This window comes from Labrus bergylta, chromosome 22, assembly GCF_963930695.1.
Source record: "Labrus bergylta chromosome 22, fLabBer1.1, whole genome shotgun sequence".
Classification (NCBI taxonomy): domain Eukaryota; kingdom Metazoa; phylum Chordata; class Actinopteri; order Labriformes; family Labridae; genus Labrus; species Labrus bergylta.
The window spans coordinates 18,012,131-18,133,223 of NC_089216.1; the positions used below are offsets into that span (position 1 = coordinate 18,012,131).

The 121,093-nt window shown below is 41.0% G+C and overlaps 7 protein-coding genes and 1 long non-coding RNA gene across 12 annotated transcripts; 3 read left to right on the plus strand and 5 right to left on the minus strand.

Annotated features, from left to right (window-relative positions):
• Window positions 1–11,464: 11,464 nt before the first annotated feature.
• On the minus strand, window positions 11,465–19,336 carry LOC114918464 (protein S100-P-like). The gene is made up of 3 exons (XM_020646436.3): window positions 19,103–19,336; window positions 12,108–17,909; window positions 11,465–11,706 (listed from the first exon to the last, which is right to left on the minus strand). Exons 1-2 carry the CDS (start codon window positions 19,238–19,240, stop codon window positions 17,772–17,774), a joined length of 276 nt encoding a protein of 91 aa, XP_020502092.2. The 5' UTR covers window positions 19,241–19,336; the 3' UTR covers window positions 11,465–11,706; window positions 12,108–17,771.
• A 3,211-nt stretch (window positions 19,337–22,547) lies between these two features.
• Window positions 22,548–32,862, minus strand: LOC109993471 (uncharacterized). 3 transcript variants are annotated; one of them, XM_020646438.3, is made up of 5 exons: window positions 27,131–27,389; window positions 25,455–25,814; window positions 25,250–25,369; window positions 23,946–24,046; window positions 22,548–22,681 (listed from the first exon to the last, which is right to left on the minus strand). In XM_020646438.3, the coding sequence occupies exons 1-5, from the start codon at window positions 27,189–27,191 to the stop codon at window positions 22,616–22,618; spliced, it is 708 nt and encodes a 235-aa protein (XP_020502094.2). In that variant the 5' UTR covers window positions 27,192–27,389; the 3' UTR covers window positions 22,548–22,615. The 3 variants fall into 3 exon arrangements, with proteins under 3 accessions (XP_020502094.2, XP_065806510.1, XP_065806511.1); XM_065950438.1 differs by lacking the exons at window positions 25,455–25,814; window positions 27,131–27,389 and adding an exon at window positions 32,484–32,837; XM_065950439.1 differs by lacking the exons at window positions 22,548–22,681; window positions 23,946–24,046; window positions 25,250–25,369; window positions 25,455–25,814; window positions 27,131–27,389 and adding exons at window positions 31,065–31,778; window positions 31,868–31,975; window positions 32,372–32,398; window positions 32,484–32,862.
• Window positions 32,863–41,088: 8,226 nt separating this feature from the next.
• LOC109993460 (equilibrative nucleoside transporter 2) lies at window positions 41,089–62,742 on the plus strand. 2 transcript variants are annotated; one of them, XM_065950153.1, is made up of 14 exons: window positions 41,089–41,368; window positions 48,652–48,708; window positions 49,056–49,137; window positions 50,985–51,130; window positions 52,225–52,364; window positions 52,456–52,590; window positions 52,788–52,885; window positions 53,811–53,880; window positions 54,784–54,813; window positions 55,802–55,950; window positions 56,052–56,157; window positions 57,266–57,351; window positions 57,515–57,714; window positions 59,152–62,742. In XM_065950153.1, the coding sequence occupies exons 2-14, from the start codon at window positions 48,677–48,679 to the stop codon at window positions 59,261–59,263; spliced, it is 1,386 nt and encodes a 461-aa protein (XP_065806225.1). In that variant the 5' UTR covers window positions 41,089–41,368; window positions 48,652–48,676; the 3' UTR covers window positions 59,264–62,742. The 2 variants fall into 2 exon arrangements, with proteins under 2 accessions (XP_065806225.1, XP_029135657.2); XM_029279824.2 differs by lacking the exon at window positions 54,784–54,813 and having other exon boundaries at window positions 41,091–41,368.
• On the minus strand, window positions 57,723–58,908 carry LOC136177335 (uncharacterized). 2 transcript variants are annotated; one of them, XR_010664966.1, is made up of 3 exons: window positions 58,769–58,908; window positions 58,387–58,527; window positions 57,723–58,140 (listed from the first exon to the last, which is right to left on the minus strand). It is a non-coding gene; the product is annotated as an uncharacterized lncRNA (long non-coding RNA). The 2 variants fall into 2 exon arrangements; XR_010664965.1 differs by lacking the exon at window positions 57,723–58,140 and having other exon boundaries at window positions 58,260–58,527.
• A 1,515-nt stretch (window positions 62,743–64,257) lies between the features above and the next one.
• Window positions 64,258–86,425, minus strand: LOC109993470 (serine/threonine-protein phosphatase PP1-beta catalytic subunit). The gene is made up of 8 exons (XM_020646437.3): window positions 86,265–86,425; window positions 69,046–69,177; window positions 68,723–68,953; window positions 67,214–67,318; window positions 66,905–66,976; window positions 65,542–65,693; window positions 64,990–65,124; window positions 64,258–64,830 (listed from the first exon to the last, which is right to left on the minus strand). Exons 1-8 carry the CDS (start codon window positions 86,314–86,316, stop codon window positions 64,726–64,728), a joined length of 984 nt encoding a protein of 327 aa, XP_020502093.1. The 5' UTR covers window positions 86,317–86,425; the 3' UTR covers window positions 64,258–64,725.
• Window positions 86,426–91,212: 4,787 nt separating this feature from the next.
• Window positions 91,213–108,444, plus strand: rela (v-rel avian reticuloendotheliosis viral oncogene homolog A). Its single transcript, XM_020646433.3, is given in 12 exon segments — window positions 91,213–91,478; window positions 93,067–93,102; window positions 93,259–93,404; window positions 95,792–95,937; window positions 97,911–98,002; window positions 98,955–99,089; window positions 101,276–101,380; window positions 104,028–104,243; window positions 104,335–104,415; window positions 104,502–104,585; window positions 105,456–106,261; window positions 106,263–108,444. Coding segments are annotated over 12 exon segments (1,956 nt in total). The 5' UTR covers window positions 91,213–91,471; the 3' UTR covers window positions 106,365–108,444.
• A 2-nt stretch (window positions 108,445–108,446) lies between these two features.
• c22h11orf68 (chromosome 22 C11orf68 homolog) lies at window positions 108,447–110,347 on the minus strand. The gene is made up of 2 exons (XM_020646434.3): window positions 110,103–110,347; window positions 108,447–109,674 (listed from the first exon to the last, which is right to left on the minus strand). Exon 2 carries the CDS (start codon window positions 109,632–109,634, stop codon window positions 108,891–108,893), a length of 744 nt encoding a protein of 247 aa, XP_020502090.1. The 5' UTR covers window positions 109,635–109,674; window positions 110,103–110,347; the 3' UTR covers window positions 108,447–108,890.
• Window positions 110,348–111,175: 828 nt separating this feature from the next.
• drap1 (DR1-associated protein 1 (negative cofactor 2 alpha)) lies at window positions 111,176–118,465 on the plus strand. Its single transcript, XM_020646427.3, has 7 exons — window positions 111,176–111,385; window positions 111,897–111,969; window positions 113,446–113,539; window positions 113,981–114,103; window positions 115,205–115,295; window positions 115,900–115,994; window positions 117,032–118,465. Exons 1-7 carry the CDS (start codon window positions 111,344–111,346, stop codon window positions 117,225–117,227), a joined length of 714 nt encoding a protein of 237 aa, XP_020502083.1. The 5' UTR covers window positions 111,176–111,343; the 3' UTR covers window positions 117,228–118,465.
• Window positions 118,466–121,093: the final 2,628 nt, after the last annotated feature.

Consider the following 121,093-nt stretch of genomic DNA (forward strand, 5'->3'; position numbering starts at 1 on the left):
AAGTGGAGGTATGATTCTGTTGGCTGCACGCAGGTAAGCATGCATGCAGGTGGATTATCTTCTCTTAAAGGGATAGGTCGGTACTTTTGAAGTTTGTTTGTATGAGGTACTCGTCCATAGTGAGTAAATGGGCCACCGTAGATGTTGATCAGCTCAGTCTCTCTAATGAGAAAACACCAGGAGTGCACACACGGAAGCTAGGCTGAAAGGAGATCTATCTTACTTACTGGGACACTGATTGAGCAGCGTTTCGAGATGTGAAGCTCAACAAAAAAACTTGATACAGCTAATTTCATCTGTTGTATCATCAACTCACAATTTCCACATTCTACTTGCCCGCCACGGTCCGTCAGTGCCACGGTTTAGCTCCGTCGGAGGGCGTGCCCTGCCACACTTGGTCAGTTTCTGGGACGTGAGCGCAGCCATGATCAGCTGTGCACACATCACAGGAGAACTACGAGATCACGCGGGGATAAAGGGAAAAACATGTTACTTTCAGCTGCAAATCACTTTCTGAGGATGATTTGTTGTTCATTCTGTGCCATGTTGATAAAGTGATTGAAAATATGATTGGCAGTCCGTATATTATGTTTTATTTAGAAATTAGCCGGTCGCTCAGTGCGTTCCCTTGTCTGACTTCCTGTTCAATTCAATCTATTCTGTCCAGCTTGACGCGTGCCTGCAGCGTACTCTTTTAAATAGACCTGCAGTGTATTTGAAACGGAGCAGAGCGGAGTGCCGCTGCTGGCACGCACTGGAGACGAACCGCAGCACTCGCTGTGGAAACAGGAGCATCGACTAAAGTGGCAGCTAATGGCGGCATAGTGCTCAGCTTTGACAGACCGCGGCGCACATTGAGTATGCGGAAATTAGCAGCAAGGCCCTCTCTCCCAAAGTGCACACTTTCCTTTCAATTGGCCGGCTCTGTTTGCAGTCGCAGGAAAATGTGAGTGTATCTCCGTGTGGGCGGAGACTTAGCTCTAATGCGAGAGGTTCTGGCCAAGTCTCGTGAAGTTCTCATAACGTCTCGTTCAGAGCAGCAGGAAACCCCGTCTGGTGATTACGCCAACAACTGTGAATGTTGTGTTTGAAAAAAACTTGCTTGTATGTATTCAAATATGGATCCGCAGAATAGATCTCCTTTAAATAAAAAGCAGGATTTCCTTCATTTTAAGAAAACACATGCTGAGAATGAAGTTGGGGTAACGTATGCTCTGTTGTTAATTTTTCTACTAGTGAAGCCCCTCTGTTTTGGGCGCTACTTCAGTGTACAACATATGTGTTCTTATTCCATATCTCAAAAATGTGAGCTGCAGCCAAACATAAATTCCTGCAGAAGGCTCCTTTCGCACCATAATCCCGCTTACCACGTGTGCAGGTCAAAGGTCACAGAGCCGACCCTGGCTGCTGTGAGTGAGGTCTGTTTGTTGTTCTCAGAGCTCCTCGGTCATGTGAACACAGACGACACTGCAAATCTTATCTGCAGCTCACACGTAGACGGTCTACAGAGGGCCTGCGGTCGCTCATAAATCAGGATCCAGGCGAGCAGCCGGGACTTCAGTCTTCAGAGCAGACACACACCAGCATCCTGTTAGACAGAAATGGCCTCGGTGACACTAAGTTCAAAGGAATGTGAGGTATGAGAGAAACTCCCTGCTATGTTGTTCAATCCCTGACAACTGTTTGTTAGTCGCTACTCAAACGTCCGATCCACACATGCAGTCAACAGGTCCTTCTCGGGGGACAGGTTTCTTTTAGGACAATTAAACAATCATAAACATGTGTTTCCGACTCCTTTTTTTTTTTAAACGCACCACCAACACACAAGTTATTCCAGTCATGTTGTAATAAAGAGTGACTCAGCATCCATTTGTGGTGCAGTCAGATGTCTCACATGGCATTTAAAGAGACATCATACATTTCTGAGAAAATCAAATTACCCATAAGATCATAAAGTTGGTTTCATTCTGAGTTGAACGTTTACGATGATGACATGATGAGCACATGCTTGCCTTATCAGAAAAAGGACTTTGAAATGGTAAGTTGCATTAAGAAATCCAGGCCCAGATGTCTAAAAAGTTCAGTTCAGAAGATCAGATATGAAGTGAATATTTTGCTAGCAACATCGGATTAGATCAGCGATCCCCGCACCGTTTAGGGGTGGCCCTATGGTTATGACGGGGGGGGGTTTCTGTTTAAAAGAATGACTGTTACATCTGACAAAATGCTGATGTTTTGATCTCACACTGACGTTGCTATTCTTCTCTTTTAGTGGACTATGTTTGAATTAATAAAAAAAATGAAAGGAGGCTTGACTTACAGTGTGATTACTGTATGTGGATATATGTTTGTGTGTTGATGTGTATGGTTAGTGGTCTCAAGGTCAATGGGGAGGAAACAGAAGTGTCATCGCTCCAACTCCATCTTCATTGACGCTAATCTTTATCTCACAGGTCAGCACCTATACAGAAGGAGTCAAAATCCAGTACTAAACTGATGCAAAAGTTCATCAGGTCATCAGGTTCAGGGCTAAAGGTTTCCTTCACAGACAACGTGCTCAATGTGACCCATACAGAAGATGATCTGCATATCACCCTGGAGGACATATATGCAGCATGATCTATCTCTTACTATAAAAAAAGACCCTGATCCTCCATCAGCCACGACCCAACAGGAGTGCTAATGCTCCAGGTCTGTCCCCAGCAATCGTAGCTGGGAATACTCAAATGGAAATGTGGACCACTTTACCAATTCTCCAAAGCTAATATTGACAATGAGATACACCACCTTTTTGAAGACTTAGGCCCTGTGTCCACACAACATTTTTTTTTTTTTTCTGAGCGCCAGCGCCTTTTTTCAGTTGTTTTCAATGAGTCGAGAGCGTTTGCAGCAAAATGCAGCCGCCTGGAAGAAAAGCGCAGCGCCCAGCATCTTTTCAACAAGCATGAAAATGTTTCAACTTTTCAGAAAGGCGCTGTTGACGTCACCGCCGCTCTTTCCCAGATGTTATATATTATATTCCCTGTTTTCTTTGCCGCCTATACGGATCGTGTCTTGTACTCTCATCCTGTTTGCTCCGTGTCTGCTGGAGGTAAAAAGAAAAAAAGATCTCAAACATAAAACATGCAGTAAAAAGTGACAGAGCAGTGTCTGCCATACAGCGGCCGTTGTCAACAGACTGTTGTCATAGAGACAGGCGAGCAGTGCTTTTCTTCTCAGAGCACAGCCAGCGCTTTTTCTTCCCAGAAAAAACGAGACCCTATTTCTTAGACAAGGGGCCTAAGAAATAGGTTCTCAGTCCAGAATGACCAAAATCATGGTCTATAAAGATGTACTTGTCAAGGACCAAGGAGTCCTACTCGACCCTGGGTGACCGCCGAATGAGGGGTGGGGTGTGGTGGTTTTAAAAAGACTTTTATCTACCAAAAGGGGGGCTGGCAGAAGGAGTTTGGGAACCACTACTTACTTTGAATTTTGCATTGATGCACTAAATGTCATTGTACCTGGTGCCAATAAAGATATTCTATTCTACCTCTCCAGATACTTTCAAATTGACGAAATCTGGATTACCCGTGCTCTATATACCAAAATGTAGGGTGAAAACTACGAGGCAGGAAAAAGAAGCCAACGCAGACGTGCAGAAATGTCCGATCCACACACGCAGTCAACAGGTCCTTCTCGGGGGACAGGTTTCTTTTAGGACAATTAAACAATCATAAACATGTGTTTCCGACTCCTTTTTTTTTTTAAACGCACCACCAACACACAAGTTATTCCAGTCATGTTGTAATAAAGAGTGACTCAGCATCCATTTGTGGTGCAGTCAGATGTCTCACATGGCATTTAAAGAGACATCATACATTTCTGAGAAAATCAAATTACCCATAAGATCATAAAGTTGGTTTCATTCTGAGTTAAACATTTACGATGATGACATGATGAGCACATGCTTGCTTTATCAGAAAAAGGACTTTGAAATGGTAAGTTGCATTAAGAAATCCAGGCCCAGATGTCTAAAAAGTTCAGTTCAGAAGATGTTGATGAAATCTGGATAACCCGTGCTCTATATACCAAAATGTAGGGTGAAAACTATATGACAGGTGTATTTGTCAAGTGGCGACCACGAGGCGGGAAAAAGAAGACAACGCAGATGTGCAGAAAACTGTCCACTTGTGTCCACCTGAGCCAAGGGATCCCCATTAAGTGCCCCATTAAAATGTCAGTTTTTACAGCGGAAATAAACACGCTTACAGCTAAAGGCCAGCCTCAGCCTGGAGATTGTTTAAAGGTCAGGAGGAGATTGTATTTCCAATGTGGTGACCACCAAGGGGTGACGTCACTGAGACTACATTGATGTCTTTGGTCTTTGCAAGAAGGGGGGTAACCTTTACCCACAACTTAAACATGAAAAAATGATGACGCCATCATGTTCTCTTTTTTTTTTAAAGATTTATCTTTTGTGCCTTTAATGGAGAGATAGGACAGTGGCTAGATCTGGAAATCAGGGAGGGAGAACATGCAGGGAAAGGAACCCTAGGTGGGATTCGAACCCTGGGCCGCCCGCTTGGAGGACCATAGCCTCCATACATGGGTACCGCACATTAACCACTGCTCCACCAGCACCCCCATTGTGTTTTTTTTCATATGTAATCATAATCTTAAGGGCATGTTTTGACCCAATGTTGAATTCAGATGACATCAAAAGTCCTTCAACCAATAACTCAAAAACGACTTTGTCAGGTACCGTGTCATGAACTCACTTCAGTGTCTCTGTGAAACCCTCAGAACAAAAATGCAGCAACATTGTAAGACAAAAAAAAAGAGAGGGAAAACTAGACTTGATTACCCGGGACACTAAATACAGTAACCTCCTAAACCCCACCACTCTATTTCTTCTTTTCTTCCCACCTGTATCTCCTGACTCCAGAGCCGCATCCTTCTCCCCCTAATCCCTGTAAGCCGTCATAATGAGAGAGAGAGAGAGAGAGGCGACCTTGCAAGCCACTTACAGAGCAAACACGTTTCACAACCAGCGCTGGGAGGAGGAGGAGGCCTTGAACTCGGCCTGCAGACACATCAACTACAGTAAAACATAGAGACAAGAGAGGTCATTAACACAGATACAGCGGCTCTTTATTTGAGATAGCATGTCATCTCTGCACCTGTTGTACTGTCAGGAATGCTGTCTGAGAGAAAGAGAGCACGCTGCAGCCACTAGAGGGCAGCACAGTCGTTCTAATATTGCATAACTGCCCCTGCTGGAGAAAGTGTGTCACTGGGCCACGGCTCCCTGCTGGTGAGCTAATAGAGTGTGTTGACCTGACCTCAAGACAGAAAGTATCACAGAGGTGGATTAAGGAGCAGCTCGGATTAGCAAACAAGGCGCTTCTTCTTCAAGTTTCCACTCCTGTCTAAATCTCTCTTTGTTTGTTTAAGTGATGCTGTAAACTCTGTGTAATCTGAGAAGATTTAATACGTTTATGTGTCATGAAACCATGAGTGTCAGATGCATGAAAAAAAGTTGCTAGGGGCAATATAATGGTGGGTCTGGGGGCAGATGTCACATGTCTTTTCCTTCATCATGATGTGCTCTCCTTGTGATGTCACAGTGGGATTTGAACACAGTCAGTGGCGTCTTTCGTGTGATTTCTCCTTTAAAGATCTATCCCTTCCTTTTATGAATTTTATTGCTTTTAACCTTTTTTATTTTTCTCTTCTTCAAATGTTTTAGCCTTAAAATGTATCCCTTCCGGTATTCATTTTACTGCTCAAATTCCTACTCCTTTTATCGTTTAACTCTTCAGCTCTCTGTTGCTTTATCCATTTAACCAATGTCCTGTTAATCCCTTCTTTTTATCTTCATTCTGTGTTTACAGCCTGTGATGTGATGTCGTCCCACTCTCCCTCAATTTTAATTTTGTTCTCTCCTGGTTGATTTTAAACACATTTTCCTTCACTGTACTGAACTGCCTCTCCATACCTGCCTGTTGGATCTGTCTGTTATTTGCATTTATACAATTTTGCCCTCTCTGTTGATCTCTGTTCTGTTGTCGTGTTTCTGTATTTGCTTTGTCTGTCACAGCACTTTGTAAACATTTGTTTTTAAAGGTGCTATATAAATAAAGTTATTATTATTATTAATATTATTTTATTATTCTGGTAAAGAAGTCCCCTCCTCTCCCCTGGTATCTCCAACCATGGACTCCACCCCCAGCCATAGAACAAAATGTTTGAACAGGTGAGTCAGTGGCAGGTCAAGCTCTTTAAGGAGTGTGTTGACAGGCAGGTGCTCTCTCCTCTCATTGGTTGATCGTTGAGGCTGCACACAAATCGAACCTGTATACCCACTCTGCAGCACATGCACAGTTGATCTCAAGTGGATGATATCAAGCCTGAGGAATGCACCACACCCCATACACACACAGGTACACACCAGGGTCAACACAAGTCAACTCATAACTCCTGCTCTTTTTTAAAGCGTCCTGAGATAGTTTGGTGCCGTATACACGTAAATAAAAACCGATGCAATAGTGAGTCAAAGACCTGCGTTTTTAAAGGAACATAATCTGAAGCTGAAAGTCTGTTGAATAGAATACTTGGCAACCATCTCCATGGTATGTCTTATTTCTGACTGGGAATTTTTTGCTGATTCAACAAACAGAAAAAAACGTTACTATGTGGAGTTTTGTTCTTACGATGACCCTCCAGCTGAAGGCCATAAAACAACACCAGTAATGTTTATTATGTCAGTCACGCTGCAGAGCTTTTACCTTTCAGTCCTTGTTGTCTTTTTGTGTTCGTCACCTCCAGGAGTTAGAAATAGCCGCCGTATGCGACCACAGAGATGTCTGCATGGTGCTGTTTGTGAAGTGGTGACATGCTTTGTGCTTTGGCGGCTCAAACTGTTGCATCAGAGAAAAAAAAGTTGCGGCTCTGACCACTCGCTTGAGACTTTGCAGGTTCCCTCTTCTCCCCTTCTGCAAAAGAGATGATGTTGCACACCTTTATATGCAAAATGTAATCTTTCTTTGTTAAAGAAATTGATTGGAAGCATGCTGTCAAACCGCTCAGATGAAGTGAAAACATGTTCGTCTTGATTTCTCAGAACTCTTAGGAGATTGTGTGTCTTCACATGCAGGCCCCTTCATGTCCTACTTAAACAGGAAGCCAAGTTATTGTTCTAACATGACCGAGGCAATCAGGCAACCTGATTTTGCCACCGCTCAGCACTCACCACATGAAATGTCATTCGACAATCAAGTGTGTTAAAGCGATTTACAGTCTCAACATGTTTAAGATTATTAACATTCCTATTCTTCTTTCACATTTCAAATTCTGTTAGTAGTGTCCGTCTGCAGTTCACTTTCATGCTCTGTTGTCTTTTTTTTAATCATGTTATTGTGTCGTAAAAATATTATCATACATGCCCTCATCACTCCCCGGCTGGATTATTGCATTGGAGTCCTATCCTGGGGTACCTGGCAAAGAAAAAACATCATCCATGATTGATTCATTTGTAATCTCTTCGCTCTCCGCCCCTCTCAAGCCTGTTTTACTGGGACAAACGTTTTTTTGTGTGTGCAATCATCGCCATGCCAACCCTTCCACCAGCCTTTATGTGTGCACTGGGTGTGGATGAGTCTGCAAAGAACGCTGGAATCAAGCCAACTCTTTCTGGCTCTCATGGATTAATGCCAACCACACCTTTTAACATAACATCTCTCTCGCCCTCTCTCTCTGTCTCTCTCTGAAGGGATCCTCCCTGCAATGTTGTCAAACACTTACAATACTAATAAGAATAAAAATAACAAGCACTAGGCGGTTGTATTTTGAGTTGACACATTTGTTCTTTGGGCCTTATTGTGATCCATGTGGCCTATGAATCTGGAGTTTGCTGCAGCTTCTCAAAAATAGTTGCAGTGAAAGTTGTGATGTTTTGAGGCCCATTTTTTTCAAAGACATCACTTTGATGCAATTCAAAAGTACATTTTTATAACTAACACTGCACATACCAGCATTGCTGACATTGTAGCTTTAAATCTATTTCATGTATTGCTTTGCATTTAATTGTTCAGTCGCTTTCTTCCTGCATCTCCCTCTATCCCTCTGTCCAATCCCCTCATCATCATGAGCCGGGTTCTGCCTCTTAAAGGACGTCAAAGCAGACATACATCTGTACATTTTTTTTAACAGTGATTTCCCACATGGTTATGGGTTACTTGTTTTCCCATAAAGGTTCCAAGTGAGGAAAACAGAGTTTGTTCAAATGTCCGCTTAGGGCTTCCGTACATTTCAATATTATGAGATCAATTTTTTGTTTCATCGTCTACCGGAGCAAAACGAGTCCTGTATAAAAGTTTGTATTTTTGTCATGAATGTAACAATGATAGATTAACTTTCCTTTGTGTGCAAGTTTTTATTCATTCATCATGATTTCAAGGAAGAACAAAATACCTCACAGGCATGTAAATGGTAAGTTAGTGATTTTTATTCAGTTGTTTAAGAAAACAGTCACCACAGGGATTTCATTTGTGTCATTTGGCCCCACCCAAGGGTGCGGACGAAGTGTTCACTCATTGGGACAGAGCTCGTGGTAGCAACAGGCAAGATCAGCTACGGCCGAAACAAACTCTTGGAAGTCGACCACATTATCTCCGTTCTGGTCCAAGTCTGTGAACAGCTTGTTGATCCCAACCTCGCACGTTGACTTCTGTGCAAACCAACAAAAGAACAATAATATTAAAGTTATGGTACAGTGTGTGCGGACTTTTTTTTTGTTTTTTTGTAAAGTCCCAAGGAGGTATTTATGATTTAAAAACGGATAAAACTTCATGTTGAGGCAGGAAGTAATGATGGGTTGGACTTTTTAAAATATTTAGAGGTTTAATCACACAAAATCTACCTTAACAAGACATGAACAACATCAGCAGAGCTTAAAAATACAAAGTCAAAGTTGTGCTGGATGCCAACGCTCAAAAAACTATGATGAATTGAATCAATCAAAATGCATGCATCTTATAAAGAAACACAAAACACATGGAAAAACACAAACATTTCTAGACCAGTGGTACTCAACTCGTCTAGCCTCAAGACCCACCACCTTCCTCTGTGAAAAATTGTGGCCCAAATTTCTGACATTTTTCGACCAATCAGATTTATTTTCTAAATAAAAATGGGGAAGGACATCAGTCGGTTCAAAAACACGTGCCAGAAGGAAAAAAAACTGATTTGAAAAAACATGTTTATGAAGATTTTTTTTTTCCAGGCACACATTCGCGACCCACCTCTGATTCACGGCCCACCAGTTGAGAACCACTGACCATGAGGGTCCTTAAAGTTCGATGCTTTCAAACACTGATCTAACCCTGATAATAAATCCAAAAATTAGATAGAGGTAATCATTATTTTTGCTTTCTTGTTCTTCCAGTCCCCTTAGCCTCTTTTAAAATTTAGCATAAATCCACAATAAGCAGCATTTACTAAATTAGTTGATATATCTCCAAAGTAATCATATCTCAGCGCAATTATCACCACAGTCTGTACAGCTATCTGTCAAGGTGTGTACCGTACCTCGAGCAGTTCAGGCATCTCCGTCTGTATCAAAGTCTTGAACTCGTTCTTGCTTAAGGTCTTCTTACAGCCCTCAACACTGGCATATTTATTGTAGGTCCCAATCAGGAGGAAAACGGCTTCCTTCAGGTTTGTCATGCATGGTTCTGGCTGGGCTGACATGTTTAAGAGTAGAACTGAAGACTCGACGGAGCTGCAGATGGAGTGGAAGGCTGAGGCAGGCAGCTCTCTTTATACATTAAAAACAGGTTTGGGAACAACTAAAGCCCTACAACTCCCTTTGTGCATATTAGTGAAGAGTAAACATGTTTATGGGCATTGAATGTTTTTATAGACTCTGATATGTGCTCATTTGTTCAAGAAAACTAATGCGATCATTTTGCAGGTCTTTGGTGTCCTGTTCAATAACTGATTAGGTGACCTGCCCAGCCTCAGTGGCCGTCTACCAGATAGATTTCTACCGATAACGTTGGCTGGTAAAATGGCAAATACAGTGCAACCATTTGCATTAGCTTTGACGTTTGAGGAGGAGGATGCCCCTGAACAACCAAAAGTTGAAACAATTCAACTGAAAAAGGAGTCGGGCGCAGTGCTTTTTGAAAAGGCGTCATCCTTTTTCCTTTTTCCATAGGCTTGTATGTAAAAAAGGCGCTATGAGTTGAAAAAAGCAGTGTGAATAGAATAGAATTACTTAATTGATCCTAAACTGGGAAATTGTGGCGTTACAGCAGCAGGTTATCCAACACACAATATGAACAAATAAACACAATATAATATTAAATAGAAAGCAAATAAAAATATCAAAACTAAGAATGAGAATATATACAACCAGGATTTAACTAAGCATTACTAGTCTTAAATATGAAAAGATTAAATACAACAAACTTTGCTGGAGGTAGATGTAAATGGACAGTATTGACATGGGGAGTTGTTCAGAGTTGTGCAATCAGTGATACATAAGTTAAAGTGCGTGAGTGTGACATAATAAGCAGAAACTATACAATATAACGGCGAGTAGACAGCCAAATGAAGTGAACATGAGTGCAGGGATAATTTGTAAATTTAACGTGTGCAGAACAGATTACAGTATGGAGAGACAGATATTATCATGATGACAGTTCTCTGCTCGCATGAGGTGAGCTGCTGTACAGAGTTATGGCCTTTGGTAAGAAAGATTTCTTGTATCTGTCCTTGTGACAGCAGAGTTGTATCAGTCTGTTGGAGAAGCTGCTCCGCTGTTTGTCCAGTAAGGTGTGCAGAGGGTGATCAGGATTATCCATAATGGATAACAGTTTGTTAAGAGTCCTCCTCTCTGTCACCACTACAAAAGAGTCCAGCTTGCAGCCTATCACAGAGCAGGCCTTCTTTATGACTTTGAACACGTACCTTATTTGTGAAATCTTTAAGTACCTTCACAAGATGCTCCTCATTTATATACTACTGATTTAACTACAGGCTGAAATAACAAATCTCGTAAATGTAGGACTCTCTTCTCTTACGACTTAATTCTAGTAAATGTACAAGTTTGTATTCGTAAATGTTTGACTAAATCTAACAATGATATATTCATTTTCCTTTGTGTGCAAGTTTTAATTTATTCAGGGCACTGGTGGCGCAGTGGTTAGTGCATGCGCCCCATGTATGGAGGCCATGATCCTCCAAGCAGGCGGCCCGGGTTCAAATCCCACAATTCATGCATGTCATTCCTTACTCTTGCTCCCTGATTGCTGACTCTATCCACTGTCCTATCTCTCAATTAAAGGCACAAAAAGCCCAAAAATAAATCATTAACAAAAAAAAGTTGAGTAACAATGATAGATTAACTTTCCTTTGTGTGCAAGTTTTTTTTCATTCATCATGATTTCACAGAAGAACAAAATACCTCACAGGCATGTAAATGGTAAGTTAGTGATTTTTATTCAGTTGTTCAAGAAAACAGTCACCACAGGGATTTATTCTGTGTCATTTGGCCCCACCCAAGGGTGCGGACGCAGTGTTCACTCATTGGGACATTTGGTTCATGCAACAGGACAGAGCAGATATGGCCGAAACAAACTCTTCGAAGGTGACCACACCATCTCCGTCATGGTCGAACAGAGCAGTCACCTGTTTCATATCCTTCTGGCACCTTGGGTCCTGTGCAAACCAACAAAAGAACAATAATATTAAAGTTATGGTACAGTGTGTGCAATGGGGAGCTCTAAACAAGTTCAATATCAAAATTGTAGACTTTTAAAATTAAAAAAGTTATTTTTTTGTAAAGTCCCAGGGAGGTATTTTTGATTTAAAAACGTTTAAAACTTCTTGTTGACGCAGGAAGTAATGATGGGTTGGACATTTTAAAAATATTTAGAGGTTAAATCACACAAAATCTTCCTTAACAAGACATGAACAACATCAGCAGAGCCTTAAAAATACAAAGTCAAAGTTGTGCTTGATGCCAACGTCCAAAAAACTATCATGATTGAATCAATCGAAATGCATGCATCTTATAAAGAAACTTAAAACACATGGAAAAACACAAAAGTTTTATGTACCTGGAGCAGTTCAGGAAACTCAGTCTGTATCAGAGTCTTCAACTCGTTGTGGTCTAAGGTCTTCTTACAGCCCCCAGCACTGGCATACTCCTTGTAGGTCTCAACCAGGAGGGTAACGACTACCTTCAGCTTTGTGATGCCGACGGCTTGCGGTGTTGACATGGTTAAGAATGGAACAGAAGACAAACACGGGTTGACAGAGCTGCAGATGGAGTGAAAGGCAGAGGAAGGCAGCTCTCTTTATACCTGATGAAAAAACACAGGTTTGGGAACAACCCAAGCCCTACAACGCCCTCTGTGCATATTACATCATTAGTGAAGAGTAAACCTGTTTTGGGCGTGGAGTGTTTTTAAAGACTCTGATATGTGCTCATTTGTTCAAGAAAACTAGTGCGATCATTTTACAGGTCTTTGGCATCCTGTTCAATAAATCATATGCAACAGCCTCAGTGGCGCGGTGCAAACGGCCCCTTTAAATCTGATAGTAAAGGGATTGGGCTTAAAATGGCTGCGTTAACTTCATCGTAAGGGTATTACGTTCCCCCCCAGGAATCGAACAATGATAGGGGTCGCCAGTTTGGGAACTAACCAAACACTGCTCCTGTCACCAGTGTTGGGACGTTGCTAAGTAATGCATTACTGTTACACCCTATGGTTACACCACTACTATTTGCGGTAACTAGTAATTAATTAGTTACGTTCCAGATTCAATAACAGCAAAACAATAACTGACGTTTAAAAGCACTCGTTACTCGTTTACTTTATGCTAAACAGCTGACAAAAAGCGGGCGAGGTTACGCTAACGTCAGCGCAGTAGCATCCTGGGAGAAAGAACATTGCACGCTGTAAACAAACATGACAGTGACCATTCAGCCGTGAGCTTTCTGTCTCGGGAATACCGAAATTATTTTTCCCTGCTCGACGTAAAGAACAAGAATAAAGCAGTGAGTTGTCGTCTATGTGCAGGAAGGAAAACTTCTCTCACAAGAGCGAAGCACTGAGCTGTCAAGCTGTCAGAGAGCCCGGGGCTGCAGACGCCGGAGGCCCAGGTGCAACTCACATACTTTCATGAGGCTCAGAACCTGCCTCAGCTCCAACTCTCAGGCTGTCCTTAGGTTGACTGTAAGTTAGGGTGAGACGGCATTTCCAGCATGGAGACCGCCACAAATGGGACTCCAAAGCCCTCTGCAGTAACAGATGGGTTCTTCGTCCATTAACAGTCTATGGATGCCATGTACTGATGGCGAGTTGCACAGCTGATTCACCTTTACAAACAGCTGTGAATGTTGTCTTTACATTATTAATATTGTAGCTGAGAAGAGCTGCTAAACTGTTTTTTATAGCAATGACAATAAAGATCTTTTCTATTCAAACTCTCAATGATTCAAACCCTCATGTAAAAAAAATGTAGAAAACCTTTAAGTTCATTTCACATAAAGATGGACTGATATCTTCATCAAAAAAAAACAATTGTTAAAGTCTTTCTATGTGATTTTTCACACTTAAATATAATAGAAATCAAGGATATCCTCTGAAAATAACTCTGTGAGTCATGACTGTCTACAATGGGTGTAACACCCAAGTCCCACTGTCTGTGATGTTTTCAGAGTTTTCAGAGTCCTATCTTCAGTTTGTTTACATTGTTGGGACGGCCGGCTGACTCCTCCCCTCGTGTATAAAAGTTGTTTAATTGAGGGACTAGAGAAAAGAAGAATAACATACTGTACTCACTGCTTAACTGTGTTTCTAGATCACGCTCATTTCAGGTAAATTTACATGCAGTGTGAAGATACGAGCATAATAAAGATCGCTAGCATTAGCATGCTAACACAACAATGCACCGCGAGTTGTTTTGGTTTCATGCTGGTGCTCAAGGGCGACATCTACTGGATCAAAAAATCACATATAAAGCCTTTAATGAAACTCGAAGGAGGACATACCGGCTGCTGCATTGTTGTGAGAGAGAGCCAGCATTGACATCGCATATTTTTATAATTTAAGTCATAAGATATCTGACAGATTGATCCTTTAAGGAAGTGGAAGATCCTTCATGGCAGGCGGAAAATGATTCCCGGGTCAGTTGAGGAGAGAGGATGCAGGGATGTGAATATCAGTGTTGAGAAAAGTTTGCTCCTACACCAGCACACTCCCATCCGCACTCTCAGGTCTGATGACGATTCACTCAGCTCACGGTGCGATAAGATTCACAATACGATTCTCTCACGATGTATTTTCCTAAATGAGACTGTAGACAAATGATGACTGAGAAAGATTCCTTTAGGGGCTTCAAACTCACTTGTCAGTTTGGTTTGGGCCTTTTAAGGTATTTTTTTCTCTCAACAAGTGGAGGTGATTGGAGCTTCACATTGAGGTTTTAATTAAACGCTGCATCATGTTGGTTGTGCTGTTTGTGTAGTTCTCTGTCTTCTTGTAATATTTGCACACAGTTTTTGTTTATTACGATTCATTTTTCAGAGTACCGATGTGAATCTTGGACACCTTGGAATTGATTACGATCACGATTTTACGATTCATCTTTACATCCCTACTGATGACGCAAAAACCTTCATATCCCCAACCATCGGTCCTGGGGAGACAGAGCCTTCCCCATTGCCGCTCCCACCTTCACTCCCCCTTTCAAGAAGTCCCCAAAAACTAACCTCTTCAACATCGCCTACAACCACTAACCAGCTCTGTTCTCATCCTCCTTCTCTTTGACTATGTCTTTGTTATATTGTTGTCACTGTTTTGTTTTGTTGTTGTTCTTTGGTAAGCGTCTTTGAGTTCATAGAAAAGCGCTATAAAAGTCTAATGCATTATTATTATTATAGTCAGTAGTGGTTGATTTCGAACACAGAGCATGCGTTCTGTAAGGAAACATTGCATGTTTTTTCCGGAGGAGTCTGGTGGCTTTGAAGAGAGCCGAGTCATGACGGTTTGTGGTTAAAAATACTTAAGGTTGGGCAGCTATCTTAGATCTTAAAAACAACACGCCATCTTCTAAAAAAGCAACAGACATGCCAACGTTCCCACATGCATAGACATGCACATAGAGGTGGAGTCCTCCACAGCCTGACAAGGATGTCGATAGCTAGCCATCTCTCTGTGGTTTCCCTTGAATAATGCCGATCCCACCTTCAACAAAAATGTCTCTCTCTCTGTAAGGAACCTCCCTGTCAGACACTCAAAGCCTGTCAGTTATTAAAACAGCCCTATAGTGGATGTATTTTGAATGGACACATGCATTCTTTTCTGAAGGAGCGATATTTCTTTAGTTTTATTTGCTCACAAGTTGCCAGGATTTTATCAGAGCTATGGGAGTTGACCACCAGCTGCACTGCACGCTCATCCTGACGGTCTTCAGTTCTGTCCACACCTCTCACCAGTTTCTCCTGTCTTGACTGATGTTATGGTCTTTGTACTGCCATCATCATGAGCATATTCTTTAAAGGTCTAAACATGTTCCAAAATGGCAAATTCCAAACTTGATTGGAAAACAGAGGACAAACACGGGTCGGCAAAGCAGTAGATGGAGTGGAAAAAAGAGTCAGGACCCTCTTTTTATACCCTCTGTAAAATCCGGTTGGGGTCTCTTACAAAACACTTTTCTTTTTTTAAAGAGGACATATTCTCCCCCTTCTCCACCTTTTCAAACAGTCCCCCTGTGGTCTAAATGAAACATCTGTACTGTGATTTGGTCAAAATATAACATGAATCAAGCACCAGAGGAGGTTTGTGACCCTGTATAAACCAGCTCGCTCAGAACGCTCCGTTTTGGCGTGTGTGTCTCTTTAAATGTAATGACCCCCCCTGAGTTTTCCCCGTAGACATCACTCCTCTGTAGAGAGAATAAAAATGGCGGACCTGCGTAAAAGTTTTGTTCTAGGCTGGGGGTGGAGTCCATGGGTGGAGATATCAGGGGAGGGGAGGGGATTTTTTTTTACCAGAATCCCACTGTGACATCACAAGGAGAGTACATTAGAAACAGAGCATTTTTCTCTGTGTTATAAGACTTATACAGACCACAAACAAAGGACTGGATGGGTTTATTTCACATTTTGTGGGTAGGTAGACACTCAGGTTAGCCAAATATATGTTCAGAAACACTATGAAAGTGGATTTTTCATAATAAAAAAATAAATTTTAAAGGTCAAACACGATTGATGTTGGCTTGAACTGTGCCAACACTTGAGGCCTACAACGCCCATGGGGCTTATTACATAATGCACAAGGTGTGTCCTTGTTTACGTAAAGGAAGGACTTTGTTAATAACCACAAATGCAATTGTGTGAGATTCTGGAAGACAATCAATATGATTAAATTACTGAGGTAATAAAACAATATGCTGGTCTTAACTGTACTTCCTATATTTATCCCCACTACAGAAAAACATTTAAACGCAGTGTTGCAATGTCCGCTGTGTGAGAGTGTGAGACGTGAGAGGGATATGAATACACAAAAGATGTTTTCATTTCTTCTGGTTTAACTGGTCTGTCACATGAACAACATCTTCTTGTTGGCATGGAGAGCATGGAGACACTGTTCAAAAAATTCTACCTACAATGTACAGAGTTCAAACCTGCAGAGTGCATACTTCAATACGGACTCATGATGTGGGAATGTGGATTCAGTCCTGAGGGTGAAAAAGCAGATGTTGACTGAATTAAGTAATAAAGAGTATTACTAAAGGGGTATTTTGAAACCTCGGCCAAGCGGCATCATCTTGTGTTTAAAAATGAAGTGAAGTGCAAAGACCTGCATTTTCTCAAGTGTCCACTTGAGGCTGGCTCCAAAAGCCTTGTGAATTAAAATGCCCAAATAAACATGTTTACAGCCTGTTAGAAAAAAACCCTTTTCTAGCTCAAATGTCTTTATTTGTACAGTGGTGATTTTTTTTGATAAATCGTTCATTTTGATTATATTATAGATAGAGTCAGTAGCTTTTTTCCTCAAAAGTAAAATATAGATTTATACAAAAGTAATAAGCTCACTTGCTTGTTTCTTTACCTAATACACTTGGATTTTCTGGTGCTGTAAAATTGTCAAAGCAGGTGTGAAATAAATGTTTTTGGAAACTTTCTGGATGCCAATAATAAAATAAAATAAATAAAAACATGGATGGAAAGTTTCTCTTGCCTTTTGCCCTCCTTATCAGTTAAGAACTGGAGGTTTTGTACATTTGTCTACCAGAGCAGAGCAAGTCTTGTAAAACATTTTTTAAGACCAGGGATTGTTTGCATGAACAAACCATTTGACAAAGTGGCTGCAAAGGATGAACCTGAGGAAGCCACTTTGCAAAACATGTTGTTCACTCCAATGTTTTATATACGTTAAACTTTAAAGACAATCTGAACAATCCTGGTGTGCACTTGATTAATCTTGAAAGCTGTTTGCTTCTGCTCTACCTACACCCATCACATTTGATTTTCACAGTGCATCATTTAAATTTTTTCTGTTTATTATACATTTCATCAACAGATTCTGATAAACTTCAACAACAGTGAATGTGAACCCTTCATCACTCCTGATTTCATGTAAGTAACAATAAACTTCACAGTCATGTAAGTGGTAAGTTAATCATTTAATTTAGGGGATAAACCAAACAGTCACCACAGGGACTTTTATCTCTTTGCTGGCGCCATCTGTCCCCACCTTGGGGTGTGCTCACTTGGAACAGCGGTCGTGGCAGGCGCAGGTTAGAGCAGCTACCAACACAACAAATTCACTGAAGTCCACCTCAGAGTCTCCGTTAAAATCCAGACCTTGGATCAGCTTGTCCACCTCACTTTGGTTCTTCGCTGCCTGCACAGAACAACAAAACATTATTTTAACTCTTACAGTAACAAGTACAGTGGTGAATGCTCTTTTTGTGTCTTTTTCTGCTGTATTTTTCAAGACTTTAAGTTTTATTTAAGTCTTTGTTTTCAGAAATTGCTGCAACTTAAGTCACTGGTGGACTGAACAACATGCTTACCCATTGTGCTTAATTTAAAATAAAGCTTAATTTCACAAAGTCTACCTTCACAAGACATCAAAAACATCAACGAATCTAAACAAGTTGTGGTTGTTTATATTGTGCAAGGTTCCCCAAAGTGCAGTATTGGGGCCTTTGTTGTTTATTCAGTACATTAAAGGTCACATATTCTCCTCCTCTTCAACAAGTTTAAATATGTCTCAGAGCTCCCCAAAACATGTGTGTGAAGTTTCTTGTTCTAAATCCACTCTGATCCTGTATTTGATTATGCCTATAAACCCCTCTATTTCAGCCCTGCTCAGAACACATTTTCTGAAAAGTGGAGCAGGCAAAAGACGGAGAGTATGGACTTTTCTCATCATTGGGAGGTTTGTTGACGGACTAGGGACACATATTTCTGTTAGAAAAACATGGAGTAGTGGATTTTATATAACATGTGACCTTTAATAATATCTGTGGAGCCGCAGTACTCGAAAGACAGTGTATGAATGAAGACACTTTTTTCGCTGTGGGAACAACTCTGAAAAACTTTTGGATACAGTATGGAATGGATTAGAGAAACTGCAGAGTTGGATTGATTAAAAAAACAAAACATTGAACTTAAGCAAAACTAGATTCATAATATTCTAGAGCAGATCAAGTAACTCCACCAAGAAACTCAAAATCAGTCAGCCACAACTATCGGATTGTCCTCATTCATGCACGCCCTGCTCCAACCTCCACCTCAGCAGCATGGAAGTGTGGACAACAGGAACGAGAGGAACACAAAGGAGAAATCCTTCCTGCATCTTATCCCATCTCCCCCATCCCAGAACAATGAGTAAGGTCTTTAACCTGCTCTCTTTAAAAGCGTCTCAAGATAACACAGATGCAATAAAAATGAAATAGGAATTAATATTGAAAAATAATTTAACCAATGTTTAGATATTTTTACGGCCCCACCTGTCAATCATCCTGACTTTTCTCCCCCATATGGCGCCCCTTGGTACATTTACCCCCCATCTCTTGAGCTTTACCATACCTTAAGCAGTCCCGGCATCTCCTTCTCCAGCAAAGTCTTGACCTCAGCTTTGCTTAGTGAGTCCTTACGGCCCTCAGCACCAGCGTAGGTGTCAAAGGTCTTCATCAGGAGGGCCATGGCTGTCTCCAGGTTGGACATAGTTGCAGCGTAGAAAGTGGCTGATATTGTTAAGTGGTAATTGGACGACCGACACAGGTGAACAGAGCTGTAGATGGAGAGGAAGTGGAGGCAGGCGACTCTTTTTATACCATTTGAACAAAAGGGTCAGGAGGAAGCCTAGGCGGTGGCTACACCTGTGTCAACATGACCTTAGACCTTCATCGCCCATTGTAAATTTTACAACATAATCCATAAAGAGGGTGTACTTGTTGATTTAAGAGGAGGTCTTTTCACTATCTTAAGCACAAAAGGCCAATTCAAAAGGCAAATGCAAACGTCAAAAATACATGCAAAGGCTGAAACCTGTTTGATGTTAATGCGGTCGTTTGTGCTTTGTGAAGCACGTTTTTTCGATGTGCATCGCATTTCAGCCATCGTTTTTGTTTTCGACGACTTTTTATCAATGCAAGTTGATTCAGCCTTTGGCGAGCGCACGCACCTGTCGACCACCTTAGGTCTGGTTTTGAAATCAACAACTACCTTTGTAGCCATTCTCTTCCTGTATAAGAGTCAAGAAAGAAACTTTAAATGGGGGAAAGGAGCCACAGGTCAGATTCAAACCCAGGCCGCCCGCTTTGAGGACCACAGCCTCCGTACATGGGGCATACGCACACTAACAACTAGGCTACTGGCGCCCCCTAAAGAAACATATTTTTAACCTACAATAAACAAAAAGTGTACGTGCAGGGGTGAAAGTTTCCACAGAGACGGTGTGAATGTGTCAGAGAGCAACAGAATCATACTCTCATGTGGTTTACACCTTCAGCGGGTCATTTTACAGGTACACATGTTGTCTAATAATAAAGGTGAAGGAGGGTTTCTGTAGCCTTAAGCGCTCTTTATTTAACTGACTGACTCACTCGGCTCCCATCACAGTCAATTATTTAATCACGAGTCATAGTTTAAGAATTAGACATACCAACAGAGGAATTAATCATTAAGTTAATCTTAGTTACAAAGGTTATAGTACTATTTTTTGTACATGCAAGCAAATTATGCAAACAATTCACAGCCAAGACGATGTTAGCCGAGTTGGCAGGAGGAAGACAGGATTTAAACGTTTTAACACATTTTACTTAAGCCTCATGTATAACAAAAGGACTCCTCGATTTGGTCAGATTAATGCAGCTGAAGCATACTTAACCATTTACCTATTGCATGTGTGTCGTCATTTGACTTGCATGAAAGGTGTCAACTTGTCATGTGCAGAAAACCGCAGCACCTTCAGCGCTCAGAGTACCTCTGGGTGGAAAACTTGACCATGCACTCTGGTTGAATTGAGGCCACCGCTGCATTGTGGTTAGGTCCGAGATGTAGTAGCAGCAGACATTTCAGACTCCACTGGCGCTGTACTCTTTCAAATACTCGCATAGTGTCGGTTTGAATTTCATGTGGGACTCAAGGGTTTTGAGTTCCATCGTCCTTTGTTTAACATCATTTATGCATTTCTTACAAGTTCGCCCCTCGACAATCATTCTCCCTATTTTTCATCTTGAAGCCATAATTCCTTGAACTTGCATTTCTTCAACTTCTTCTCTCTGTTTTTTGTGAATATGAATGTGACACCCAGCTGTGAATGCTGTGAATTGAAGGTTATTGTCAAACTATAAATAGACGGTGTCGAGCTGATGACACACATGTCTCAGTCAGAGCCTTCTCAAATGTAAGACCCCTCACAAGTAAAAATAAGACTCATTAAGACATCATATGACCTTCATGTTTGATTCAAGCTTAAAGTGTCAGCTACCTGTTACTGCAGGGGGGCTATGGAGGCTCATCGGCGGCGGTCTGACTGTGAGAGACATTATATGCTTCTGTTGTTATCAGAATAAACGGTGCGATGGTGACAAAAGAGAAAGTTTGCCTGATCAAGCGGCAACCTCCGGTCTTGATAAATTAATGCAGTTAGTCGAGTGTCACACACCACAGCACAAAAAATACATTTTAACAGCATAAAAAAAACATGTTTACAGCCTGGCACAGAAAAATAAATAGGTCTGATTAGCTCGTCTTGATCGTCACACACTGTACGGGGGGTGAATTTTTCTTGATGACTCGTCCGTTTTGATTAGATGAAAGATAAAATTTAAAACCCGCCTCAGTTCCAGCTCTCAGCCTGTAGTTAGGTTGACTGAAAGTTACACTGAGACAGGATTTCCAACATGGCGGCTGCTGCTGATGAGCCTCTGGAGCCCCCTCCAGTTACAGATGGCTGATATTTGTGAAGATGATGATGTGCAAAAAGTGTAGTTGCATATTTGCATAAGTAAAGCCCTAACACAATTTGTCGGTTATCTGCACTTGTCTGCCTTGTTAAGGTTAATGAGAAGTGTCTCATGCGCAGAGTCAGTTTGTGACCTGTTCAAACATCATTTTACAGATAAACAAGGTCTTGCAAGTTGAAGTGAAAACTTCTCTTGAACTGTTTTTTACCGACTACACAAGGAAGTAGCTTATTTCCTTATTATTGAAACCTTTACTGAAGTATAACAAGATGCTCCATGTTTGTCATTTGAGAACAGGATGCTGCTGCTCTTCTGATATAGACTAAAATAACCACTTTATTATTTTATTCTTTAAAGAGTTCTACTTTCATCATTTTCGCGCAGGCTGGTCTAGAACTCGTTAATTTATGAGATTATAAACTTGTAAATTAGTACGACTTTAATCTTGAAATAAAAAATAAAAAAATAACGTGGCCCTAATCCTCCTTCATAGAGAACTAATGGAAAACTCTTTAAAAAAATCCAAGAGACTTAGAGACGTTGGAACCAGAAGTGCTAAAATTCAAACTCTTTTTCTTGGAAATCGAACACGACCTGAAATCAAGATCGCATGTTTTACAGAACGATAATGTAAAGCTAATGATAGTAAACCCCCGTCTTAGCAAAGTGCACATCCAGTAAGCGTAAGATGACATTTCAGATACTCTGTATCAGTTTGGTTTGCTTTGTGAGATTAAAATGCTCACAACAAGGACAGAAGGCACTCCTAGCTGTCAAAGGTGCTTTTTCCATTTCCTGCCTCTGACCTATTATGCAGGGCCCTCGAGACACCACAGTTTCCACCCAGCGTCCTCTTTGTGTACGGATGTCATTGTGAAACCTGCGCCTCTGCTTCAAAATCAGAACCACACTCAAAATTCACTTAAGAGTAGTAGGAATTAGGACAAAGTTAAAAGCAGTAGTCTCATAGTTGTAAACATCAATGTCATCAATGACATTAAGACCACAAAGATGTTGATGAGTACGTTTTTATAAAATATCTACAACCACATGAAGCCTCGTTAGCGGAGAGAGAGTTTATTTACATTATTTACATGTTGAAGAGTAGAAAAAAGACAATACTTTCTCCTCAGTCGCTTTCTTTGTCCTGCACACGCTGAAAGTAGTCGAAGGATTCATACACTGGAACCTGGCACTGAAAAAACACAAGCAGTTTTTACAAGCATGCATTATGATGTATGAATGTGGCAGTATATCAAGCTGTCAATGGTCTTTTATTAAAGAGCCTGAGGGCTTGACGTGCACAAAGATGACCTTTGCTTATGTGTTGAAGATAAAACTGCGTAGGCGTGAGCAATAGGCACAATTAGTCAGACACAGGATGTCGGTTTTATTTCATAATATGTCTCAATACAGGAAGTTTCTTCATGAAGTACAAATGACAATTTCTGAATCTTAAGTAACCAGAGTGGATACGACATTTTGTGAGCTGCAGTTTGCAGCCGTGAAATAGTCATGTATTTAATCCCCAGAGTAAACGGACTCGCTCTTTGAATGTTTCTCACACAGGAAAGCAATGCACCATGAAGCAGGTACAGGCATGTTCTGCAGAGTTAACATGTATCAGTAGCAGAAGCTTTCAATGTCTCCTTCCAAATAACGCTACGAGCACTCCTTTGTTACATTTTTTGTAAAGCGCTTTTCAAAACAATTTACAAAGCACTTTACATACAATTAAGAGCCAATAAGCAACAGTTAACATCACACATAAAACTACAATAAAAGCATAAAATCAATCAAAAGCTAGTCCAAAATACTGAGTTTTTAAAAGTGACTTACAGGTGCACTATGTGGTTTTGGTCGAGAAATGTGAAAGTTGGAGAATCTGTCAGATTCTGTGGTATATGTTCATAAATATACACAAACTTTCCTCAGAAGAAAATTTGTTCTCTGTAACACTGTTTGAAGATAAAATGCTATGCGAGAAGTTATGGTGGGGGGCCCGCAACAGTGAAACCGTAACTCTCCTGTTAGCTTTTTAGCTCCTAGCAGTGCTCCAGGGACTATTTTTTTTTTTGAGTAAAGTTTGTGTATTCAGTTCAGAAAATATAGCATAGAATTGTTTCACTTCTCCAACTTTCAAATTTCACTACCAAATCTACACAGTGCACCTTTAAGAGAAGACGGTGTGTTAGCTTCCCTGATCTCCTCCGGCAGGTCATTCCATGGCCTGAGGGCCCGGACAGAGAAGGCTCGCTCACCTTTAGTTTTAAGGTTAGTCTTTTGAAGGTTAGTGCTTTAAAATAAATGTATGTAGGTGCACACATGCACATTTCACACCACTGACATCATGTTACACATTCTGTATGACACTTCAGCTCACGCACAGAACATTACCTGTTGTAAAAAAAAAAAAAAACACATTTGCAACAAAGTAGGTAAGACTCGGATAGACTCACCCACTGAGAAGAGCCTCTGGAGGAGCTGGTGCTGGTTTTGTCCATTTCTGCCACGTCGGAGTCGATGTGAGGAACCTCGTAGATCACCCTGGCTGCTCTTGCTGAACCCAAGAGCATCACACAAACACACATAAGTGAATCAAGGGTTGTTAAAATAATTGCCACATTTCACCATTACTCTCTTATTTACATGTTTCTGTTGGTCTACTCTTTACCACATAACTCTATAAGTGCTTCTACTCTACTGCTATAGCTATAGCCGTTTTCACATATGCACTCCAGATAATATCTAGAGAATCTCCGGAGATTCTCCCGACCTAGCCGTTCACATATGCTCCTCACAGCTGGAGACTATCCCTGTCAGACGGGAGCGGGGTCGGGGGAATTTCTGAGTTAAGACGTGATGTAAAAAAACAACGCAGAAGTAGCGGACGTAAGCAACAGAGTCCGCTACAAGACGCTATAATGGGAATATTTGCCTTTATAGCAATGCTACGTGTCGTACAATGGAATGACAACATCCACAAAAGAGTGGAGAACAACTAATTACGTTCACGAAGATCGTAGTGGTCGCATGGAGACACTCTTTACACTGTGCAACACTCACAGCTGATAAACGTCATTCTCTTCCTATTGGCTTGAGTTGAGAATATGCTGCCGCATTCTCACATAAGCTCCTCCGGATTTTCTGCGGAAAAAACACTATGGGGCTGGCAGGAGAAACTCTGGGTAAAATCGGAGTGAAAAATTTGTCTGTTGTGTTCACACATACAGCCCCTCCGGATAATCTCCGGAGTTTTTCAGGAGATTTTGGTATGTGTGAAAAGGGTTTATGACTTAACTAAAACTATATCCAACCTACCATTTATCATACTCCAACCAACCCATTATCACAGTTTTAGGAACTACAGTATACAGAAATACCCCAGAAAGGTCACCAACAGATATCGCTCAGTTTGGACTATGGCAGGATTCCCTTGCTAACAGTTTTCTTGAGTGAGTCAAAGTTGAGAGAGGCTAAGTGTTTCTATGTAAACATTAAATGTAAATATGGTTTCAGTAGGCCACAGGAATCAAAACAGGGCTACCATGACTTGGAGACACCTCATTTATAACAATCAGCAATGTGTGCAGTTTGCCCTCAACAAATCTGTAAACACTGCAAACACTTCAACCAAGAAGATAATCCCTTATTTTTTAGCATTTTCTGTAATATTTTAGTAACTTTTAGCGCTTTCAAAAAGGGAACAAAATTGAAGTTTTTGATGCTTGATGAGTATTACAATAGCTACTTTTCCTTTTACCTTGTTTCCTTCGCAGAGCGCAGAAACAGATAAGAGTGACGAGGAGCAAAAGAGCGATCACGGCCAGAGAAATAATCACAGGAATTGGGACACCGCTAGGAAGACCTTCAGGCTCGTCCTCTGAGAAAAAATTAAACACAAAAAGGAAATCAGGATTCAAACGTCTATTGCAAAACTATTACAATAATGATGTTTTTCCACTTACCTTTTGCTGCATCCTTAAATGTGTCCTCTCTGTCTGTAACTGTGATCACAGTACTGTTTCCTTCAACCCTAAAGACAACTGGTATCTCCACTGTCAAATTGCAGGTGTAGCTTCCTGAATCGTTTCTGGTGATATTCAGAAAGGTCAAGTGGAAGCAGACGGATCTGTTTTGTTTTCCAGATCCTTGGAAATGATCCTTATTCATAACAAGCTCATTTTTGTACAGTGTTTTATCTTTCAGCCAGCTAACTGTCCCTCTTTCAAGCTCCCCTGTCCAGCAGCAGGTGATGTTCAGAGTCTCCCCCTCCGTTACAGAAACATCTGGGCTCTGCGTCACAACAGGTGTGCCCGATGAAACACCTACAAAGAGACAGAATGAAACATACAGTAATACAGCCGCTCACCACCACACACAAAGCACATGAAAAAACATCAAAACCATCTAATAATGCACAATTTAACAACCAAACAAAGTGGTAAAGCTACGCAAACAGTATTGAAAGAATGGCTTGACTTGCAAATTAATCTGTACAGGTCAGAACAGACTTTTTACAATTATTTTGTCATCTAGAAATCACAAGTCAGCCGGTCCTTTGTTTGTTTTGGTGGACAAGGTTATCTTAAGAAGACAATGGGCAAATTTACCTGAAATCCCAAGGTAATTTTAAGGTTAAATTACCAAATATTCATGAAAGAAAATACTACGGAGCACCTAGTGCGCACAAGATATTTATTTGTTTACTTTTTGGGACTTCAGGGGCTCCGTAAAATACAGATTGTTTAAGAATACAAAATAAAATATCTAAAGTACTTATACGACTTTACATGATAATTTGAGCATTTTAGAAAATACTCCATGAATATGCTAACATGATGACATTTTCCGAGGCATCAAATGAACTTTCTAAGACGTTTGAAAAACAGCATTTCCAGTTTTGGTAAAATTATGATCTTTTTGACATTTGTGTCCGTACGAAAGACGGGAACCATTGAGGAAATTTGGTTAAAATCTAGATATTCCAAATGTAAAAATAACCATGCAGTAAGAATGTGTCATCATTTCTTCTAGATTAGATTTATACTTTGTTCATTTCAGTGTTCAGAGCTCTTTAGTAAATACTTATTTTTTTACATTTCAAACTCACACATAGTATTTGTAAACCATAAAATTACACGGCTAAAATAATTCAAGCGTGGCACTTTTCGTCTTCCGTACTATTTTCTATTTTGTGACCGTTTGCTTTGATGATTAGTGCACGTGTCCCATGTACAGAGGCTGTGGCACTCAAAGCGTGCCACCCGTGTTTGAATCTGACCCATGGCTCCTTTCCCATGTGTGATCTACTGTCCTATCTCTAAATAAAGGCATGAAAAGCCCCAAAAATATACCTCCAAAAGCAGGTGAGCTGAGACTCGTATGTGATTATACATGCATGTTTAATATCGTGATATAAAAATAACTTCCTTGTTATCCCAGGTACTTCTTTTTTAAATTGTTGCCATTACCGCTTTAAGCTCCCGTACAAAATACATTTTTCAGACCAAAGACTGAAACTATTCAAACATGTGGATGCAAACTATTAGGCATTTCAAAAGTTTACATTAGTATGAAATCAGTATTTAAACATAAACTGATCAATATAACAGATGTGACATCATGTCGTTCGTTTACTCACTCCAAGACGAGAGGGCACAGAAAGAGGCGAGCAGCAGACCGCTAAGGAAGAACTTCATCATTTCACTGATTCAAAGATTGCTGACACTCGTCTGTAAAGGGGCTCTAAGTCCTTCCCACAGCACGCACAGGAACTCGCAAGCACAGTGGGCATCATCTTTTATGTTCCTCTTCATATTCTGCAGAATGGTGTGAAAACCACATCATGTGTTCCTTCCTCCTGCAGAGCAGCTTTAGGTTTCTGTCGTTGAAAATTCTCATGCTTAAATCTTCAACTCTCCCACAGTGCAGAATCTGCTTTTCTCCCCACCTGGATAACAGTTGTCTTTGATCAGATAATCAGATGATTATTTCTTTTTTTTATTATTATTAGGTGCAATAAACTGATGATATACAAATGAGGCACAAAAAAAACAAACAGACAAGGTCAGGACAACGACTCCCAAATACAGTGAAAAATAAAAACAAATAAAACAAATAAAGACAGCAAAATAAGACATCAATAGACACACATCATACTACAAACAGAAAAACTACAAAACTATATGAAATACCTAAGAAAGGATACAAAAAGTGAAAGAAGCGATAGAGAGAGAAGGGGAGGGAGAGAAGGTGCTTAGTAAAGGGGACTTGAGAGGTGGAAGTGAATATGTTGATGTTAAACAATGTTGTGGTGTGAGAGGTGAGAGTTTGTGTAATGATTATGTTTTAGCAGAAGTTGACTGCAGCCGGGGTTTTGGGGTTGGTTTGAGCGTTATTTGATTGGAGGGGAGGATGGAGGGAGAGGCAAAGCTATTATTTTTCTTTTCTTTTCTTTTCTTTGGCCGGCTCCTGCAGCAGCAGCCCCCAGACTCTCAGGAAAGGACTTGTCGCTTGCAGGGCCCGGCCTGTTCAGCGAGCTGTGATATTGCTGTTTTAAAGAGCACACACTTGAGAGGGAGGGACCACCAGACCCAGAGGAGGGAGCCCCCCCCCCCCCGTATTGTTATTGTCATGCTTCTCCCTCTTGAGCATCCTCCCCAACAAAAACAGCTCTGTGGTGATTTGTTTGGGTGGTATGACAGAGTGCATGTGTGTGTGTGTGTGTGTGTGTGTGTGTGTGTGTGTGTGTGAGGAAAGAGCAGTATATATATATAAAAAAAGAAAAAAAAAAAAGGGGAAACAGGGATAATAATAATAAATATGTAATACTAATTATGATGATATGTCTTATGATGGATTGGAAGTAACAAACTTTGGAAGAAGGGAAAAACAATAATCAAAAAATTAAATAAAAGAAAAAAAGAAAGAAAAAAAGAAAAAACAATCAAATAAAGAAAAAAAAAGAAAAAGTTAGCATGATGGTATTTTGAATTTTGAACAGATGATATGATGCCTGATGTATATCGAAAGGAATAAAGGGAATAACATTGTAAATCAAAATAAATTAATAAATAAAACAAACAAAAAGAGCAAAAAATCAATCAATAACTAATGATGTAAATGACAAGAAAATAAAAATTCTATGTTTTTTATCTAATAATGATTATAATGAAATTAAGTAAAATAATAATAGTATGTCGCAGTTCAAGAAAGATAAAATATAACAGGGTGTTAAATGAAATAAGGCAGAAGTGTTGAGAGAGACTATTGATGTATTATCCACGGAAGTCACACAAATAAAAATAAAAGTAAAATAAAATAAAAAACAAATAGATAATAATAAAAAAATTTAAAAAACAAGGACAAAATTCAGCAACGTAATAATAATGATTATAATAATACTAATTGGGGAAAATGTAAAATTATATTTCAGAGGGTTGGTTTTATGTAAAGTAAGGTGAATGGCTAAGAAAGGTAAAGAGAAAAGGGAGAATCGGATAAGAGAGCATGGGGGCCAGGTGGAAAAAATAAAAGTGTATGAAAATGCAGTCACTTGTAAATTGTGTGTGTGTGTGTGTGTGTGTGTGTGTGTGTGTGTGTGTGTGTGTGTGTTGGGTGTGTGCACAGGCAGAAAGAGTTGATGGGTGGGATGTTGTGGGGGTAGTTATGAGTTGAGGTTGTTGATTATTGGGTTCCAGACAGATTCAAATTTGGCAGTTTGATTTCTGAGTGAGGCAGTTAGTTTTTCCATTGATATATATTCGGTGAGTAAGTTTTTCCAATGTGCAATGTTGATTTTTTTCTCGACTTCCAGTTCATGAGGACAGTTTTCTTGGCGATGGTTAAGGCTATGAGGAGTATTTTGCTGGATGTGATATTTGAGTCTCCTAGTAGGCAGAGTGTGGGTGAACATGGGATGTGGCAGCTCAAGAGTACAGAGAGGTGGTCAGTGATGTCATGCCAGAATTGTTTTATTGGTGTACAGTCCCATGTGGCGTGCAGGTATCCGTCTGTGGCGTTTTGTGTGCAGTGTGAGCATAATTTAGAATCAGTGAAGCCCATTTTAAACATCCTCTCACCCGTGTAGTGAACTCTGTGAATAATCTTGTATTGTATGAGTTGTAGGTTTGTATTATTTGATATGGAGAATATGTTTCTGCAGATTTGGGTCCAGAAGTCGGCATTGGGGGCTATCTGGAGGTCAGTTTCCCATTTTGTGAAGGGTACGGATACTGTTTGGTCAGATTTCAGGATTATTTTGTAGATTTTAGATATATCTGACTCCTTTCTCAACTCTCCCGAAAAACACTGCTGCATTGAGGTCAGTGAGATCCTAATGTCAATCAATAACAGTCTGTCTGGTCTTGACGCAAGAATCGCTATTGTTGAAGTTCTGCACAAAGAATTCCAACACATCCGCGACAGCCTTGAATTCACACAGGCGCACCACAAAAAAACTCACCACACTCACCAAAGATAACAAATCCCTCCAACACTCTGTCACCTCACTCACAACACAGCTGGAATCAGTCACCAAAGAAAATAAACAAATGAAAGAATCAATCCTCGACTAGAGACAATCTAGTCTTCTCCGGTATACCTGAACAACACAACGACAACCCCATCAGGTGAATATTTCTAACACTGACATGCGTGACTGTGCTGATGTCGACATCATTCTGATGATATTATTTTATGATTTTGGTGTATATTCGTGGTAGTACAGTTTTACAGAAAAACAACAGTTATTGAAAGTCAACACACAAGGAAGTTTGCACAACTATAGATTTGCCTCAAACCTTTTGCAAAACACCAAAACACACTTCTCTACATTCAGACTCATCTTTCAAACCTGACCTAAGCCTGCGTGTGTGAATTGCAAAACACTACCACTGAAACAGCACATTCAACTGGCAATCACCTGAGCTCTGTGAAGACAGCTGTAACCAATCAGGTCACACAGAAATCACAAGCAACGTGCTCTCTGGCCAGACCTTAGATACTGTAAATATGACTGGCCTGAGTGACGTCAGCCACCTGTTCCTGCAGGGGACTCTGGAGGCTCATCAGCAGCAGCCGTCATGTTGGAAATCCTGTCTCACTCTAACTTTCAGTCAACCTCACGACAGGCTGAGAGCTGGAGCTGAGGTCGGTTTTAAGCCTCTTGGTGAACCATTACATTGCGTCCACCTGTCAATCAGGACGGCCTTATGCCCCTGTGGATAACACATATCATTTATAAAATAAGAATGGAGACATTTAAAAAAAATTAACCCCCTGTACAGTGTGTGCAAGTGAGGACAATAACTAATCAGACCTATTTAGTTTTTGTACCAGGATGTAAACATGTTCATATCTACTGTAAAAACAGGCTTTTGGAATGGGTGTGTATGTAACTTCCTGTGCTTCTGCATCCAGCCTCTAGTGGACACTCCACAAACTGCAGGATTTTACACCTCTGCATCAGCTTCATTTTTCAACACTGGAGGTTGCCGCTTGGGCCAGACCTCAGGGAAAGCATCACCTGAAAAAGCTCGGACGTTGTGTACAATAAAAATAAAAACAGAGAGTGATGATTTTCCAAACACTGAAACCCCATCATTTATTAGAAATAGCACAAAGATGACATATCAAATGTTGAAACTATGTATATTTAAATTATATATACCTCTCATGAATGCTTTCATCACTCCCCCTCTGACTCTCTTGCAACCCATGCACATTCTCACTTCCTGCATCACTTTCTCCATCACTGTGACATTTGCATTATACATGGTGTTTGTCTTGACGACATAACTTATTGCTGCAGTTTCGCCTTCTTCCCTACTCTTCCTGATGATGGCATCAAATTACAAAAAAATAACAACAATTTTTCCGTATCTTGCCCCCCCTGCACTTTTCAGAGAGGTATCATAAAATTACTGTTTGATAAGAAAAAGTGGTCGAACGATCTAATACATCACCAACAATATATTTGTGCATCATACATTGAAAAACATCAAACTGTCTGAGGAGACATCAGCATCAAATAAAGTTTTTTTTTAAGCAATTTGCAGGTTCTTTAGAAATAAAGTGATTAAAACAATTTAATTATTTTGTCTTTCATAGCTTTGTTTAAATCAATTTTAATTTTGCTTGTTATTTATTCTACATCGTCATATTCTGCTCGTATTTCTTCCTCTTCTCTTCTTCTTCTTCTTCTTCTGCTTCTCCTTCTCCTTCTTCTCCTTCAACTTCTTCTTCTTCTTCTTCTACTCTTTGGGCTGTGGAGCGTGTTTTTCCAGGATCTGAAACATAAAGACAAGGTGTTATCAGAGAGTATTGCACCATCTAGCTGTCACATTGTAGTAATAAAGTAAGGTGAAAGTTGTAGTACCTGATGTGGGTTGCTGAGCTTTGGTCGCCCACCTGTTGATGCAGAAGAAGGTAACAATGAGAGCCAGGAGAGGCAGACACCTCAGGACATGGACCCAGACCAACATACCTGAAACTCAAACAACAGAGACGACAGCAGAGATTAAGATCCCCGTTTACACGACAACCATTTCATCCAAAAAGGCCAACCTTTCGGCTGTTCGTTTACACAACAGCGCTTCAAAAACAGGTCCCACGCCTTTAATCACCTGACAAGCCTACTTATACCGATCCCACTCCACCCCGTTTGTCTCAGAGCTTCAACCCACTCTCAGCTCCAAATCTGTACCTGTTACCTTGATGATTTCAAAAGCTAGGTGGGGAGAGCATTTCCAAGATGGGAACGCATTTGTTAGGCTTCATAACTCCAATGTGTGACATCACTGAGACTACATCCATGGTTCATATAGTCCACGTTTACTGCTGTAAACAATGTGTGTTTGATCGATGCGGGATAATAACCTACCATTGGTAAGACCTTCAGGCTCGTCCTCTGAGAAAAAATTAAACACAAAAAGGAAATCAGGATTCAAACGTCTATTGCAAAACTATTACAATAATGATGTTTTTCCACTTACCTTTTGCTGCATCCTCAAATGTGTCCTCTCTGTCTGTAACTGTGATCACAGTACTCTTTCCTTCAGCCCTAAAGACAACTGGTATCTCCACTGTCAAATTGCAGGTGTAGCTTCCTGAATCTTTTCTGGTGATATGCAGAAAGGTCAAGTGGAAGCAGATGAATCTGTTTTGTTTTCCAGATCCTTGGAAATTATCCTTATTCATAACAAGCTCATTTTTGTACAGTGTTTTATCTTTCAGCCAGCTAACTGTCCCTCTTTCAAGCTCCCCTGTCCAGCAGCAGGTGATGTTCAGAGTCTCCCCCTCCGTGACAGAAACATCTGGGCTCTGTGTCACAACAGGTGTACACGATGAAACACCTACAAAGAGACACAGGCAAAGGAGTGACGTTTTAGTTCATTGTGTTTCAAGTTTACGTCTATTTCTGTGTTATCATATTCCTTGCATGCGGGGCTTTAAATTTACTTTTTTGATCACCAGCCAAAAGGGCTAGTAGATTTTTAAAGTTACCAGCCAACCAGATTTTCTACCAGCCAAATTTGCCCAATCTGGCAACACTGACTTATCACATAATTTCTGCAGCCTGCTGATTCAAACAGATGCATATTTGCCTCATTCATCACCAGCCAAAATGGCTAGAAACTCTACAATTTTACCCGCCAAAGTTAATTTTTATGCGTAACCAGAACTCATGCATCTTTCGGCTGGGCATCAGACACGTTTACTCAAATTTATTTTGTGCTTCATTTTTTTTATTTAAGGAAATGCAACTCAAAACCCACCTTTTTCTCCCTGGCCTTTGAGCTAGGTTAAAACAAATCCAATATATAAATATACATATCTTTTTGCTTGTTGATCTTCTGCTTATGCATTTTGTCATTCATTTCCTTTCGTTTGAATGTCGACTTCTCTCCGTTCGCTCTGACTGTCGATGCTCGTCAGGTTATAATCCTGAGTTCCTTTGTAACCATCTACATCCGGTTCTATATCTATATAAAGTTATTATTGTTCTACATATATATACTTCTCAACACTTGAATATTTATTTAAGATGTTAACTCCACTATCTGTCTGTTTTCAATTCCTTTAAACATAACCTTTTTAATAACTTAATAAAATAAATAATAAAAAAAAACAATACTGTGATAAAATACTTCATAAGGAGCTCGTAATTTCACATTAAGAAGTTTTCTACTTACCCCGAGTTGAACAGGCGCATAGACACAAAAGTAAGAGAGAGTTCAGGAGAGGCTTCATGTTTCACACTTCTGAATAAGGAAACGGGTCTTTGTAATACCAGGCCCATCGCTGCAGGCGTGCATCACAGACAAGCAAGGTATTAGCGTCTGATTTTGACTTTTGATGAAAGTCACATGACCGGTTCCTTCACCTCGAGATGAGCAGTAAAGAAGTGGTTTAATGCTAACGTCAGCCTGCTATCACCTGAAGACTTTATGTCCCAGCAGGACCTGGATCAACTTGTCCATGCTTTTATCTTCAGTCGTCTTGATTACTGTTACAGCGTCTTCACAGGTCTGCCTAAAACATCAGTCAGACCGCTGCTGCTAGAGTCCTAGAGACCAAGAAAGTGGATCACATCAGTCCAGTTCTGAGGTCTGAGTGGTTGAATGCCACCGTTAGCAGCTTTATGATTGACGGTGACTGAAGGTTATCAAGTTAAGTGTGTTTTCACACACATACACACACTATAAAACAGTAAATTGCATTTGTTTTCTGTAATTTCTTTGTGTTTTGTATTATTTTGGAGTGTGCTGCAGTGGTTAGCGCTGTCGCCTCACAGCTAGAGGGTTCCTGGTTTGAATCCCCGTCTGACAGGAGCCTCTCTGTGTGGAGTTTGCATGTTCTCCCCGTGAATACATGGGTTCTCTCCGGCTTCCTCCCACAGTCCAAAGACATGCTCCTTAGGTTAACTGGTGACTCTAAATTGGCCTGTAGGTGTGAATGTGAGTGTGGCTGGTTGTCCGTTTCTATATGCCCTGTGATTGGCTAGCGAACAATCCAAGGTGTAACCCCGCCTCTCGCCCAATGACAGCTGGGATCGACTCCAGCCCCCTGCGACTCCGATCAGGGAAAAAGCTTTATACTGTAGAGGGCTTTCACACTTTCAAAAAACTCCTGAAAAACTCCTGATATTTCACATTCATGCCAATAAAGCTCACAGAATAGATTTGAAATGTCAGCCTTTGGGTATCGGACGCTCTATGAGCTGTTCTTTAACAGAAGCTTATGGAGTATTAAAATATGTTTTTTATCATGAAAGTTGATTTCTGATTTTAACTGTTCATTTTCTTGGTAGTTGCAGAAACTTGTTGCAGAATGACACAAGAACGTCGTCTAAGCTTCCCACTCTGAGCCTGCTGTTAGCTGGGAAAAAAAGCTCCTGATGCCGTTTTTCCTTTACAATGATACGATTGTAAACTTTTAAAATGTTGTCTATCAAAGCCAGTCCTCCTCCTCCTCTTGTAGCCGGAACTGTTTTTTTTTCAAAACATGTTCACAGAAGTGGTTGTGCACTCTGCTCTGGACTTACTGTGTGAGTATCGAGAAAAACAGGAAGTATACCTCGACCACAAACCACCACACCTACAGTCACACTTAATAGTGATGTGGCCTTTTGCAACTAGAGGCCTTCTTGTTTGTGACATGTAGTGTTGAAAACAACACGGCCACTATTTCACAGACACACTTTTCAATTCTGCTCGCCTTATTCTGTTCCTTCCACGTCCTCCTGGTCTCTCAGCTGTGGTCTCACAAGTCCAGTTCAAGTTTAGTCTTACTGTCCGCCTGCCACTGTGACTCACATCTGTCCTCCAGCGCCGGTATTCAGGGGGGACAGCAGGACTTTTTAGTCCCCTCACATTCAGATGTAAAAAACAAACAAATATCGCTGTTTGTGATGACAGATATTAGTGAACAGAAGAAGAAGTAGAAGAAGAAAAAGAGTGGGAAAGAGAGTGACTGGATCACAATGAGATCTCAATGTTGACACCAGAGATGTTTATTAAAACCAGGGGTAAACGTTTGTGGTCAAGCGCTATCCGATTGCAATCCCATCACAGAAAACACATTTTAATGGCAGGAATAAACGGGGTCTACTATGTCATCCAGCTCGGTGTCCCCTGACCTTAAAGCTCATTGGTCCCCTCCTAACGGTTCACACACCCTCACCCTTCACCCCTCACCCACCGGCCCTGGAGCCCCACCGGCTGCTCCTTCTCCTGCAAGCTTTTGAATGAAACACTTTTCTGATCCTGCAGTGACTATCTAATGTCCACATTTCTAATCGTGCTTTTAGTCACTGCCATAGCTGTATGGAAACAAATGTCCAAAATGAAATGACTTTGAGAAGTTCCTGTTTATTGTGACATATCAAGCAGAGACAACCTGGGATGATGATATGATGAGTTCACCCTTGACCTATAAACATTCAACCATACCACCTGACCAAGTAACCCAAACTATCAATTATCACAACCTAGTGTTCAAATTAAGTACATAAATAAACATTTAAACCAAACCAATTGAAATATAATGCATGAATACACACACACTTAATCAGCTGTCGTTGGTCTTCTATTTTTGAACAAAGCGCTGGAGCAGCTTTATCCCAGCAGCCATTACAGAGCGGAACAAGTCATAGAGCATGTGTGTGCGTCATGTTTTTCCTCTTTGCTCGTTGATGTGGTCGTTGTAATTTCATGAATGTCTTGCATGGAGGGACGGACATAGCAGGGGAAGCTGATGTCATGCTTCTTCATGGTTCTTTATTCATTTATTATTTATTTTGGTTTTTAGTTTTTTTTTAATTTGGTGATATTTTAGCATTATTTAGGTGGAGGCTTCAAATAAACTCTTCCAGTTTTCTGCCTCTTCCTGCACCGAGTGTTGTCTATTTTGTTATTTGTTTTAATATGTTTTTCCCCTTACTGTGCAAATAAATAAATACTAAATACTAAAACATGAACTCTGGTTCAACTTAAAATCTCTTGGCAGCCATATATTTTTCCATTTGGATACTAACTTTGCACCTGTGTAAGGTACAACCTCCATATTTCAGAATACTAAGGATTGGACTTAGACCAACTGCACATAAGCTTATTATAACGTCTAACAATGTATAATTATAGCTTACTAAATCATTACATTCCACTGCAATATTCCCTCCCACTGTACTCACAACTTTCCATCCCTGGAAAGCACAAACTCTTCTCATGTTGCATGCTCTTTACGCTGATTTGATGACTTCAGAAAGTCGTTTGAGTTTAATTTTTCCCACACAGTTTTTATGTCTCTGTAAATAAACATCTTATTATAAAATATTCTAGAGTTCTTTGTTATGGACATTTCATTCATACTTTTCTTATTTCAAGGTTTAAAGCTTAAACACATCATGTTGTTCAGCTGTGGAGCAGTGGTTGAGTAAGTCGCCTGTCAACCTGAAGGTCAGGTGTTCGATCCCCAGCTCCTGCAGCTACATGACCGATGTGTCCGTCGGCAAGACACTTAACCCCAAGTTGCACCTGCTGCTTTATTGGCAGCGTGTGAACGTGTATAAGATTCCATAGCAGCCTCTACAACTTGGACAGTTACCAAACTTTCATGGATATTTGTCTTGTTCTTAAACTTTTAAATGGGTTCCCCCCCTCCTCCCCCATTTAATTACTGTATCCAAAAAAAGGCAAACCAACAGGATAAACACCAGAGCCCAAACTAGAGCAGACTGTGATCACAAAGAGGCGTCTATTAGAGTCACACGTTACAGAAACAACCATCACATGTCAGGGATTGTGAGAACTAGAACCTTCAAGATAAAACTCAAACATCAGTTCAAAACAAATCAGTCATGTACTCATATATAATATCTGTCCTCCCCTTCTGGGGCCCATCACAGTTCATCCTGCACTTTTAATCAGCTAATTACATGTGAGTCCTTTATTTCTTATGTGACAAAGGTGTGTCCAATTTGTTCATAAAACTGTCTGTGAGTTCTTTTGTAGACCGTCCTGTGAATTGTCCAATTGTACTTATTTTCAGGACTTCAGACAAAATTTTGTTTTTGTGCTAGTTCCGGCATATTTAGAAAGATGCTATTTACTGATGTGTTGATTAATGTGCACTTTCCTAATTCCATCCATCCATCATTTTTACCGATTTTCCCGTTCGGGGTCGCAGGGGGGCTGGAGCTGATCCCAGCTGTCATTGGGCGAGAGACCGGGGTTACACTCTGTCAGCCAGTCAATCACAGGGCTGACATATAGAGACAGACAAGCAGCACTGTCCTAATTCAATAAAAAAAACACTGAAAAAGAATCAGGGTGTGAATGTGTAGGTAAGGTGTGACCAGCGGTGTGACCTCTGTGGAGCACGGATATGTGGCTTATGTGGTTTCATGTGCATTTTCCATAAATGTTCTTGTTTTGGTGTTATCGGGCAGCTGTGGTTCAGTGGTAGAGTCGGTCGTTTCTCAGCCGGAAAGGTCGGAGGTTCGATCCTCAGCTCCTGCAGCCTCATGTCCGATGTGTCCTTGGGCAAGGCACTTAACCCCAAGTTGCTCTCGCTGCCTCATCTGCTGCGTGTGAATGTGCATGAATGGGATTAGTTGCTTCTGATGAACAGTTCACACAGCGGCCTCTACCATCAGGGTGTGAATGTGTTGATGTGACCTGCGGTGTGAAAGTTCAGAAGACTAGAAAAGCGCTACAAGCTCAAGTTAATTTACCAAATCTATTGTGGAACATCAGCGCTAAAGTGAGGCACTGGAGAGGACAGAGTCAGTTCAGGTCAAATAAACTGGCTTCAGAATTTATTGCTGTCATATTATTATCTTGATCCTCTTCATGCAGAGACACAGAGAACATTAAATACTACAGCGGTATGTGTAGTGCTTGTAAAAATGTAATTATGTCACAGCAGGTATTGCACAGGTGTAATTACTCACATTCATTAATGATGACTGTGTCTTTTATACTTAAAAGGTTTCTCAGGTGTTTTTACCCCTTGGCTGTATTTCTTTTAAACATACTTTGGATTTGACTAATAGGGAGAAAACAAAGGGTTTTTGGAGGTGCTCCAGTAGATTACTTCAGCCGAACTGTGAACCAGCTGATGTTAGCGGAGTAATCCTTGAGGGAAAATGCAGCCGTTCAAAGTGCGTTCATTAAAAATGCTTTTTTCCCGCACTAACATGTTCAGGTTGTTGTCTGAAGTGTCTGAGAACATCGCAGAAAGGATCCCTACTGAGGCAGACCTTTTGTTAAGGTAAGAAACTCTTCTCTTTTTTTACTTATCAAAAACAGCTGTTACGTCACTCTCTGCAACACCACCAGGCTCCATTGACAAATCTGTGATTTTGACCTGGCAGGACAGGAGAGTTTCAAGTATCCTGCATCATCGATCTGTTTGTTTGACTGTAACTTTCAGACTCTGCTCTTTTAAATAGTTGATATGAAGCCACATTATATTGGTTTTACACACAAATAACAGGTCCGGTCCTATAACAAAATGACTTAGGGTGCATTTGAGATTAAAGGAGGTGCAGCTACAGCGACTGGCAACAGCAGTGAAAAATATAGCGTGGGGGTCATTGGTCCCTCATGTTGTCCTCGGTGAACAGACAGGTCACGTGCACCTGTCATGACCTTCAGATAATGGATTTATCTGAGATCTTTAGGATCTGAGTCACTGTTGTCATTATCTTTGAGGGTGCAATGGATCCTTTTGCACCCTGGTTGAATAGCACCCACAATTGATCAGAAACCAAACCTTTGTTTTGAAATGCTCACACATGTAAATAGAAATTATTTCTATTTGACACATATTTTTCCCCACGAGTGCATATATTGTTTTGCTTCTCAGTGTTGAAACACACAGCAGGCTCCTAGTTTAATTTACACAGCACAGTTTTCAGTGCTGGACAGTGAGAGTGCAGTTCCTACTTTGTATCAGCAGAGGGCGCGCTACACCAGAAATTCAGTGGCAGCAATATCAGGGGAAGTAATTGTCCCTTACAGAACATACTAAGAAATAGCTTCAGTATTTTAGCTTTTGTTATCTGTCCCCCTTTAAGAATATATAACTTTGTGTAACACTCTCTGCTATAACAAGGAATAATATTGAAATACTGAAATGAACATTAAACAAGGTGTCTAAACATTCAGAGAACATTTTGTAGGTTATAAGATATGTTAGTATCTGAAACAGAGCAACACTTATTAAAACAGAAACAGAAAAATATTATTCAAGAATTTAACAACCTGAAATATTTGAAGGTATGTCTTCAGGGTCTGCATATATCAAATAAGATGAGTGTTGATGAACAATGTTAATGATACAAAAACAATCTATCAGACTGCAGGAATAACTGGAAGATATATAGCGTTTAGCCAGCTCTGCATCGGTCTGTAAACCTTTCTGCGTTTCACGACTTTATTCTCGTAAATCTACGACTTAAATCTCAATGTTAGATTGTTTTTCTTTGACGTGGCCCTAATACTCTGTAGTACCAAACACCTGTCTTTTTTTGTTTTGTTTTTTTACAGAGTAGAGGAGTAGACGAACCCAAAAACTGGGGGAGGGGATGGAGGATGTTGGGCATCATGGTTGGTTTGGTTATTTTTACAGTCTATGTTTGGCACCTGCTGTCACAAAAAACCCGTGAAAAAAAAGAGGGCGGGGCATCCTGACGCTCTCTCGTCTCATGTGCTCTGGCACCCCTCTCCTCCAGAAATTAACAACGGCAAGTGCGCTGGGTCAAGAAGCAGTTTACAAACTCGCGCATTAATTAATATTTACAGTCTATGATTAAGTCAAGTCAAGTCAACTTTATTTATACAGCACATTTATAACAGCCGAGGCGGACCAAAGTGCTGTACAGTAAATTAGGCAAAATACATTACATCCAAAACATCATAAAGACACGTAAAAGCAAAAATTAAAAGTAATTAAAACACAAAACAATAGTAAAAGTTCTAGTAGACACTGCTGCTGGGATAAAACACTCAACTAGAAAGAAAAGCCAAGAAAATCCATTAATTCAAACATTACCACCGCGCCAAAAGAAGATAAGAGTGAAGAAGATGGAGTCACACGCCCGAGGTTTACAAGAAGCCCAAATGAATGAATGAATGAATGAATGAATGAATGAATGAAAAGACGTTGAAATGAGTCACGCAGAGAGGAGAGTTAGAGCGATGTTTGTTTCAACAGCTGAACCAACGCTGCTGATTGAGCTGTGTTTATACATAACTCAAAAAGCACATATACATATAGAATGGCAAAATTGCTTATTTTTTATTTAGTCTTGAATGTATAAGTACGACGGAGGACTAGGGCCACGTTACATTTTTTTTTTTTTTAATTTCGAGATTAAAGTCGTAAATTTACGAGTTTAATCTCGAAATTTAAAAAAAATAATATTTTTTTAACATGACTCTAATCCTCCATCATATATAAGCACCTAGTATGTTTGTAATATATCACATGTACACTACATATATTTTTATTTCCGGAGCTTTATGTTGAAAATTAGAAGGTCAGGGGGCTCGGCTTCAGGCACACAGACACAGACGAGAGCAGCCAGACGAGAGCAGCCAGGCTGCAGCCTTACAATCTAGGCTTTTAGACAGACAGCGGAAGTGCAGTTTCGCTCTGTGTGCTCCGTTGAGCTTACCTCACCAAGCTGCTTTGTAAACTATCGTGAGGCATGTTCCCGCCACGTGTAGGCCTATGGACGACGAATTGACTTCAACATCCACACTTAACTTAATTTTTTCCCATTTTTTGGGGGGGCAGTCCACCTACGTGCTTGAATTGAATTAACTGGATCATGATGAAAATACAGTGACCGACGTGTTTCTCTCCCAAGGTGAGTCCTGCTGTCACTTTAAGCTAGCTGTGAAGGGATGCTCGCAGATGGAGGGGCTTCATCGTGTTTCATGTTATTATTTCCTTTTAAAATGAATAAGTGTAGGTGTTTCCTGTAAACTGGGTGATGAAGGACTACACGGCTCTGGTTTCCTCCTCTACTCTCACAATACGGTTTATTTTGTGTCTTTAAAATGCGTCAATCGGTTTATTTACAGATAAGAACAGGTGTAAGGTATGTCCAAACTCCCAACACGAGCCCCTTGCTTAATTAATACTCCTGTGTTTTCCTGTGTTTCATTTTTTTCCATCCATATCCATTGACGTCTTGTTTGAGTGGGTGTTGTGTTTGTGACAGTAACAGTGCCGGAAACTTAAATATCTAACTCTACGACTAAACCTGACGCAGTTTAATATATTATATTTTATTAACACAAAAGACAGAAAGTGTATAACACTGTAGTGTTGACATGTCATGTTTCACTAGAATATTTCCTTTTTATTATTGTATTATTTATTTGTCTCTCTTATCTTGATTCATAGCTTCTAGCCACTCTTTATTGTTTATATCTCTTCTTATTTATCTTAATTCTGATTGTTTATCTTTTAATTGGCCTCTTGTTGCCATGGTTACAGTCATTATGTTGCTTGAATCCTTGTGGTGTTCGGGTTCTGATGTTGGTTGTGGTTTTGTTGGTTTGGTGTCTCATCCGTGTTACGAGTTATTCTGTTGCTTGACATCTGGGGATTTTTTTGGTTCTCATGATGGTCGGGTTTTTGTTTGGGTTTGTTGTAATTTTCGGAGTTTTGTTGTTATTGGTCTGTGGGTCGTGTTGTTGTCATGTTTTTTTTGTTGTTGCTTGGGTTCCTTTGCTTTGTTGTTATGTTTGCTTCTGCAAGTGTCAGAGCACCTTGTAATCCTTATTATTATTATTATTATTATTATTATTATTATTATTATTATTACAGAAGCAGAACTTGTGATAAACCTGTTAGTGCAGCACCATGCCAACCCTCATTCTGAAGTCTGGGGACTCTCTGATAGGAGGTGTAGTGAAATATTTAGTTTAAAAGGGTCATACTGGGCTCAAATTAAAGCTTATGAAAAGGGGAAGTATTTAGAATATAAATGAGACACTGAAATACTCAGATAATAAGATGTTTGACGGCCTTTTCATGAGTGTATTAAGAAATAGTCCCACATGTTGCCCAACTTCCTTCAAGAAAACAAAATACTTCATACTTTACTGACATTTACGAGTAAAAAACAAAAAACTGGCCCAAAACTTTACAAAATCAATTCAAAGATAAACATTTGTCTCCTTTCTTGGGTTCTTCTGGTCTATTTTGGGGATTTTTATTGGATAGAGTCAGAAATCAGAGAGAGAGAGAGAGAGAGAGAGAGAGAGAGAGAGTGGGGAAGGACATACAGGAAATGAGCCGCAGGTCAGATTTGAATCCGAGCCGACCGCTTTTTGGACTACAGCCTCTGCTCACAAGTGTGCACACTAACCACCAGCGCCCCACTGTTCTTGCTTTACTGATGGAACTGAACACCAAATATTCTGACAAGGAAAAAAGTCACCAAAAATACCAACCAAGAGTCGAACATGATCAGGAAATAGATGTCGATGTAATGTGTGTATAAAGAAGCACTCACACCCTGTCTTATATCAAATTTAAATTCCAAACATTTACAAGACTGTTCTTCTGGTGTAACCAGCGACATGGTCTCTCCCGTCTGATGAGCATGTGGTTGTTATCTCTTACTGTAAGGATGAATCATCGTCTTTGTCTCAGCTGTGAATCTGAAGCCCCCTGAGGGTTATGTGTCACCTGTTTTTTTTTCAGGGTTTAACTGGAAATGTTTGGTAATGATACTTCAGGGAACATATTGCTGCAATCATCAGAAAAACCCTTAACTAAAGTCCAAAGGTTTTAAAATGGTCTGGTGTATTTGTAATGACATATTTGGTGTAAGTCCACGCACTGTTAACCTTAATAAATCAAATCTACTTCAGAAAATCCACTGAAGTTTTCCATGACTTTCACAACTCTGACGCTGCAATGTTTGTTTTTTTATGTCTGATACTGGAATTAAACCATTTCAGATTGTTATTCTGAGCGGTTTGCGCTCCAACAGATGGCTATTGGTGTCTTCAATTTGTGATAAAGTATGATTTTAAAAGTGTTCATACCAGGAATTATTTCTGTGGTCCGACTGCACCCTGTTCCCGGGAATATAAAAAAAAAAAAGGCGGCCACGTTCCAGGTCCGCTCAGTTGACACTTCCAAGCACAAAGAGGCTGATTTAAAACGATTGATTTCGAAGATTAAGGAGATTAATTTCTGTTACTGAGAAACAAAATCCATGAGTGTGTAATTACTTAAGTAACTCACACACTCCAGTGCTTCCAATAAGAAGCCATTATGGAAGTGGAAAATCTAAGTTAAAGTGGCTTGAGCAGGATTGAACTTTGGTAGCTGTCTAGAAACGAACAAGGGTTTTTTTTTTAGAAAGAGACACAAACACTAATCCAGTCTTGGTGTTACTGGGACCAGTGCTGTGCATTTTGAGCCTTGTGTTTTGCAGCTGTTCCACGTCCTCAACCCTTAATGCCTTCTTAGGGCTCACTCACACTAGGCAATCCGTACCATGCCTAAGCATTGCTTCACCCGTAAAGTTTGTTGCTCCGATCACTTCCTTGGTCGTGGCACGCGGCACGGTACAGTTCATGTACTGGCTGTATCTGACTAACATGACTCAAAATAAGACACAAAGGAGCTGTCATGCTCTCAGTGTTGTTCTCCGATGTGATGACGCAGACTTTTTTATTTTTTAAATGTATTCGTGGCTGTATCTGATTCTGCAGTGTCAGATTTACAGTCTGTGGTTAGGAGGAGAGATTGTTTCATGATAAAGCTTCTGTTGTAGTCCTGAAGAGGGAAGTCATTTGTAAATGTCGCCTGAAGTGTTCATTCAGGACTTCTTTCTCACAGTCTGTCTTAGTGAGTAAAGGAGATTTCTGTAATACAACAATGAGGCCACTTATCCTGTCCACCCTGTGTATTTTTCTGTTAAAGGAAGAAGTCAAAAGAACAACAAGTAGCCACACAAACTTGTTTGTCTTTCACTTGGATGTTTGAGCTTCTCTCTACAGAACAATGTGTGCAGTATGCACAACAAGGCTGTTTTTACATTCACATGCTGCAGGGGGGGAATCTCCCCCTGCTCTCTTTACTATAAATATTATCTTTGTCAAGCTGTGTCCAGAAGACAACAGAACATATCTGGAAGTCTTTTGTAGTCCTAGTGAGAACTTATGCAGGACTGTAAGGGAAACTTACACGATTACTTTACAAACAGGACATTTATGTGCAGCAGTAAAATGTTTTAAAAGATAAACGTTACTGTATTCTGCACATATCCATCGTATCTTACTTTTAGACAAAACATGCAGCAAATCGTTTTCTTTATCCTCGTCTAAATCCGGGAATCCTCACTGCAGTGCTAACTGTAAAGTGTATGATGTGGAGAATTAACCATGTTGTTGTAGTGCTGTTAAACTGTTTAGTTAGGTTGGTCATACCGTAAATAATGAGACTTCAAGCATGCTTCAATGCATGGAGTAAGGTAGAGTACAACCAATGGTCACTAATCACTAGAGGTGGGGAAAAGAGATTCTTATCTTCTGAGATTTTAAATAGATTCATAACTTCCAAAAATTGAACTCAGTAGAACTCAGTAGAAGGCCAAATGGAGCAGCGAGAAATTCAGCCAGTCTCACAGATGACTGGAGTAGATCCTGAAGTATGAACTCATTCATAAATAGACTTTGAATCCAGAATTATTCTGAATCCAAAATAGATTCTAAATTGAATTGTGACCCCAAAAATCTAAAGTTTTGGTGAGACACCCAAAAATTCCCAGCCCTAGTAATCACACTCTATATACCATCATGCATTTCTTTATAAGAAAAAACAAACGGCATTAACGCTTTGAACATTGTGGAAAGCATGGACCAAATAGTGTCTGCAATGTTCTTTTTCACAGCATTGGTCGAGGGAAATTGCCGTACATTTCTCTGTTTATCCTGTACATGTGGCAGAATTTAAAATAAAGTAACATATCCTACCTCACCATGGTCTTCATAAAAAAAAAAAAAAACTGGTTCTAAAAGTGAATATTTTTATGCAACAGTGACAGTAGAATCTGATCACAGTCTCTGCAACTTTCAAAAACTTAGCACCACAGGACGTGTTTTTCAGGATTGGCAAGATCACAAAACACATTATTGCAAAACTCTGAAGTGTGTGGGTATTTTTCCTGCAAGTTAAAAATGTCTCGGTTTTCCACAACAATGCACACATCAGTCATGTTTTAAGTAGCTTATAAGTGGGGTTCCTTAAGATTTCTGACCAACGGAGAGAGAGAGAGAGAGTGAGAGTTATGTTTGTTTCGAAACATGACCACGGATGACCCCGGGCTGCTATGTGGACTTCAGCATGTCTGAACTGAACACAGAAACCACACCAGTTGTTGCTAGCTTGCTGTTCAAGGCCTGTTAGGATGAGAGAGAGGATACACAGTGTGATACTATTAGACTATTAGATATTAGAAGCGCTTTGAAGTAGCAGGCGGCCTTTTCCTCATAATTCATGTGTTGCCGAGCACACAGACCGTCCTAATCTTATCCCCTTCCATCACTGTGTGTTGTTCTTTTTTTAATAACGTGTGTAATGAAACAAATCATTTTTATGACCATGTGTCCCCATCATGTTGTCTTTTGTCCATGATTTACCCGCTCTGTCAAATTAGTGCTGCTTTTCTCTTGACTTTTGACCATGCTGATTTACTTTAAACGGCATGTCCAATGAAGGAGCACAAGGTCTCGCTCTGGATTTAACAGGCTTCTCTTTACACTGGCTTAGATTGAGCACAAACCCTGTGATATGTGTGATTGAAGGGTGGTGACGCAGCTGTTTTTCCTTCTGGGTTACAGCTCTAAAGGTAAACAGCAGGCTAATACTAGCTAATGCAGATGTTTTGTCAGGTTTCCTACACTTATACGCCTCACAACCTTGGATCTCAGCAGAATGCCAAAAAAGCATGGGAGCCTCCCACCCTTTTGTTCTAGCTAAAGGGAGGTGTCATTTTACACATTATAGGGAAGTAGAGGAAGCTCTGACTCACATATGGGATCGAAATCTTCTGCGTGTTTTTTTTTTTTTTTTTTTGTGAAAAATGGCGGTGTCAGTGGAAATAAGGATTGGTCAGAAAGGCCACATCTCTTCCAAATCTGCAAAACAAACTACGTAGACCGCCTGAACTTTGCACAACTGGTTGCTTGCTTATGAAGCTTTATTAAAGGGACTTGTGTAGACCCAACAAAGTAGGTTAAATGTTAGTCTAGCTTCTGGATCTAAACAGAAGCTCAGCTGTGACGGGGTGGGGTGGGGTGGGGTGGGGTGGGGTGGGGTGGGGCAGGACTTTCTCAGTGGTGGTGGAGACTCTGTGGGTTTGGTTTTTCTCTCTCTCTCTCTCTCTCTCTCTCTCTCTCACACACAATGTGTATCAGTGTTTGTGTGTACATAGGGAGGAGACTCTGAGATTCCAGACTGATGTATAGACGAAAGATTTCTCTTTTCCCAACCGCAGGGTGGTGGTGGAGACTCTGTGGGTTTGGTTTTTCTCTCTCTCTCTCTCTCTCTCTCTCTCTCTCTCTCTCTCACACACAATGTGTATCAGTGTTTGTGTGTACATAGGGAGGAGACTCTGAGATTCCAGACTGATGTATAGACGAAAGATTTCTCTTTTCCCAACCGCAGGGTGCCGATTCACAGAAGAGTATTTGGGCCTCTTAGAAGAATACTAAAGGGAGGCAGAGACCTCACCTACTCAACGTACAGGCAGCAGACTGGCTCACAGTGCAATAACAACGTGCTATAATTAGCTTTTTCTTATACTTTGGCTTTTTTTGTAGCGCTGACTCCAGGAGAAAAGAAATGCACACAGATTCCAGTGGTCTGTTCTGTCCTGTTCCTGTGCTAATCCATCAATCAATCTTTATTTGTATCATAGCGCCAATTCTCAACAAATGTTACCTCAAGACACTTTCCTAAAGAGCAGGTAAAAGACCTGACTCATTGTTAAGTTACAAAGACTCAACGTTAATCCATCATGAACACAGGGCTAAGCAACATTTAGCAAAGTTTCAGTGGCGAGAAAAAACTAGGGCCTGACCGATACGGTATTTTTTTGGGACCTATACTGATACGGCCCATATCTTTCTTAGATCTCTGCTTGATCTTTAGAGATGATTATAAATAAACACATTTTTGCGTTGATTCATCAAATGCAGGTACCAGACACTTGGGGAAAATATATATAATGAAGACAAGACGGTCACTCAACTGGAAAGTAACTGAGCACATCATCCGCTTGACACTCTGGAGAGTAACGATGCTGTAATCCATACGCCCTCTGCTGGTGAAAGACAAGGGCTATTGTAATACAATCAAACTCAAATGAAATGCTATTTTATTGGTGAATAAATCTAGGAAAATTGGTGCATATCTGCAATAAAATTAGCTGATAGGATAGACACTTGATACGCTAATATCGGCCGATATTATCGGCTGGTCGATTAATCGGTCGGGCTCTAGAACAAAATGCCTGTAAGAAGCAGAACCAGACTCATGATGAACAGCTATCTGCTGAAACTGTGCTGGGTTTCACACTCCCATGTATGCTGCTGAGAGTATGTTAACATTAAGGTCTTTTTAGTTGACTTTGTTATGAACTGAAGTTGTTCAGATTAATTCTCCACATTTGGGCTCAATACATGAATATTTGATTGAATTCTCAAAGTGCCAAAAGAAATCCCTCTCCTCTGACTTATGTTTTTCGTATGCCTCGCCCTACTAGTCTCCAAGAGGTCAAATGTCAGACACCCCACCCCCCCACCCCGTGGAGAAACATAACACATGAACTACTGCAACACCCAGGGGCTATTTTCACTCATCTTTACAGATTTAAGAGATTTACGTTAAATTGAAAGTTTACAGGTTTCTATAACAGACCAGATGTTCTGGATTGAAGAACTCCTCTCACTTCCTTTATTCCCAAACTTTTCTAAGTCCTCTGTTTATACTGTGACATTCCTTTAGACAGACTTGATCCAGCTTCTCATGCCCTCTTAATAATAACATCTAGACAAATTATTTCATCTGTTATGTGAAGATGTTGCTGACCTTAACTCTCTCCTTGTGTTGTCCTTTCAGTTTTGAACGATCTTCCCGCAACAGGATGAAGGGACGAACGGATGCTCCGCAGGACCGGTGAGTCAAAAAATGTCCAAAACAATAAAACTTTCACTTCCTTTTCTTTGCTCTCGACCAAAGTCCCTCCCTCAGTTTTGCTCTCGACCACAGTTTCTTTTTGGTTAGTAACTAATAACGTGCTGTGCATGACTTCTAAATGGTCTCTCAAATAAAAACAATAAAGGTCCAAGTCCCTTTCAACGTTTCCTGTTGAAGTTGTGATCCTGAATAACCAGTCCTGGTTGAGTGCAGACACTAAATCCTACCAGTGTTAATAACAAGCGTGCTCTTTATTACTTCTTGGCAGCATCCTGTTTTATTCACTAAATCCTGTTTCTAAACACCCTTTTTTTTACCCTCCACAGGGGCTGCATGGTGGGGATCATTTTCTTCATCCTGGGCCTGGGAACGCTGCTCCCCTGGAACTTCTTCATGACAGCCTCATTGGTAAACACAAGGCAATAATTTAACCCCTTGAGACAGCAGGGACGACTTACCGTAAAATCCGGTGTAGAAGACGCACTTTTAATACCTATTTGTTCATCTTAAATTTGGCTGAATCCTAAATACAGGTGCATAAGTTCTTCAGTATAAAACAAAGACACATACGCCTTAATTTCCATGAGGGCTTCCACTGACATCATCAACTGCACGCAACCTGACACGATTAAAAATTCCTCCCCATTCATTGTGTTTTGCAAGCTGTGCTGGGAGACGTAGCGAGGCAGGCTGGCAGCTCCGCATTTAAAGCAAACAGTGGTGTATTGTTCAGTTAATAAACCTTGTGGAGCTCTCTTAAAGTCAAGGAGTGACCAGTGGACTTCACAACTTTCAGTGCAGGCTGAGAGCTGGACGATTTTACTGTACAGATAGTAGAAATGCAAACGCCACAAAGTGAAAAACAGATGGTACTAAAAGAGCGACACAGCTTCACAGAATCTGCACCATGTAGACTTCACTGAACACAATAGACAGTTTTTAAGTTTTTTTTCCTGTCGTTTTCTGGAGATCCTAACTTAATAAAAGTTGCAGAAGCACAAAACAAACATGGAAACAGTCTCATTAGTGTGGACAATGTCTCGGTTTGGACTATCACAGAGACTTGGCTGTTGGTTTGTTTTTATTCTGAGATAACGAGAACATCAAGAAGCCTTTTAATCTTGAGAAAACGAGATGAATGTATCTGTTATAACAGGAAAACCAGCGTCATTATTACGAGAATAAAGGAAGAATAAGACGAGAAATGTCTCGTTATTATGTGAAAACAGAGTAAATAAAATGTCCCCTAAGGGCTTCCATAGTCTGGTTCTACTTAAACGTCTTAGAGGATCACATGCTGGATGGATGACATAAGTCCAACAGACAATAAGCTGTTTATACCACTCAAGCGTATATTTATAAAAACCCATGGTATGTAGCTCGGCCGTTGGGATTTCAAAGATCACGACCCCGACATGAACCTCTAAATCCCCCCCGCAGGTCTACCATATGACTTTGGATATCCATGTGAATCTCTGTGCGTGTGTGTGTAAACAACGTGTGCACCACGAGTCAGGGGGGAAAGGTTTGTTGTTTCACATACATGTTACCTGCATCGCCTCATGAGCTCTGTGGCTGCTGCTCGAAAAGCTTTGAAACCTCACAGTCTGAGATATTTAACATCTACCTAGTGATATAAAAACAGAAGGAGAAGAGAATTTTCTGGCACAAACTTCACCAACTGACAAGATGCATGAAGAGTGAAAGGCTTAGAAGAGGTCAGAATACTCCAGCAACACATCAACTTTATGAACGATTTAGACCATATAAAAACAGAGAAGAATTAATGTTAGCATCAAACTCTGACGAGCGTTTTTGAAGGGTGGTTTATAAAATGGTACGAGGGCTCAAATGATGTTTTTAGGAAGTGTGTGCTTACAACTTTAAGAGCATAGCAAGTGTACAGACCCATGTTGTCCTATGTTATTGAAACCACATCAATTATTAATCTAATTAGTAAAAAAACAAAGGTTTTCTTCATGAAAGGGGGGGAGGCGGCTCTCACTTGACAACCTTACCATGAAAAAAGAGTCCATTTTCCACCCTGCAAGATTAAATTCTTTGCGATCACCATACCAAACAAAAATATGCAATTTTGTCCTCTCTTCCTGCACCACTTTGTGACACTTCCTGGTTGATGCTATGTTCATATGATTGTACGTTATGTCAAATATGTTCTTTACTTTCAAAGGGTGGAGGGGTGATAATGATAATCCCAACATCTCTCTCTCTCGGGTCTGCTTGTCTCTTTCCAGTATTTTCAAGGTCGCCTGAACACGACCGAGATGAGCAACGGCACGTTGGTGGTCCGTAAAGAGTACTACTTCAACAACTGGATGACCCTGCTGTCCCAGCTGCCCCTGCTTCTGTTCACCCTGCTCAACTCTTTCCTCTACCAGAGGTCAGTGATGGTTGGGAGTTAAAACGGCAGTGTGTTGTTATTTGCCCGGGGGGGGGGTTTAGTGCCAAAAGCCCTTCAAAGGACACAGGAGGATGTCAGTTATCGTTTAACTTTCAGCACACAGTGGGAGGAAGTGATTAGCAAACACGACAAACAAGCTGTCAGCCGACCACAGTGCTTGCTTTGTGCAAGCACTGTGCAAAAAAGGTGCATCTGTGAAGCCCCTTTTTCAGACAGCATCTACATACACACACACAGTCAGATATGCACACACACAGGACTGCGCTCCACCGCTGGCTCTGCTCTCTCTCCTCTGTAACGCCTCTGTTACTACCTCCGAATGGCACAGAGAGGGGGGGGCGGTCACTTCTTCCCCCCATTACGCCTCCCCGACATTCGGATTGAAGGCGAAACATCACAGGAGCGTAAATGTTTCAGCTTGAATCGGCAGTCTGAGTAGAGCTTAATTCAGTGAAACAGAGATGAGTGTTTTGGAATGCTAAATAAGCCTTTTGTAGTTTAAACTGCAGTCATAACTTCTCAATAAGAAAGTAGCCTTAATGAACGCATTCCCTTCTTAATCTTACCGCTACATAAATCCTAAGTATTGGATTTAAGTCCTAAGTATTGGAGGATTATAGAACAGTTGGAAAAATATGCATCCTGTCAAGACGTTTTCAGGATAGGGTTAGTATTGGCTTGTGATAGGCTGCGATCACAGGACCAAAGATGTTCTATTGAACGGGAGCGCTGTGCTGTTTTTCACACTTTACAGTGGCGACAATGACAGTCATTCATAAGTTTTTTTTTTTTTTTTTTTTTTTTTTTTTTCTTTTGTTGTAATTTATTTATTTTTTAATTGTTCATGGAATTGATCTGCAGGCCAGTCTGATGTCATCCTGAGTTGGCCCCTAGGCCGCCCGTTGAATAGGTCTGATGTAGACCATTAGGAGGCACCTCTGTGTTGACTTCACTTGGACCCTCGACTTTAAAAACCATCTGTGTCCACTTCTTATAAAACGTCTCTGTATCTAACTGACCCAGTGTGATGTTGTATTTGGTTAAATAACTGATGTTCCATGTTCCTGTTGCAGGATATCGGGGGCAATCCGTATCGGAGGGAGCCTGGTTTTTATCCTGCTGCTCTTCATCTTCACGGCTGTGCTGGTAAAAGTGCCCATGGAGGAAGACAGCTTCTTCTCCGTCACCATGGCTACTATCTGGTTCATTAACTGTAAGTCAGAGTGTGTGTGAGTAAAAAAAGAGGCTGGCAGCAGTGAACACGTTGTAAATCTATAAATAAAATGTCTGTTTCTTCTGTGCAGCGTTTGGTGCGGTGCTGCAGGGCAGTCTGTTTGGCCTGGTGGGTCTGCTGCCCCAGAAGTACAGCGCCATCTTCATGAGTGGGCAGGGCCTCGCCGGGACCTTTGCTGCCATCGCCATGCTCATAGCCATAGGCAGTAAGCCGCCCACACACACACTCACATCACCACTGTGTGCTTTATCCCTTGTTGCCTGGTAACAGAAGTTATTCAAATTGAAAGGTTGGCACATGTAGTCAAATCCGTACGACACGGCTCACTCTGCTCAGCTCACGTTGTGTCCTTTTTGAAACGTGTTGTCATTCATCTTAATAATCTGTGTTTTCTTCTCTCAGGTGATGTCGACTCTGAGACGGCAGCGTTGGGTTACTTTGTCACGCCATGTGTGGGGACGCTGTTAACGCTCTTCAGCTACATGCTGCTGCCACGCCTGGTCAGTCCTCTCTCCAAAAACTACATTACCCACAATCCTTTCATCCTCACCTCGACTGAAATATCTCTACTTGTTGCCCCTTAAACTCAGTCTTACAGATGCTATTCAGTCAATCTTCTCTTGTTAAAATATCACAATAAAAGTGATCTCAAGACACTATTCATAAGACTCAATAAGACTTCAGACTGAAAACCTCCAATTTTTAAAATCATACAAAGATTATCTCCCAGTCTGCTATGCTACATAATGCAACCCCCCCCCCCCCCCCTTTCTCTGTCTCTCTCTCTCTCTCCAGAGACCCCGACATGTTTACTTTCGATCCACTTTGCTGCTTTCTGTTTAGTATATTTTAAATAAGCCAAAGCTAAAGACTTCCGATTATACCAAACCTCTTGATTTAATCAGAGAGAAAAGATGAATGAAGATGTAGAATACCATGAAGAAGGTTTTTATTTGTTACACTTGTGGGTTGTTACTCAGCTTCAGTTATCATGATTTGTCTGTTTTTATTTATTTTAGGAGAAATGCTCAAAGCAGATTGAAGAAAACTATTTTTGCAATATCAGATAACGAGAGTCTCAATCGCTCTTTACTCTGACATTACAACTCTCCAGGCTCATTTTCTTCTTTTTTTTACCCAAATGATTGAGAGCACCTCACGACTCCGGGAACGCTCTATTGCTTTTATTTAAACCTTGAAAAATATCTGTGAAAGTGGAAAAAGGTGTTAAAGTCATTTGGAATAAGGCTGGCGTTCGTCACACTATGTTGCATGTTGTGACGGACGTCGAGGGGTAAGTCGGCACAAAAAGCAAAATGTTTGTGCTCCACACACAGCATGATGGATTTCTGCCTTAATGTGTTTAATTAGTTTATTCCAGCTGCAGTTAAAGCCTCATTTGTGGTATCTGTTGTTTCCCTGCAGGAATTTGCCCGCTATCATCTGGACAATAGTAACAAGTATGAGGCAGAAACCACAGACGGGCTGCTCAAAGGTGAGACTTTGGCTTTAACATCCTGCAGAATCGATGTTCTTAACAACAAGTAGAAATAAGATCAAGAGAAGCATGTGTGGCAGTGAGTGATCATCTGTTGTGTTATTTTCCTCCTGAGTTTGCTGCCGGTTCTCTGCCTCTCTGTCCCGTTAAATCAAATCAATTCAGTGGAACATTATCTCGTTAAGTGAGTTGACCCCTCCATTTATCCCATTAGAGTCCTGACAGGCCCGGGACAAAGACAGACCCTGTTAGACTCAACGGAGAGAGACCCACACAGACACACACTCTGACTGTTCTCTGTGAATGCTGCGAAGCCCAATGAGACTCACTCACTCAAATCATTCACTGAACTATGAAATTTCAATTTCAATTTTTTTCTTACTTTTGAAGGAAATGTTAAAAATGTTTTTATGTGAAAATGAAGCAGTGGAAGTCGGACACAGTGGCTTTAAAAGTGAAGTATTTGGGTTGTAGCACATTATCTCCTGCTAGGTAAATGTTTGTCCTCATGACATCAGCACTCGGCAACGGTCAAACTAAATCTCACACATAAATAGCGGAGGTGTCGACAATCAGCAGTTTGTTTTGGTTTAATGCTGGTGCTTAGGGGTGAAATCTACTGGATGAAAAAGTTGCACATTCTTACTTTTTAAGTTTTATTTTTGGGGCTCTTTATGCCTTTATTCTAGAGATGGGATCGTGGATATAGTCAGAAATCAAGGCTGGGGAATATAATGCAGGTCCTGTAGATCCACATGTGTGTTTTACTAAGATGAACCTGTCTACTTTACTTGCACGGTTAGATCCTGGTTGGTATAAAGCTGTTTGTTTGTCATGGAGCAGTGATCTAAACCGCTCTCTGCATGCATCTGTGTCTTTATTCCATGACTTTGTTTTCAGGATCTCAAACCGTAGTGAGATATAACACAGGTAAGACACAAAACATGTTCAAACATAATAACAAAACAAAACAAATATTAAAAAAAGAAAACACAAATAAAAGCTACACATTTTGCTGTAACCGTGAAGCCGCCACGTCTCTCCGGTTTCATCCCCCAAAGTTGCCACAAAAATGCTCGTCCGTGCTCATCATGCATGTGTGTGTTCTGCATCAGGTATTTTTCACATTTCATGCACACTCTGTAAGGGCCGCCACAGCACGGGCGAAACAATCATTTGAAACATGTATTTTATGATAAGCCGTCTAGCTGAATTTATTTCCTCCTTTTTATTACATTTCACGCATTTATAATCCTCACTTGGTTAAGAATATAACTACAGTATAACCCTCATGACTTACATGTATCAAATTAAAAATTATTATGTCACACCAGGACTTGATCAGTTGACCCTCCGGTTCCCAACCCAAGTCCCTACAGACTGAGCTGGTGCTGCTCCACTTCATGATAAAATATCCAATTTAATAAAGACTTTTTACTTCTTTCTTTCTTTTTTTCTAAGAGGGGTTGTCACCTTTTTGAATCCTTGTGTCCCCCACCAAAGAGCACCTTCACAACACTTTGTTTGGACTTCCGAGCGCTCAGACTCTGGTTTTTATTTTTAACATGTTCTTTAGATCGTCTGATCACCTCATGGAAACATTTGCTTGACTGAAGTTGTGATTATTTACTGTGAAAACGTCCTTTTTCTGTCTTGCTCACAGATGCTTTTTGTTGCATTGCACAGCGTCCGATGAAGTGACTTGTGATAGCAGACATGTGCATCGTTGTTACCATAGCAACTAAATGTGATGTGCCGGATGAAACAGAAAGGGGGACACTCCCCAATGTTAAGCTGTGTTATAATCTTCACATTGTGTTTGTTATATTTAAATTTATCATCTCAGAGGAAGCGAGTGAAGAGTCTAAAACTTATCGTGCCCTCTCCCCTAAAAATGTTTCTACATATTTACCTGCAGAGAGCGGCGCAGCAGAGAGCAGAAAGCTGAACGGACACGCTAACAGCACAGACGAGGCGGCGGGGGACCAAATATCAGACGCCACCACCAAGCACACCATCCTGTCCTTGGAGCCGGCTAAGGCCTCGGTGAAGGAGGTTTTTAAAAAGGTGAGCGCACTGGTTCAAGGTTCAACTAACTAACACCAAAACATAAGATGGTTGTTCATGGTTCATTTACATAAAATGTTTCTGTTTTCTACTATTTCCAGATCTGGGTGATGGCGTTCTGCGTGACGTTTGTGTTCACTGTCACACTGTCCGTCTTCCCCGCCGTCACTGCAGACGTCAGAACATATTTTCCAAATACTAACTGGGGTATGAGCTGCCTTCACTTCAACCGGACAAAATATACTACTAATGTACCAGTATAAAATACAGACAAATGTGCCATTATTCCCACAAGTGCAGCCGCCACCATCACCTACTGCACGCCACCTGACCCGAGTGAAAGTTCATCCCCGTTCATTGTGTATTGCAGACCAGGCTGGCTGCATCTCTCCTCCCTCATGAGGTCATAATCCTGACTCCATCTTTTACGCTGGTGCAAATTATATTCAGGATTTCACGGCGGATCAGTTGCATGTAAACACACGCACTTAATTCTCTCTCTGAGCCAAGCAGAGAGACTAATGCACACTTTTATCACTAGCAGGTTTGAAAATTGTAACGCTCTCCTTTCTGGTCTTCCTAAAAACACAACCAATCGGCTTCAGCTACTACAAAACTCTGCACCGCACGAGTACTGACAAAGACCAGAAGGAGGGCACACATCACACCTGTTTTTAAATCTTTACACTGGCTGCCTGTTAGTTTCCCTTTATTAGTTTATAAAGCATTACATGGCCTTGCACCAGACTACCTATCAGATGTGATTTTAGTTTATGAACCAGTACGGCCCCTCAGATTCTCCAGTTCCTCGCTCTTAGTTGTTCCACAGAGCAGGACAAAAACCTTTGGCGATGCTGCTTCCAGCTGTTATGCTCCGAGACTGTGGAACGACCTTCCTGAGGGTCTGAGAGGAGCCCAGAATATTGAGATTTTTAAACGCAGTCTTAAAACTCATTTATTCAGTCTGGCTTTTATATAGTGCTTTATATAAATTCAAATCTTAATCATTATTGTATTGTCTTTTTTATCCTACTACAATTTTAAATATTCTTCTCCTATGTATTAATTTAAATATCTTATTGCTTTTATGTGTCGTATTTTATTTTTTCATTTATATTTGGTGTGTATTAGTCTCTCAATGATTTTATAAACTACTTTTTCCTCAATAACTTTTCTGCACTCTTGTAAAGCACTTTGAACTGCAATTTAATTTGTCTGAAAGGTGTTTGATTGATTGATTGAATATCTACATGTTCTGGATATCTCTACCTGAATAACCTCGATTGATCCAGTTTTCTCTCTTTCTTTGGTTTAGAGCGTTTCTTTATCTCCACGTGCTGCTTCTTGGCCTTCAACATCAACGACTGGTTCGGTCGGACCATCACCACGTGGATACATTGGGTGAGTATTAGTGCCTTTAAAGCGAGGCCGATGTAACAGTCAGAACAGTTTAAGACTCGGACTGTTCTGAACCTGAATAAAAACATTGAACTACACACTATGGAAGCTTGGAAATGGCATCAGCTAATTTTTGTGCAACTCGTTCTTTGCATCTTTGCCGCAGCCGTCCAAAGAGTCTCGTCTGTTCCCGGCGCTGGTTGTCTCCCGGGTGGTCTTCATCCCTCTGCTCATGCTCTGTAACGTCCAGAGTCGCTCGTACCTGCCCGTCTACTTCCACCACGACGCTGTGTTCACCGTCATCATGTGTCTCTTCTCCCTGTCCAGCGGCTACTTCGTCTGCCTCTCCATGTCCTACGCTCCACAGTGAGTTCACAACAATCTGCCATGGTCATGTTTGATCCACAGAAGGTTGACGACAGCACACGTTCACTTTTAATCTGAGCTGCAACGATAAGTAGACGGTGAGGCGAGCAAAGAATGGAAAATGATGTGAGAGGACTTTCAGGTAAAAGCTGAAAAATGAACCGACACCAGACATCACAAATTGTGAAGTTTCTTGTTGCTGTATCACTTATAATGGCTTCCTCTGTAAAAGTTGTTTGTTAGTTTTTAACCGTTTGTTGTCCCACTTAAGTCTCTATTCTGTTTATTTTGCAGCCAATGTTTGAGATAAATTCTCAAAACATAGGAACTTGTCAGCAAAGCGTGACTGAGTGTCACAGTGTGAGTGGTGTAGTTCGATGTGAAAGGTGAAGGGTGGGGCTGGCTTGAAAATATTTTGGTGGGGTCCTTCTGGAAAAAATCAGAAACAGCTGTTACGTCTTTTCAAAGCCTCCAGACTCCATCAACAAAAACACTTCTTTTTTTTTTTTTACTCGTCATAAAAACAGGAGAGGTGGATCTTCAGCTGTTGTTTACCTTTTTGACTTTAATGTTTTTAAGTCTTGTTTCAACACAATATTTTATATAGCACAGTTACAAAAACAGGTTCTGGCAGTAGTAAAGTGTAGTAGACAAACACTGAACTTTTCTTACATAAACACAGCTGTTTTAGTCAACGGAGTCTGGAGGCTTTGAAGGTGTTGTCACAACACCACACGTCTTTGTAGTAACATTCTTCTATCAGGCCCTGAGAGATTACGTCTCAGCCAGTACAGCCTGTTTCCCGGCTGCAGGCTGAAAAAAATCCACAGCAGATAATAAGAAACTATGTTAGGTAGAAGAAAGAACATCTTCAGCCCTGTATCCTAAAAGGGTTTGGTTTAGTACAGTTTGGTATAGTTTGTCACAGCCATCCTGTACATCGATCATGAGCTTTCCTGTGAGCTTTGTGTAAGTGACTTCGGTCACTAATGAGACCGTAACCGTACAAGCAGAGCAAAAAGCTAACACTTCAGTGACGACCAAAGAAACTTGCCGACTGACTGGAACAGTTTCCACGCCCCTCCTCTTCGCCGATCATCCCTAGGAAGGTCTGCTCCTCCGAGGTCGTCCAAGGGGCAGTGCTACACGCTGACATTACTCTAAAAAACAAAACAAAACAGCCTTGAAATTACTCTTTTGTGTTTGTCCGTGTTTACCGCTGTCACACAGGAAGTGGCTGTTATTTCGACCAATCAACAGACTGGATCGATTATTTTGGTACCATTCCAAACTTTTGAGGGTGGAAACGCCTATAAATGTTTATCGTACCGAACCAATCTGAACCGCTTGGTAGAAACGGGGCGTAAGAATAAGGTTTAAGAAAAGTATTGGACTTCTATCACTCCTATGTCTGAACCTCGTGCTCTCTCTCATCAGGTTGGTGGAGCCCAAAGACGCTGAGACTGCGGGCGCTCTGATGACCTTCTTCTTAGCTCTGGGTCTGTCCATCGGAGCCGCCGTGTCCTTCCCTCTCAGAGCTCTGATCTAATCACACACACACACACATTTACCAGCCCGTAGACTCTCTTACTTTTTACTTTTTACTCTCCTGAAGGAGAATCTTGATGAAAGATGAATCATCACTTAACCTCTCCTGTACGACCTCCTGTGTTTCTGTTAATCCGTCGGCTGCTGTGTGTGCGACGGCATCGACGACCAGCGACTCTGACGCTGAGAAACGGCAGCTCCTGAACTGAAAAGTGTAAAATCCTGCAGTTCATTGAGTGTCCACTGGAGGCTGGCTGCAGGAACACAGGAAGTCACATACACACACATTCAAAAAAGCAGTTTTTACAGCATAAATAAACATGTTTACAGCCTGGTACAAACAAATAGGTCTGATTAGTTATTGTCATCACTGGCACACACTGTACAGGAGGTGAATATTTTTTCAAAACTGCTACGTTTTGATTTCATGAACAATACGTGTTATCCATAGTTAGGCGTGTAGCTGACATGATTGACAGGTGGGTGTGATGTAACGGTTCGTCAAGAGGCTTAAAACCCGCCTCAGCTCTCAGCCTGTCGTTAGGTTGACTGAAAGTTAGACTGAGACAGGATTTCCAACATGGCGTCTGCTGCTGATGAGCCTCCACAGCCCCCTGCAGGAACAGACGGCTGACGTCACTCAGGCTTCATCCATAAATATCTACTGTCTATGTTTATATAATGGGAAAAAAACAATTTTTTACTCGTTTTTAGTGTCTTATAACGTCACAAGATGATCAAATTACTTAATTTTGGCAGTCAGGTGATGGTCCTTTTGATATTCCCCATAAAGTTGAGATTTAGGCTAATGACAGCCTGAAATTAAAACTTCAGTCTCAAAACATTACAGCGGTATTCTCATCACGCTCTATTCTCAAAAATGTATGACGACTATAATGATATAAGGACTTTATTCTCATGAATGTACAACTTTATTCTCCTAACATGATATCCCAAATTACCATAACTCTCTTCATATTGTGTTTTTCTTCTTGAACTCTCAGGTAGTTGATGCGGCCTTTAAACTCAGTCACTCTCTAATATGCTGCATTTGAGAAGAACTGTATAGGACAGAAGTAGTTCTTATTCTGGTCACTTTTGTGTTTGTGTGTTTTTTATATTTGAGACTTTTTAAAAAATTTGATTGAAGGCTTGAATGGTCCGAGTGAATCTACGTTTAGTTTAACACTTTTTTGTTTTTGTTTTCATTCCTAGAAGTGTTTGAGTATTTTCTAGTGAAATGGTTCTGTGTTACATGAGTAGGACAAACAGACGTGTCATTGTAAATTACAAGTGGGAAGTTAGTGACCTGTGTAATGGGGCATGGGTGGATTACTGAATGGCTAAACTGGGAACAGGCACTGGTCCAAGTGGTCAAAGGGTTCAAAGGGACCATAAGAAAAACACAAATATATGCGAAAGTATAGAAGAAAAAACCGCCTCAAATGACCACAAAACAAAAGAAACCAAACGACTACAAACCGACTCTTCACAGATCTGTTGTGTTTTCTTGTCTCCCTCAGTCGCTGGTTCTTTAACATGCGTGTTCCCAGACGCCCATTTTCACATAACATGTCCTCCCACGTAGGGCAATTTTCCAATTCCAGTCTCCTCTCCCCTCTGGTCTCCATTTTCCTCAGCTTGAAGGCGGCTGCTTCCCCCTGCTGGTTGAACGACTGAAGTGCTGCAGAGTATACAAACATGAAACATGTTGAGCTCTGACATTTTGATAAAGCATCTCAGATTATATTTTACTAACTCTGTATGTTTTATAATATAGGCACTACAATGAGGACTAATTATTCTGCTGAGTATTTCATATATGATGTTTTCTCGTTCTCTTTTTTTTCCCCACACATTGTTACCAATCTGCCAACTTTTTGTTATATTGCATTTTTGTTTGTTGTGCTTTAACATTCTTACATGTATAGGAATTAACTTATTGATTTAGATTTATGTAGATGGATTTTTGTGTTAGCTTTGGCCCCATCCACATTGACTGATTTATTTTCCTTTTTTGCTAAAATGCTTATTTTTTAGTTTCTCTTGAGAGGTTGCATGAAAACGAAGATTGTTGTTTGTGACCGCCGCTGCTTCAAAATGAAACAAGGGCTGCGACCTAACAGAGGGTAATAGAGGGAGGGGGGCAGGGGGGCAGGGGGGCAACATAAACGGAAACTGTGTCAATGATTATTTCCAATAAGCAGGTTAAGGTATGTCTGCTTAATCTATGCTGCATTCACTTGTCGTTAAGCAGGGTACGGTACAGCTTCGCCTAGTGTGAGTTCGCCCTTTGTCGTTGTTTTCGTTCAATCTGAACACACATGCAGTTATAGCGAGAGAGTGTAGAGACACTTTTTTTGTACAGATAATATCCGTTAATTTAACCAGAAACGGCTGCTACACGGCACTCTTTACATCCACCAAACAGTAATTTAACCTCTCAAACCACAGGTGAGATTTATCTACCTCTGACCAGATGGGTTGCCTTGTCTTATTGTGCGAATGAGTTTAATTCAGCTCACACTTTATAGTTGTGTAACACGAAATGAGACAAAAAAAAACTATCCAGTCAAGGAAGCCGGGGTCAAATAACATCTGTTAGTGGAGTCTGTTTACTTAGAAAAGAAGGCTGTACGCTTTGTTCCTGGGGTCTTACTCTTTTAAAAGAAGGTTTAGGGTTAGAGTTTTTTATGTATTATCTTAAAATATATGATGAAAAAAATAAGAACCATTAGGGGTATATTGCATTAGACTTGAATACTTTTGTTCCAGCCTATACGCCCAGCTGCAAGACAGTTAAACTTTGTTTCTATAGGGCCTTGGTTTAGAGGTTCATAGCGCTTATTTAATTTTTTACATCAAACTAAATATGGCTTTTTGTTATTTAACATACACGTAGAGCTTTTAGTTGTCATCATCACTAATGATATTTGAAGAAAAGAAGTTGTGGGAGACCTGCCAGTCCCCTCAAAGTTAAAGTGTAGTTCATTCAAGCTAAAACTTGAACTATATTCTGGCAGCAGGAATCTGAATTAACCACATTTCCTGCAGACTGTGAATGCAGCATCAGGTCTATGTTAGTGATTTCATACGGGGATATATTTTTTAATTTATAGAACTTCAAAACCTGATTTTTTATTTTTTTTTGTGACACAACAAGCACAAAATGTTAGAATGTAAAATAATGAGTATCCAGTTTATAGGTGCAGTTTGGTCTTAATAGTTATGGTGTCATAATGGATTGAATGTTACGAGCTGCTGGGCTGCATCCTTGTGATTAATCGTCTGTGCTTGTGTTGCTAAATGTGATGGCAGCAGGAAATCATCCAACATGGGCAACATAGATCAACAAACCCAGAGGAGACCCCAAACATGTCACGACCACGTCTGAGATACAGAAAGGGAAATCATGCCTGTGCATGTGGACGATGTATCTTTGTAGATTTAACTGTCAATAAATGGATGGTTGGAAACAAGCGTGATTTGTGGTTTCTGGCTAACTTGGGATTGGCCTTGTTTGAATGTAATGTCCTCCTTAAGAGTTTGCATGCTGCCAACATTTTGCCAATTGTACCTGCTGGAAAAAAAGCAACACATCACTCCACAAGATCATCTTTTCTCCACATCTCGGTAGATGTCAAAATGCGATGGCTGATGGCTGTTTCCGATGATTCTGGTGCTGCTCGAGGTCTCTGCCTGTTGGAAGAAGTTTGTCTTCAAAACTGCAAACTGAGTCAGGAAGCTTGTGAAAACTAGTATCGGTCTTTTCTGGAGATATCAACTTATTCATGTGGTTATCTCAAGATAACATCTCTGGTTTTCCTGTGTTAACAAGTTCATTTCTTGAGAAAAAGACTGGATTTCACTTAATGCAGGAAAGCCAGAGTTGTAACCCTGAGATAACATGTCTGCTTAGGGGCCTGTACTTTATGTGAAGTTTAATGAAATAAGTTACTATTGTGGCTTTTACAAATACAAAAGGGTCGATGTATATCCCGTAAATAGAGGTTTACAAGAAGCATTGTTTTGAAAGGTGGGATGATTTAATTGGTGCACAAGTGCAATTCCCACATACAAATATAAATGCCATAAATAAATAAAAATGACAACCATTTTTTTTTTAAATTTTAATAATTATTCTGTTTGATTCTTTTTTATTTCCGTTTTTGTATTGCTGTCTTTGGTACCTACGTCATGACCCAAATACATGTGAAGGCATATGATTGGTGTAGCTACTATCTAACGTTCGAGGGTTGCTATGGTAACGACATCGAAAATTAAAAATTAAAAACTTAAATTAACTTGTAATAGCTTTAAAGTGTATTGTTTGCATTGGGAAGAAATTTATGAGCAAACGGAAACGATTGACATTTATTTAGAAATAAAAAGCAGCTTTGCAGTGGAGCTCATACTTACCGAGCGTGATGCATACCTAACTTCCGCTAGCATTTAAACATCATGGTGTTTGTCCTGTGTCATTTTTGTTGTTCATAATTGTATTTATTTTTTATTTCAAGGTTTTAAATGTTATTTATATATAAATATTTTTAGGTTGTTGGTGTTATATTATTTGGAGTAAAATGAGCCACTCAAAGGCACCACAGGGTCGTTCATGTCCATCAATCTGGCTGCAGGAAAACTCTACTGTGGATTAAGTACAGTGCACCGAATGGGACTAAATTAATGCATTCATTTTGGACCTTAAATAATATGCAAGTAACACGTGAAAGTTCACAGCCTTAATTTTAGACCTTTAGTTATTCATTAATTTATCAAAGTCATTAGAAATGAATTGTGTGGCAGCATGGAGATGTTCTTACCTACAGCCTTAAATACGTCTCTTTAAAGATCCCTCATTAAATGAAATAATTGGATTGACTAATAGATCCTGTAAGAGACAAAACCTTTTCACCTTTGTTGTGCTGTTTCCATGCAGTGTTGATGTTGCCTTTGTCTCTCTGGAGACTAAACTTTAAGAACCACACGGGTGGATTCATTTCTCGTATTATTTATTGAAAACCCAGCAGTCGTCAGTAATACCTGTTGTGCCCGTACAGACAGGCAGGGGGAGGAAGGAGATGTGGTAAACTAAACTGGCTGTCATTCTGTTGTCAAGAAAAATAAAAGGCAAAAAAGACAAAGACAAAAAAAAAGAAAACACTCTGATATGCTACAGAATGACACCCCCTTGTATTGTTTTCTTATTTTTCTTTTTTAACACTTGTGTTTAAAAATGTTACACGGGTGCAGAAGAAAGGAAAGAAAACTGAGGGAGAAGAAGTGTGACAGCAGTTCAGAGGAAGAAATGAAATATGAAAGACAGGTTTGGGTGTGTTTGTTTTCTCCTCTGATAAGTGTTGCTCTCGTTTATTTTGTGTAGTGAAAAGATCTCTGACACTCATCCCCCCCCCCCTCTCTCTCTGTCTGCTACTCTGCGTCTCTTCCTCCCTCCGTTTGTCTTCATCGTTTCTTTGGAGCTTGCGCTGTGCGAGGCGGGGTGACGGGCCGACCCGCGTTCATCCCTCCATACTGGTACTTTGCTTTCTTCTCAGATGGCTTCAGGATCTATAAAGGGGCAACAAAAAGACAAAATTAAATTAAAAACCGCAGAATTACAAACGTTTACTGCCATATCAGACTAATTCTACTACTACCATTCACTTAGGTTCATCTTTAGGTACCCTCTACTCTTTTAAAGATGTTTTAGGTCTTTCATTTTTGTACCTGGAAGGAGCACATCAGAGTTTCATCCACGCTCATCATGCCTCCAGCGTTGTCGAACTCTCCGCAGTAGTTTGGAGCCGAGAACAGAGTCACCAGCTGCCGCTTGGCAAAGAACTCATAACCATCTTCTACCACCTGGGGGCGCCAGACACACAGTGGAAAAACTTTGAACACTTCATTATCAGTTGAAAAGTTAAGCTTTCTGGATGAATGTTTGCTTTTAAGATGCCTCATAAAACAGGTACAACAAGATTTCCCTTTATATCTTTAAGATTGTGATAATAAGTGTCTTACGTGCTTACAGAAAGGTTATCTGCTGAAACAGATCTTTTTGTGAAGCTTTTTTAATACTAGAAATGAACTCTTGACCGAGCAGGAGAACATAGGGATGATAAAGAGCTCATTGATATTATATCTTTGTAGCCCTGTGGGGGTGCGTCATCGTGCTCCCCCTTTGGCCCAGGTTAAAAAAACAGGATCTTAGAATAACTCAAACTTTAAAAAGAATGATACTTAATCATTAAGTGTCCAGGATGGGTTTTTTTTTCGTACCTGGTGGGCCCTGCAGATGAGGTCCAGGTCGTGGCGGTTGAGAAACTTGCTGACCACATCAGCCCCGAATGTGAACGAGACGCCGCGGTCGTTTTCTCCCCAGCCCTGCACGTCTTTGTCCGGGTCTGACCACAGCAGATCACACAGGAGGCCTGGAGGAGGAAATACACAACTTTAACTATGTCTTATTAATAATGCTTTTAGAAAAGGAGGAGAGTAAGACCCAAACCATACTCTCAAGTCTGAGCCGCAGTATGGAAAATAAGTTTCTGCTGCATTCTTAAAGTACTCAAATCACATTTTCATAACGTCATGAAATTCAAACACAATGCTGACCATGTATATATACACACATTCTTCACATCCAGACACTCTAAGCCTCCATGAAAGACCATAAGAGGACCTGAGAGACGGCTGCTGCCAGAGCCTGAACACAGACGGCCTTATAAGGAGAAGAGTGACCAGGTCCGGTGAAGAGGGGGCAAAAGCTCCCACATCCACCGCTTCATTTTTACAAAACATTTCTGAAGCAGACATTTATGTGACAGCAGTGTTTTATGATGACGACAGAGCTTAAAAAGCAGCTAAACATAAACAGGGACCGGTACTGCAGCATCTGTCCTCCCTCACAGTGTGCATGCTAGTCTCTGATGATATTTAGGAGAGCAGGAGATGCTGTTCAGGCGGAGGTGGAGGAGGTGGTGGGAGTCATTTCTAAGTTAAGAAACGTTGAGTTCACCCTCAGGGGCTAAAAGTAGAAACAAGTCTGCGTGACTCTGAGAACTTTTTTTGGCCTGTTACGGTCGATTTCCCTGGTCTGAGAAGTTTGATGAAAACGGACATGGATTTGTTTTGATCCCTGCACTGTTAGCATGAAAAACCGAACAAGACAGAGAGCTCAAACTGTTCACAAAGTCAGCTCACAGGCGGATGTAACCGGCGTCACAGGGGAAATGTTTAGATAAGGGCTGCAGCTACGATTGTTTATATGATAAATTACTGAAACTCAAAGTCCCAAACCCAAATCCTTAACATTTTTATGTTGTAAGTGATACAGAAAAGCAGCAAACTTTACATTCAGGAAACTTAAACTTGTTTGATAATTCTGCCAGAAAACAGACTAAAATGCAGAATTTTCAAACGGCTCTGGACTGAATCTGTGCTTCTCAATATTCAAAACAGTGCAACATTCAAAATGTATACTCATCAACCTCCGACCTTAGAGATTATCTAGAGGAGCTTAGATATTAAATTAAAAACTAGACCGGAGTAAGAAGACAGCCACCTGGCCCAGTATGCACATTGGTGTGTGTGTGTGTGTGTGTGTGTGTGTGTGTGTGTGTGTGTGTGTGTGGTGACCTACCCGTGTCAGGCACGTCTGTGGGTCTCATGATGCGTCTGATCTGCTCCATGGACTGCAGGTCGGGAGAGAGACCTGCAGACGACACATCACCTCGTTAATCTCTTTAGAAATCTCTCTCTTGTGTCCGTGCATGAATTCACCTGCTGACTTATTCTGACCCAGTTTCCTCACACCGGATTAGTAAAAACCAAAAGTACTGACAGTCTATTACGGAGGTCATAGCTTGTTGATTTCATCCTCCAGCTGTACCAGAAGTTAAGGTATCAGAACTCTCCCTCAACCTGAAACCTCATTTAGAATCACACTGACCTCCGTGACAGCAGAAGATCTTCTCGTCCACGATGGCGGCGATGGGCAGGCAGTTGAAGCAATCTGTGAACGTTTTCCACAGCTTGATGTTGAATCTGCGTTTACCTGAAGAGTCAACAAGAAAGCCAGTTAAGAGTCGTTATGGATCCTGCACGCACAAATAAGGTCTCTGTTCTGAGCTAACATTTTGTAGTTTCAGAATGTGTTGAAATTCTTCCAGAAATCATTAAAACGTGCAAACTGCAGCTGATATAATGCCGGGGCCAAAGTCTGTTAGCCTTTAAAAACCCTCCTCCTGCTTTTCAGGATGTGAGGCACTGACTGAAGCAGCTCATTCACTCGGTCAAGACTCCAAAGCAGGAATTTTTGCAACGTCAAAGGGTGAAATGCTCTCACAGTTTAGATGTTTGATAACGTCATGTAGCCCAAATAATGCTGTGGTGTGTTTTCCTGTTGCTTCTAGGCGCTGTTTTGCATCCCTAACTCTGAGCAGAGATAGTATGGATGCAAGATGGCTCACTCCAATCAGCAACTCAGCTCCGGAAAACAGTACACGATAACGATAACCTACATGCACTATCAAACCTCTGCACATGATCCAAAATGCAGCAGCACGACTTCAACCTTCCTAAAAGAGCACATGTCACTCCGCTGTTCATCTCCTTTCACTGGCTCCCAGTTACTGCTCGCATCAAATTTAAAACTCTCCTGCTCGCTTACAAAACAGCGACTAAAACGGCTCCTCCTTACTTTAACGCTCTCATCCAGGTCTACACTCCCTCCCGTCCACTACGCTCTGCCAATGAAAGGCGTCTGATCCAACCTTCACAACAGGGTCCCAAGACGCTGACTAGACCCTTCTCCTCTGTCGCCCCCTGGTGGTGGAACAAACTTCCAAACTCCATGTGATCTGCAGAGTCCCTCTGTACCTTTAAGAAAAAGCTAAAGACCCAGCTCTTTCATGAATACCTACTAACTTAATGATGATGGTCTCCATATTATTGATGATGATGATGGTAATGACGATGGTTTTTGTTTGATAACGATGACTTATAAGATGGTTTCTATACTGATTAGAGCTCTCAAGAACTGCCCTCAATGTTGTGCTTTGCCTCTGGTCACTTCCTGTCAGCACCTGTGTGTCCAATCAGACTCAAAGCTGATCGTTTGCTCTTACTGACATTGTTCCCTTTTTTCTAGATCCTTGCTTGTGTTGTTCTTACTCTCTGGATAAAAGCATCTGCTAAGTGAATTGTAGAATTGTAGATAACCTAACCAACTAATGATTGGCAATTCAATTCGTCTGCAACTAATTTTGTCAGCGATTTTGGTCTGCAATGTCATCAAATCTTTGCACCCCTAATACAAATCTGGGCCTGTTAGTGGCATAAATAAGCCACATGCCTGATCCGATACCGGGTCGACTGCTTGGAGGACCATATCTTCCGTACATGGCACTAACCACTGAGCTATCTGCACCCCATAAGAGAGCAGAGCAGGGAGACTCACACTCGTCATAGAAGCCGTAGATGCGGTTGATAGAGGCACACTCGTGGTTGCCCCTGAGCAGGAAGAAGTTCTCGGGGTATTTGATCTTGTAGGCCAGAAGCAGGCAGATGGTCTCCAGAGACTGCTTCCCTCTGTCCACGTAGTCGCCCAGGAACAGGTAGTTGGCCTCTGGAGGGAAGCCGCCATACTCGAAGAGCCTGAGCAGGTCTGTGTACTGTCCGTGGATATCACCTGGGAAGGTAGAGGAGGTGAGGAGTGAGGAGCGGGAGGTCATAGAAAGATACCTTAGGAATATCAAGCTGATTAAAAGAGAGGTTACTGACCACAGATTTTGAGCGGAGCCTCCAGCTCCAGAAGGATCGGCTGACTGAGGAAGATCTCCCGGGACTTGATGCAGAGGCCGCGAACCTCGGCCTCTGTCATCTGGACGATCTTCCCCGGGCGACATCCTCGCACTGCGGGGAGGGAGAGGAGGAGGGGTAGAAAGAGAAAGCGGGGGCGTCATGAGCAAACATATCTCGGCTTTCTTTCAGACAGAAATTGGTCGGGTAAGCGTGTCGTCATTCCCCTCATTTTCTCTCAGACATTTCCTCTCTGATCTGTGCACGTCACGTCCCAGAGGCTTTATGATGTAAATCTTTATGAGTGATACAGTGTTTTGTAAACACACAGAGGGTGGAAACAGTCTGTGTGTTTGGTTGATGTTGTTGGGACTGTGTTTTTTTCAAACACTTCCTGTTGTGTAACAGAGGAGAAGCGGAGGGGTGGAGGGGGTTATCATGGTCACATGACAAGCGGCTGTAGCTCAAAGTTGAGGGTTTGAATCCTTCTATTTAGACTTCTGAAAGACTTTGGATGTTTAAAGTGATTCATCTTGCGTTTAAATGACTTTGCAAATGTGCTGTTTAACCTTTAGCAGAAGAACTCAAATAAACTAACTATTCACACTGAACCCTTTTGAATATCTCAGCAATATGAAGAACTTCAACACACAATGGTAATGTTTCCTCGCTTGCATCACTTTCAGTAAGGAATTGTTAAAAAGGCTCAAAAGTAGAAAGAAAAAAAGCCATCTTAATAGTACGCTTTTAGTCCGGCTACAGAATCAAAGCTTACACTGTCTAGTTTCAGCAGCTCAAAAGTAATTGTGCCGCAAATATGAATGGATATATGTTCATATTAAGATGTTATAACTGAGTTTGGTTGGGGGGGGGGGGATTGTATAAGATATTATAGATTAAAAAAAATACACCAGTGAACCTTAAAATAATCCGACTTTTACGCTATCATGAAGGTAACCATTAAAAGCCACCCTACATGTTTTTTTTATAAAAGGAACCAGACACAACCCTGATGAAGACAGGATAGTCTTATTCACTTCAAAGAATTAAAAAAAACCATAGTAGCGATGCAAGACAACTCACTCCAATCAGAAACTCATCTCCAGAAAAAGGTGTCGCCCACAGCATGAAAACATGTGCAAAGCAAACATACAGCTGAAGAAAATACATGTTAAAAAAAAGTTTCAAAGCTCTTTAATATTTTTTGCAAATCCTGCACCAAAAGGTTTTCTGCACGTCAGAAAACTGAACTTGAGTACTTGGCGGGTGGTCAGATTGCAAAGTGAAAAAGTTTGCAGTATTTATGAACAACACTTCCACACAGAAGCACATCGACTGTCAGCCCTCCTTTAAAGCTGATTCATCCAAACAAGCAGTGACAACAAACCCCCATAAATCTGCTTCAGGGATTTGAGTTTTCCAACTTTCCCTGCAGTATTTCCATGTTCTGCCACTTGCCCTACATTCTCCCAGTGTGCTCAGATGAACAGCAGCGTCACAGAAGTGGGCCAGCGCTGACTCAGACTGCTGCTGTCAGATGACACCACACACAGCAACATGATGGAAATCCTAGCAGGCGTCAATCGGCACTTAATGAGCAAATCAAACGAGACGAGGGCGGAGGAAACCTGCAGCGACACAGGCGGAGGAGTTTGTGCTTCAGGTGACTCCTGTCTGCAACTCACAGCTGTGGAGACATGACATCCAGCTTTAAAAGGACAACAGCAGCCGTGTGTGTGTGTGTGTGTGTGTGTGTGTGTGTGTGTGTGTGTGTGTGTGTGTGTGTGTGTGTGTGTGTGTGTGCAACATGAGCCTGCTGTTTCTGCACAGACCTTTGCTGATAAACACTCACTCCTGTCTCGTCCGCAGAAGCCAAACACGACCTGCAATCACACCTGCTGCTATATTTAGACTGTGCAAAGGTAGGATTTCACAGGTTCAGATAAACAACAAAATATATCATGAGCCAATCACATGGAGTGTTTTTTTTTTTTTTTAACAGGCCATTATGTCCTGCTGTGGTTCAGAAACATGAACACGTTGTACTGGTGGTCTATAAAGCACATCACACAAGCCAGGAGTGTCCACTGAAATATGTGTGTGTGTGTGTGTGTGTGTGTGTGTGTGTGTGTGTGTGTGTGTGTGTGTGTGTGTGTGTGTATAAAGTGATTTCACACCCCTCCTCTTCAGGCCAGCGATGACTCGTTTGCAGGTCTGTGCTGGCTCAGCTGACAGGGACGGAGGCCTGATATAGGACACACACATCCACATGGGAACAAACATCATAACTAGCAGCACTAGTCTCACTTGTCTGAGAGGATCCCCTTTCGCCTTCTGGTTAAGTTGAGACAGAGCTGGGAACACACACACACACACGCTCTCACACACACAAACGCTCTCACACACACACTCGGAGTGACCTTGACTTCAGATCGTACCACTAGGGGTTTGCGGGGGAGGTATCCCAGCATCCTTTACTCTTGTCACCTCCGCACTGCAGCTTCCCCACCGAGGAGAAAGAGTGAGAGGTACCAGAAGAGAAATGAACAGGAGGTGATACCCCACATTCCGTCACCATGGCAACCCAGCAAGACCGATTTCCAGACTGCAAGGTGTCGTTGAGCGGGATGTTTTTGGTTTTTTTTTGTGAGAGGAGGGGGCTGATTTTCTGAGAAAGTGGCATCTCTGCCAACCCACGCTCTGCATACTAACACGTAGTGAATGTGACAACAGAGGCCTAAACACACACACGCACGCACGCACGCACGCACGCACGCACACACACACACACACACACAGACATGCAGAGAATACTGAAAGTGCATCAACAGTGAAACAATCCAGCTAGGAATTTAATTGTAAAAGTTTCACAGATTTGAGTTAAAGTCTCAGCAGGTGAGTTTTGAAACACAAACGTAGGGATGATGTCAGATATCAGATTCAGACCTAATAGTCAACTTGTGTTCTTGTCCCAAAAGAGCCTTTTTAAACCAAATTGCTTTTCCAAAAATTACAAGACTAAAACCCCCTTTCACGAATGCACTTGCATTTAAAAAAATGAAGCCAACGCAAAAAGACTGCAGTACCACCAGTGTCCACTTGAGGCTGGCTGCAGAAGCACAGGAATCCCATTGGGTCGCATTGAAATGTCAGATTTTACAGCACAAATAAACATGTTTACGGCCTGGTACAAATGTTTTTTTGGTCTGCATAGCTTGTTTTTTCATCGGCACACACTATTTGGGGGTGATTTTTTAAAATAACTTCAGGGGTGAGGCCAAGCCCCCAAGAAGTACGCCGACTCTTGAAGCCTATTTTACATGGTGGCCAAACCTGGCACTGCAACATCACATGATGCCAGTTGGCCCAAAAATGACATTGGCATGATCTTAAATGATTTGACAAGTGAACATGGTTGAAGTGAGAGAATGTCCTTTTAGGTGTCAATTTTCAGAAATAACTGCCTGAACATCGACCATAAATATCTAAAAATGGACACCTTGTTGGGTGTTATCCCTCATAATATTGAAAATGTGACAAAATTGGGATTATTTGCTGAATGACAAGTAGGAAACACTCATCTATTTTGTTGAAAACAGCAGAACAGAAAGCGTTGCTTAATCAAGCATCACATATTCTCATTCCTTTCATCAGTGGTGAAAGTAAGAATGAACCTGGTCTCTTGCAGTTCCCAACTTCTTTACAAGATTAGTGCCATGTTCAAGATTACCTCACCTAATTTGGTCCGGTTCTTATGAGTCTCTGTCCAAGCCTTTGACTTTGTGTTTGGTCACAGTCTGATCTCTTTGGAGTATTTCCTCTGGTTTTGATCCAGAGGAGATCCCTGCACTGACAGCAGAGGTTTAAGTTATTTTTCCTAGACCTCCTTCTTCTTCTTTTTATCTTTTTATCCTTTAGTTGCAATCTTAGCTGAGCCTGAACCCCCCGGGGGTTCGTCGTCCTCCTCCGCCTTGTCAGTGAACTGTGCTGACGTCAGACGACAGATCTGTCCGGTCCCCCTCCCAGCACAGCTTTTACATTCCAGACGGCTCAAAGACCCTTACGACCTGAACAGCTCTGACTGTATGGAGCTGTACACTGGGCTCGGTAATATGCAAAAAACATCCAAGACTAAAGGAAATGAATGTTCCAAGGTTTCTAAAAACAGGGTTATGGATGAAGGTAAGTCTATAAAACGATGACTAACAGGAAACTCCAGTGTGAAAGCATGCGAAGAGAAACCACAACGTTTAGACAGGTTAAAGCTGCTGATCAGAAAATAATGCTTCACCTGCTTTTCATGCAGGACCGCTAAAACAGTCCCATACTTTACTAATCCTCACTACACGGTTATAGACACAGAACATAGAATATTTTAAAGCTGCCCCCTTACAAATTGAAATATGAAGCAAGAAGACCTTGCAGGCTTTTAATTCAACCCTAAAATGAACAACTCTCTGTGATTCATGCACACAAAGTTTCTTACTGAGAGCTGAATTGTCTGCAGAGGACTCATTTAAACCCCTAAAATAATAAAAGTATCTTCATTTATAATGCACCTTTCAGATCCAGAAAGGACACAGACTTGACACAGGCCTGATCACCTTTAGTCACAGGACACATACAAAGCAGTTTCACGTAAAGTTTAGTCTTTCTGCAACACATTTCAGGGGCTGCAAGCTGAGCTGCTTCTTACTCTTAATAGGGTGTTCACACTTGCAAGAAAACTCCTGAAAAACTCCTGATATTTTTTAGAAGGAGCTGCATGTGTGAACGCTAACAGCCAAATTTTCACCCTGACTTTTTTGAGAAGGCAGCAGGATTCACCTCGAGCCAATGGGAGAATAAATATTTGGAAGGATCTCTTGTACTGTTCTGCTGAACCACACCAGAGTTATGCAACAAACAGCGGACACACAATCAAACTCATTTATTTTCCAGCTGACTTAAGAAGACAGAACTAGAAGTAGAAACAGGCCTGAGGACTTGAAGGAGTTCAGGAGTGTTTTTTTTCCCAAACTTTGAGAGTAGTTAACACAAAATAAAATCAATAGACATAATTTGTATCCACTGCCAAACAAGTTAAAGAAATGTACAACCTTTAAACTTGAATAACTGATCCTAAGTTATGAGGGGAAGGTCATCTTTAAGAAGTCTTTAAGTCGTTTCTGCTTCACTGGCTGCTTACTCTTTTCCTTCAGGGTCAAGCAGGTCAGCTTATTATGTATTTAAAAGGAGCAGAGTTAGCTGAGGATCGTGTGTGTTAAAGCCAAAGAGACAGAGGGAAAGATAAGTGAAGTACACACAGATTGCTTCTTGAAGGCATTACCATATACGGGCGTTACTGTACAGAGGAAGGAGGAAGTGGAGCTACTCAGTGGGGACAAAGAGGGAGCGCTTGAAGGGAACGAGTCAGAGGCCAGCGCTCCGTCAGCTTCACAATGAATCGGCTGTCAGCTGAACGGGCAGGGGGCTACGTCAGAGCATTCACATCAACAAGAAAACAGGATGACATCATCAGCTGCAAAACAGGGTGACTCATAGAAGTACATTATTTAGCTGTCTGGTTGTGAACACAGTTTCTCTTTTTTTTGGTTCACAACAAAAAGCTCTACAATGCAAACTATATATCTGTGCTGAGGTTGTGTCTATTTACTATAGACTCATTCTATTACCTTATAAAGATTCTTAAAGAGGAAAACAAGATCCAGAAATTCAGTATGAACTTGATTTTAGATTTTACAAGGAACTACCTGAATGAATATGGAAAGATGATTTAAAAAATAAAATCATTTCCAGAATGTGCGACAAACCAATTTTGGTCATCAGCAAAAAACAAGCTGTTAAAATGAAAATATGGACAATTTAAAACGATTTGACAAAAATATACTTTGCAATACTGGAATAGATTTCTTTTGCAGGCTTTTTATGCCTTTGTTTTAGAGACAGGACAGTGGATAGAGGGGAGAGAGAGAGTTAGAGAGAGGGAAATGACTTGCGGGAAAGGAGCCACAGGTTGGATTCAAACCCGGGCAGTCTGCTTCCAGGACAACAGCCTCCGTACATGAGGCATGCATGTTAACCACTAGGCCAATGGCACCCCTGAATACTCTTCTTTTTTTTATGAGCAGCCACCTGTTTATGGCTTCTGTTGTTCGACGTCAATAGCTGAAGCAGTCACACTTTTCAGTATCAAAGAAAAATATGCATCAGTTATCTAACCTCAAAATCAAAAACTTTTGCTTTTTTATATTATGACAGTCGAAATGCAAAAATCACATTTATTCATGAAGTGACTCCAATCTCAGTCTGTGTGAAAATTGGAAAACCTTAAAAAAATCAGGATAGAATTGATCATGAACCAAAACATCGTGATACGATTTCATGGTTGCAGCACTACAATTGACATAGTGTCTCCCATCTGATAGCCTTTCTGACAAACATGTTTCATACATAACCTATTTATGCATTCAGCACACTAGTGTTGTAGTCAAGACGGCACTAACCGAGACCAAGAGTACTCCGAGACAAGACGAAGACCATAAATATCACCGAAAAATCATCATCTTATGTGCAGTGGGTGTGTCACTTAGTATGTAACACCGGGAAGGTTGCATAAAAATCAAACTACAAATTAACAGAAACTATTTGATTTTTTTAGATAGGGGAGTTTTTCCCTTCTGATCTCAGTAATGATGTGAAAAAATAGCCTATCAGTTAAAATCACTTTCAATTCCAAGACGAGACAGAGACCTTTAAAAAGTTTTCTCGAGACCAGTCTTGAGACCAAGACCGATTTGGAGTACTACGACACCACAGCACACTCATTCAAAGTTAAACATTAGGCATTCAATGAGGCGGAAACGTTTTAAAGGGTTGATCAAGTCTTGTCAACAACATTAGTGTTACTGATTACTGTGGGCCTTTCAAAAGATCCATGTTGATGCTTAATATGTGTAAAGCACTCCATGGTCCAGCAAACAGGAGCACAAGTGGTAACAGTAGATGCACAGCCATCCAGAGTTTAAATATTTGAGCTGTTGCTGTCCTCCAGAATTTATAATTAGATGTTCCAATTGGTCATCACCCTCAGTAGTCGGCACCAGAACTACTAGTCGGTTAAATTCATTGTAATATTTTGCCCTTCCAAACTGGACAAATGTTTTGCTCAAACTGCAACCCAGCCGCCTGCCACTAGTGGGGGATGTAGCAATAGAGCGGCTGTAGCTCTGGTTAATGTGCCTGCTTTCATCGCTCTACTACCTAGATGTAAACAAGCACAGTGAGCAGATAGCATCTCGTAGAAGCAGAGCGGTTTGGCAGTATTTTGATCTAGAAAATGGAGATTAAGTTGTAAGTAGGATGTATCATGAGTTAATTGCTAGCACTGCTAACGTTAGCTACACTCTGCAAACCAAATTACATCCATTACCCAAAGACAATTCTATACAAATTAATTATGTTATCCATATCCCTTCCTTTAAACTAGTCATTCTGTCAGCTTTTCAAATGAATACCACAGTGAGCCTTGTGAGCATCTGTCAAGTATCAACTCTCCTTGTAGCTTTGTTTTGGTCTCCACCAACCCCTGAAGATCGTACCTGGCCCTTTAGCTGCTTAACGCTGGGCTACATTCAACAGCTATATGCTAACTGTCGTAGCCGATGTGCGCAGTGAGTATCAGATGTTTTTTTGCTGTGATAACAGCTGTCTGCTCTGCTGAAGCTGGAGGGGAAGAAAAAAGTTAAGAAGGGCAGCATATTCCAACTTGAAATCAAGAAGATTGGCAAATGTTCATGTTTCCTTTTCTTTTCTTGCCAAACAAATATCCAAAGCTACTTGTACAGTAAAAGTTCAAGTTCAGCCTTGAATTTCAAGCAGGTATGACTGGGCATGTTTCAGACTCTGCTGCACCTAACAGCTCCGACAAAGATGCCCTGTCAGACCTTTTTTAGCTCTCCACCTCCATTCTTTCCAACTGGGCAGGAGGCCAGACGCTCCCCCCTCCACTCCTCCGTCTCACCCTCTCCCACTCAGGGCCAGTGGAAAAACAGTGACCCCCTCAGAGAAGGAGAAACACAAAGTAACTCCGGCGAGGAGCGAATATTAACACAGAAATCCCGTCTGCAATGGCATTTTCTGTGCGGGCTTTGCATTTTCAGAGGAACGTTTTGTTCGCCTCTGAGTGCCCTGGCTGAATGAGCGTCTTTGTGGGACGAAAAGAAAGGCTGAAATTGAGAGGAGAGACTGGGGGAGAAGTAAACAGGAGGCATGGGTATAGGGAGAGAAAGTGGGAGTGAAAGAAAGGAGAAATGTAGGGAGACAGAGAGAGAGGGAGTGAATGGAAGGAGAGGGGGGGGAGGGAGGCTTTTATTGGAAAGCATAGCTGGGCAGCTGAAAAGCCAGGGTGAGCTCTGTGCCATGTTTGGTGCCAGGGGGTGAACGCTCCCCGCCACACAGGCTCCGCAATTGTTGTTCCCATAACAGAGTGCCACGCCAGCAGCCTGGGCGCCACGCAACAACGCCGCAGTCCTCCGCGTCCGGCGAAAAAACAAGGGAGGGTGACTCTGACGTAAAGAGCACAACAAAGCTTTTCATCAAAAATAGTTTCTTCATTTGATATCTGTCCTACAGCAACTCGAGGAAAAGCCCCTAAAAGTTTCATAACATGCCAAAAACACATCAAAACGAATTCAACATCTTTTGGATGATTCAAACTGTGGGACTCGTTACTGAACACGCTATTAAAGCAGGACGGTACCTTTAGAAGGAAGAAACAAGAATCCATCTTTACATAGTTTAACTCACTCTGGAGACTTACTGCTAAAGACTTGTAAGGCCAACAGCTTCAAAACTACTTTTTAGCCTTCATCATTTATCTTCTCTCTACTGTCCAGAAATGTAATTAGAAGCAACCAAAGTCTGAACCCTGAATTACAGACTGTTCTAGATCACTCATAGTTGTTAGATAAAGCCATTAGCTGACTACTTGTTGCATGATTCTGATATTAATTTAGCTACTCAAATGATTCTTGAGGGGCTTCAGAAAGTGGTCGAGTTATTAACAGTTGCACATGCTCTATGGTAGGCCGCTTCATTATTATGAATTGCATTACATTTGGCGACTAAGGTTGTCAGTATTTTCAAAAGTTTGAACTGTTATGAAACACGTGATGTAAAAGGTTTCAATTTTAATTATTTGAATGATCCACCGCGTTGAAGAATAGCTAAACGTTTGCAAAAAGCGGAATTTTTCTCCAAAGCTGCTGCAAGAGGAAGAGACAGAGCACCGTCTAAATTGAACAAAAACACTGCTAATATTTTTCTACAATTTACACACTGCAACTAAGACAGTGAGAAAGCCTGCAAGATTTGTAAATGAATTGCATGAAACTACCTAATATTTGGTGCCTGGGACTTCTGTTGTTGTTGCCGTGGAACTTAAAAAGTTACAGATCATTTTTATTTTTACTTGTATCGTATCAAAGTTTAAAATGTTTGCATCATGACAACCTTTTTGACGCTGCATGTTCACATTTTCCTATCTGTAAGGGACAGAAAACCATCCAGATTCCCATTCATACCGTCATGCCTTCATTACGAACATAAATGATCTTTGCATGCACTTGTTTTAGAAAAGCTGGGATAAGCAGATGAATGATGATGATGTAGGTTTTTTTTTAATATCAATAACCAGCCTCAGCATGGCTCACCTGCTGTTTCCAAAAGGAAATCATGTTGTGTATACTAAAACAGACTTTGGACCAAAAAAAGAAATGAACCCGACACATAAACACAGGAAGACAGAGACAGGAAGAGGCGGGAGGTTATAGGAAGAGAGTAGAGGTGTAGGTGTGCATTGTACAATACAGTACAAAAGTAGAAAAAAGTAGAATTTAAAACTTTGCGATATTAAATCAACTTCTAGAAACAGAAACATATCTTTCGGATATTTTTCAGAAGACAATTACTCCACAGAATATTTCTCATGGGCTTACGATTCCTTGCATCATAAAAAAAAAAAAACTATTCGGCCGAACAATCGAGAAATCCTGGCAGCTCCTGAATAGTACAAAGCGCCTTATAGGAGATTTTACGCACTCAAACTTGCTCATAAACTAAACTGATAAAACAGCTCTCTCTCTCTCTCTCTCGCTGATGTGCCACAGAAAGCCTATGGGCCACCTGTGCTGGCAGACCAGACAGAGGGCCTGTTGTGGCTGCAGCACAGACCAGTGTGGGCTTAGCATGGGGCTGCTGGGAGAGCTGGGAGCCTCTCTAATAGCTGCTTAACTGCAGCACATAGAAGTGCAGCACTAAAAGTAATGAGCAGCAGAAGTAGGGTCGGTAACAGAGGACAGAAAAACACACGGCTGGTTGAGGAGAGTGCACACAAACATGCAGGGAGGGAGCTCTGCTGATTGGGTGCATTTTTTGTAAATAATGCGAAGAATGCAACGCCAGTTCAACACTTCTTTAACCAAGTGTATTGAATCTGCGGTGAAATCTAAAACAAGCTTCCGAGAGTTTTAGTCATTTCTCTAATTAGTCATTTTCAGGTTTGGCTATGACAGAAATGAGACTTCATATCAATTAGAATACACCTCGCTGACACTTAAAACACAGAATAGGCATGTCATGATACCAGAATTTTTATACTTTGTTGTAATACAAGTAACAACTGAACGATATTGTCACCTGCTTCTAAACCTAGTTTTGTTAACAATCTTGTTTTTAATCACCAAAAATTGCAAGCACACACTTACACACTGTCTAAACTGCTCCGAAGCATTGGCAACAATTGGGTATGTAAACGAGAGGTGTGTACGGTGGCAGCCTTACGGCACTAGTTTACACACATAATCAAAGTTCCATCCTCACAGTTGGTTTAAAGGAGCAATCAGTAAGATATTTCTTGAATAAAATCCAAAAAACGACATTGCTATATGATCAGACATTAAGGAAACATGTTGAAGTGCTGGCTTCTCTGACAACAAAGCAGCAGTCAGTATGTCCTCCTTCTAACTTTAGATTCTGCTCCTGAATGATCTGGATTTGTTTGGACCAAAGGAGGTAGGAGGTTTTAAGGCACTCCCCACACGGCCGTTCTGGATGCCCCTCAGTTTGTCAGATATGAGAGCAGTTATCAGGTCAACAGGTGTTGCAGTGATGGAAGCGGGCGAGAGGACTGGTTCAGATAGAAGTGATTGTACCCGACCTAAAAAGCCTCTGCATGTTTCTAATAAGCTCCACGAGCAGAAACGTGCTCAAACTAGGATCAATATTGGAGATGCTTTTGAAAAATGGAGAGAGGTTAGAACACAGAAAGGTTTACAGACCGATTTACAGACCAGTTTACAGACTGAAGCTTCAGTGTCCACCACATGGTGACCTGTTGCAAGAGAGGAGGCAGCGGGGGGAAAAAGCGCTCAGTTATCCACCTGGATCTCCTCTTTTTATGAATATCTCAGTCTATACTTGACCTGATATTCTACTTTAACCCCCCCCCATAATAACTACAACCACAAGAGGTCCCTACCAAACAGATGACCTATACAGCTCGTCAGCTTGGGAGAAAACTCAGGCGAAGTGTGTTGAGGGAATAATTCCGCTAAATCCCACAACAGGCTTCATGTTACGATGGTATTAGAGTAATGCTGTAACTCTCCCAGCTATGTGTGAGCCAAACGGGCTAATAATGTGAGAGTCAGCTCGGACATATCTTTGGTCCCAATGTGAAGCAGAAACGGGACTGAAAGTGTGTAACCATCAATACCTTAATGTGATCTAGAGAGAGGTTTAACTGGAAAACATCCAGGCAGACACATGCCACTTTGAATCACACAGACAAATTACTTTTTAAAAGTTTGTGTGCGCTCTTTGTGCTGCTTACCTTTAAACTCTGACTCACAGGACTGGTCACGAGACGAAAGTGACAAGTCATTGTATTCAGAGACCAAATGAATGACAAATGAAACCAGAGAGGGCAGAAAGCTACACTCTGAGGCCACCGAGGAGCTCCAGTGATTGTAAGCCATGTTGTCAGTCGATCAGGTTTAGCCTGTCGGCTAGACAACGCCTGTCAACCCTACACCACACAACCGCTGAGCAGTGAACAATCACATGTGCACTGTGAGTGTGTGTGTGTGTGTGTGTGTGTGGTGTCCACACTCAGCAGCTGATGAATTTAGAATCAAGTCTAGCTACATTCAAGTAAATTATTTTTACATTTCCACAAATATAATTCAGATGTTCAACATCTAACTCGTGATGCTTGCCTCCATACATTAAAGTGGGTTCAGCATGGGCCTGGGCGATAAAACGATAACGATAAATATCGCAATATGATTTTTGTCAATATAAATATTAAAAATGTTCGATAAAAGTTCGATAGATTTAAACCTGTAATTACACCATCCAACCACAGGGAAACAGGGGGCGCTAATGCACCTTGAACGCTAATTGCCACCCGACATTAAAGAGAAGACGAAAAAGACTACGAACAGCCAATCATGTCGCAGGGATATGGGTAGGCGGGCTTACAGACCTCAGGCGTGGAAAGGAAACAGCCGAAATTAGCGATAGCTACTCTGAAGAAAACGCAGAACCTACCGGCTCAAAGCGTAGTAAAGATCTCTGTTAACTGTGCCAAAGAGAAGTGCAGCTAAAACGGCAACACCACGAACCTGTTCCCCCATTGGAAACAATACGACCCGTTAGAACACACCAAAGGAAATAAATCTCCAAATTTCATAAACTAGTGTTAGCGTGGACCGTATTGTAAATAAACTGTCTATGCTGTCACTGTCTATAGTGAGTGTGACTCCCCAGCAACAAACTGTCATATCAGCAGTTTTCCAGCTCTGTGCACTGAGCACGGATGAAATGTTTCTGTTTAATTACAATTCGTCATGTTCTGACAATAAAGAATAATTAAACCATAATTAACCATCTGGTTTCTTCAACTTTCACTCAGGAGCAAAAATCGGCTTTTAAATTTGAAAGAAATAATGACTGACAATTATCGTGATAATTATCAATATCGACTGAAATCACATTTTTTATCGTGATAACATTTTTTGTCCCATCGCCCAGGCCTAGTTCAGCAAACCCCCGTTATCTGTCTGTGATCTGGCCTCACTAACCCTGACAAAGGAGGTCACACTAAGAAGTCACACCAAGCTGGTCATCCCCTTGAAATGTGAACCCAGAGATTCTATGACGACATTTCCACATAAGGGGCGGAGTCAGCAGCATTTGACCAATTACACAGATGAACAAGCCAGCTGTCACCAGATCGCAATATTTCACCAACTCTGTGATATCAGAAAAATATGATATAATATGTGTCTGAGAGTTTAGGTCGTAATCTTTGAGCCACAATGAAACAGTTGAAAAACTAAACAATGACTTTGAGCGATTCTCTCTCTCCCTCTCCCTGACTTCCGAATCATTAAATTCAGTTTTTTTTTTACATTTTACACAACGTCCCAACTTTTTAGGAGACTGAGAAAATTTGAAAAACAACGACGCACACACAGTCACTGTGATGAGGACTATTACCGCCATCAATGGGGCACACAACATAACCGCTATGCTGACGACACCCTGGCGGTCACATCTAACTCAAACTGTAGCCTTACATAGCTGTGAGCATGCCTTCAGATTCCTTTAAGCTTCTCAAATAATGAATAATGGAATGAAGTCTGTTTTTTACAAAACACAAATGCACCAATAATTAAATGTTTTCTTCAGCTAAAATCTAAATATAAACGTGTTTGATGGAGTTTAAAATATGTGGACCATTCAAATAGTCTGAAAGTGTGCTGAATTACTGTAGCCCACTCCCCCCCCGTCCTCTGTGTGTGTGTGTGTGTGTGTGTGTGTGTGTGTGTATGTGTGTGTGTGTGTGTGTATGTGTGTGTGTGTGTGTGTGTGTGTGTGTGTGTCACTAAAAGGGTAGGTGAATTTTCCAGCAGGAACAGCTGTGCCTGTTGACATTTAGTAGGAGATCACAGAGCTCTCCATATGTGCTCACACAGGCTGTGTGTGTGTGTGTGTGTGTGTGTGTGTGTGTGTGTGTGTGTGTGTGTGTGTGTGTGTGTGTGTGTGTGTGTGTAGGTTCCTGACTGACACCAAGGCCCGTTGATAAAGTGAGACATTCACCTCATATTTAAGTGGTTCAGGAAATCCTGCCCTACATGACGAACAAGCTCCTTTCATTCATTGAAAAAAAGACGAAGAGAAACAACTTGTTAGTTTGTCACGGGGAAAACTTTCTGAGATTAAAAAAAATAAAAACCAGACGGGGAACGAGGTGGCTGGAGATGTAATCTTGTTAAGTTAACTTAGTTGAGGGATATCAAGGGTTGATCTGATTGGAGATAAGAGGTCTTTGTGTTGTTTAAGGTCGAGTCTTAAAATAAAATGAAGATAAACAAGGCATCTCAGGAGTGTGAGTGTTGCATCTCTGCCTGCGTTCGATCCAAACGGGTCTCAGACAGTCGACAAAAAGCAGCGTGACATCATCTGATTACATCGTCTGTTTGCAGAAGTGATCAATACAAAATAACAGACAACAGAGTAAATAAATTCAGCTGTTTTTAAACCAGATTTTGCAATAAAAGAAGTTAAAAAGAAACTTGGTTTTATTAAAAAAAAATGGGACTGCACGATATTAGAAAATGATGTAATGTACCGTTACAATCTTGAATATTTGGATACAAAGTCGAATAAATCAACAAATACTAAATATTGCATCACACTGTTAATGTGTGTACCTGCTGTTCAACATGTTTTGCACAACACCTGTTTGAAACATATCCCTCTTCAATCCAAATAACCCCTCACCCCTCACTTTATTCATTATGTTAGAACCAGTTAGAACCAGTAAATCTGACGGGAGCTCACCACTATCTTATCTTCATGATAGTGAATATGCTGAGAGTTTTTTTAAAAATCATTTAGCAATAATTGCTGCAAATAATCATAAAGTGTTGATTAGCTGATTTAGCAATTAGCTGATGAACAGACAGGAGTCGTAACATTGGTCCATTTTTTGGTCCAGAAAGCGTTCGAACTGAACTACCTGGAAGCAAGTTCAGTTCTTTAGTCCACACCAGAGTTAGTTTGAAATTCACACCATCCCAAACCAAACAAACTACCCAACAGAGAGCACCAGAGTTTGTTTCAAACGGACCAAACGACTTACATGTGAATGCACCCTTAGGAAACTGAAACAGACTATTTTTAATACTTTTTCTACATTTGATAAACCAGGACTCAACATTTTATCAAGAAAATCTGATTAAAAAGCGTGCAGAGTAGTGGAAAAAGTTTGCTCAGTATGTTCATATTTACATTAAGGGTGATTTAACATTTGAGAACTGGTACAGATTCGTATTTTATATTCCTCAACAAATGGATAAGAAATGAATAAACTGCAGGCACTATGTCGGCTGCAGGAGTGAAGCCTTCAGCCTGCATCCTGGCTTGTTTTTCACACCAAGAAGGAGCCTGTTGCATATTCAAATAGAGAGGCTGTAGATGGAAAGAGAAAGTGGGTGAAAAGAAAATACATGATTGTACATATTCACAGCTCACATCTGGAAGCCTTTAGGGCCCAGATCCCTCCAATTTCCTCCTCTGAGGGTTTTTTTCTGGTCGCTGCATTAAAAAGCAACCAAATACGTAGCATGAAAATGAGCCACGGTATATCTTTACCCAGCTGACAACACACACACACACACACACACAAAGTGCAAACAAGCACTATTATGTAACCAGCTCCAATCAATCCCCATGATTAGGTTATACTGACATGTTTATCCACACTGTGCGCCGTCATTAGCATGAGCTCCTGAACTGTTTCTATGTGTGTGTGACTTTTAGCACGCTGAATCTGTGTGTGTGTGTGTTTGACAGACAATCCATCATGAGTGTTTGTCCACTGAAGCCTCGGCTGTCCCCGTGTTTACTGAAGACACAGAGGGACAGCGTCTCAATGAAAGGCAAGAGACAGACGACACAGAAAAGCTCACCTATGTCCGGATCCTCTGCTACCCAACACATAACAATACAGGAGTAACAACAACTCTTTCTTGGGAAGTACTGCTTCACAGACCAAACAAAACATGCATCATATCCAAACTTGCACTTTTGGCTTGTTTATACAAAGTTATGAATGATTTCACAGGGCACACATAGATGGTTTGAACCAAAACTTGCATTAATGGACAATTAAAAGAACTCAAGTTTGTTTTGGTGGGCTGAACAAATCTGAAACTTGTAGCATTTCTAACATAAGGTTATTAATTACTTGAAGTAAATGCCATATTCAATCTTGCAGGATATAAACTTAAAAGGGGGGGGGGGGTTAAGTCCTGCTGTTTATGTAAACATTACCATTCAGCAGTTTTTCCCCCAAATAAAACACCACAACTCTGTGAAGCGCCGTCTCTCTTCATCCAAGACTTTCTTACGCCAAATCGCATTCGAAAATTCCACATTTTTACCAAAAACTGCAGAAAACGATTTAAACATGTATGTTTCAACATCATGTCAACTTCATCAAAATACCACGGGATTGTGCTGACATCTTCGTCTCACTTTATCCATTAAACTTGACTTTGTCGAGATATAACAACTTATTGGACTGTGATGTTCAACAAGCTGCCGCCCACCGAGGTGTACTTTGTTGTTAAAATGATGGTGGTATATAAACGCAGGGTCGTTTTAATAACTGAGGTTTTTATAGAATAAAAAAAGCCTGGACAGTGTTTTATACACTGCATGACATAATTATGACAACAATCATGAGGTAATACAAGGTAATACAAGTATTACGACATAGTTTGAGGATAAATTAAATGCCTTTAGATAAGTTTCCCTTCATAGTCGGAGCTAAACAACAATCCTCCAACTAAGAACTTTTAGCGATTTAAAATTGGATACACACACGTTTCTATGCATAAGAAGCTCACAATGTCTGGATCCATATCAATAGAACTTTAATGAAGGTGTGTCTGACACTTTTGTATTATCGACACACGGGACTAGTCCTGTCCGCTCCTTTACTACACCGGGATAAGCGATTCAAGCCTTTTTCTGTTACCTCGGCTCAAAACGAGGCCTGCACACCAATAAGGACTAAAACAGCAGACTGTTTGAACATAATGAAGGAAGCGGGGTCGCAAACTCACCCTCTAAAAGCCTGGAAATCAGCGAGTCGACGTCCAACTCCCCCTCCGCCATTTCTGTAACTTCCAGCTCTGCCCGCCGCAGTCTGGAGCTGGCGGGGCAGGCACCGCCTCACCGCACACAAACGCACCGCCAACCTCCTCCCACTCACGGGCCTCCCATTTAGGACTATTATGCTGCGTTCACTGTGCCTCGGATACTCCAGCTTCTGCTTCTTCTTCGTTCTTTCTCTCGAAAAATAAAGACTTAAAGTTCAAACACATTTTTAATAGAGCGTTTGTACATTGAGACAGCTAAAACTAAAAGAGCGTGCTTTACTTTGAACTAACGCAAAGCTAACCTTGTCTGTAATTGACTTTCTTATGAAACTGTAGCATATAAATCTGAATATAAACTTCCATTTGTATATACTCTTTATATTATATTGTATTACATGATATGGCTGCACTTTTTGGAATGCCGGAAGGTCAGAGGTTTGATCCCCAACTCCTGCAGCCACATGCCCGATGTGTTGTTGGGCAAGACACTTAACAACCCCAAGTTGCTCCCGCTGCTTCGTCAGCAGCATTATGAATGTGTCACACACAATAAGACCTGTTTCATGGATTAGTTACTTCTGATGGACTCTTTACTCAGCAGCCTCTACCATCAATGTGTAGGTGTGACCTGCGGTGTAAAAGTGCTTTGATTAATCAGAAGACTAGAAAAGAAATATACAAGCTCAAGTCCATTTACCATTTACTTTAACAGTACCGTCGTATTGCACTGCTTGGCACCGTACCGTTATCGTATCGTACTGTGCATCGCAACATATTGTATCTTACTGTATCGTACCTATAGGAGCCATTTTGTGTTTATCGTTGGCATGTTGTATAATTAGATTTATCTGAATATATTATTTTCCACGAGGGACACTGAATGCACAGGGGCGTGTATATATAGTAGCACAGGTGACAGGAAAGGGAAGGCACAGGTAGGGGGAGCACAGACAGTTCTCACCAGACCGGCATTCATGTTTCAGACCAGCACTCAGACAAACTACAATTCATTCATTCTACTGGCTACGCTTCACTGGAAATGTTTTTTCTTCTCATATCTCCATCAAGTCACTTCAATAAACCTTCAACTCAACTTTAATAACGGCTGGAAAATCATTGTTTGCATCTGCGTAAAACTTCACCCCTACCTGTGTATTAATGGCAATAATTAGAGCAAAGGAAAAAATTGGAAAATTGCCATTACAGTACCGTTTCATATCTTATCTATTCTGTTTACTATTTCACACTTTTTTATGTTTCATATTTCTACTTACCTACTTGTCTTTGTGTTGCTGCAATGCCATATTTGTCCTCTAGGGATCAATAAAGGATGATCTTACTATCTTTATTATCTTATCGTACAAAAAATGTCACAACATCATAATTATTAAATTTATTTTCAATTCAAATAGATATTTAGCTACAAAAACTATCATCACCGTTATCATTAAACATTCACACACGTTCATTATCTGTTAAAAAAAAATCCCAATTTGTTGCTCTTGTATTGAGCAGCAGTCATATTTCACATTGTCTTCTTGATTGATTTTTGTTGTTTATTGCTCTAAAAAAAACTTGTGATTTCCAACAGTACTTGAAGGCATCAGTGTCAGCAGAACGTTTGCAACACGTTACTGTAATAGTTTTCATAATAATAATAATAAGAGGGTTCATTCTAATATATATTTCAGACAATCAGCTTTAATTAACTTTTAATAACTTTATTTATTCAGCACTTTTCAAATCACTCCAAAAGCACCATCAGAACAAAGCAGAGGAACACAGACGACAAAACCACCAAACAAACATGTTAAAGACCCCTCATCAGAACCAAACAACAACACTGACTACTTACATATTCCTCAGGTCAAGTTTCCAACAAAGGAAACCGGAAATGGGAAAATGTTTGCAAATAGATGCACTTTCACCTTTCTGTTAATGTCAGCGGGTCCTGATTTGTTTGCACAGAGCGCCCTCCTGTGGCCAGAATGCGTCACTAAGTGGATTCTGTGACTGTGCCTGTTTTTAAGATTGATTTGGTATTTAGAAAATAAAAAGCATGACTCCTTTTAATGCAATCAACTGTTAAATGAAAGAATAAATAAATACATAAGTATGGTGGCTGGTAAGTGCAGACCAAAATGCCATAATATGAAACACTTTTGCAAAGCTTGAGACACATTTACATTTTTGTACACATTCTTACATTTGAAAAAACACAATTACAAAAGCAAAATCTTTTTTCCAAGGACAGAACGAAGAAAACAAATTGAGAAGATGTGACAAATTTACAAACGACAGAATCTCGGCGGAAAAGGATTGTACCAATTGTGGAAGTACACTACGATACACGTTATTGTCCCCTTGGGTAAATTTGTCTTTGACTCAAAGAGCTGCCAAACATTCAGCTGCTTCCACTCGAATCAATAAATAAAAACAATAGATAAACACATCCACACATAAACAAAAAAGGCACATATCAATACAGAACAACACAAAATATATTGCACGAGATCTGCAAAAACACAGCATGAGAGCTCAAATAACAAAGGTAAGATAAAAAGCATACAGGGACACCATGACGCTATGGCACCTGGAAGTGATTGAGTGAGCCGTCATTTTGTTTGTTTTGACATGAAGACTGTGAGAAATGTCTTATATGGACTTTATGTTGATGAATGATGTTTTGTCCGTTTGGAACCCACCTGAGGTAGTAAGCACAATCTTTCCGTCAAAACAAATGAATTGACGGCTCACTCAATCATTTCCCGGTCACTTCCAGCATTTGGTAAATTCCCTTTCTGGCACGATGCTGGGGTTTGTAAATTTGTTTGGAGACTGGCAAAAGTGTTCTGTCGAGTGATTTGCATCTTGTAAATTTGTTTCTAAAATGTAAAAATGTTTACCAAAATGTAAATTTGTCTCAAGCTTTGCAAAAGTGTTTCACACTATGTCATTTTGGTTGGCACTTCTCAGCCTCCGTACATATGGGACAAACAAAGAGCAAAACTTGTCTAAAGAAGACATTTGTGAAAATTAAGAAATTGGGCTAAAACTGTTTGTCAATAGATTAATCTTTTACAAAAAAGTTCAAAATTGAGTTTGAGTTTGTTATATTTGAAACAAAATGTTTAAACACTACCTGCCTGGGCCCCATGTGTGGAGGTTTTGGTCCTTCAGGTGGGCGGCCCAGGTTCAGGTCCGACCTGTGGCTCCTTTCCCGTGTGTCATTTCCAACGCTCTCTCTCTCCCTGATTTCCTATCTATAAAGGCCCAAAACGCCCAAAAAGAAATCTTAGAGAAAAAAAACAAATAAGATTGTTGGAGGAACAGAAGAAGAAACATCACAAATATCAAAAAGATAAATCAAGTGGAAATATTCCTAACCTGTAGCCTTTTTAATAATCTTCAGGCGTCATTATTCCTAGAATTTACTGCGAGTGAACAATTTATGAAATACGTAAAGGAATCTTGTTTCAAACTTTTGTTACATAAATAAATAAATGTAGTATGGCCTTGGATGACACACTGAATTCTTTTGCACCAGTAGAGTAAAAACTTAAAGTGTAGCTCTGTGTGTGAATGAAACACTAAAGAGGGAAACAGAAGAAAACTTCTACAGAAGAAAACAGACTTTATAAGTTTAGATATAAAAGGTGGATCTGGTCTGAGACTTTCTTCCAGGTCATGACTGAAATCAGGAGTTATGTTGTTGCCTCTCCCACTCGCAACTCTTTTTTTTCTCTCTCTCTTTCCTTTCAAGTGCGTCATCTGGGTATTTCCGCGCTGTTTGAGTGGGTGGTGGCAAACTGCACTGCAGAGGGAAAGCGACGGAGTTCAGCCGCGTAAAGTTAGCGGCAGGAAACCGGAAGTGCCCCACTTTTCTCTTCAAAACAAAAGCGTGAACTTGCGGAAATACAGATAGCTAATATGAATCCATACTTCAATTAAAATAAATATTTTATGCTTGAGTAAGCATATTTATTTAGCATTAAATTTAAGTGGGGGGTAACTTAAGAATAGTTCCCAGGGATACATTGGTAAAAGTTAATCCCTATTTTTGACATAGCCTATTGTTAAATATTTCTTTAAAGATGAGAAACAGAGAGGCAAAATAATCAGACATTCACATTATATACAATGACATGAAATGAAAAAGGACAGACAATCTTCTTTCGTCATTCTTAGGGTTAATTTTATTGCTTAAAAACAATAATCTACTAAACAATGAACCAGACTTCAGTGTTTTCAAGACCTCCTTAAATTCATCAACATTTATTAAATTATATCAGTGTGCATTGGTTTAATACAACAACTTTTTTTTGCCACCTTTGCAAAACATATTTGGGGAGAATGTGTTTTTAAAAAATAAAAGATATTCTTGTGTGCACGATAAACTCTTGAGCATGTGTCATTCTGCATGCATGACGATTCATCGACATGTGCACACCGCCTGCCTTACTGCATGCTAAATACATGCTCTATATTCAAGGGGTGACCTGCGGTGTAAAAAGCACTTTGAGTAGAAAAGCGCTTTACTTGTTCAAGTCCATTTACTATTTACCAAGTCAATTTAGTGTGCACCCTGCCTCATGAGCATGGCATATTTTAACTTCATTCCTGCCCATGTCCCTTTAGGGGCTCTGCAATTAAGTTGAGTAATTAAAACAAAAAGTTTTTTGTCGACCCGTTAATACTTTAGGCATACGTCATAGTATCCTACTTCGGACTGAAACTATTAGGCTATAAAAAAATAAAATACAACAGTGAGTTCAAAGTATTCTGATTGGACGAGAGGCATTTCATGAGAGCCGATAAAGAGTACAATATCACGGGGACTTTTCACAATGTGTATCACTCCGCCTGAGCCAGGTGTTATGAATACTTTGAGTTAATGTCACAGCTGACAAATCAAAAATACACTAGACTCTGTTGTTGTTCTTCTTACCGGAAGTCTTTGTGTTTTGCATTTCCTCCACCTTCACCATCTGCACCGTGCCGTACACAGATGTAGGTGGAGCAAAGGAGGCGACAGTACAGCCCTGTCAAGAAGTTTTTGGAGAGTCCCCGCAGTTCGCCTTCTTCTTCAGAGTTTAATATCGGAGAAAAACAAAAGTTAGAGACTCGGAGAGGTGTACACAGAGGAGCGTGAGTCGGACCCGGACGCAGCTATGGACGGTAAGTGGAGCTGGATTTGACCCTGCCCGGCCTGTTTACAAAAATCTTCAGAGTAAGAGTCAGGAGGTGAAACTGTAAAGTGTTGTGCGCACAGGGGAAAGCCCCGCTACCACGGAGGGTTTGCGCATAACAGGAGGGCTCTGCTGTTCCTGGATTGTAAACTATAGCATTAAGAAGCAAATATACGACGTCACTTTGTGCCTTTTCTTATCCCGACTTAACTCTCATAGTTTATTGATTCCTCTGTGTGTGAATGTCAAATGGCACGGCTGAACTCAACAGTGACGAGCTGCCAAAAGGCCTGTTGAGTTCAGTACAACTCATGGATTTCATTTTTATGCCAAACCTCATTTAAAGATGAGCACATTTATGACTCATGAGCTCATTCATGGAAAAACGCGATGTAAAATTCAAATTTGAAAGCTACACTGACATTGTGGATAATGTATCTTCTTATCGGCTAACATGTTACCAACAAGGCAGCATTATAAACCCGTCATATTATAGTTATTGCACACCGCCCCCCCCCCCCCCCCCCCCTTTATTCAGCTCAAAGGAAATAACAGAGACGAGACGTGACACGAGCTCTGTCGTGGGTCAAATGTACGCCGATGTACAAAGCTCATTCTGATAATGTATAAGTCGCCCACGCTTCTATTCATATTACTTGTCCTTCTGCCTGCACGTCAAATAACATTAAATAGGCGGTTTTTAAAGTGGAGTTTGGTACGGTGATTTCCCCCCCCCCCCTTCCCACTCTTTTTCCTTACCAGAGCGCACAAAGTAGGCTGACAGTGTCAAAAATCATGGGTTAAAACAGAAGAAAGACACTCAACATGTGTTATGACTGAGCAGTGACGTCATTGTTTATTTAATAACAGTGAAAGCGCCTCCACACATGCCAGAGATGTGTCTTGATATTAGCCACATTTAGGCAATCAAGATATACATGTACTTTCACTTTTACAACAGTGGGATTATGAGGTGACACAAGTGCAAGGGGTTCTGTGTGAGTTCAATATAAATAATAAAAATTAGACATGTTTTCTGCAATCTGCTAGTTTGGTCTGAGCCTGAGAAGCGAGACATGTTCCAACTTGGAAAGCATCCAAACCATGCTTTCTTAAATGAAACAAGTCCTGCTGGCTGCTGGGTGGAGCCCTGACCGCCTCATATTGTGTCACACCTGACTTCTGAATCTCGACAATTCATTAACTGAGAACCTGAAACCAGATCGCTCAGCCGCCTCCTTCTCTTTGAGGCAGGTGATATGACACCCTGCCCGTCATTGTTTACTGTGCTTTTCACTACTTCTTCTTCTTCTGTCCGGCCACTTTATGATGAGTGATTATATTCCGCTGGGAAACCCTTGGTGTTTCAGCAGCAGCTTTTGACCTCTTTGGACGCTGCGCTGTAGTTTTCCACCCTGACAACAACACAAATGACAAACTCTTACTAAACCACAAATATGTGCTGGAAGCTGCTTTGGTTTTTGGCATCTGTGTGTCATGGAATGTAGATATAAACCACTAATTGCTTTAACCTGTAGTTTACAAGGGTCCCTTTTTTTCTTTTCTGTCTCCTACAGGTGTGTATGGATGGGGTCTGCCCCCACTCAACCCAGGTGAGACGCTGCTTCCCTTAAATAATCCACGTTTGGGAGAAATCAGTACACATATGTTGACTGTCCCTTTAGCAAACATTTGCACAATCCTTGTTCTCAGGATCGGCAAAAAAAAAATTCAAATATATGTGTGTTGAAGTTGTGTTAATCTCAAAGTCCAATCAGGGAACGCCTTCATAGAGATCATCGAGCAGCCCAAGGCGAGGGGGATGAGGTTCAGGTACAAGTGTGAGGGGCGTTCAGCGGGCAGCATCCCCGGAGAGAAGAGCAACGACACCACCAAGACACACCCAGCCATCAAGGTGAGGGGGGGGCAGATTTCAGAGCGTGTCCTCTCGCTCGTATCCATTCAATGCCTCATGAAAACCTTACCTTTACTGTCATGTAACAGCCACACTGTTCAAAGAGTTCAACTATGTTATGCTCCAACTCTCTGCTGACAAGCTAAGATATCGTTGCTAAAAACAAAAAAAAGCAAAATTTCCTTAAACGATATTCTTATTTAAATTACATCAATGTTGCTGAAATGCTTTTTCACTTGCTGTCATTGTTTCAAACTCACACGTGTTCAAAGCACTCAAAGAGAAATCACAGTTTTGTTAAATAGAAAGCTGCACGATCGACTGATACAGCTGATAACGTTTTGATTCTATCTCGAGGACGCGTCATGTTTGTCACTCCTCAAAGTCGCTCTGTCTTTGGTGAAAGAGCTTTTAGTATGTTTGGTCTGGCCTGCAGAGTCCCCTTAAACTGGAGGGTTTAGTTAACTTGGAAGATTTTAAAAGCAGGATAAATGACAACTGTACGTACATGTTTGTCTTCTGAACGCTTCTCATTTGTTTATTGTCTTGTCTTTGTTCTCTGTCTGAAACTTTCGGCCAGGACTGTCTTGAAAAAGAGACCTCATATCTCAACGAGGATATGTTCCTAGTTAAATAAAATGTATACGATTGTTAAAGCCGGGCAGGGAAAAGACCAAAATGGAAGACTGAGAGACATTCATAGTTTCTTCAAAATGATCACCATGTAGAAAATGATCAAAAGATGAATCAAGTGAAAATATTCCTCACTCTTAGCCCTTTTAATAATCTTTAATTGTGCTTCATTTTCTTCATTTCCCAGCTGAATTTACAGCGTGTGAACAATGTGTCAAACGTTTGTTTTCAGATTCAACAAATATTACTTGTGTTACACTAAACATTACATTGAGTGTTAAGATGGTTTTTATCGATATCTATTAGATGACACGGCCTTTTAAACGACAGGAAATAAAGTGAACGTTTCGGGGCAGAGGCTGAAGATGATGAACGGCCTGCCTTTATTAGATAAAACACAAAACATCACATTAATCAGAGGCAGCTTTATTGGCTGTGTATGTTAGCATGATAATGTTTTTAGTCACTGAAACTGACGCCAAGTTGTGACTCATGATCCTCATCAGGGTGTGTCTACTGGACTCATCTCAAAAATGATTAGCACAACAGAAAATGTCAAAGAAGTGCCAAGTCTCAAATATCAGGAATTCTTCTCTAACTTAAAAACACAGTTCATTTGGGTGACCTAAATGAACTGTATCCCTCCATTCTGATAAAAGGCTGAGAATCCAGTGAGACATTGGGGCCTCTCCAACCAGCGTTCATCTTTATTATACATTATCATATAATTCCTCGTAATGTTCCTTCAGTTATGTCCATTGACGATCTTTATCACAGCAAAAATGCAAGGGATGCTCAGTAGTGCAGCCGGAGTGAGTGTTGTCAGATGTTTCTTACTGTTATTGCGTAATGTGTACATTTTGAGCCACTGCTGCGGTTTCAAGTTTGTCGACCCTCGGGGGGGGGGGAGGGGGGCCCTACTAGTCTTGAGCCCATAGCAGTTGCCTACCTTGCCTGATGACAAGCAGCGCCTCTGTGTACACTCGTTTGTGATTTACAGAGGTTGGAAGACCGCCTCGGGGAGTTCTTGGTTTCACATCGGGGAACTCTGCCGTGCGGGACAAGCCGTTTAGCGCCCTTTGCAGACTCATCCTGGGATTACTCTGACAAACTTTTACCTCATGATCTGAAACTTTGCCCATGTTTAGTCTGGGCATCAAGCTTTCTCCTTTCTCTGACAGTAGATTGGATTTAGTACATTTTCATTTCCTTTCAAGCAAGTGCATCTTTGGCGAGATCAGTACCACACAAGACCACTGAAAAAATTAACCCCATTTTTACATTTCCTGTTGTCAGTCTGTGAAACTTTGCAGCTTTGCATGATTTTTATCTGATTCTGGTGTCAGCCTCATTTCAGCCTCTGACTGAAACTGTTTGTTTCAGCTGCTGTCTCTTTAAGGCCCAACCCCTCCCCATGAGCCCACTTTCTTCTGATTGGTCAGAACGCTGCAGGGCTGCCAGGGGGGAGGGCTGCTCTCCAGTGTTGGGAGAAGAGAGTCTATGTAAGAGGTTTCACCGGCTTACGTAGAGTCTTGAAGCTGTCTGGTGAAATTCACTGAACTATCATGTGCCGTTTAGCGCCCTCCTGGGATTACTCCAACAAACGTTTGCCTCATGATCTGAAATTTTGCCCACATTTAGTCTGGGCATCCAGCTTTGTAAGATTATAAGCAAGTTTTAAAATGGTGATCAGTATAGTAGGTCGACTTGCCTGCCTTTAAGAATCTTTAAAATATTACAAATCTCTCCCACAGGTGCACAACTACAGCGGCCCCCTGCGTATTCGTATCTCCTTGGTGACGAAGAACCCACCACACAAGCCCCACCCCCACGAGCTGGTCGGGAAAGACTGCAAACACGGATACTACGAGGCCGACCTGCAGGAGAGAAGAATACACAGGTAGAGAGGAGAGTTCATGTCTTTACTACATGTGACAGAAAGTGAAGGTTTAAAAAGTAGACAGAATTTTCTCGGGGTGGAAGCTGCAGTTGTGATTCAAAACAAGGCAGTGTTTGTTAGAAAACTGACCCAGATAAGGACAGGAGACGGTGTGTTTACTGTCGCCTTGATAAAAGTTGACTCCAGTTTCATCCTGGGTTTGGAGATGAGTTAAATATTAACTCCTGACGACGAGAGGAGGTCACGTCTGCTCACCAGCATGACTTTAAAACCATTACATTACATTACATCAGGTTCATTCTAATGGAAACCCTTACACCAAATCAAGACCAGCCCTTTAAATATTCATTAAAAAAGAAATATATACAAAAGAACCGCCTGGAAAAACAGAAGAAGGATGTTTTTTGCGAGTAGAGACGCTGCCTGTAAAGCTGTCAATGTCCTTTTTATTGCTGGTACATTGTTTGATTCATAGAGGGTAACTTCATTTTTACAGCACCTTTTAAAAATAGATGTCAGAAAAAAACAGGAACTCATGATGAGCATCGATACTCAGAACCACCAGAAAGTAGTCTGTAGAAATTCAAATTTTTACAAACTGTAAAAGCCAAAGATCAACAAGAATAAATGCAAATGAAGGACTGGAATAAAAACAATGAGCGTAAGGTTAAAGACCATAAGAAGTGGAGACATGCATAGTTTGTTTAAAAAAAGGTTTCAACCCAGTCTGTCCAAGCAGATAACATCACCTCTTAAATAAACTCAAAGAGCATCGCTAACTTTACAGGTCTGATGAAGGACACTTTGACATTTAAGGTCTTTTAGAAACGTAATGAACCAGCCTGTATTACATCATAAGAGCGCTCTACCTGTGCGGAGGGAAGCTCATGTGTTTATCGGGAGTGTGTTGCAATTCAAACAAACATTGTGTTCTGCCCTCGGCTGTTAGTGCTGTGATTCAGGGTGAGTAAGTTTACCGGTTTATATCACTCGGGTGTTTTGATGACATGCATTTCATCTGTAAATCGTCATCACAATATCAGCTGTAAGCCCTAAATAAAGATCTGTATGTCCTGTTCAAGGCAGACAGTTTCCTCTGAAATAATGAGTCACAGGACATTTAAGCAAGAGAAGCAAAGATTTGTTTATTTGTCTCTTGTTGAGTACATGAAGAAAGTGGGTTTACATTTTAATTCACCACAACGTTTCGACCAGAGGTCTTCAAGTGTTCATTTTTGAACGCCTTAAGAAAACTTCAGAACCCAGAGAGAACCCACACATGCACGGGGAGAACATGCAAACTCGGCACAGAGGGGCTCCTGTCAGACGGGGATTCAAACCAGGAACCTCCTCGCTGTGAGGCAACAGCGCTAACCACTGCGCCACCGTGCTGCCCTCTACTAAAATATGATTAAACAAAACACTTATTTTAAATGATTAAAGTACTCAAGGCTCCACCAATCAGGACATATAAGAGAAACTAAATATCAACAAGTAAAAAAAAAATCACAAATGAATAACCTCCTTGAATTATTGGCTGCTAGTTTTCAACAGATAAACAGATAAAAGTGAATGTCTGTTTATGAAACTGCATGATCACCAGTACTTATCTGCAAAATGTAACCATCATGATCCTCACATTTGGGCAGAGCATTTAAAGTGAAGTATTTTTCTACTTAGACTCAGCTCTCCTTAAATTGTCTTCTTAACTCGCGGATGTGGTCGCTGACCCGCAGTGATGAAGCGCTATTATTTTTAAATGTGTTTTTTTTATGGGAGAATAACTGACCACAGTGGAAATGGAAAGTGGTTGTTTTTTAAATCATGCTTATATGTCGGATTTTCTTCTGTTGTCTCATTATAACACACACGAGACTATCTTATAAAATACTACAGCAGTGGTTAATGAAAGAGGACGTGCATGCTTCAGTGTGTTCTGCCTAGTTTCGCTCTGACACAGTGTGTGCTTTCAGTTTTCAGAACCTGGGCATACAGTGTGTGAAGAAGAAGGATGTGAATGAGGCCATCGTTTGTCGGCTGCAGACCAATAATAACCCCTTCAACAGTAAGTGATCATGCTTGAAATTGAGTGTGAAGCACAAAGCGCCATCTGTCTTTTTGCCCTTTTTCTGTTAAATCTGTCATTATAGTGTGAAGAGTTATCTCGCATTGTGGGAGGAGTCCCTGAATGTCCCAGCCAAATGTAAAAGACCATTGTTGAACTAAAACTGATATTTAAAGGTGCACTATGTAGATTTGGTAGTGACATTTGAAAGTTGGAGAAGTAAAACAATTCTATGCTATATTTTCTGAACTGAATACACAAACTTTATTCAAAGTAAAAAATGGGTCCTTGGAACAATGTTTGGAGCTAAAAAGCTACCAGGAGAGTTACGTTTTCACTGTTGCGGAGGTAGAAATATAGCTTTAATAGAACTAGGTAAATAGGCTGTTAGGAGTTTACCTTTTATCGTCGATATTTTAGTAACTAGTTAACTAGAAAGTTTGCAGTTAAGATTTTTTATTTGCACAGTAAATAACAAGATTGACAGAAAGCACAAAAACTCTCAAGCTTTAGGGTTATCTTTTGTGACCTAAAAACACACAAATACACCAATATAGAGTTAAATAAATAACTGGAAGTGTGGTTAGGGTTAGATTAATATTTTGACTCCATCTCCTTCTATTAATAAAAAAATAATCATTCTCAAATGTGTAGCTAGTTTAGCCTTTAGCTTTGGTGTTTAGAAAGCCAGCTAGCTTGTTAGTTAGCAAGAGAATTCACAAACTCAAATGCAGGAAATTGTTTTGATTAGTCAAGAACAGGTTAATTGTATTTTAACCACACAAAGAATATTTATACAGTTATAATTACAGGAAAGAAGTGTGACTTGTTACTTTCCTCTTCGTCTGCTGTTCATATACTGATAGCATACATGTGACAGGATGTCAGGCTTACTTTATCTGTGGCCTGATTGTGCACTCCACCCTTCCCTCTGTTGTGTTTTTGGCTGCAGTTCCTGAAGCGAAGGTGTGGGAGGAGGAGTTTGACCTGAATTCAGTTCGGCTTTGCTTCCAGGCCTCCATCTCTCTGTCCACAGGGGACTTCATTCCTCTGCAGCCTGTGGTATCGCAGCCCATTTATGACAACAGTGAGTGCACAACACATCCACTTCATACCAACGAGTTCATTCTGAGTGTAAAGGACTCAACTGCATGCACATTCTTCCATTCTCATATTATCACTTTGGGGTAAAAGCAGCTGATATTAAGTATTACAGCTGCAACTGTTAATCTATCGACTGCTTTGTTAACTTCATCTGTGTGAATTCATGTTTTCAATGGAAAATACTTAATCTTTAATTTCACAGACTTAGATCAGCATATTTTCCAGTTTCATCACTCCTCTGCAACAACAAGTTGAATACATGTTGACAAAAATAGACATGTCAGGATGTCATCTTGGGCGAAAGGGAAACTGTGATTGCCATTATTATGCATTTTCTGACAATCACCATTAAATCCGGTGTAGAAGTCGCACTTTTAATACCTATGCACTGGTGTGACCAATATTCCAGTATAAGATACAGACACGTGGCATAATATCCATGAGTGCAGCCGCCACTATCAAACACTGTACTCCACCCGACATGACTGAAAATGTATCCCCAGTCGTTGTGTATTGGAAGCTGATTTCAAGCTTTGCTGGGATACAAATAACGACACAGACCAGTCTGGCTGTGCAACTTTTTAACATCTTTTCTCCGTCACCAGGTTATAACCATGCATCTTAAGAAAATGGTGATATATACATTAATTGGAAAACTCCTTGATTAAAGTTAACAATGACCAGCTGCGTTGGGCAGCACGACTCACAGGCTGTGGGTCTGTACTTCACAACTTTCACTGAAGGCTGAGAGCTCCATACCGTACTGCAGCTAGTAGGAGTGCACACTCCATGAAGCAAAAGCAGATGGTACTAAAAGAGCGACACAGCTGCACAGAAAGTACAACGCTAAACACAACAGAAATGGTCACCCAGGACGACAGTTGAAACCTTTTTCTTTCTAGGAGACCCGGTGGTAGACAAATAACAACAGATTAACCAACAATTACAAAACACCCCAGTTGTAGCCCTAGGGACTGTGCATGCTTTTTCATATCTTTTAAATCACATTATAATAATATTATAATAAACGCATGACTTTTCTCCCGTATTTTAGCGTCAGAGTAAGCTGGTCAACTTTAAGTTATTTCTAATTAAACATCAGCATTTCAGCCTTTACATCTCCTGCAGCCTGTAGTTCCCTCTGACGTCTTTGTTCCTCTTGCAGTTTTACTTTTCTTCTCAGCCTGAAGGTATTTACAAGAATCACACAGCACAGAGGCTCAGTGGTTAGCTCGTATATATATAACAAGAAGCTCCTGTGGCCTGTTGGGTTGTGTTGAGTTTCTCTGATCTCAACATATACGTTATATATAAATGATAAGAGTGAGTATCTTTAGTCACTGTCAACAGCTCTACTTAGACATTTGGAGACAACTTGAAGAGAAATGAGTCGATCTTGTGAGTAAAAAATACTCGGGAATAAATCACATTGTCATAATATAAAGTATTCAACACTCACATTTACAGAAATGAGTTTAGTCAACAATAGTTATCATATTCTCTCTACATTCTCATGTAGTCGGTACATTTTTAGTGGGCATGTGTCATTATAGTTTGCATGATTGATTCTGTTTGTTTTATTACGTATTTTACGATTATTGTAAAGTGCCTCATACGGAGCACAGATAGCCTAGCGGTTATGTCGCGTGTCTTATGTACGGAGGCTGTGGTCCTCGTCACAGCGGCTGTGGGTTCGGGTCCCCCCTTTGCTACGTGTCGCCCTCTACTCTTTCCTCTCAGCACTTCCTGTCTCCCTTCACCTGTCCTGCCAAATAAAGGCAAAAAGAAAAAAAGTGCCTCATATACGTGCGTGATTATGGCACCTCCATGGAGAACTGGAATTGCAAAATAAAGACACATGCTTCATGTACATTCAAAAGAGAATATCCTGCGGCGCTCTCACATCAGCTCACTCGGACGTGCTGCGGAAAAAATACTAAAGGGGTCATGCAGGAGAAACTGCCGGTGAAGTCAGAGTGAAAAATTCAGCGGTTTGCGTTCACACATACAGCTCTTACTGGAAATATCCAGAGTTCTCTGCGCGTGTTAAAGATCGATAAAAGGAGTCTATTGTCAGTTTACAGTATCGTGTTTTAAGAGGATTTTGACAGTTAATCTGTAGCCTTGTATATCTATTCATTCACAAACTATTTTTTTTTTCCGTCTCAGGGGCCCCAAACACGGCCGAGCTGAAGATCTGCAGAGTCAACCGCAACTCTGGAAGCTGCAAAGGGGGCGATGAAATCTTTCTGCTGTGCGACAAAGTGCAAAAAGGTACATTACGATAATGACTGTACTGTATGTGCATTGAAAAACATGTCGCACAACACTGAACACCTACTTTCATATTTCACTTTCTAAAAATAGAACGAAGGAGTGAGTAAGCAGATGTGGAAGCTTGAAATATATCTGGAACGGAAGAGGTGTGAGCTTTTAACACCTACCATGTATCCATTGCAGTGACAGTACACAGGACCTTCTTCTACTTAGAGCTACAAATAGAAGCTTAACTCTCAGAATAATGTGTGTTCTGCATTCTGCGATTACCGAGAAGTCTGTAGTTGCACATTTGCTTTCAATGTTTGCACAGAGTAGATGATGAAAAAGACAACCCTAATACAGGAGCAGCACAAGAGAAAAGTCTTAAAATGCTTGTAACAAAATTCTAGAAACTTGAAGGTTTACAAACGTCCATCAATAGAGTATGGGACGGTGGGTAGAGTTGGAAATCAGAGAGAGAGAGAAAGTGGGGAGTGACATGCGGGTAAGGAGCCATGGATCAGATTCAAACACAGGCCGCTGATTGAGGAGTACAGCCTCTGTACATGGTGCGAGCGCACTAACCACTACGCTACTAGATTTCACTGTGACACTGTAGGATTGTGGGTATTGTAGTTCTTTTTTCCAAGAGCTCAAGAATAAATTGTGTTTTTTGTAGACTGAAGTCGATATCATACACAAAACTGAATGTTAGTGCTACTTTATTAGAGTTGATGTTATTTATTATAACTTATCAAAATGCTTCATACTGCAATATCTGTCTTTCTGTCAGATTTGCAGTGGGGTGGGGAATAAAATAATCATGGCTTCTAGTTTGAATTAGAAACCTCTCTGGTCTCAGATAACACTTCATGCATTCAAACAGAGTGAAGTGATTCTTTTTTTGATCACCATTATTTCCTTCACAAGATGTTTTTGTTGTGTGTCGGTGTTTTGTGTCTGTAATATAAAACAAAACAGTTGCATGGTCTCTTTGAGTGACTTTAATCACGAATCAAGAACTCTCTTCCTCTATTTGGACGTCCACTTCTCCTTAATCCTGCTTTTCTAATAGATTAATGACACGCTGTACGTGGAAAGTGGCAATTAACTTCTCACCACTGTGTTCCTATGCCTGAAGAACCACCACTTCCTGCATGGATGTTTATCTGCTGATATAAACTCCAAATCTGTAACTTTGTAAAATCAGCTTGATCTTTTCCTCTCTTTTATTTTCTTGGTATTCCTAATTGACAAACAAACTTCAAACTTCTTAAAAACTAAAACGAGTCTCCTATAAAGCTCAACAGTGTGATTCCAGAAGTAAAAATCTCCTTCATTTTCTCCATAGCGGATTTATTTATCAGCCATGATGTCATAACCATCACAGGTAGACTGACCACGAGGTACCTGAGTGTGAAACGATGGTCTACGCTCCTTTAGGAGACACAAAAGTGTTTGATATCAATCTCGTTTTAAGAAAAACACGGTTTATTTACGATATCTGGGAGAAGAACTACACTACCCAAAATCATAGTGTCACAGCGATGTCTCTGATTGGTGGAGCTCGCTGTTACCATGGCAATGTTTCCCGCCCCTATGTGCCGTATGCGAATGGACAGTTTTGCTAGCATGCTAGCTAATTAGTTAGCTAACAGGAAATGTACTAATAACCATGTTACACAGAGATGAATGTAGTTTATATATTCAACAACACGAACTAGAAGATAGTTCAACACGTGTATTAACAGTATAAAAACGATAACGACTAAAGTTACATTTTAGAAGAAGAGGTGTTACTCGCAATGGATTGTGGGACGGGTAGTTCCTTGACTCCAGAAGAAAATAATGTACTCGGTCTTCTACCTTTTCCTCGCTTTTTAATGCTGTTTTTGCGCTGAATCAAAAGGTTTTATAGTCACTAATATTGGTGTAGCTGGTTGTCGTGGTTACATGCTTCAACCTCTTGATATCAGGATATTGTGAAAAGTCAACAAAGGATTTATTTGAACAGGAAAATGTACTTGCGGAACCAGAGTCTCAGAAAAAGCTGGCAGTCACTGTTGACCTCTATTGCTGTTGTTGTTTGAGGTTTGATTATTATTATTAAGTCTCTGTGCTATTTGTTTTGTAGTTCAGTCGTGCAACGCTCCCCTGAGTGATCAAAGGTTCAGACTGAGTCATGGTGCACATTACGTCATCGTATTACAAAACCCTGTGAACTCTGAGACCAGGACTACATGACTTAACAAAACTTGTCCTGCTCTCTCAAAGAGTCTGTCTTGTTCTCCTCACAGTGGAAACATCCCACTTTTACTTTAAACATACGTTACCTGAAATTTAACAGCTGCAGCTTTCTACAAATATCTCAAATGAAAAGCTAACTCATGTCTTTTTATGCCCAGGCCCTATATGTATATGTGTCTAAATAATGAAAGTACAAAAGTGTCTTTAGTCACACACATTACGTTGCTGCATTCTCACATCGGCTCAAACAACACTAGGGGTCTGACAGGAGAAACTCCAGGTGAAGTTTGCATTTACACATACAGCTCCTCCTGGAAACATCAGGAGTTTTCTGCATGTCTGAAAGCCCTACATAAAGAGTCTATTGTCAGTGTATGTATCTTCTTACATGTTCCCATTTTCTGTTTCTCTGTAGAGGACATCGAGGTGCGTTTCTTCCAGGACTCCTGGGAGGGGAAGGGAACTTTCTCCCAGGCTGACGTGCACAGGCAGGTGGCCATTGTCTTCCGCACACCTCCGTATCGCGACACCAATCTCTCCGAGCCCATTCGAGTAAAGATGCAGCTCCGCCGGCCCTCCGACCGCGAGGTCAGCGAGCCCATGGACTTCCAGTATCTGCCTTCTGACCCAGGTAAGTGGCACACTGCTATTTAATTATGAAGCTTCTCATGAAAAGGTTTCTCTCTTATCTTATCATGGCTTTCTTTGAACCTCCCGTGTAGATGAATACAGGCTGAGTGAGAAGAGGAAGCGTACAGGCGACATGTTCCAGAGCCTGAAGCTGGGGCCCATGCTGTCCACTGGTGTGTTGTTGATGGCATTTAAGAGTAATCATATTCTCTTTTTGTACTTTCAGGGTAATTTAATGTTTTCTCTGTCTGCATTTTAGTGTCCATTCCTCAAGACAGACGCCACATAAGCCCGGCGAGGAGAACGGTCACGGCCAAGCCTCCATCAATGAGCGCACAAGCCGGTGAGCGGTGCTACAAGTGTTTATCACAAAGCTTCAGTTCCGATGACTCGATAAAAGGCTTTTAGTAATCTGCTGTTAATGAATAGAACACAGCTGCTGTTTTCACAGTCAAATAATAGCTCTACCAACCCGCTGAAAGAAGTCCGTTTAATTTACCATCGTCACGTTTATTGTGCTGAAAAAAGGAGCAGAATCAAAAGTTTCAAATGGCTTTTATATTGAAATTCTTCATTAGGAATATCCTCTTGAGATGTGTCATCATGTTCTCGAGAGGATCCTGCACAGTGTCATGTTGGACATGTCAATCCATTTATTGATTCAAAAAATGAAGAAAAACAAATAAACAACACGTTCCCCTCGTTGATTTCTCACAGTGTGCCACTCTCTGAAACCATTGACCTCTAGTGTGCAGCACCTGCTGATAATCAGCATGGGTTCACGGTGCCACCCAGTGGTCAGACAAACAAATGAAAAACACCAAAATGGCTCCAACATGCAGTATACGATATGGTGTATGTTAGACTTAAACACCTCCCATCTGCTCCTCTATGACCCTGTTAGGATTTATTTAAACTATTACTACTTCTAAAAGTCAATAAATATTTGTTTATTTTACATGGACACATCTAATGAGCATTGCTTCTTATATGAAATACAAAGTAGAGGCCATGCATTCTGGTTTCTAGACGTAGTGTCCCCTCTCCCTGACTCAGATGAAAACAGAAGCCGTACAGACTTAGTGATACTGTACTAATACTTCTTCCTGTTTCTGTTTCAGTGGCTTTCATTGATTTGTGGATCATTTCCTCTGTAGTGAATATTTTTGTGCTGTGAAAGATTTTCATTGCTTTTCATGTTTCTGTTGTGTAGTCCCCCCAGTAGCTGTGGTGCCCCCTAGTGCCGGAGCAGCCAAACTCCAGCCCTCCTACCCCTACAATCAGCCAGGCCAGCTCTTCTCCGTCCAGCCCAAAGTGGAGTCCTCCCCCTCCATCTCTGCCACGAGCCAAGCATGGAGGATCATGGAGAGCCTGAGCCTGGGCACCCAGCCCAAAGCCACCCCAGTGCCCAACTTCACAACGAGCCAGCCACAGGCCCCCACCTCTTCTGCGACTACATCCACCGCCAACCAGGAATTCTCAACCGTCAACATGTCAGACCTTCACAAGTACTTCCCCATCATGTCCTCGGCGATCGCTCAGGAGCAGGCCGCCCCTCACGGTAGCGTGACAGCCTCGCAGGCGGGCGGCTCCTTCACCCTGCAGGGCTCTCAGTTCCCGGTGGATTCCCCGCTCTTGGACGACGATGTCTCAGGGTTCCCGAGCTTTGATGAAACCCAGGCCCGAGGCACTCTGGACAGCCTCAACATGGATGACTTTGAGGACCTTCTGAACCCTTCTCTCATTGGCGACAGTGGAAACAACATGGTTTTATCTTCATGCCAACAAGCTGTCCCTCCCTCTGCCACTGCACAGAACGGTGCAGCCGCATCCCAGAACTCCTTTGACCCGACGAGCAACCCGGGGAGCACCTGGATGAATTACCCCAACAGCATCGTCAACTTGCTCCAGAACGAGGTAATGATCGACCTCCCACCCGCCAACAACAACCACAGACCACCCGTCCTGGACGAGTTTGACGAGCTGATGTCGGCTGATGAGGATCGTCTCATTTCCATCTTTAACAGCGGGAGCCAAGCCAGGTTTGCCTCAGGACACCCGACTTAAAGTTGGTCTGAGCGACTTCAAGACGGACAAATTTACAAGAACCACTTGTATCTGACTCTTTTAGCTTTCAGAAGTAAACTCCTTTATAGTCAATAAAGGAACCAAGGTGGATATGGAGTCCTGGAACGGACAGGAAGCAGGGACACTGCGAACTGTGGAGGTTAAAATACTGGCAAAGACTCTTTGTGGTATTCAACAAATTTGCCAGGCATTATATAAAACAAATGACAAACCACAGGACTAAACATCAGATTGAATTTTCTTTGCTAAGCTCGTGTTTAGCATCAATCATGAACTATTTTAACCACTGTGTCATCGGATGTGTTCTGCCTACAAAGGCTTGTTTTATAACGACAATCGAATCAGGATCCTGTTCAAGAAAGCAAGATTAGTCAACGTTCAGTATGTTAACTCTGAGTTCATGTAGACCTATTCTGCTGATCCCCATTTTAAAACTCACATGTAATGTTACAATGCAAACGATACCCAGACTAAACGTGGGCAAGGTTTCCCAGGATAAGTCTGCAGAGGGCGCTAAATGGCTTGTTCTGCAATATTTTTCGCGATATTTCCCCCAATATGAAACAAAGAATTTCCCCAGCCGGCTTCAAGCCACTACACAAAGCTGTTGAAACCTTACATAGACTCTCTTCTCCCAGCACTGGAGAGCAGCCGTCCTCCGGCAGCCCCCCAGCATTCTGCCTCCAATCGGAAGAAAGTGGGCACATGGGGAGGAGGGCCTTAAAGAGACAGCAGCTGAAAAAAACCCAGAGGTTGAAATTAGGTGTTTTTGTAGACGCCAGTATCAGATCAATAAGGGGTTTGTTGTGCTACAAATTATGCAAAGCTCCTCTAGAGGTTTCACACTGACTACAGGAAAGCTAAACATTAGGAGAATATAGGATCTTTTAAGAGTGGTGTTACCTAGTAGGAATACATTTCTTCTAGTACCTAGGAAGCTGAATTATAACCTATTTAGTTAGTAATGGTGGCTACGCTACCCCCCCCCCCCCTTTTCCCACAACACTGTAAAACATTACACATCACATTTCACAGTAATGTTAGCGAGGAAGTGGTTGATGCTAACAATGCTAATGGTAGCATTTATACATCCTTAAACCAGTACAGCAGTAGCTAATGTGTGACCTAAAATGTTTGTAAAAAATAAGGCTCTTAATCAATATTTTTATGCAGCTTTTTTAAACACACATTGAAGTCCTTATGTTTTAAAAAAACGTCTTTTCAGCAGCAGCACAATCATCCCTACAACATTATTAAAGCATATATAGACCAAAAGGAGACAGACAGAGGATGGGAAACTGTTCAATGTTTCTTAAAATGTAAACGTCCATTTCCCTCCACACAGGGTCGACAGATTCACTGTTGTTTTTCCTGAATCGAGGCCCGTATGCATCGCTGAAGTCTCTCTAAATGTTTTCCTGTTGGAGTTATTTTCTGTGCATCATGTGTAAGCACGTTATTGTACTCTGATTTTTAAATTGTTTGCTGGCTCAGGTCAGTGTTAAAGTGGTCATCACAAGTCTTTAAGTGGAATGTGTTGCTGTAGACGGCCTCTTCTCAGAAAGCATTTAATCAGCTCAGAGGTTAATCTATGCATCATCCTCTTCCTTATATGATTTCAGAAACGTATAGTGTTTCTGACGGTCGGCGGTAACTGGAACTTGAGCATGTCCAGTATATATTGGACGGCAGATCGGGGTTATCAAGGATGAATCTGTTTCTTTTGAAGGTGCCTTAGTTGAGTGTCAGTATGATGTGGTAATGTTTAAAGAACCAAATGAAGGTAAACATGTAAATAATAAACAAACAAGCAACATTAATAAGTAAATGCTCATAGCAGAGAAGAGGTTCATGGAGCTGTATCATTTTTTTTTTTTTGTGTGTCTGGCGACGTAATGTTCTCTAATGAGTTGTTGGCTGCCGTTAAAACTCAAACGTCTCAGCCTCGTTAAACAACTTGCTAAACTCTGTAGTAAACAGACACTTCATCACAATGATTTTGTATAATGATTTCTTGTAAACAGTGCTATGTCCCTTTTAATGCCACGATGTATGGTTTTTACAGTCCTGCAACACTTTGTCTCGCAATTAAAAAAAAAAACACAACACATTAAGATGGCGTTGAAAGGCTGACTTTATTTGGCAACTCTTGTTATCTTGATTCAGTACAAACCCCAAATATATATATATAAAGCCAGAACGAATGTAAACTGTAAAAGAGGAAAATTCTTCATGGGAGGCGGATTCTCCTCCCGGCTTACAAATCAAAGATCTCTTCAGACACTTTGTCCGTCAGGTAAGTGTTCAAGTGTTGAAGGTAAAACCTCAAGAATACGAAAACTCATAGTACTCATGAATGCAATAGATTGAATACAAATAAAAAAAGGGACAATATCTCGCTTTGAAAAGATCACAGAATAAGACTTATTGTTGCAACAAAGGAAGAACTTGTGGTCGAAACTCAACCACTTACTTTCAAAATGATTTAAATCATCAACTCATCACAAAGTGCCTACTCCATTATTTGTCCTGCAAAAACTATCCTCTTCTCCCAACAGGCTTATGTGACTTCGAGGTTGGTAACTTTGTTTACAATGTGTGAACGCCTGGGTACGCACTCCAGGTCAAATTTGCTCTCATAGATGGTGGGGCAAATCTTCCAGCGGTTGTTGCGGTAGATCCCCAGGTATGTGTACACGTCCGGCTTGTAGGTGAGAGGGCATTTGACACCTGTGGCACGGATGACCGAGTCCAGCCTTATGACCTCATTCTCCTCGGTGAAGTTCTGATTATAGGCGCATATCACCTGTCTCCCCCCTTCCTTGGGATTATTGGGGCTGACTTTAACGAGAGAGATTTTTCCATCCAGGGCTGCTCTGGCCACACACTCCCAGGCATTGTCCAACTTGAAGCCAGGGTCCAAGTGCATGAGCCACTTTCCTGTGAGCACCCCGTGGTTAAGGGCCAGCTCTTTCACTGTCTGGAAGGAGATGGGTCGGCCACTGGCTGAAAGTTTCTCCCAGCTCTCCTGGAGGCCTGCGACATCCCCGACACTGGGGCAGTGGTTTGTGCCCAGCACTGCAATCCACCCCACGGGGCTGACACCCCCTTCCTCATCTCCAAACCTGTACACCTGTGAGGGCCTGTTGCTCTCCAACCAGCCGTCAAACTCAGATCTGGGAGTTCTCCTGGAGTCAAACACAATCCAGGGGTCCATATCTGCAGCCATGGCTTCAGCTGCATAAGTCTCTGCAGCAAAGCGGGTCTCCACCTCCCCTTCTACAGGGCCCTCTTCCTCCTCCATAATGCTGTCTGTGTGAGACTATTGAACAGATCCTGGAGCCCTGTTGAAAGGAGAATAATGTTAATGTTGATATTAAAGCTTGAACCACTGGTGTGTTAGTTTATCATACTTCAAGGCAGGGGAGGGTTACAATGCTGCTAGCTCGCCTGCTACATTAGCAAAACGTGTTTAAAATACTCATATTCTCGCTTATTCTTTCACAATAATAACTCACCACTCCTTCCGTTGTGTAGCATTTAAAGTTGTAAAGAAACATACAGATTTAAACGCGGGTTTGGTCATTTTTAATTATGTGGCGCAGGTACCACAGGAGTTAGCATGCTAGCTAGCTGCATGTTCGTCTTCTTAGTCAATTTGGTGAATAAAATAATGATTTACAGCCAAATGAAACGTAAAAAACATGCGTTATTTTCGCTGAAATGATAGGCATTATGTTGCATTAATGGTAAACTTTAGTCTTTGACGTACCTAGCGGGGTTTTAAGTTTGTTCTCCAGTGTTGTTGTTCAGCTCAGACGCCGCTTCGCTCGGTGGTTTTGCTCCTCTGGACCAAAGAGCGATAACAAAAAGACTCAATTCAATGTGTGACAGTTAAAGAAACATGATATTGTTTTGTTTATTGTTTCATCACACACACTTAAAATGTTTTGTAATTCGGGGAAATTCGGCTCGCAAATAATTAAACGAAACAGTGCTATTCTCAAATTAATTTACACAATTCTGGAGAAGAGGATTATTTAAGCTTTACAAGTTAAAAAAGTTACTAAATTATATATGACGTGTTCAATGACTCTTAACTCACTTTATCCTACCAGAGATATGCAAACACGCGTTTACTTTAATCATTATGTGTAATATCAAATTAATCTGCATCGCATTGTTTGGTTAAAAAAATACATATCAGCACAACTTTAAAAGTTTATTTTTTGTAAAAGCAGCTGGATAGTGAACCTCGAACCTGACGGCGCTGTGACCCTGCGGAACACAACCAGACGAAAACCATGCGTTCACGTGCTACTCGGACGCTCAGGTTTCCCTGGTTGGGGAAGATGTGTAGACGAGCTTTAAAGTCGTAATGTGTAAAGGTGATAAGATATATTTTATTGACACTGTACAAGTTTGAGCAAACCTGAAGTTTCATAATAGACGTAATTATATACAGAAAATGTGCAAATAAAACCCCAAAACATACGAGTACAAAACCCAGAAATGTTTAATCATGGAAGCGATGAAAAAAGTAGGCTGCATTTTAATGTTTAAACCAAACAAAGCAACTCTTATTCGGCTATAAATATGGACACCACTATATACCATATAATACTTTACAAATAAAATCCTAAAATGTTATTTTAAATTGATAAAAAGGTTTTTTTTCACTAGCAGGCCAGCGTTCATTTGTGTCTTCCGTATTTTAGTGTTACATTTATCGAAAATGTTTCCCGGCTCGCCCTGTTGTTCTACTGACTTCAGGGAAGCAATCACGCGAACGTCCCAAGCAGAGAACACTTTTTTCCGATTATTCTGTCACCACGCGAATGCAGCGAGAGAACGAGTGACGACGACGAACTGCTAACGTGTTAGCTCGGTTAGCTGCTGCTAGCTAAAGTGTATGTGTGTGTGCGCGGCGGAAGAGGCGATTAATTTGATACAGAATAATTCTCAATAATATTCTGAGTTGTATTTTAACTGAGCCGCCCAAGTTAAACAAGTATGCCCAGCAAAAAGAAGAAATACAACGCCAGATTCCCTCCGGTAAGTTAAAACTTTACCGAGCCGGTGTTAGCTAACTTCTTCGGCTAGCTTGAATGAGATTCGGCCTGTTGTGTTGCCTTAATGGTTAGCAACCAACAAACCAACACATTTACATCCTAATGTCAATAATAGTACACCATTATACAAACGCCATTAGTTCCCTTTACTTAGCAGAGTAACATAGCAGCATGGAGATTGTTAGAGCACTTTAAAGGCGTTTAAATGAGTAAACTAATTAACCTTGTTTTTAGCATTACAAGCTAATAACTCAATGTTATTAATATGTTGTCTGTAGCTGCACATTTTAAACAGTTTTGATGCACATATATCTTAAAATCTGTGCAGCATGATTGGATTTTAACTTGCATGAAATTAAGTCCCTCGTATGTGTTGTTTTGTTACTAAATATCATGAAAAAGCATGTTTATTTACTCTTACAGGCTTTAGGATGATGCACAGTATAATTATATTTGTCCACTGTACCATTAAACTAAAGGTTTTCTCCTTCCAGGCGAGGATTAAGAAGATTATGCAGACAGATGAAGAAATAGGCAAAGTGGCTGCAGCAGTACCTGTAATTATTTGTATCCTTCCTTCAAGTTTTCCCAACACACCCGACTGTTTGAATGAGGTTAAAATATCATCTGTGTATCAAGTGAAGAACCCCACAGCTCATGCTGTGATTGATTTAGCTATAATAATAATAAGTTTATTTATATAGCACCTTTTAAAAACACAGGTTTACAAAGTGCTTTGACAAACAGCAAAAACAAGAACAAACTAAACCAAACACAGAAGAACATAAACAACAGCAAGAACATAACAAATGCAAAATACTAAAAATAATGAAATACAATTCAACAGAAAAGAACCCAAAGTGCACGATACCCAACAGACATATATAACCCGACCATCACAAGAACCATCATAAGAACCCAGGTAACACAAGAACCCAACAACACGAGAGGACCAAAGATTTAAAAAGATGTAAGAAACTAAAAGAGCTAAAAGCAAATAAAAAGAGAACAGCAATAAGAAGGTAAGAGCCGTAAAATAAATAGAAACAAGTGGTTAAAGGATTAAAAAAAAAAAAAAAAACTGTAATTGATGTGATTTAATTTGTTAAGGTAATCAAGAACAAATAGGTTAAAAGTCACTTGTTGTTGTTAGGGACAACAGAATAATAGAAGCTGATAACTTGTGAAGGGTGTTTTCTCCAGCTCTATTCAATACTGTCACATATTTGTTAACCCCCCTGTGTTTCAAGACATACACATCTCTATTGACACTTTACAACTACAGCAGATCCAGACCCAACTCCTTATGTCATTTTTTTAAGACCCAACGTTAATCCAACCTTACCAAAGTTGCAGTGGTGAAGAAAAACTTCCTATAGGACGCAGAACCAGACTCACGATGAACAGCAGGGGGGATTGAGGGAGACGCAGAAAGATGATCGCTACCCCAAGCTTAAAATGAGCTCAGATCTTATGTCACATTTTAAACCTAATGCTGCTGCAAGAGTCCTGCAAAGAGAGAGCCAGCGCTTTCTAAATTGCAATATTATATTGCGTATTTGTGCAATTTAATAACAATAATACATTTATTTGCAAAGGGCTTTTCAAGTACTCAAGGATGCTTAACATTCTTTAAGAAAAATAGATGATGTTTGTCTGCCTTTTTTGATACTTAAAGACAAGACATTACCAAACACTGGGGCCTAGGACCTCTGGATTTGTTGTCACGTTATCGAAACTGATTGATATTATTTAGTATTATTTTGAAGTTTAAACATCTGTCATCGTGACAACCATGATGTAAAGTGTCCTATAGAGGTGTGAGTAAGCACTGTCAGGTAGAAATGAACACAAGAACTGTAAATCTGTTGTACTCATGATTGTGTCTCGAAAAAGCACCATCAGCCTGCTCATGATTTAATCATATGAGAGATGTTTAGGCTCTTAGCTGAAGCAGAGTAGAGTCGACCATGTGAGTGAAGTAAAGTCATGTACGTACACACACCTGCCAGTGCGTCTTCTCTTCCTTAACCGAGATGTCAGCGAGAGCCCTGGAGCTTTTTTTGGAATCATTACTTACAAAGGCTTGTCATGTCACCCAGTCCAGGAATGCAAAGACAATGACGACATCACATCTGTAAGTATGTCAGAGCGTGTGCATGTGTGTAGGTGTGTGTGTGTGTGTGTAGGTGTTTGAGAGGGAGCTGGATAACACCAGGAAAATGATATCAAAGTTATCGTGTGATATTGGATGCATTCAGCTAAAAAAAAAAGTGTTATGTCTTCATTTCGTCCGGATTTAGATAAAAAAAACTTAAAAGTTCCATAGTGTCTTGAAAGGGACATTGTCAGAGTACCTGAGGCTGAGTTATTGTCTAATACACCACTTTGTGTCTCAAAGTATGTCTGGTTAGTAGTCTCCTGCTCCTGTCAGTAGAAACTTACTGTGTGGGAAAAAAAAAAATCATAAAAACAACCCCTTTTATCTCTTTGTCGTCATGTTGAATTTTCCTCTCAACAACTCTTGGAGTCCATATGGAGAAAGAAGTTTCCTGATTTCTAAACGGTTTGTTCACAGGAAGCAATGCATCGAGCTGGAGCAACAGTTTGATTTCTTGAAAGACCTGGTGGCAACGGTGCCGGACATGCAGGGCGAGGGGGAGGAGAACCACACGGAAGGCGGAGAAAAAGTCTCGCGCAGGTATCTCTCGCTCTCTCTCTCTCTCAGACACACCGACACATACATGTTTAGTAAAGCACCATGACTACCAATGAACGTCTTAGAGGGCTTTCACACTTGCAGAAAACTCCTGATATTTGCAGGAGCTGTATACCCCCCCGCCCGCGGAGCAGTCCTCCTGTAATAATCTAGATATTTTCAGGAGTGCAGATGTAAAAACGGCTTTAGTTGACACCAGGAAACTCAGATATTTGTTGTTATCATGCAGCCAAGGCCTTTTTCCCACTGATTAGAAGTTCCTGGGGACCTCTAGTAATTTGTTATCAAAGATGTTAAATCACAAGAGGTCCACAGATAATACTAGTTCCATCAAGTAAGGCTCTAGTTTAACTGCTCTATCTGGTCGTCACATTTAAATAAATGTGATATTCGGTCATTTCTGAACTTGCAAACAAAAGCAGAGTGAAACGTTGGACATGAATAACTCGACCATCCTCCTATACGGACACAAGACGAGCTACCTCAGCCTTTTCCATGAACGTCTGCTCCTGTAATTGGTATTGACTAAAGCAAGGTTTGTTTTGTGATAATAGATTAATTACAAAAAAAAGAAGAACAAGAGCGAGCAGAGTTTTCAGCTCCTCAGAGGGAGAACTAATTATTGAGGATTGTAGAGAAGAAGAAGTATTGACTGTCTGCCCAAACACTGGCGCTGCAGCTGAACAGAGGCAGAGAATTTCACATCAATTAAATGAGTTGGGAGACTTTTTCACTAAAGTGTGGCTGATTGGATTGTGATTCAATTTAAAGTGGTTGTAAGCGTGGAGTATTTAGAAACTTCTCCTCAGCCGCGGTGATAAGAAACACAGCGCATCTTTGAATATTAATGTCTGAGAGTGATCTCCAGCTGAGGCAGCAGCAGCATTGTCCACCTCTCTGTTCATGTAAATTATGTTGATTAAAGCTGCGGGAGATTTTCCAAAAACCCCAAAAGAAAGTAGTCGAGTATCTGCTGCAGAATCTTGTGACTGAACCCTCTCCAAAATCTACATCCCACAAAAAGCTGAAACAGCAAGTCCCTTTGACGTAACATTGAGGGGTTCTTCTCTGTTTTCTATCCAGGGGTCGGAAACCAGGGTCCGGCCGCAAGAACGGGGGAGCCGGCTCCAAAGGCAAGGACAAGAAGTTGTCTGGCACAGAGTCAGAGCAAGAGGTGGGCGTTTTGTTATTTTTACATCAAACAGCCATCGACAGTGTGATGGAGTTAAATTTGTGCATCTCCCAAAGTATGTGAAGGAACATTTAGAGCACAGAGAAATCTGTATCATATCTGAGCTTTGCCTGCTTAGTAGGTTATTTAAACCTTTACTTTGTACAGCTTGTAGGTGAGCTGCAGCCGTGATGTCTTTGTAGGTTGATGGCTAACTTTCCACTCCGGCTTCTAGAAGTGATTGATTACTAAGGTATTTGAATAAGGGTGCGGTCACATTGGCGCCATGTGTGCCTTACTGCCTCTCTGTCAATCATTCAGATTGCAGATGGAACAGACAATACAAAATCCCTTCCTTCGATGTTCTGATTGGCTTGGTTAATGGCTGCTTGGTGCAGTTTAGAGGAGCAAGCAGACAGCAGCTGAACGCTGACAGAAACACACATTAATACGATTTATGTTTGTACTATATAAAGAATTCTTTGCATGATAATTGATCTACTCTGTGTGATGTAAGGAAAGAAACTCCACACACCACTTCTGTAAACAACGTTCAGTCAGATGTTTGAGTTCAGAAGACTCACGTGTGTTTTTGTTTTGCTTGAAGCAATATGACTCCTCTGAAGACAGCGAGACGGACGGAGACGAGGAGGACGGCTCTCAGTCAAGCACAAACATGCCGGCTGCATCCAGGTTCCAAAGGTAAGGAGACCCGCCACGTGTGTCCAGATTCTGTAGGTCCACATAGTGCTCAGATTCATTTCAGACCGATTATAGTTGAGTACCTCTCATTAGAAATAAAAAACATGTTTTTGGGTTCCCACCCTGTCAGGTAGAGAAATATAATATATAACCTTACGGCAACAAACAAGAAGAGGGCGCTGTTTTTCCACATAAACACAGGTCTCAAATCCAAATGATTTCAAGTCCAGTTTTAAGATGACAGCATGTCAATACTTGAGAAACGCTTCAGGGTTCCTGAGGGATCCTTAAAATGTCTAAAATCAGATTGTAAGAACTGAAGGTCATAAAGTTTTATCAGAACTTTTCAGTGGGAAAGTCAGGGTTCACAGGGGTCAGTTCATACCTCGGTTTTGGGGTCACGGTTCGGGACTAATTCGGTTCAACAGAAAAAAAGAAAAGTCCTGGATGCATGGGCAAGTGTTGTGAGTCTTTGTGTGTCATATCTAGCTTTTACAAACCCCCATTGAGAGTGAGAGGGAGAACAAGGTGAGGAAACGTAAGCTCAAGGAGACATGACTTTAAGAGGAAAAATACACAATGGATGGCAGAGACAAACAATCAGCAATCGGATATTCAGAAAAGCTTTTCAACTTTTGGCAGTCTGTTGAGTCCCACATGAAATCAGAAAACCACTGACGCTATCCAGTAAAAAATAAAAAGGGGGGTATTATTCCTCTCTTTAAGGGTTGTAAAAGGTCTAAAATTTGATTTTAAAAAGTGTGCAGCAACTCATGCACATGCAGAATTTGTTTTACACAAAAGGTTTAGGAGAGTAAAGTCGTTATATCAGCAGAGCAGCAGCTACGTGGAGTTACTTTAGTACCTTTAGGTTTCACAAATAAGGAAATACTTCATCTTTAATCACATCGTCATGAGTATCAGGACCCTGAAACAAACCTTTCCTGAGAGATGACGTTGAGTAGATGTTGCATCATTTCTTTTTCACTCTGAAATATTAAAACTCCTCTGTCTGCCCCCACCCCTCCACCATGCAGCTCAAACTCCCCCCCTCAGAATATGGACATGGGCAACATGGGCAACATGGTCTCGATGGGCGGCATGGCTCCAGCACAGCCCCAAGGCGGCATGGCCTTCGCCCCCCACCCCTCCATGATGAGCGCCGTGCCGCCTCCCCCAGCCCCCGCGCCGCACAAAAACGACGACGACGACGATGAAGACTATGACTCTTAGCTCCCTTTCCCCTCCTCTTTCACACACACACACACACACATATTCTCTCTCAACATTATTTTTTGATTTCTTAAAATGAACTTGCGGCAGGCGACAAAAAAAAAAAGAATAAAAGACTCTTCATCAACGCCCTCGGGAGACGGCTCAGAACGCCAACGCTGCCGCCGCAGGATGAGGAGATAGAAACCTGGTTGTATATTATGTGTTTTAATTTTCTTTTTTTAAAAAAAGGTTTTATTTTATTGTAGAGGAGGATGTTTTTTAAACAAGTCGGTCGTTCTATCTTGAATATTAAAAACAAGGCAGTCGTCAATGTTGTCTCGCCATGAGCCCCCCCCCGCAGACAGGAGAAGGTGTGCTTTGTGTTTCCTTGTACATTTTTTTTTTCTTCTCTTTCGGCACTTTTTTTCTTTCTTCCTAAATTCTCTGTGGTAGACGTAATGGAGTGAACTCAAACCCTCAGGTTGCCTGAAAGAAATCTATAAAGTCTTATTACAACCTCCTTCAAAGTATTGGATGTATTTAAAAAAGCGATCAGCGTTCGTCAAAGGCAGAGGAGCTCGTCGTCTCTATCACTCTGTTCTGATTGGCTGCTCACACGAGAGCCGCACTTCCCGGCTTTGTCACGACTCACTGCTCAGTCCGATTGTCGGGCTGCAACATAAACGAGGAAGCAGGTGTATTTTTTTACTATCGGTTAGCTAACCGCAGATTTTTTCTTTTCTTTTGCATTACTTTCTATTTTTAATTGACGTTTTTATCAAGACAAGTGTAAACCTTTCCCCGCCACCGCCCTGAAGTCAAACATATCAGCAGGTCAGGGATTCACATCCACTTTGTTGTTGTTTCTGACGCTCTGAGTGTTTCTGATCTGCACATTATTATTTTCTACGACCAGTAAAGTCCCTTAAATCGCCCATCAGAATGATGCTGTGACTCGGACCATAACTTTGTTTTTAAAGTTGTTTGTGTCTTTTGTCCTCTCTTATTTCTACTCTGGCCTCCCCTGAATTTATTTTTTTCTCCAGTGACTTTCTCCTCCATTGTTTTTTTTCTCTCTCTTTTAGCTTGTTTTAAAGTACCAATTGAAAGCAGATGAAGACGGGGCTCCCCCTGTATGTGTCAGTCTCAGTATGAAATATTTCCAAATAGACAGTTGACACTGTATTGTAAACTTTTAACATTCTTTTTATTTTGTATGGGTGAAATAAAGTTCATATTTCAATTAAAAAAAGCTACTCTTCTTTGGGGTTTTTTGTGTCCAGACGAGGAAACTAATATTAGAATTTTCTTTTTTTTTATGTATTAGTTTAAAGGAGCAATATGTAACTCTGGCACCTAGTGTTTAAAATGGGTACTGCAGTTAAAATTCAAAACATTGTAGAGAGCGGTCTCCCCCTCCTCTCTAGAGTCGATGCTCACACAGGTCACCATGTGGTGAACACTGAAGCTTCAGTCTGTAAATCGGTCTGTAAACCTTTCTGTGTTCTAACCTCTCTCCATTTTTCAAAAGCATCTCCAATATTGATCCTAGTTTGAGCACGTTTCTGCTCGTGGAGCTTATTAGAAACATGCAGAGGCTTTTTAGGTCGGGTACAATCACTTCTATCGGAACCACTTCTCTTGCCCGCTTCCATCGCTGCAACACCTGTTGACCTGATAACTGCTCTCATATCTGACAAACTGAGGGGCGTCCTAAACGGCCTGTTTGAGCACACATTTTCTGAAAAGAGGAGGATATTAGTGTGAGAGAAACATGGTGATGTGTATTTTACGTAACATGTGACCTTTAAGAAAGAGAAGAAGAAAAACTGCTAAAACAAAAAAAATCTTCTCTGCCCCCTGGTGGACTATCTGTGCACTGAACGTATCTGGTTGTATTTTAACTGTATTTATCTCAATGCAGAGGTCTCAAAAATTTATGGATTCAATATGATTCACTTGGTTTTAAAGGGTTAAAATGAATTCATTTTCAGGTGACTCCCCCGTTCATGTTTCAGTTTCAGAGGCGTGAAGCACATCCTTTGTATTTCTGATTATAAACTATGCCTCCTGACACATGTTATGTTTTTTCTCCTTTGTGTTTAGCAACATAAAAAGGCTTCCCATGGATCTCTCCGCTATCTAAATTACTCATGCAGCCTGAAGGATAAGGGTTGTTATTTACCCTCAACTTTGCAGCCTCCTTCTGGTATTTGAATCAGATAAGTGCAAGACAGTACAGGTTAGTGGAGAGGTTTTCACAGAGAGGGGATTGTTACCATTATGGACACCCATTCCACTTGGCTCCGAGAGTGTGTCCAGCCCCTTTCCTCTTCCTCCTGCCTTGTGTGTTTTTTAAACAGTCTATTTTGTCGTGTAAATGTATCCGCCCCCCTCCTCACCCCCTCAAACCAAGCAAGCAACCCTGAGCCGGGGCCGCAAAAACAACTGCATCCTTCCTGCACAAGCGTTGACTCAGCGGACTGTGAGGAGGGCGGGGTCAGCTGTGTGGGTTAGTGTGTATGGACGAAGGGAGGGCCCCGGGGGTGGGGGGAGGTGGGGGGAGGTGGGGGGCGTAGGTGGTTGACTTTAGGAGGTCGGTGCCCAAACAAATGGCCGCTGTGGGGCAGGGAAGGAGGGAGGGGAGGGGAGCCATCAAAGGGGCGAACAGAAGGAAGCACACTGTTTCCACACAGCAGCCGGCGGGGCCAAAGGTGGCCCTCTGATTCCCATCCACTCCCATCGAGCCACAGACTTTTTAAGAGCTCTGCGCTTCCGTAAAAAACAAAAACAACATGGGAAAATGTGGGCAAAGAGGAATTCCCTGACCTTTCAATAAGAACCAAAGCCTTTCATCGCGAGGATACGTAGAAAGCACATGTTTAAAATGCACTTTGTGTTTTAGCCCAGCTCGTTAATAGCCTCAAAAATCTGCACCTGAGGCTGTTTGTTAAATTCTGTCTGAGCGTTTCCTGTCCCTGCCTCTACATGTGATATGTGGGATCCAGCCTAAAGTATCAGTTTTACTGTACATCCCAGCTTACCAAAAAAAAGACATTATGCAACCTCAATTAAGGTCCAAATAATGAGAATAAACAAACACACACAGTATTAAGTGTTTGAAAGATTAAGAAAAATCTGATTCAGACAATTAACTTCACTGTAGAATTATAGGGCTTTCACACTCTAGAAATCAGGAATAGTTTCTCCTGCCAGACCCCGAGTGAAGCTGATGTGAGAAGGCTTCTCCTACCTCCTCCTGTTAGCTGTAGCATTAGCTGCATGTAACGCTCGGTTCTAGCCCCCCTCGAAAAAAAATTGTCAGTGTGACGTCATTGTCAGTGTGAGATCACTGATCTCAGCCCATTGGCTCGTTGTGGCAAGCCCAGCAGCTCATGTTGTACGCCCGTTAACTTCTGTAGCACGCCCACGATATGCCGTAGCCTGCGGTAGTGCTAAGGTGCTAATGTTTACGCTCCCCTCGGACGGAGCGAAAGTGGCTGCATTCCCAATATGGTGAAAGGGGCGGGACATTTCCGAGAACCGACCAATTACGACAGAGCCGACAGGCCGACCAATCAGATCAGACTTGGCACACGTGGGGACTCTGAATGTGGGCACTTCAGAGCCTTAGAGAGAGAGTCAGAAGCGAGCCGGTGCATGGAGCAGCAGTTCATGAAAACAGACACTTTTTTAGAACTTTAGCTATTGTGAACATACTTTAGTACATAGATTAAATATACGAACCCCAAAAAGGGCATAATATGACCTCTTTATGGCAGTCTTTCTGTCATTCCCAATATATGGTCATCACCCATTGGTTTCTGAAGGGCTGCTGTGGAAGCCCGTCCATGGTGGAACGCCTTAAGTCGGATAAGCTATTC

Excerpts from the sequence above, each read along its gene's own strand:
- LOC109993470 (XM_020646437.3), bottom strand. The coding sequence starts at position 86,316 with ATGGCGGAGGGGGAGTTGGACGTCGACTCGCTGATTTCCAGGCTTTTA. Across the intron at positions 69,178-86,264 it reads GATTTCCAGGCTTTTAGAGG|TGCGAGGATGTCGCCCGGGG; the intron begins GTGAGTTTGCGA and ends CCCTCCCCGCAG. Across the intron at positions 65,125-65,541 it reads TCATCTGCAGGGCCCACCAG|GTGGTAGAAGATGGTTATGA; the intron begins GTACGAAAAAAA and ends TGGCGCCCCCAG.
- c22h11orf68 (XM_020646434.3), bottom strand. The coding sequence starts at position 109,634 with ATGGAGGAGGAAGAGGGCCCTGTAGAAGGGGAGGTGGAGACCCGCTTT.
- drap1 (XM_020646427.3), top strand. The coding sequence starts at position 111,344 with ATGCCCAGCAAAAAGAAGAAATACAACGCCAGATTCCCTCCG. Across the intron at positions 113,540-113,980 it reads ACAATGACGACATCACATCT|GAAGCAATGCATCGAGCTGG; the intron begins GTAAGTATGTCA and ends GTTTGTTCACAG. Across the intron at positions 115,296-115,899 it reads GCACAGAGTCAGAGCAAGAG|CAATATGACTCCTCTGAAGA; the intron begins GTGGGCGTTTTG and ends TTTTGCTTGAAG.
- LOC109993471 (XM_020646438.3), bottom strand. The coding sequence starts at position 27,191 with ATGATGAAGTTCTTCCTTAGCGGTCTGCTGCTCGCCTCTTTCTGTGCC. Across the intron at positions 25,815-27,130 it reads CTGTGCCCTCTCGTCTTGGA|GTGTTTCATCGGGCACACCT; the intron begins GTGAGTAAACGA and ends GTCTCTTTGTAG. Across the intron at positions 24,047-25,249 it reads CGCTCTGCGAAGGAAACAAG|CAAGAGCAGCCAGGGTGATC; the intron begins GTAAAAGGAAAA and ends TCTTGGGTTCAG.
- LOC114918464 (XM_020646436.3), bottom strand. The coding sequence starts at position 19,240 with ATGTCCAACCTGGAGACAGCCATGGCCCTCCTGATGAAGACCTTTGAC. Across the intron at positions 17,910-19,102 it reads AGATGCCGGGACTGCTTAAG|GCAGCGAAGAACCAAAGTGA; the intron begins GTATGGTAAAGC and ends TGTTCTGTGCAG.
- LOC109993460 (XM_065950153.1), top strand. The coding sequence starts at position 48,677 with ATGAAGGGACGAACGGATGCTCCGCAGGACCG. Across the intron at positions 48,709-49,055 it reads ACGGATGCTCCGCAGGACCG|GGGCTGCATGGTGGGGATCA; the intron begins GTGAGTCAAAAA and ends TACCCTCCACAG. Across the intron at positions 52,591-52,787 it reads CATGCTCATAGCCATAGGCA|GTGATGTCGACTCTGAGACG; the intron begins GTAAGCCGCCCA and ends TTCTTCTCTCAG.